General features: G+C 41.7%; 1 protein-coding gene and 1 long non-coding RNA gene across 2 annotated transcripts; both read right to left on the bottom strand.

Annotated features, from left to right (window-relative positions):
- Positions 1 to 30,901: 30,901 nt before the first annotated feature.
- LOC148184772 (uncharacterized) lies at positions 30,902 to 39,429 on the bottom strand. The gene is made up of 3 exons (XR_015771936.1): positions 39,295 to 39,429; positions 35,237 to 35,323; positions 30,902 to 34,160 (listed from the first exon to the last, which is right to left on the bottom strand). It is a non-coding gene; the product is annotated as an uncharacterized LOC148184772 (long non-coding RNA).
- Positions 39,430 to 60,321: 20,892 nt separating this feature from the next.
- Positions 60,322 to 115,915, bottom strand: EFHC2 (EF-hand domain containing 2). The gene is made up of 15 exons (XM_005526607.2): positions 115,874 to 115,915; positions 108,149 to 108,334; positions 103,678 to 103,828; positions 97,012 to 97,235; positions 93,792 to 94,046; positions 92,134 to 92,244; positions 91,664 to 91,802; positions 83,176 to 83,341; positions 81,982 to 82,124; positions 77,725 to 77,921; positions 74,073 to 74,206; positions 69,605 to 69,802; positions 68,970 to 69,062; positions 62,128 to 62,233; positions 60,322 to 60,498 (listed from the first exon to the last, which is right to left on the bottom strand). Exons 1-15 carry the CDS (start codon positions 115,913 to 115,915, stop codon positions 60,403 to 60,405), a joined length of 2,241 nt encoding a protein of 746 aa, XP_005526664.2. The 3' UTR covers positions 60,322 to 60,402.
- Between the last annotated feature and the right edge of the window lie 10,566 nt (positions 115,916 to 126,481).

Genomic DNA, 126,481 nt, shown 5'->3' with positions numbered 1-126,481 from the left:
AAAACACCACCAGCCAAGCTTCCCTCTGCAGGGACTTCTTATTATTGGCAAGCCAGGAAATAGAAGGAAATGTAGGTGCTTTTTAAATTGCTGTTATTGTTTCATATCTGGAGATAAGGAGGCTGTGGCATGTGTAAACCAGTGGAATATAAATCCTGAATTGAATTCCTTCCTAAACAAATGCACCATGTGCAAGATAAAGCAAACCACTGAGAAGCAAGGTAATGGAGCTAAGTGAAGAATCTGACAGTAATGATTTAAAGAATTTGATAACTGTTTGCACTTGGAAAATATCCATAGAAGAACTACCTGCTCCCTGGATTACTCATTAATCTCCTTTTTTTTTCTGACCAGTTTTTCTTAGGCTTTTTTTAACTGTGATTGATGCCAGATATCCTTAATTCAAGCTGTGCTGCTTTATTACAATTGGTCAACCAAATCATCTGACATTCCCTGGCTCTCCTGTTGGGTAAGCAGGTGAGCATTTTCTGTATAAATACTTGTCTGTAAATCTGCAATTCCCTTGCTTCAGACAACCTGCCCTGAAATTCTGAAGTATCTGTCAAATAAAGCCAGAATTTTACTCAGAGAAGAAAGCATTGTCTTTCTACTTTACACATTTTTCTCTGAAGAAGGCCAAGTTTCAAAGAAGTTATCCTTAAAATATTTTATATAAATAAATACATAAATAAATAAATTCATTTCTCTGAGAGGCTGAAGGCAGTCTCCATTCACTGGAAAACCCCAATTAGAACAAGCACATCACAGCTCTGGATGCACCAACCCTCCTCTCCAGAGAGGAGGGTGTTTCACTTCCCTGTGGAGTGTCCCCTAGCTATCCTGCAGGATTATGGGAAGTACAGACCTAAGTTGGTTGATTAAAAATTAGGCAACATAGCTGGCCATTCACAAGCTGGATCTGTTCAGAGGCACTGGCCAACAGATGGACTGGGTTCTGTGTCGATTGTGTTTGAACTCTAAAGGAAAGTTGGTATTTGATGGATGATGTTATTAGCTAAATGTCTTATGTGGTATAAGATCAAAGAACAGATGGGAATTATGCTTTAAAAAAAGAATAATCTAAAAGGGGAATGGCTTTTAGATGAGTAAGCATCATGGAAACAATAAAAGAGGCTTTCTTTGTCTTGCTTTGCTGCACAGCCAGGTTTGCCTGGTGGGATAAACAAACACACTTAGGACTGAAGTTCTTAGGATGTGAGTTTTGCTGCACATTTTTCCCTTCATATTCAGTGTTTACACTGTTTTGCCTCTTGAGTCAACCTTGTGTTTCCCTCCCTGACCAAACGTGTCCCAGCTCTCTGTTTCCTCGCAGATGCCACTGAGGTCACGCAGGGTGGGTGGTGGCAAAGCCCATCAGCACCTTCCCCTCTCTGTAACCACAGACTGAGACTGCTGCTCTGGCACGGCGCTCACCTTAAACTGAGAGACTACACACAGCAACCTTTTTTAATTTACACAACACCCTCCTTTAAAATGAAGGTTATTGGCCCTTCAGTCACTGTGCTGCTGTGTTGTCTCTTTTTTTCCCACTGTCAAGAAAGTGATTTAAAAGTGATTTAAATACTCTGGTTACTTTTGCTAAGAATCTCCCACGTGCAAGACAAAGTAGCCTCTGGATGAAGTCCTCCAGGAGACAGTGGATATCCTACTCATGGTCCTCACTGAAAATGGTGCTTTAGGGTTTTTTTATTTGCACCACTTAGGCTTCTTGGCTTTGTGTCATCTGCAGGTGACAATATCTGTGTTATTTTTTTGCTGGGTGCTAAGCATACTCAACAATTATCAATAATTCTTCAAACAGTGGTATATTTGAGATTTAGTGCTCTGCAGTTTGCTACCACAACATAAATTCTTAGTATGGGAAAATCAGCAAAAGTGACTTTCAATTTTTTTATCTTCAGCTTCCAGACTCTGTTTGGCAGCCAGTGGAAGTTAATCAGCAATTAATTGACTGCACAGCCTGGTGACTTATAAACTGACACTCTCGTTTGTGGCCTTCTGAATGAACTTGCACGTGATCACAAGCACAAAAGTAGAAACATCTAATGTAGCCTTCCCCCAATTCAAGAACACCGTGGCCCATAACTTTTTCATAGCTGTTCATAAATCTTTAGGCTCTCTCAAATGCTGTGACTTAATCCTACCCATAAAACCAGACATTTTGAAGAAACAAATAAAAGCAGAAAGAACAGGAGCTCAGAGCTCAGTTTTCAAAGACCACTAGACATCTGAGATGACCCCAGATATAAGATAATATTTCCAGAAGATTTAAGGTATTCTGCTCCCATCAGTTCTGATCTGAGTTGCCTTCAAAGGAGGCTTATCTCACTTAGAAGAATTGGCCTGAAAACGAAATTTAGGCTCTTCCAGGAGCAAATGTAGAGTTTCCATTACAAATTACTTCTAGTACATGCTCAATTCATATTGGCAACAATAACAGTTTTTCTCTCTGTGAACAACCATGGTTATTTTTCTGACTCAAACTAAATGTATGTATATATAATTTTTAGAGAATCAGGATGTAATTTTGAAGAGATAGAGATCCATTACTTCATGGAGTTCTACCAACCTCCCTATTTCAGTCCCCATAAAATGTATTGGAGACTTGTACCTTATTCTTTATCCCACCACCACTGTATGACCTACAAGACTCATGTTTGTCCTCAGAAAAACATTGGACTACCATTACCTGCAGTTCAGTGGGGCCTAAACGTTTGCCCTGTTGGCATCATCAACCCCCATGTTTCTTCTTCAAAGGAGCAAGATTTCACCTCTCCATCATGCATGGGTTGTGAAATGCATTCAGACTTGTGCAGATAACTCAATATTTCATTTTTATCTTAGGGATTTCCCAGTGATGCCACTTTGTAGTCTCCCCCAGGCAATTTTTACATTCTGAGACAGCAGGTTACAGACCTCAAAATCATCAAACGTGCTGTGAGAACAGGCATTGCTTGGTACCTGTGCTGGTTGTGTCTGCAAAGACCAGGAAAGGACTACAAACTCAAGGACAATCTTCACATATTGATACACACTCACAGACATAAATACTGCACCCTTTTGCTGGAAGCAGTTGGAGGGAGTGGGATGCACAGGAATGCAGGTCAGGGAAAGGCCATGCTTTGTTCCATTACTGAATTGATGAAGGAGGGTTTATATTTGGGGATTGGAAATCAGTATTCTTCTCATAGTTGTGAATGTAGGAGGAACTGAAGGTATTGTAATGGCAATTTACAGCAATAAAAAATGTAATGCTTATATAATGAATTTATACTTTGTATATATAAGAGGTACTCAGAATTCTTAGAGGAAGTATTTCCTATCATTTTCAAAATAAAAATAAATATTAGGCAAATAATTTTCCCAATAAATCAAACTACATAACCACATACAGCAATGAAGGAGCAGGTGGCACAAAAGTCTGTTAAGACACTCAATGCTTTTCATCTTTCTCCCCATGGTGCTTTATCTCAGATTTGTTATGCAAAGATATTTAAATGCCTAAACACACATAATCTTCTATAAACTGAATGGGTCTCTTCTTTCAATGTTTATATATATTAATGAATCTGTGTTGTTAAGAAGCAGTAAATGGAAATGTTTATTTAGCAATTTTACACAAATTTGGTAAAATTTACACAAATACTGTTATTTCAGCAAGGCTCCCATCATCTGGGGATAAGGCTGCTATGGAGAAGTCTGTGAAAATTAGGCTAAATTATACACTTATTAATTTTAAGACAGAAAGACATTTTGCATGTGGACAAAATGTCTTTAGTCTGACTTGAAAATGCAGCTGCAGAAGGACCAGAAGTTGGTGTCCCCCTGGCTCCTTCAGCAGGAAGAAGCTGTTGGCCAGGCAGGGTCACCTCCTCTGAAGGGTGCTGCCCACAAGGCACAGGTTACTGTGGACTATCAGTGCTTAAAAGACAAGCTGAGGAGTCTGACAAGCAAACAATGTACCAAGGGGAGATCCTGGATGAGCAATGTCTTGGCTGTGTCTGGAGGAGAGGCAGGTGATGCTGTGGCATTGGAAGGTTTTCACGAGTGATTTGGGCACACAACGTCACTGCCCTACCCTCAAGTCACAGCCAGGCTGACCTGCACTCACCAGGAGCCCAAGCTGATGGTTTGTACAGGACAAGTGCAGAAGCCTGTGGATTCCTACATATTTTTCCCCATGTCCCTCATGGTTACTCACTCAGGTTTTTCCCCTGCATAACCATCAGCTCTTTGATCCCCACATCTGTTGGCTTTGTGTAATTAAACTCTTTGTCCTTTGCTCTCTCCCACAGTTTTTTCAACTGCTTTTAAAGCCTGTACAAGACTGCTGGCTGAGCAAGGGGCAGCACACTCTCACTGAATAGCAAACACATCCTGTGGCTTCTTGCCTCCTCAGACAGCAAACTGTGAGTGTTTTGGTTTCCCAATGCAGGGCAGCACTAGGATGCAACATTCCTGCCCAAGCACCACACCTCCTCACATGCCCAAGAAATTGTCCAGAAACTCAGTTTTCTCTGTGAGATCTCAGACTTGCTGTTAAAATTGGTTTAATTTGAGCAGATGGATGAAAAGCTGCAGGGAGACAGTAACATCAGGGCCAAGAGACAAAAGGCAACTCATTTCTACAATAAACTTGTAAATAAGAAAGTAAAAATATCTGTTCTACCTTCAGGCTGCTGAAAGGTGATTTCCCTGTAAGAGACTGCTGATATCCTGATCCATGTCCCCATCCCCTCTGGAGTGACTGGCTGCACCTCTCTGGTGTCCTCTGCCACAACTTCATGCCTAGTGGAGAAAGAGGAAAGCTACTGTGTTTCCCTGAATTTCAACAACATGGATCAACAGTTCTACAGAGGTTTGCAGAACTGCGAGGTTAAGCTTGTGAGGTTTATCCACCCTTCCTGAAGGCAGCTGTCTCAGTTTCAGCTGGGCTCCTCTCTCTCTCAGTGGAAACAACTAACAGGTACTGCCTGAAGGGCTGCTCATCCCTGTGGTGATGGGAGGAGGTGGAACTGCCTTTTGGCAGTGTCTGTTTATTAATAACCAAAGGAGCCAAGAATCAGCTTGATTTAGTCATCCAGCTGTTGAATGCCTTGGTTAGGGCAGATGAATTCCACCTTCAAGGTTGTTTCAAATTATCCTATAAGCATATGTAGTAGATGCTTAACATACCAGCTAACAATCTACAGCTGCACGTAGGTCACTGTTAAATATCACACCTTTCTCCAAGGCTGCAGGGAAGGTTTTGCATCAAACACTGTGGGATAATGACACCTGATGTTCAGTGGGCAACTTGCAGCATATGTCTTCCACCTGATAGAGAGAGAAGGGATCTCTCTGAAAACTTGTAATGTGTCAGATGTTTATCTGAGTACCAAAGAACAGTTGGGATGTGTCCTACAGGATCCCCAAGCCATATCTAAAAGCAGGCTGTATTAACCCCAATCTCTTGTAGGGAGGAGTTAGTCATGGCCCCCAGGCTTCCAGTGTGGAGTTTGGGACTTTGGGGTACAGCTTAAATGTGGGATTTCTGGCAATTTCTCCCATGCTTCTCCAGCATTTGCATCTCCACCTTCCCACATGGGTGAAGTGTGGTGCACCTTGTACATCAGCACTGATCTCTCTACCCCACAATCCCAAACCACAAACAACAGCATTTCTCCTGATTCCTGTCCCCAGTGTTTCTCAAGAGGTCTGAGCTTGTCAGAAAGTCCTAAACAGCATCCAGTGGCACAGCTGGAAGTTTTGCATGAATACAGACTGAGGGTTAAGGAGTCTAAATGTGGTTTGAAGTAGCTTCCCTCAGCAAGGGTCAGATCCTGAGGGCTCCTTTGAAGCTTGCATGTCATTGAGCATCAAAGGGCAGCTCCATTTCTAGGATGGCTGGCACAAGAAGGAGAAAACTCTAAGGTAGAAGGAATATCTCCACTCAGTTGAGAAAAGCATCATTGCCTTCCTCAGGATAATATCAAGTTATGATTGTGGTTTGAACAACATTTCCATAATGACAAAAAACTACCCATAAATTTGCTTAGAGCTGTAAAACTGACCTGGCAAGATACAGTCAGCTACTAAAAATAGCAACCACATTTTATTGCAGTGTCCTGCCAATACCCACACAATATTATTTTCTTGTAGTAAAAATGCAATAAGCAGAGTGGAGAAGATGTTTTTCGATGCTCTTTACTATGGAAAATTAAAGTGAAATCATTTGTCTAGGTTTGTGTGGCCACTCCCTGTGCAACACCTCATGTTTTAAAAGGAAGCACTAAATGAAATTCGGCCTCAGCGAGGCAGTTTGGGTTAAATCTGCAGGGCAGCTCATCGTATGGGAAGTTGCTGAGAAGAAATGCTATTTAGAGCAGGAAATTGGTGATTCATAATTGACATTAACTCCAGTTACCTTCCAATGTTCATGCTGTACTTCATGTGAAATTATTATAAGGAAAGAAAGGCCATTCCCTTGAGCAAGTTCAAGTTAATGTTTAGGAAACCATTTAAGTTATTATTAGGACAAGAGTCATTACAGTGGAATGGTCAGATGCTCAGACTGCACCCTTAGCTGCAAAGCCTGTGCATTTTAATACCTCTTTGCAGGTAGCTCTTCTGACATTTGGTCATTTTGGCCAAGTCGATGAAATTGAAGCTTCACCAGTGTCCCAGTCAAATCTCCCACCTACTGGACAGAGCCAGAAACAATTCCTTTTTTAGCACTCCCCATCTGCACTGGAATCCAAGCTGGTGTCCAGTTTTACACACACAGGGCCCTGTGATCCTGGAGGAGCTCCTGGAGGAGGTGGCAGTGGAACCACAGGGATGTGCCCACACGCAGCTGCATGAGGACCTGGCCTCAAGGCAATACTGTACTGGCAGATACCAAAGTTCTTCTTGCTGCAATTCAGACAATGGAATGAGACAGCCCAGGGGCTGGGTCCTCACCAAATGAAAGCCAGCAATGCTCTCTGGCTTTTGCTGTAAGCTGTGACCTTTCATCAGGGGCAAATCTGGTGCCACCACTGCCTGGTCCTTGGCAGCTGGATGCTTTGTTGCTTGGTCACCACAGCAGAGGTGAAGCTCACTGAAGTTCCTCCAAGTACTGCCCTTTATTCAGTCCAAAAGGACATATGAACTTAATTATTCCACCACAACATTAGCCTAGAATAAAGAATTAAATAGATCTTGGCATCTTATGCAATTTTTTATGATTTTGGTTTTTCTGAATAGAACCAGAGATATCTTTCTAATATAGAATATGCCTTAAACTGCAAGTGTAAATCAGAGGCAGGCTTTAGGTAAAGAAAGGATTAAAGACTCGTACACTTATAAATTTAAGTACCTTTGAGCTTAAGAAAAACACTTTAAACCACTGCCTCATCATTACCTTTAGAAAAGAGGGATTTGGATTCCTCTCTCCAAGGAGAGGTGCTCTATAGCCCCAGTACTGTCCATGAGCAAGGACCACAGAAGAAAAGCCAGTCACTCTCCACATCTGGTCAGGTGCCTGGGGCCCTACGAATTGCAGTGGATGCTCGGGGCTCAGAGAGGTGACAGGTCATAGAAAGCCAAAGCATTCACCATTCTCCTTGAGCTGCTACTTGGGCTGTGATGAGACAACAGAGAGATTTTTGGGGGGTGGGGGTAGCAAGAGCATCAGCACCCAGCCTCAGGAGCAAAACAAGCTGAGAAAACATTCTTTGTTTGAGACCAGAGGTGCAAAAAATCCTGGCAGAGCTGAAGATGTTGGAGTTGAAAAGGATACCAGAAAAGGGTATAAACTGTGGTGTACTAAGAGGGGTCATGGTAAAGGGCTTGCAAGGCAAAGGCAGAAGAGGCAGGAGAAAGAGCCATTCATTGGTGGTTCCAAATAATCTTCAGTTCTGCTGGGCAAAGAAATCTTTGTAGAAATGTGAGTCCTGTACTTCATCTGAAAGCTAAAATGATAAATAAGAGGTTATCAGACAGAGGCTAGAAACAGGAAAGTTTGTCCTCACTTAGCAGAGCCAAAGCTACAGCACAGATCCAGGAGGCCCAGGAACACATCCTTGGCAAGAGTCTCTCTTGGAATTACTGCCTGGGTTAGAACTTGGAGGCTACTGCAAGAAGCAGAATTAACTCTGGAGCAAGGAACAAGGATTTCCCAAGCAGAGGAAGTCAATCAGAACAGGCTGAGGCTGTTGATGGAAAGATGCACAGAGACTGAAAAGAGTCCTGAAATGGAAGGCAAAGCCCAGTCTGCTGCAGTGGGAGACACTGAAAACCACATATCATGTACACACCTTGATGGGCCACAGCTGAGCTCAGAGTTTGGGAAAAAAATAACAACAGATTACCTTTTCTGGGAAACAATCAACATGAGCCTGTAGTGCACAGCATGGGAGAGGAGGATGGTGACAGCACCATTAGAGGCAAGGGGCTTATTTACAGGAACCATGAAAAATGCTGTGGGGCAAGATAAAAGGACAACCAGCCCACAGACAAATGACAATAATCAATTTTCAGCTGGATAGAGCTGCAAAAGCTGATAAGGGTCTGACAGGTATACGAGCACTGAGAGAAAAGATACAGGCAACATAAGGAAGAGAAGAAAGGGCTCAGAAGAACTGTTCCTCACTGAAGGAGATAGAGGCATGTGCAAATGAAAGAGAGAGTTCATAATAATGTCAGGGATTTTTTAAATGTCACATCCTTGATCTCACCCCCAGGGTGAGCACACTGGAGTCAGAACAGCAGAAATGGCTGGGAGACCCCTTAAACTGCAGAAGAGAGCACAAAAACACCTCACTGTCCCCATCTCCACAGGGCATTGCAGCTCCAGCCCAGGGTGAGGTTTGAAGCACACTGCTGTGAGAATCAGTTGTCCAGGGAGAAATTCAGCCCTGGAGACACTCCACATCCATCCACAGGAAGAAGTGTTGCTTCTTTAGCAAATAATGAAAATGAAATCATTATGTGAAGAGGGTGAGCTTTCCTCTCTGCCCAGAGAGAATGGATCCTAGGAGACAGCTGACAGCACATACAACACCTGACACACCAAGGAGTGCTCTGGTATTGAGAGTTCAGAGGAGGGACATGAAGATGGTTAGAGGGATTGAACACCTCTCACAGGAGAAAAGGCTGAGAGAATTGGGATTGTTCAGCCTGGAGAAGAGAAGGCTCCAAGGCAACTTTATTGCAGCCTTTAAGTGCCTGAAAGGAGATTTAAACTGGAAGGGAACTTTCAAAAGGGCATATAGGGATAGGACAAGGGGTGATGGCTTTAAACTAAAAGAGGATAGGCTTAGATTATATATTAGGAAGAAATTCTTTGCTGTGAGGGTGGTGATGTACTCGAATATATTTCCCAGTGAAGTTGTGGATGCTTTATCCTCTCCTCAGCTGTACCTTCCTCTGGCTGCACTGAGACCCTGGGTAGGTACATCTTCTGTAAGATTTGGCTGAGGTCACAATCTTCCACCAGCCTGGAACATCTCTTGGAGTGACTGCAGTGATGCTTTGGAACTGGATGGACTCATCCAGATAAGCTCACCCCTTCCATGTCAAAAGGCCACTCTGGAAAGTAAAGCAGCCAGGCTGTATCCCTTCTTTGCAAAACAGGAGGCCTAACATGAATTCCATCAATGAGTCCTAAATTCACACCAGCACTGGGAGATTTCCCCTTCCAGCCATACAGTGATAGTACCTATTTTGGTATTTTCAATACTTATTGATCTAATAAATCAAATTAATGGGATGGTGCAAGCACATTGTTTCAATGCTTAAAACATAGTACTGTAGGATGCTGATTTCTTATGGAAATTTTGGGAAAGAATCATGGCTGTGCTCTGACCTTCCTAAAACCCTCTGGAGACTGGGAATATGGTACCTGCATGTACCTCCAGTTCACTGTACTGTTGTTGAACACAGAAAAGGGATGGTCAGCCTGAAGGAATTGTTATTTTTTTTTCTTTTGTTGTTGATGTTCTCACTTCAAAAATGAGAGGTCTTCAAAATTAGTTGTCAAAAGAGAGATACACTCATAACCAACAAGACCAATCATTTTAATGCCACAGAGCAGACCATGGTAGAATGCAGGCTCTGGGAACTGTGCACACAAGTGCACCTTGGTCCCTGCCATCACAGCTGCAGTTCCTGTGTGCCTGGGCTGCCTGTCCTCAGGTCTGGCACCTGTAAATAGCCATGCAAACTCACCTTTCTGGTGCTTCTGAAGTGAGAGTTAAGGCTGTAGGGCCTCAGTGGAAATATGTGGAGCACAAGGAGCTGTGGAGTACACAAGACACCAACATCTCTGGAGCTGTGTCTTCCAAAGCCCCTTACGGGCAGGGGAAATCCCTGTCCTTTCTCCATCCAAATCTCTCTCCTGTTGTTCCTGGGGGTGAATTGCAGCTTCCAGTTCCAGACTGCAGCTTCCACAGCAGTGAAAATTGTAGTGCCAAGCCCCTCAGAAAATGCTGAGGGCAAGGAAGACTTTGCTACCATGGCAGGGCAGCACAAACAGTGACCCCGGTGCCACACCTTGCAGAGGGCTCCAGACCAGGAGGCTGCTCCCAGGAACAGCCCTCTCCCCAAGCTTGGCTGCTCCTCAGCACCAGCATCCACTGCTGGTCAGTGTGGAGCAGGATTCTGGCTGGGTGGACATCTGCCTGGTGCATCTTAGGGCTCTGTGGTTGATGCAGTAAGATGTGTTGTGTCATGGCACAATAGTTTACTGAATTAAGAGAATCAAATAGTGAGGTCCAAATGAAATGGTTTTGCTTCTTCAGAGCAAAAATTCTCAAAATAATTAGAATCAAGCCTTCTGATACAGAAATGCAATATCATGGTTTGATGGCTTTGTTTTTCTAAGGGTTTGGGTTGCGTTTTTTTCTAAGATTATTACATTTTCACAGAACATTTAATTTGCATTTATGCTGTACTTTCCTGTAGAAAATTATGTCATTAGAAAACATAATTTATCTCTTCTGGAGTTTTGGAAAAATAAAACTGCAGTTCAGGTTGTCTGTAGTTGTAAATCAAACACACTTCTTTTAATGGCCTGGTCTTATTTTAATGGCAGAGCTGGAGAGGCCAGCTCTATCCATCCAGTTTGTAATGAATTGATGAACATCCCTGTTTCCCACAGCAGTCTCAGACTGCTCATAACACTCAAGCATTGATGTCTCTATAGGAACAGTTTCTTTAATTACCATTGCCAATTCTGATTTTCCAGGTAAAGGCAGCCACCTTGCTCAAATGTTGAAATCATTTATCACCTGTCATGAAGCAGAGAGAGTCTCTTGGCATCCTCCTGTGCAGTAAGGTATGCTTTGATCTCGAAGCATTCTATCCACAGTGTGGTTAAGACAAAGCACCACCTGCTATGAAGCTTGACAGACTATATAAAATATAATTTATGTACATTACCATCTTGTCTGACATAAAAGAATCACATAAGAGAACAAGAAGCAAAAAAATTTTGTAGCTGTAGTCACAGGCACAAATACCTTTAATTTATGACTGACTTAATAAAATAGGTTTTCTCCCAAATACACAACTCTTTCCAGGAGCTGTGCAGTGACTTCATTTATATGGTCTTAAATAAAAAGAATGCCTGTAGTCAATACAGTGCTACCAAATGAAAAATAAAAAGATCCAGCAGATCTGATAAACCTCTCTAGTCAGTCTCATGTGTAAAAAGGACCAGAAATCTAAAGATAAGAGCTAAACCCACCAGTCAACATGTAATTAATTTTCACATCTTCAGGTGGTAGAGCTCCATTAGCAGCAATACTCCAGCACCCTCCCAGATGCACAGGAATGAGCAGGAGCATTGTCAGGAAAGATGAGTTCCAGTTCACACTAAAGGATATCACCATGTCCAGGTCCCTCAGATGATCCAGAGGTGCCATTCAATTCCCAAAGAGAAACCAAAATTTTTCTGTTCAGAAGCAGATTCTAGGTGGGCAGGGGCCACCTTAAATAATGGGCAGAAAGGAAACAAGTGTTTGCTGCCAGAGGAATCTGGTGGAATGGGCTTGGGGGATGCGGTGTCAGGGATGGAGCAGCCCCAGCAGCACTTTGCAGTCACTGCACTGGGAGGGTCCAGGCATATCCCCTTGTGACATGCAGGACATCAGGATCCTGCACTTCCATCCCTTTACAGACATGACATGTTTGTGGGGCTCTGTCTTTCAGGGAGACCAAAGAGATAATACTGCAAGGACTTAGGATATTTCATTGTCAGCCCTGCTGTGTCCCTCAAAGCATTTAGCTTTATCTGCAGCATGAGAGGGTGAAGGTCCTTGATAGACAACAAATCCCTCCTTGCCATGATGCATGCTGCAACACTCAGAAGACACAACAGGGGCTTGTGAACCTCATTTGAAAGTTTTCATTCTGGTCTTCAACTCACACTACGGTTGGGGAGGATGGACAGCCCCTTTGGCCCTCATGAAGGAAAGTCTGGCTGAAGCATGGTCTGGCATCCTGCTCTACCCTTACAGAGGGGTGGCAGGGTCACAGCTGGGAGCATTTCCCCCCCAAAACTTACTTCCCAAATTCTATCTTTGTACCCAGTACCCTCACCAGGAATATGCAGTGGGGCACTGCCACCCACAAAGCGATAGGGAAATCTTGGCATCTGGAAACTGAAACCCTTTGTGAGAAAGCAAAACTCAAAGGGGATGGTTGGAGCAGCTCTGTCTCACATTAGGCAGCAATGGGCTTTCTCAGGAGGGCACTTGTCCCACAGCCCAGGAGGGAGGCGAGAAAAAGGACTTTTGCAACCTCCCAGCACATCCATGCGATGCCTGCACTGTCCAGCCACCCTCCGGGCACCAAACACCAAGGACCAGACAGTGACTGCCTTTGGGATCTGTGGGGTCTTGCAGCTCTGAAACAGAAGGTCATTTTTACACATATAGGTCTGGAAAGGAGCATACAGGTTTAGAATTTTTCAGGAATCATTGCATGATGTTTTTTTTTGACTTGGTCCATCTGTACTACTCTATCACTCCTTTTCCCAAAACAAGCCAGAGCTTTCAGCTCAAATACAGAGTTGGCACAATTTTGTTTTCCCCCTTTGCTGTGCAGCTGCAGAGGGTGAACACACAAACCAATGCAATGTTCACTTCTCATTTAAATTCAAATACAGTGCAAGAAACTGATAGCAAGGGTTACTCAACCCTGCAAAGTCAAGGGTCTTTTTCTTGTTTGCTTTCCAAATGAAAAAAATTTTTTATGTTGCATTTTTGATGGGGAAAATCAACATGTCTATTGCCCCTTCCACATTTTTTTATTCCCTCAGTAGTAAACCTCTGTCTTAATGCAAGAACTTCAAAGAAAGCCAAAATGATTTTTTCATGTTATGAATTTTCCCAGACACTAAACGTGTTTAAATTTCATCTTTCATTTTCTGTTATGTCCTTATAAATTAGATTATATGGCTACTGTTCTGCAAATTTGTTTTCAGGGAAAAAAATTCCAAACCCCATTTCTCACTTTCTACTAAAGCTTGAAGTTTGTTCTTAAAACTTCCTGGAACCAGAACAAAAATCATTCAAATTGTCACTGTGTTGGAAAGAGAAGTTTGGTGGGAAAAAAGCAGGGAGATACTAAGAGCAAACAAGGCTAAAAACCAGCCTTGTATTTACTGAATCTCTAATTTTCAAGTGTCCAACCTACAACTGCTATTGCCAGCCAATAAATGACGTTTATACATTTTCTTTTGACATTTGAAGATTAAGGAAATGATGTTTATGTGTGATAGTACCAGCACACACTTGACTCCAGTCTCTCCCCACCTCTGCAGGACCTGTCACCAAAGGGATGCTATGGAAACAGCATCAGGTGGAGATGGCCAGGAGCACACACCCCCATGCAGGAGACCACCACAACTAATTAATCTCCTGATTAAAGGGAGCATTGACATAATCTCCTGCTCTGCTTCCCTTCTGTGCTGAGCAGTTGCTATAGGTCTATGTTTATGTGCAAATCTACCTGATAGGCATGTGCTTGTTATCTCTGGATTTGTGTTTATTTACCTCTTCAGTTTTTAGTAAGGATACAATTAAGGATACCAGTTCTTGACTGCTGTTTGTTTTATAAAGTAAACATGAAGCAATTGACTGTAAGTATCAAGTCTGCACTGCTTTACTGAGGTTTCTGATTAGAAAACCACTAAAATCTCCTTAAAGGCACTTCACTTTCTAAAGGTTTCTGAAAGGTATCTGAGATTGGCTTGCAAAAAAAGAGTTTCTACCTTGACTTTATTGTCATTTATTTCTGATCCTGCTTCATGGGGCTACGAGTTAATTTCAGCAACTTTTGCTGATGGTGAGAACAGACTCCAGGAGTTCTTTTTCCTGACTATTCCCATCCTGTATGGAGAATGAAAACAGTTGAGTCAGACATGGATGAAGAGAAGAATGGGCAGGCAGGCAGGCAAGCAGGGAAAGAAAGAGAAAGAGAGAGAGAGAGAAAGAGAGAGAGAAAGAGAGAGAGAAAGAAAGATGCAGAAAAGAAAGTGCAAACTGTTTTATAACCTTGATTTAACACCCAGTCTGAGCCAGACCTGTTATACAGAATATGTTTCCTTGGGGGTTTATAATGAAACTACTACAGAGAAACCAGCATGATCTGACACAGCATGAACTATTCAGCAGCCTAGTAAAAATATGAATTGCTCCTAATGACAGGAGAATCAAACTGTTACTGTCTGGAATGTGAGATTATAAAACGTGAGATGATAAATATCATGATCCAGACTGAAAATCAATATATTTGTTAAAGTTGCCAGCAAAGGAACACAGACTATTGGAAAACAGTCAGTGTATTCCCTACAGTTGCTACCAGCATTCCTTGGATAAGGTGAGAAGTGGCAAGTTTAAAGCAAAAACATATTAAAGGGTTCTTATATAGATTCAAAGTATTCAAAAATAGAAAATTTAATTGGAATCAAGAAGTGAAAATCCAGAGTGGAGAGGTGAACAAGGAAAATTGCAGCACTCATATCTCAAAAACAACAGCTACATTACCCTTACCTGGAGGGGTTTTCATAAAGTGCTTTGCTGAAGGGCAATGTCCTTGCAGTATTTAAAGGGATTTGCTGTTAGAAACTCTTGGATTAGGAAATTTTACGTGCACCAAGTGAAATATCCAAGAGAGAACTAGCCAGCCTGCCAGGTTAGTCACTGGGGTTGATGCAGGTAAGTAATAGCAGTGAAATATCCCTGCTCAGGTAAGAACTTCAACAAATGTTTAGACTGTTCATATTGCTTAAGTGTTTATTTTAGCAATTTAATACACCCAGGCCAGACTAATGAAATTCAACTACTATTCATCTTACCACACAAGAGTGTCCTCCATACCATAGATATGAAAGCAAACAAGATAAAAGGTGAAATAAGAAAAGAGGTGCTACTTATCTGTGCTATGGATTTTGTATTATTATTATTATTATTATTATTATTATTATTATTATGCCATTTGTAACCAATCCTTAGCATGGTTTGTATTAAGTCTGGGTCAGAAATTACACCTACCATGCAGCTGTTCACCTCTGGCTCACAGGTGTGTGGCTGGTGTTTGCCAGGGGCAGATGGATGCCTTAGAGGGACCTTTCAATGCAGAGACAGGGAAGGGTGAGGGTCTTCACTGTTCCCTACCTGTGTTCCCTCCCTATTACACTTCCTGTTGATGAACTGCAAGTCAGTTTGTATGGAAATACTGATTGGAAAAGGCTCCAGATTTTCCTCTAAGGTAGTGAAAATTGTAGTGAATACATGAAGGAGTACAGGGCATGTTGACTATGAAAAAATTATTGCTTAGCAATCCAGGTAAAGCTTCCAGCAACAGGAATTCAGGGTACAGCCTTTGGCTGTGCTGGGATTGCAGAGTCCATCGTCCTGACTGTGTGTCCTGCCCCAGGGGACAGAAATGGGTGCATTAGATTAAAAATCTGTCAAGTGCTCCCAGGTATCTGGCACTGTGGTTTGTACACACACCAGGCATTAAAAACCCCTGTGTGATGCAGAGCTCGGTGCTCCTGCTCCCCACAGGCTAAGGGGCCAACCCTGGTTCTATCTGTTAGATACTATGATAAATTTCTCCACAGAAAGTGTTGTCAGGCATTGCAACAGGCTGCCCAAGGAACATGGTAGAATCACTGGAAGTATTCCAAACATGTCTGGCTATGGCACTTGAGGACATGGCAGTGGTTCTAGGTTGACAGCTGGACTTGATGACCCTGGAGGTCTTCTCAAACCTTGATCATTCTGTGGTTCTATGCAAATCTGACTGGAGAGCAGGACTTTTGCACTCTTGATAATGTGGGGCCTGTGTAACACATGGGCTGCAAGGAAGATAAACCACATCTTTCCTGTATTCTCCCACCCATCACAGCTGAGAAAGTAGAAAGCTGCAGGGCAGAAGGATGCAGGAGGCAGGACGGGGTGAATGAGTAGGAATTCATCCCTTGCATTACCAGCCTGGCACTTTCAGAGCCAAGTGCAGCAGGGCTTTGGCAGGGGAGTTTTGTTGGAGAGGAACAATGCCACAGACATGGGTGTAACAAAGAGATCTTTGTGAACACCATTGGCCTGCAGCACAGGATCAGGACTTCTTTTCAGGCTGGCTGCCTGGAATACTGAAGGAGGACAAACAGCTCCCCAAGTCAGAATAACATGACCAAAAATCCCAGTACATCCCCCTGAGCTCCCTGCCTGTGCAACTCCTCAGCCGTGCAGCAGCTTCTTCCTTGGTGGGAGGATTTGAATGGAAAAGAGGGGGAGATGTGGGGGCTCAGGCAGTGGGCAGAGCAGGAGCTCTTTGCATGCCTGCACACGTAGCTCTGGCTGTCAGGAGAGGCTGCCTGGCTGCAGAGTTTGGGAAACCCTGAGGCACACAAAGGTTGCACTGAGACAAAAATCCTAAATTCAGTGCTTTTGCTTTTCTGAGCCAATTAAAAAATCCCACTCTGCCCCCCCCCCCCTAACTTTGGCAGATCAACTGCTTCCAGATTTCCTGATGAATTATCACAAGGAAGAGAAATCATCCTCAGCCCTCCCTCACTCAGAAAGCTGATGATTTTTCCTGTGGTCTGCATAAAATGAAGCACCTCAAATTAGCATCATTCATGCTGCCACAGCCAAGAACCGCCTGTGCAACTACATGCCCAGTAAGAGTGTTGCAGTAAGAACCTACAAAATAAAATGTATGCACAGATTCCCAACTCAAACACACCACTAAATTCACCCACTGTATCTCTGGCTCTGCCAATTTTTATTTTTTTTTCAATAAATTTAGGAACCCAGGAACCCAGTTTGCCCCAAAAGTTTCCAGCTTCTTTATAAACCAACTTCACAGAAGATTTTTTCTTTTTAAATAACTATGTCACCAACCTCTGCTTTAACCAACATCCAGAAATCACATGCTCACCAGCTGGATTGGAAGCCTGTATTTTATTTTCAGTTCCCATTGCAAATTCAATCATCAGCAATGCCATCAAACTGTCTCTGAAATATTCTTACACCTCTATCAACTTCAGGGGCGCTGTCATTAGTGAAGTGAGACCCTAAATCTTCCATGCACAAGCATGCCTGCAGATCAACACACATATTGTCACTGAACTTGCAACCAAATATATACAAAAGATATCACACTGCAGTGCCTTAAAGGAGACTCTCAGGGACCACTTGGAGGAGAGCAAGGATGGCACTTGCTTTTCTGGTCTAAGACTGGGTTTTGCCTTATCAAAAGAACTGTCCTCACCTTACAGTGACTTCATTGTGTCTTCAGCATCCTCATGAGGGAAAGCAGAGGGGCAGGCACTGATCTCTTCTCCCTGGTGCCAGGACTTGAGGAAATGGCATGGATCTGAGTCAGGGGAGGTTAAGGCTGGATATCAGGACAAAGCTTTTCACCCTGAGGGGTGTTGAGCACTGAACAGGCTCACCAGGTCAGTGGTCACAGCACCAAACCTGACAGAGCTCAAGAAGTGTTTGGACAATGCTCTCAGGCACATGGTGTGACACCTGGGGTGTCCTGTGCTGGGCCAGGAGCTGGACTCAATGATCCTGATGGGTCTCTTCCAACTCAACTTATTCTATGTAGAACCAGAAGTGCAGGAATCCAAGCCAACCCACTGCCTCTATCCCTCAGGTTTCACATACTAAGCCCTAATGGGATCCAAATGAAAAATCATCAAGTAACTAAAACCAGCAATAGAATTTCATGTGTTTTGAAAAATAATTCCCCCAGCATCTAACTTTCTAACTTTTAAATAACCACCACCCTCAACAAAGTCATAACCAGAAGCAAAACAAACCGAACTCTCCCTCTCAAAAATGAACAGCAACAAGCAGAAAATAGTCTGTGAAGCCATTTGTGCAGGCACTGCCACGACTGCCCTCCAAGCAGCCTCACTGCAACCCAGGGAGCCTTCACGTGCTCCCCATGGAACCTGACCCACAGCACACCTGTGCACTACAGGACTGGTGGACAGCATGTATGTGCTGAAGTGGACTCTGCTGGACAGTCAATAAAGGACCAGAGCATACAGTTTCCATTTAGAGGATATTTTTCACCAGCTGTTCCCACTGACATCTCAAAGGACCATCCTGAAAAGTGGCTTCTGATACAACTGCAAAAGGCAACACTGGAAATAAAAATGCTCAGATCTACAAGAGTGGAAAAAAAGAAAGAAATTATGGACTCAACAAAGTCCATGTCCTTAAGGCCTACTTTGATCTTCCTTCTGTCTGTCTCAATGAAGCTCATTCCACAAGGGCTGCCTGCCAACACATTTCCCCCTGCTTTTCTCTGAAGAAAAGAACATGTTATCAACTTCCTCTTGCTAAAACCTCCTCTGATCACAGCCTGTAACCACCCTTTTTCTCTCACATTGGCTGGTCATCTGGCACAACTGTGTTGAACAAGGAGTCATCATCTCTCACCTGTGTTTCGGCTTCCTGTTTGGAAGATGCTGCTACTGGTTTCTGAGTCATGAGGTGAGAGCTGTGTGTCCACCAATGTAACTGTCAGGTTTTGGGTTTTTTTTCACATTTCAGCTGGTCTAAGGAAAGATTTCACAATGCTCTTGAGCCCTTCAACCCACGATGAGGTGTCCAGGGAATAATGCTGGGGAAAAACATGTCACACAAGTGCTGCACTTTCTTCCTTACGCCACAAGGAAGAGAGTTCAAGTGCTTCTCACACCCACTGGCTTGTGCTGAGTGAGAAATGAAAGATACACTCAAACCAGGTAGAAGTTTATAGACATCTTAACAAAAAAATTTGCTTCAGGATGGGAAGCAAATTTTGACTCTGAGAGCCAGGGCAAACTCCCTGCTCCCACCCCTGGTACCATAGGGAACCTCATCCATCCTCCAGGAGTTTGGCTACACTGGCTGTGCTTTGTGGCACCCATGACAGTGGCTGCTCTTCCCTCCATGCCCATTCCCACATCCATGTTCCCCATGCAGTGACAGGCCAGCTGTAATCCTGAGGCTGTGAGCCTCTTTGGCACAGTGTCTGCTGCAGAAACAGCTTTCCTGAAATGCACGTGAGACCCCATGATCCAGTTACTTTCAGGAATGTGCACCTACCAAGGATTAGGCAAAATAAATATTGTCTGTTTCCATATCAGTTTTCAAGTTTGCTTATGCATACCTGCCTCCAGCCCTGTCCAATGCTCAGACCTGCCAACATCTCCTAGTTATTCGAGAGCATCTCAGTTTTACAGGGTCACTTTTCACTTTCCAAGAGCCTTTTCTTTAGAGGACAATTGCATCTGCCTGCTTCTGTTCCCTCCCTGAAGCCATAGATATCATATGTAGAGTTACAGTTCCCTACAGAGGCACTGCAAAGAGTAACCCTGCATTACAAAGAGTTCATGCTAAAACCAAAAAATAGAGGTCATATCTGAGGAATACTAACACCTGCAAGACTTCCTTGGGTGTGCTAGTGAGCTAGGGGTGTCCAAATATTATTTTTCCTGTGGGACTTAGGTGAACTGCCCTCTTAGTTACTTAATTCTTACTTTCTTCTGGAACACTTTTTTTTTTTTAGCATATTTTCCTCTCATTCATAAAGCACAGCTTCATTAAATATTGCTTTTCTTGCTCTATATTCAAGCTACTGCTTCACAAAGTGGTCCAGATTTTCCTCTAGTTCTCACTGATGCTGCCAGTGGCATCTGCAAAGTGCTGCCTCAGAGCCCTACCTGCCCAACACTGCTGATTTTTAATGGACAGTGTCCTTCCTCTTCCCACACCCAAAATTTGCAGCTATGACAACTTCTGGTTTTCTGGAGATGAGAAAACTCCCGTTGGATTTTAAGGGGAAAGACCAACTCTCAGACTTGGAGCTGCAATGTCTCCCTTTTCCAGCCCACTTTAGCCAGCTGCAAGGGAAGCACAGGGATTGTGGCTCCAAAATGAGGGGGTTTAAACTTCAATTTTCTCAGCAAAAATCGCTGAGCAGGTGGTTGCACCCCCAACAGATTCCTCCTTACAGCCAAGAGTGGTGACATGTGAAGCTTTAGGCTTCAAGGGGACAGCAGCATTCAGTAGAACAAAGCACAACTGAACTCTGTCCAACTTAGGCAGAGTGAGAGAAAAACCACAGCTGTTCTCAGTGGTCTAAGTCCTTTGATGTGCACAACTAGTTTTGGTTAACCAGGTCCTCAACACTCTCCTGTTTTATGCCAACAGAGAGCTTGGCCCATAAAGTTCACATTAGCACAAAAATCACAGGCAGCTCTTAAAAATGGCTATGGGTAGTGTAGCTTGGGCATTTCTGTGGAGGGCTCAGGGGCAGCTCCTCTGAAACCATGGAGAGCTTCAGGGTGGCTCTGTGGTACAGGCAAGCAGATAAATTTGCACGTGACCATGTGCAGCTACGGGAAAACTCCCCAGATGTGTTTTGCAGAAGAGGTGGTCAAGAGCACATGGGGCTGGACGTTGTAGGTGATGCTGAATGGAATTTTTGGCTATTGCTTCCTGTGGAAAAAGGAGACAGAGACACAAATTACCTCAGTTCCAGGCTGGAGCAGCACCTACTACTGCCCAGACAATTTCTGTAAAAACCCCCGGGACCATCAGCTTTAGAACATTTATAAACTTTGTGCCAGGGTCCAGATGAGTGCTGTGTGTGGAGCCCTGCATTTCTGAAAGCTAATGAGTGTACAAGAGCATTTTTTGGCCCCATCACCAAGCCAATGATTTTGCCACCAGCCCAAGCAGTGCTTCAGGGCAGATCATTTAAAAAACTGGTCCCAAACCTTTCAGTTGCACCTGAAATGTGGCACTTTACAAATGAGTTGCAGACCATTTGAATTCTCTTTACCCATTTTGCATGAAATTCAGCTTTGTGGGGAAGACTCAGGGTGAGAGCAGAGTGTTTGCTCCCCTTTGCTTCTTCTGGGTGATGCATGTCAAGACCAGTGCGCAGGAGGAGACAAAACTCTTCCGTGAGAAAAATCGGGTTTAACGAGACATGAATAGATTTGTAACTGCCAGGAGGACTGCAAGGAAGGAAAAAAGATAGAAAAGGAAAAGAAAGAAGTCATCCAGTGGATCTCCAGAGCTGTCACCAGGCAGCAGTGAGTCCCCAGAGCCGTGAGAACCTCGCTGCAGCCCAGCCAGGCAGGGCAGTGCTGGCCAGGCTGGGCTCACTCACCACTCCTGGGCCATGCCCTCAGCAAAGAAAGGAGCCCCTTTTCTGACAAACAGGCTGTGGGCAGGGTGCCAGCTCCTTGGAGAAAGGCTGGACCCAGGCACTGGAAAGATTTAACCCTTCCAGGGTTGGTTGGTTTTGCAGAATGTCACAGGGGCAGCTGGTGTGCCCAGCGTACCAAAACTCAGCAGTGACAAATCCCCTCTAGCACAACCTGATGAAGCTCACTTTTAAAAGTGCTGGGCATCAAAAGCCCTCATGCAGCACCTCCAGAGCAGACAGACATCGATTTAATAATTTACAGTGTGGTGCCAAATCAAAGACATGACAGCAATTGTACTATTCCCAGACATTTAGACACTTGCCATATTTCACATGGTGGTGTTGCAGTCTCATAACTATGCAGGTGTGTGCCCCAATACTGCTCAACAGTGCTGCTCAGAATTCCTCATTCCAAAAAAATATGTATCATCTTGCAAAAAAGAAGGCAAGGACAGCTTGTGTAGTGCTGCCAGTTTCCTTTTCTTCTGCATCAAAATGCAGCTGATCTTCAGTGCTAAACTTTAAGTTTGTTTCCCCTGCACCCCCACCCTCAGTTTATTTGTTTGTCAGATGTGTAAGGGCATGCTTTGATTTTCTTACTTTTTTTATCCATCTACAGACCACCCTTCTGCTGCCTCACAGACCAGCACAACGTGTTGTGTACCACAGACTGAAAAACACTTTCCTTTCCCTTCCAGAGCCTTGGCATTACAAAATGTTGAGTGAAACTACAGCTTTATGTTAAGAAACAGCATCTATAAAATCCTTAGAAACAACCTAGCAGGACACCTCTAACCTGTTACAAAGGTAGCAGTTAAAATACAGAAGGGCTAAAGAATATTGGCTACTTCAGAGAAAATGCAAAAGAAAGTTCTTCTCAAATTACAAAAGCTTTGTAGAAACTTGTATGAGCAGGAGGGAACTGAAGCAGTCTCAGAAGATTCCACTGTGATTTACTATGGGTTTGGAAGGAAATGCATAAGTTAAAAATATTGCTGGTCAGTTTTTCAGGTCCTGCTAAGGGACATGAGCATCACACTGCTGCTACAGCTATGAAGAGCTTGGATAAGAGTCGCTTGATCCCATGTCACATCCTACAATTGATCTGGTCCCTTCAGGCTTGCCCTGGTTCCTGACCTTTGTCTCTGCTGTTCCCTGATGCCCTCAAAGCATCTTTTCACACCACAGAAAGCCTGCTCAGGGGCAGCCCATGCATTATGGATGATACATGCCTTCCTGCACTGTGCCTGAGTGCCTCGGCACTCGCTGCTCAGGAAAGCTCACTACACGACCCCTTGCCCTCCTGTGACTACCCAATAAAGCACTTATCCTTCACATGAAATTATAAACTCATGTGGCTCCAAAAATAGGCAGTGTCATCTGGTTTGGAATTGTGAACCTTAAATCATTGGCTTAAAGACCAGGGAAAAGCCTGCTCTTTTCCATTAATATGAATAAGTAATTTCCAGGATGAAAGCCTACACAGAGCAATTTGGCCTAGAAATGCCCACATCCCACTTTCCTTTTAAATGCAGGTGATTCTGGTTTGAGTGGTACCAGTGCAGCAAATTTGGGAATAATTAAATACTAATGTGTTGTTTCATCCCCTTTTTTATACGGCTCATAGAACAAAATTTCAAGTTACTATAGCAACAGGCTGAAACAATACTCTGGAACTTGTCGATATTTATCCCGTGATCTAATAGGGGTTTGTTGATTGTGCTACTCTGCAAAGCAAGGGCATTAAGTCAGAGCTTTATTCTTTTACCATATGGTCCCCAGGAAAGAAATTTTCTTTTACACTTTGCACTATACTGAAGTGCCCCAACAATAGGATTCATAAAGAAAGCCATTAGTTACATGTGATTAAATCCCACAGCCCAGGTATGGATTTAAAATTTATGGAAATAAAATTATAAACGTAAAACTGAGGTTGCATAGATCCAGATGAGTGTTAACGAGTGCAAAGGGCTGCGAGAGTCATGTGTTATTTTACTGTTATTGTAACATATGTTTATCTTTAAAGAAGGCGCCTGTGAAAGGTATTGCACAGGGATTTAAGTCATGTGGGTAGGTGCAAGTAGCACAGGATTAGGTGGTTGGGGGACCAGGCTAAGATGAAGGAAGTTACATCATTCCCAAATTCAGAAAACTCAGGAGTGAATCTCAAAGGAATGGGGAGAACTCCAATAGAAAATTCTTTAAGACAGAAGTAAATGAGAGGAGGTTGCACTTTTTTGGTTAGTGTTTTTCTTAGTTGTTGTTTTTTGGGGTTTTTTTATGGGTTTTGGGGGGCTTTGTGAGCTGTCTTCTTATGACACTTTCAGAAAATGCAGCAAGACAGACAGTGATCCTGTTGGTCAGCTCAGGGATCACTCTCAGACCTGTACAGAGAATATTGCCAGCACTCCCAGCAATCCCAGAAAGAGTGTTTCCAAAAATTCAGGTATGAATGAGTTTTGAGATATGGGATTCACTAACCAAGGGGAAAAGCACTGTCCCTGGCCTTAGAATGGAAGAGAAAGTAAACATGGACAAAGCAGTCAGTGGAAGCTCAACACCATGAAAAATACTCAGCTGAATTACTGACAATCAGTGACTCTGAGAGCATAAAGGGAAGGAAAACAGCCAGTGTGGATTTGTGAAGAACAAATTGTGTCAAACCAACTGAATTTCCTTCTCTGGCAGGGTCACAGGGCTGGTGGGTAAGGGCATGATGTGGATGTGGTATATCTTGGCTTCAAAAAGATTTCCAACAGCATGAGGCTGGAGAGGTCTGAGCAGCACTTTCACAGACAAAACTGGAATTCAAAGCAGCCCTGATAAAACAAAATAAAATGGATCTAAAATCAGCAGGGTGATACTCATTGAGAGGGCAGCATTCAGGAAGGAAAACTCAGGTGCCCAGAAGAAGGCCAAGCTGGGCAGATGGACTGGGCTGATGCACAAACCAGTCTGGGTGGCAGAGAAAAATGAGGATCGAGCATGAATTGACAATGTGATATTGTTGGAAAAAAGGCAAATGTCATTCTGGGACATGTCAGCAAGTGCTGTAAACAATTATTCTGCTCTGCTCTGCTTTGAAGAACCCTGAGGAGCAGCCCTGTGCCCAGACCTTGGCACCAGGCTCTGCTGAGAATTTAGGCAGATGGGAGCATATAGGGAAGAGGAGCAGGAGGAGCTGCAAGGGACTGAAATGCATTATTCATAAGGAAAGGAAAAAAGAGTAATTTGTTTAGGCTGAAAAAGTGTTCTGCCATAAATAATACACAGAACAATATTAAATGAGGAAATTCATGGGGTTGCTGGCATGGGGAAGCTACGCTGGTGATCTGTGAGAGACATCAGACACAGAAATGGGGAACTGGTCCTAAATGCTTGGGAACAAACAGGCTGCCAGGAACCAGATACACTGGGGCTTGCTGTCCTCCCAGGCTTCATAGTCCCACCCTCTTCCTAACCAAGATCCAAACCCACCAGAGATACCACCTTCTGTGAAACCCTGGTCTGAGCTGACACCTCTGGTGAAAGGAGCAAAGGGGATCGAGTCCCATGCTGTACATCTCAATGGATGTTTGATGTTTTCCTTGAAATCCTGAGCCCCTGAGGATGCCATGATGGGCTTTGGGCATGCAGGACAGAACTCTGCTGTCAGTCTGTCTTCTGCCACATGGCACCCTGGGGTGGCTGGGCAGGAGCGCAGCAAGAATACTCTCCTGCAAAAAAAGAAACAAACAAACAAAAAACCAAATCAACCAATCAACAAACAAACCAACCCCCCCCAAAAAAAATAAAAAACAAACAAACAAAACCCCAAAAAAATCCATGAAACTCCTAAAAAGCTGGACCAAACCAGACCACCACACCAAAAAACCAGCAAAGAAGACAACAGCAAATAATTTCTGAATATGAAGCAAAGGACATCTACAGGTGGGTTAGCTCCATGAAAAGAGTGAACCAGTCAGCTGAGTGAAGTTGAGCTGGAGGTTATTGCTCTTGTCCAGGACTGTCTTCCTATGAACAGACATCAGTCTGGAGGGTGAGGGCAGGATATCTCCCTCCCAGCAATACAGTCTGGGGCTATCTCTGCCAAGTACCACTCATTTTGGGGTGGGAGGGTGAGGGGTAGATCACATGTGTCCCTGGCAGTTGCCGAAATCAGGCTTGCTTGCCTTTGGAAAACCAAAATCTCACTCACCTTTCCTATGCTTTACACGACAGCCCTCTCTGCCTCGGTCTTTCTGAAAAGCCACAAGGTGACCATGAACTTTGTTTGCTTTGCAGATCACGACAGTAAGAGCATGGTGTCACTATTTGGCTGGCTCTGCCCTGTACACAACATGACCAGGGATTTTCTTACTCACAAGCTGCACCTTGGCTGCTTTTACACTGCCCCTCAGCCTTCCCTCACCCATTCACCTTTCCTGGTGAAAGGAAGTTTGTGATAAATGATTCAAGACTGATTCTGGAACTGAAGAGGACTTTCTTTATTGGTTTCTGGATTTTTCATCAACTTGCCGTTTTCAGACTAGTTTTCTGAGTAGCTGTCCTCTGTAGTCCAGGACTGGATCACATTGGAGAGCTCCACTACCCTCTGACAGTGGTCCAGAGGGTCCTAGGCAGGTGCAAACCTTCCCCAGGTCTGCAGCACAACTCATACCAGCATACTCAGGGCTTCCCATGAACCTGCCCCAACCGAGCAGTAAATCTGCAGCACTGTGATCTTACCCAGGGAAGAAATGTCTTTCCCATCAAAGGACATGATTTAATGCACGTCTGCTAAGTTGTGCAAAGCCTTGTATTTTACTGCTAGCACATCTTCTGGGACATCCCTTTGGATTCTCCTGGAGGTGTCCCATTCCAGCTTGGAGAAAAGCACGGGGAAGTTCTTTCCTCAGGGAACTGAAAGATACCCTCCCTGCCCTCACCCCCATGACTTCTTCCTCACAGGGAGCAAGCAGAGTATACAACCAGGCCTTCTGAGAACAGAAGAGAAGCATGTGACAGTGCTTTTAATGTCTGCTGCTTTTCCCAGCCCACCCCTGAGTTTAATTCCTGGGGTTGTACATAGTCTCCAGCAAAGAAAACATTTTTGAGCAACCCTTTGAAAATCCTCCTCCACTGTGTTCAGGGAGACAGGCCTGTGAGACAACACCAAGAAACAAAAAACATTGTGGGCTTCCTAGTCCAAGGAATATTCTCCAGCTTGAGCACATGTATCCGTGGAAGGTAGAGATCAAATGACAACAGAGAAGCCCCTCAGTTATTCTAATTAACTCAAATGCTGACTCTCACAAATCCCTCATTTCCATTGACTGGAATTGATGAGTCTCTGGCAGTTGCCAAAATCAGGCTTGCTTGCCTTTGGAAAACCAAAATCTCACTCACCTTTCCTATGCTTCACACGACAGCTCTCTCTGCCTGGGTGTTTTTGAAAAACCACAAGGTGGTTTTTAAGCTTTTAACTTACCAGGAATTGTTAGTCTGCACAGCTGCTTTGACAGTCCTGGCAACATCCCACTGTGTTCATGTTCTGGGTTATGAAATTCTGCAGTTGCTCCAGGCTCAGTGGGTTTGCTTTGTTGTATTACATTTTGGACTTTCCATTACAGAAGAAACACAAAAACAAAAAATTGCTCAATATTGGGGCCCAATATTCAGAAACTGAGGCTCTGCCCCCACTGATGTGCATTAATATGTCATAAAGAGTTATGGAATTGGTCGATATCTTCAGTCTCCATTATATGAGCCTTCTGCTCCCATACTGACTCTCAAATGCAAGGCAGCTGTCATGGGAAGCTCTGGCTCTTCAACAGCCATGGACATTGATCTGAGGAGATGTTGCTGAAGTCACTGCAGCCTTTCCACAGGTCTTTGCACAGAAAATGACTTGGAATATGTGCTGCACATAAAAATATTAGTGGGTAAAATAACATGTATAATGCATTTTCAAAAGTTTTCTGTGTAACCTCATGACTGGATGGTAAAATCTGTCATATATAGAATTTTACATAAGTACCCATTGTGAGATGGAAGATTTCCCAGTATTAAAAAATTCTGGTTGATGGCAAAATTCAAGAACTTGTTCACTTGAGGTCTATAAATTAAATCATATCAGGCAGCCCTAGCAAATTCCATGATTCCCATAACTGCATGGGAGATGGAGTTCAGGGAAAAACCATCCCCCAAGGAGGTAGCAGAGACCAGTGTCATCTATCTTCTCTACAGTACAATATTACTGTAGGAGGAGGAAAAACTAGAGGTCTGCTGTAAGGCTGAGAATTTATGATCATTTCCAAACAGTTGCATGTCATTGGTGAATCACACTTGTCACACAAATTAGAAGCAGGTAACATCATGGCTTCTTGCTGGACAGAGGAATGTTGTTTACAGCTACAGTTTTTTCCTGGAAAAAGCTGGCAGAGATTGACAAGAATAAGTTCTAATTTATGCCCAATGTTGCCTTGGACTGGTCAGATAAATAAGACACTAAAAAACCCTGACAAAGTGAAAAAAATAATTACATTTTCATACTTTAAGGATGAAATGCTATGCTTTCATGTCTGAAAACACAGTTCCAGTTTCAGTTATGTACTTGTAATGTTTGATTTCAGGCACAAAAAGTAATTTTTTCCAGTCACAATTTTAATTTATTTTTTTTTGGTTTTTTTTTTTTTGTTCATCTAAAACACTTTGAATATTCTCATTTCGGGACAACCTGAAACAAACAGTGGTTTAATTCTTTCAATGCTGTCAATGAATTGAAAAAAAGCCCTAATTATCCAATCTTTATTTGGAGGTCCCATGCTCTGTTTTAATCCTTCAAAGCCTCTGTTTTATAGCAATTGTGGGTATTTCAGACAGAGCATGTGTGTACATTTATCTATAAAATAACTTCCGGTACAAAACTTTAGCAAGACAGGAAAAGCTTTTGGATTTATGAGCTGCTTTGCTTACCTGCCTGAAAAGTAAGACTAACTTAAAGAGGACTTGAGAAGGATATTTTATTTTAACCTAGGATTAGAGTCGCTTTAGCTAATGATGTATAAGATTGAAGTCTAAAGATGTATTTTCTGTTTCTGTCTGAAAAAAAAATCAGTTCTCATCTTTGTTCTAGAGGTTTTGATGATATTATGGATTTTTTTATTTGTCATTTACACATGCCTGTGAAGTGTCATATGGTTTGAGTCCTTAATGGTTATCTCCATAAAGAACTAGTCACCAATTTAAATGAGCGACAGAAACCAAAATCAAAACTGTCTGTCACCAGAGCAGGAGACAGATTGAATTGACACTGGGATATCTCTTCAGCAGGGGAGCATTTCTGGCCTAGTGAAAAGCAAACCATCTGACTGAGCACCTCTGCCCTTGGAGCTGCCCTGTGGTCACCCTGGTTTTTGTAATGCCACCACTTTCCCAGCTGTCCCACGAATGCGGCACCTTCCAGGAATGCAAGATGTAGGGGATTTTTTTATTTGTCAGCTCCACAAACCACATGAGAACTGAAGCAGTGCCAAGGCTTTGGGGCCCAGGAAGATAAAAAGCCTCAGACCAGGGCTTTACTCTCCCAAGGGTTACACACAGATGAGCTAAAACTTGTCCTTGTATCTATGGCTGCGTGAAGCAGCAGCCCTCATGTGCCCTGTCCTCCCCTGCCCACAGCACCCCAGCTTTTCCCTCTTGGCCACTGATGCTCCCAGCTGCAGAGAAGGAATTGTCCAACATCAGTGCAGGTGCTGTGAAACTTGGCCATGTAGTAAAAATAAACCCTTTATAAACCGGAGCAAGGCTGATGTTAAAAGCTGAGGTTTGGAGGGTGGTGTCTGTGAGAGGGGAAGGGCTCAAGAGAAATTAGATGCGGTTGTGTCACACCCAACCCTTGATCTGTCCAGAACATGGACTTTTTTCAGGGTATTTTGTAGGCAAAAAAAAGTGAAAGAGAAGCAGTTTTGAAGTGCTGCTGTGTGTACAGGATGTCCATCCCACCCAGGCAGCTCTGCTGGGAACATAGATTAATCCACTCATCTCTTTCACTAACAGATAAAAATGAATGCTCAACAATATAATGATATCTCCTACTGGTGATTCTGACATGAAAAATACATGATGTGTGTGTCAGGTATTCCCAAACAACTCACATTCCTGGAAATAGCCAGTGGAAGTAGAGAAGCAGATTAAAATGTGATGGGTGAACAAACAAACAAACCAAAAAACAAACAAAAAAGAAACAAACAAACAACCCAAATTCTTTTTTCGTTATCTTTTTACAAAGCTATTTTATAAAAAAGAAATAAAGAAGTTGTCTCCCCTAACACCCTGCAAATTCATGTTAGTATTAACACAGATTGTGCACAAGCATTTTCCCTTCTCTCCATCACGGTTTCAATGACTGCATGGGACACAAGAGTGTATTCTCCTTTAATCTAGCTCTTCCTTCAATTTTAATCCAAGGTTTACAGAGCTAAAACTGCTTTTGTCTTCCACATACTTCTGCCTTGGCAACATCAGCTGTGGTATGAGAGCACTGGGTCCCCAGTGGAATATGGTTGTGGCTCTGAGTTTACTATCTCTCAGAACAAATATCCCACTTGGGCTACTAGTAAATTCAATGAGAAATATGTCAGATGTGTTGGATGCAAAATTAGTTATATTAGTGGTAAAAGTAGGTGAGTTTAATCTTGGTTTTCTGCAGCAAAGCTCCTTCTGTCTTCTGAAGGGCCAAGCTTTCACTCACTGTGGTTTTTCTAATTAATAGACGGGCAGTGCCACTCAAACAGGAATCTTTTTGTCCTTAGTCCCCCTAGGAAAAATCCTACATCCCCAAAATGCCACACAGCCGGCCAGAGAAAGGAAACTTATGCTCTATTTCTTTGGACAAGGCAAAAAATAAGAAATCATTTATTTTATTGCCTCAAAATTGTGCCAGCTGCCCCGGGGTGGCAGAAGAAAAAGCCATATTGTTACCCAACTCAACAAGCCCTGCTTTGAAATGATGCAGCAAAACATAGTGGCTTCTTGGAGCAGAACTGCACATTGTCATTTAGCTGGATGAATGCATGACACAGAAAAGTTGTTCTTGATTAAAAACAAATATCCAGCATGGCAAGAAAATGAGTAAGGATAAACAGTGATTAAGTGTGATATGTCTGAAGGCTTCCCACAGTATAAAAGCCATATGTGGGAGGCAAGAACCTAAAATTAAACTCCTAACAGTGTGAGTTAAGGTTTTTGAAAGAGGCACCTGACAAAATCCAAGGGGGAAAGTTTGAGTAATTGGCTCATCGAGGGTGGTTCTCACCACTTTCCCATGATCTGCACCTTCCTTCTTCCCCTGTGCTCATCCAAGCAGGGAAACACCATCCAGGGGTCAGCCCAGACAAGCTGACTTACTCATCCCTCCAGCCCTGCTCATCCAAAGGAGTTCTCGTGTGGAGAAGCAGCTGTGGGCAGCCCTGGTTAAGCCACTCAAAGCTCACCCAAGCCCTGGGAGGCTGAAGGTGGCACAAATGCTAAGTCATCCTATTGCAGGCCAACCTGCTAAAGCCCTGCGCCACAAGCCCCAGTAAGGGAGAAAAAGACACAGATTAATTGCAAGAAGCAATTGCTTGGGACAGAAAGCAATTAACACAGGCCCTTCCTTGCAAAAAATGAGCTGGTGGTTGTCTCTGTGGTGGTGTTTTAGCCTCAATGCCCTGACAAGCAGAAAGGCAGAGAGGCCTGTTTTCACTTGAGACTGCCACTTTTTATTCCCTTGGTGGTGCTGCAGTCTTGGATTCCACAAAGAGCCTGTGATTCCTCCCAACAAGAATCTCATCTGGCTTTCTTGACTCCAGGTGGTCTCAGGGACAGGCAGAATTCCCAGGGTCGGCATGGCTTGCCGCCCTGTGCCGTGGGACCGAACGCCCCTCCAGGGGCTCCCACCCCAACAGCAGAGGAGAGGGAGCCTCTGGTCACTGGGAATGCCATGTCTCCCAAGGCTTCATGACAAGCTGCTTGCACTGGCACTCACACCGTGTCTTGAGGTAGCTGCACAATCAAGGGCTCATTCACCCAGATCAAACTCAATAAACTGCAAGTTGCTTCTGCTTGCTGCACACTCGGTATTCTGGTGTCTTCCCCATTAGTCTTCATTGTAGACCCAATCAACAACATCTTCTCCTTTCTCCACTAAGGAAGAAAGACACCAGATGCAGCAGCCAGGCTACATTTGTTAGTGACAGGGAAATCCTGAAGTTTCGGGTTCTCCCTATAATGCTGAAAGCCTGATTCCTGCTTGTCCCAAGGCCTTTGTAGAGGGAGGCAACAAAGCAAAGGCCTGTGAGCTTTTCCCCTCCCTCTGGACACATTCAAGGAGTGAGATGAAATCACTTCCATGACCACCCTTGCCCACACAAAGATCTGCTGTGACCATGGAAGGAATTCCAGCTCATGCAGAGCATAAGAAACCTGCACATAACATGTGTTGCAAAATAAAGGTCTAAATTTGCTCTACTGAGAGAAACAGCGGAGGCACAAACCCTGAGGGGGCCACTATGACTCCCAGAATATAAGCAAAACTTGCCAGGCTTTTGTTACTGACCCCTTCAGCAGTTCAATAGCTTTCCTCTCTTTGGGTGGAGAGACTGTACCTAGCCAGGGAGCAGCACCCTCAGCCACCCCTGGCTCTGTTTTGGCAGCCCCAGGGCCCAAGCTGTGGTGCCTGGAAGGATCCTGCACGGTCCTGGGAAAGGCAGGCAGGATCCTGGTCCACACCCTGCCGCAGGATCAGCTGCTAGAGTCAGATCCCATAAGGAAATGCAGGGACTGGATTTGCTGTTTGAAGCTATGGCCCATCCCGTGTCCCGCGTGAAATTCATAAATTATTGGGAAGGAGAGCCTTCCCTGTTCTCTGCCCATGGAGGAGCTGTCTTCATCCAATTCTACACTGCTCCAAGATGAAGTAATTTTGGCTTCCTGAGTTTTATCTATTTGAGATAACAAACTCAAATTCCTTAGTCATCCTAGGGCCAAACTGTCTTTATATTATGCCTTCATTTTCACTCTGACCTGTGCTCTTGGATTAGCAGGACACAGAAGCTGCTCCCACATGAGGCAAGTTTCCTGAATGAGATGTTGAGGAAGGGCAAGAAGTGAAATTCAAGCATTATCAGTAAAATTTCCACGCAGTGCCCACACAACTGTTAACAGGAGAACTTAATTATTGTAAAGTACAACCAAATAAACAGATAGAAAAGCGCACTGGGGTTTGCATTGTTGCTTACAGGCTGCCCTCTCTTAGTCATATCTGTTTATTGAGGCTGGACACAGAAAAGGGATTAAGGGAAATATCTTCTAAAGATTTATCTGTTACTAGAAACCCAGAGCCCCAGAATGCTCCAAAATCAAAAAGGAGCACGTCTTTTTTACCATCTATGTTGCACATAAATTTTTTTTCGACAGGTGAGTGCACCTTTCTTTGTGTTGCATCACAGATGTAGCTGGATAAGAGAAATGGTCACTAGAAACCTGATTTTTTGAGCTGCACTTCTTTGGGCAAAAAGCAGAAATGTGAAACATAATGAAACACACAAGCAAGGCATTGTAAGTATCTACTACTCAATGTGGCCTGCTCTAGGCCAAGAGAATAAGAAATATTTTTGAAAAGTTACCCAGAAAATATTGTTGATTCATGAATGCTTTGTAAATAATGAGCTCTCTTGGAAAGGCATTAAAAAAGAGAAAAAATATATTCAATCTATCAGATTAATTTTTATGCAAAAATCATTAACACAGCTTTTTCAAGTAGCAAGAAAGAACTGCATGAGTTGCTTTCATTTAATTTCCCTGTAATTGCCTCTTGGTTTCCCAGTTGTACAGAGAACTTTTTCTCTTTGTTTGAGCTTAAAAGAATCTTCCATCAAAGAGAAAAAAATTGAATTTGAGTTGGCTAGCCTGAGGATGATTTATTTCCATCTACTTCACTCATCTTAGTCACAGTGGTCAGCCAAAATTTGGGATCCAGAAGACAGTCAAATTAAACATAATAAATCCACTTGACTTATTGAAGGCATCTGTTTATCTAACAAATTAGGCATGAAGGAAAAAAATACCAAAACTATAAAGACCTGTTCTGCTGAAAGTAGAGATAATCAACATCAGGAATGGAGTTCTTTGCAGGTACCCCTCACAACAGTTCTGGACAGAAGCTGTTCACAAGGTGCTTGGTCAGAGCTGCACTACCTTTTCTTCTCCTTCTTCTCCTCCTCCTTCTTCTTCTCCTCCTCCTTCTTCTTCTTCTCCTCCTTCTCCTCCTTCTTCTCCCTCTCCTCCTTCTCCTCCATCTTCTCCTTCTTCTTCTGCTCCTCCTCCTTGTTCTTCTTCTTCTTCTTCATCATCATCATCATCATCATCATCATCATCATGTCTCCTTCCACAGTGGTGTCTCTTTCACATATCACATCTCCCTAAAAATCCATAAGGTTTAAAATCTTGAGCTAGTTGTGACTCCTCTGAGTGTCATAACTGATACATCTGCTGTCTTCTAAAGAAATTATACCACCCAAAATGTGCTTTCTGTTCTGTTTCAAACAAAGTTGCCAGGGCTAGCTTTATGGAGATGTAGTAAAGGTTTAACTCAGACAAATTGAATTTGCTCAGATTTCTGTTGGCCATACATGTATATATATGTATATATACACACAAAACAAATACACACATGCATTTTTATGATCACACAGGACATATTTCCCTACATTTACGCCGATATACCCCAAACAGTTGAGTCTGTCACTGGTTTATCTACTATTTTGCCAGATAGAATCTTGCTGATGTTAAAAATCTTCCATTCCTAGAAGAGACGAAACTGATGATTTCTGGGCAGATTAAGACACCCACAGCTGGTGAGGAAGCTGAAGGTTTGTGGGGTTGTTGCTGCCAACTCAGTGTGTTTGGCAAGACAAGGGGAAGAGGTCATACAAAAAGGTGCTCCAAAACAGGAACATTAACAAAACTTGAAAGAGAAAATTCCACTTCTTCAGGGTGAGACCATCTCTTATCACTGTATTTTTAATCAAAACCATTCTCTGGGGATGATCCTTCTATTTCCCAGTCCCCTGCTATGAGCTAGTGCTGGGATTTTATGACCAGCTAATGTAGTCTAGGATGGTAAAAGCCCATATTCCTCAGTTTCCCATTTCTTTTCTCTGTCCTAAGGAATCAGAGCATGGACAAATCCCACTGACGCAAATGCTGTGGTGTAGGAAGAATGTTTGCCACCAGGCCGTGCTTTGGAATGACAAATATGCAAGAATTAACATCTATAACTCTCCATAAACATTGGGGTTAATCTCCAGGGTTTACAAGACTCTTTAAATGTGTTTTAACAGGACAATATGTTTTAGAAAGGATCCATCCAACACTTCACGTATCAGTGAAGTTTACAAGAAGGTAAACTGAGCCAGGGTAACAGTTCAGATGTACAGCCAGGGCCCTAATGAGAATGCCAAAGTCAAAGCAATAAATTGATTTGCAAGTCTAATACCTTCCCAAATTGCTGAAGAGCATTCCAAAACTGGCAGGACACTTGGAAGGGAAGAGCTGTGGGAATTCCATTGTTGTCTCTCAAACTCTGAAACGTAAGAGGATCAAATCACATTTTCAGCATACACTGATGAGCAGCTTAGACCTGCTCTCTGCCCACCTCACCCAGCCTGGGCAGAACTCTACTCCTGGGACAGTCCTGTTGAGGGGACCAGCACTGCTCCACAGAGTTTGGGGCTGTTGAGAATAAATAATAATGGTTAAATAAAACTGAAGTCTCTCTGGACACCTGTGTGGGCACCTGTTACAGGAAAGGAAAACTGAGACCCCTGACAAACTTGCCATTCTCCACTGATGACATAAAACTTTCATTCCAGCTTCCTAAAACCAGGTGAGGTGAATCCTGCCCTGGGTTTATTTGAGCCTTGAGTGTCTACTTGCTTCAGGCAGATTCCACCTGAATCTACCTGAGCAAGCCATGAACCCCAAGTGGATTTATTCTAGAAAATGATTCCTAAGATGACCAGGCCCAGCCTCACCACTACCATCAAGCTTTTGTATGTACAAAATGCAGAACAAGCATTTGCTAATAGATGACCAGTTTGCTTCAAGTTGTATTATTCTGTGTTTTTCACCCAACACTGAACATCAACAAGAAAATAAAGTTGAGAATTTTAAGAACTGATAACATTCCCATTAAATCAACTTGAAAACCAGCCAGATAATCCTAATAAATAGGATGAATGTGACTCTCAAAGAAGAATGACTTCATGTTTCCCTTCTTTATCCTAATTATTGCAGAACATTGGCCTAACCTAGACTACTTTTCCACATCTCTTTAAAGACCTGAGGGGACTTTTTGGAGGGAGTCAGACAATATTTTAGCTGAGTATTGTTTCTGTTTATCACTCGGTTAGACTTGCAGCAAAAGGATGATTGCTTCATTATAATAATTCAATCTGCACTGAGACAGGCTGTCTCCTGTGTTACGTGAGAAACAGCTAGAAACTTTATTTCATAAGCAAAACCACCACTGGCCATTTTAAAATACCAAGAGCAGCTGTCATGACATTGTGGTTTGGCTGGTTCTGTTTTCTGGTGCAGGGGCTGTGGTGGGAAGGGGAGCCTGTCTCAGGGAGGGACTGACATCCCTGGCTCACTGGAGCAGAGGGGCGACAAGCAGGAGAAGATCCAACCATCCATTTAGCATCAAATCAGAAAATCAAGCAGGAAAACAAACTGTAATTGCTTGTAGAGTGAATTGGGAACAATTTTCACTCCTTTAGAAACACAAATTTGACCTGGTCAGCTGGCTGAAATCTGGCAGGAGGATTCCCATGACTGGAATGTTTCAATCAGTCTTTACTGGGTATTTCAGGAGGATCAGGTGAGCACCATCTGAGAAGGACTTGCACTGCTGGTAAGGGTCTTGGCCTGCTTCCAGATTTCTAGCAACTTGGGAACAAACATTCTGGAGTGGGTTCTCTGATGTCTAGTCCTGAGAACCCCTACTAAAGACCAAAGTCCGGAGAAGTCACTAATCAAAAAAAATTGAGTAAATTGGTGGTAATGACTATGAATTACAGGCTGTAAATGATAGCATCATGGTAAGAGGACAAATGTAGACTTCTATGGTCAGCAGGAGTTTTAAAAGTATGTTAGCTACAAATGGGATCACTGTAAAAGGACCAGATTGCTTCTAAATGGACTAAGTCTATTGGCTAAAACTGCCAATAATAAACCCAAAGCAGTAAAAATGATGAGTAAATATTTCCCACTTCTGTTTGGGAAAAAGCCAGATAATGCACTGCATCTTATGTAAGAAAAACAAGCCTTTCTTTTGTAACAACTTTCTAAACTTGGAAATTTTTAATTGGCAGTTCCTGAATAATTTGCATCCAAAAGGGAAAGATATTCACTGAACCCCTGCTGCTGATTTTGAATAAGTCTTGGAACACTAGAGAAGTTACAGATGTGAAGCAAAGATAAAGCTGTGCCAGCATTTAAACACAGTAACTAGGATGATGTGAATAAATATAGACTTGTCAGCCTGACACCAATCTGAACAAAATAATAGAATGGTTATTTGGGAACTCTCTTAAGAATTACAGGGGGAAAATAGAAATACATTGAAATTATCATGAGTTTATCAAAAACAGACCCTATCAAAATAACTTTATAATGCTGGAACAGGAACATGTTTAATCAGTAAAGGTGATAGAGCTGATATAAATGATACTGTTGGACTGTTTTACCAACAGGACTATTTTACCTCAGATAAAACTGTCTTTGGGGAATTGTCCAATTTCATGAGCAGGGTTCTTGGCTCCTCACTGTTTAACTGTTCCCTGCTGATGGCAAACAAGAGAGACTGAGGGACTGGTGAAGGGCAGAGCCCATTTGCTCCTTAACTGTGGCAGAGCACAATCAGGGAGAGCAAAGCAGGCCAGACTTTCCAAGTGAGTAGATTGGTTATTCTGCAGATATCTCCAGATCCTGGTAGAAAGTCGGGAAAACTTCAGCTCATGGTTTGAAGGGGCCAAGACAGCTTTTGGCTTTGCAAAGCAGGGTGCACCGTGGAGCAGGTATCCACTTGTTCTATAATGGTGCGGTGGCTCCTACAGTTGTTTTGGTGTTCAGAAAAAATAAAATGGAGAGAATTCAGACAAAAAACACACTAACTTTATTAAGGATAGGAAAACATGCTCTCTTCTGAGAGATTCAAGAGTTCAATTTATGTGACACGTCCAAAGGAAGGCTCAGGGATGACATGATGTTAATAAGTTACGGCTGCACAGACAGCAGAACTTGCCCAAAGACAAAGTCCTTCACTTCTTGGACAAAGGTTTAACAAATCTCATGGTCTGATGATGGATAGGTTCATTCTGATGGAAATAAGACATTGTTCTTCAGAGGAGAAAATAATTAACTGCCAGAAGTACTTACCAGGACTTGTTATTAATCAGTTTCTAATAAAGCCTGGAGCATTCACTAAATTAAAAAAAAAAAACAACAAACCAAAAACAAAAAACCAAAACAATATAAAAAAGGTACTCTAAAACATTGATATTGGGAATTTAAAGCTGACTTTGAAGAAACTGATGTAGGTTCCATGGGCTGTATTACAATGAGGATCATTCAAGAAAGCCCTAAGGTCTTTTCTAGCCCCCCAAAACTCTGATAAAATAGAGTGGCAATGGTGACATATGCTTTCTTTCAGTGAGTCTTTCAACCCTCAGACTGTCTCACCATTGAGACAACTGGGAAGACCCTATTCTACACCTTAGAGTGCTCAAACATTCCCAAAGTTACTCTTTGCTTTTACCAGATAGATGCTCTTACAGACAAACAAAATAAGATGTCTTAGCTAGCGCAACCACCCTGTTTAGTTAATGTTAAACTTTTCAGCAGCTCTTCTTTTGTCTTGACCACTCAGAAATTTCCTCAAGGCAGAGGGCTTAACAGGTCTCACAAATCAGTGAACATTTAGTAGCAGAGGAGGTATAGATTCAAAACCATTCATCCCATTTCTTCATACTCCTCAGCTCCTTTTGTGGCCTTGTAGGACTTCTTGCCCACTGATTTTAGGAAGAAGCTGGAAATGTCTCTGTGCTTGAAACTCAAGAACTGATCTGAGAGGAAGCACCTCTGTGAGCAGATCTGCTACACTTGGTGGGGAAGTTTCCATTTACAAGACTTGTTCTTTTATTTCACATGGCCTCGCAGCCCATCAATTTGACCAAGTCTAAAGTTCTAAATCACAACTCAAGCAAAATCACTGTGGTTTTCCCCTTATTCCCATTAAAAATCTGTGTAACTACCAAGTTTTCCATGGCTTTTGCCCAAAACCACAACCTGCTACAAATTCATTGAAAAATAATTCCAAACTTAACCCAGATTAGTAACGCTTCCAATTAGGATAGCCAAGTTTTGCAGTTTAGCAGATTAAAATTTGTCAGGTTTTGTGTCTCTTTGGGAACATTGTGTTTCACTCAAACCACAGTCTGACAAGAAATTATTACTGTCAAACTAAAGCTATTAAAAAAAATAAAAATCCACCTTTGCATTTTGTAAGCTCCACGCTTTGGAGTTCAGTTCTGCAGTTCAATTTCGTCCTATTGCATAAATAAGGGAGGAAACTACTTCTAGATCCAGAAGGGCTTCCAAGTCATAGCCCTACCCAGACTGGGGTATTTGGACCCATATGCTCTTATTTGGATCCTTTGCTAATCTTTTCCTTAGAATGGAGGGTGTGATCACATCATCTGCAAGTGCTTCAAGCTGATATGTTTTCAGCCATTAGCCTCCCTCAGCTGAAAATCATTGCTCCTTGACTGAAGGGTAACTCCTAGCCACGGATTCCCACCAGTGCAATGGGAAACAGGTTTGCTGGCCTACCCCAAGGATGAGAAGGAGATGAGAAGGGTGAACACTTACAGATATGCTAATTCAAGTGTTTGTGATCATGCTGGACACCACCTACATTTTTCCAAGGTTGTTTTTTATCCCTGGCCTCTGCATTCTTCTCGCTAGGTATGATATTTGGAGACAGAAGCATAGGGTGATGATGACTGAAACCAAACTCCCCTGAACAGGATGGCCCTTGCATTTTCTAGACCAAAGCACTCTCTGGCACTGTGCTGAAAAAAAAAGATTTATTGTTTTTAATCTCCTCATAGGGTATGACTGAAGTACGATATAATACACAGCATATGAATTAATCCTGATTTTTTTTCTTATTTCATCTGTCAGAAGAATACCATTTTAATTATTTATTAAGAAAATTATGTTTTTCAAGGTAAATGCATTATTTCATTATCTGCTTTCAATTAGCTGGGAATTCACTGTGTTCAGCCAAATATCCATTCATCAACAAATTCCAGATTCCTGGCAGTCTGAGCAAATTCCCAATTTTCTTCTTTTATGGGTACAATAAGTGAAGATATTTATGCCTCATGCTAAATTATGGCTGGGGTTAGACTACCCTGGAGGGAGGAGAAAACAACAGTGGAAGGTCTTGAAATATATTAATAGATGTTTTTATTGAAGTAGAGCTACAATATTTCATGATACTTTTTCTTCAGGTGCTTTGTTACTGTTAACTAGATGCCCTCTTGCCCTTCTTTGTGAGCAGCAATGACCTGAGCTGGTCACCTTCCAACATGTGTACAATGAGCTCATGAGGACACCTCTGGCAGCAGGGACAGGGACAAAACTGATGGAAAATGCATTCTGCAGCACTGCAACCCATGTCCAGTTGGTGAATTCCCATTTTCAGTGCAAGGCTGTGTGAAGTGTCTCCAGCAGTGTCTCAGGCTGCTCCAGGGCCACGTGGACACCCTGGAGCATCAAGGCAGGAGTGAGCAGGAGGAAGGACAGTGTCCTTCTGGACAGAACAGGCTCTGCCTTGGAAATACTGCAGTGCTGCTCCTCCTTTGTCCTCCTGCAAAACAGGGCCACTGAGCTGGTGCCAGCTCACTGCTGACACAGCCCCATGGCCTGCAGGACGCTCTGCCCAGTTCCTCACCCAGCACATGCCATGCTGTGGAGCTGCTTCCATTCCATTCCATTCCCTCCCCAGGCAGCTGCTCACAGGGAGGAGAGAGCCCCACCCTCCAGTAAGCTTATGGCAGAGGGGCTCTTTCTCTGACAAAGGGAGATGAACACTTTTTAAAATGCAAACCTGCTTTTTAGAATGCTTCAGGCCCAAAGGCACTTTTACTACCTGCTTTAAATTGACACTTTACCCTGCACTGGGCCAAAGCCCTTCAGGAGGAGTCTCTTGGACAAAACAGGAGAAAGGCTCTCTCCCTGCCACCTGTTGGGATGGAAAGCAACCAGAAATGTTGCCTCAGCTGCTGTGTATGCCCACAACACTCTGAGCTCAGTTGCTCACCAGGCACTGCTTGGAGTGGCACTTCTGGGTGAGTGTACAACTCATGGGGAGCAGCTGGGTGATCTCACTGTCCCATCTCTCTCTTTTAGTTGTGGAAATGCTCTCTCCTCTGGCTTCTTCAGTTGTCAAAAGTCCTGTGTCCTGTCATCTCCTACAGGTCATACAAAGGCACCTTGGATTTCTGCTGTGTCTCTGTTTCCCAGCTCAGCCACCACTGACCCTCTAATGATGTTTGCTCAGTCACCTCCTCTTTCCTCCTTTTCACTCACAGTGGATATTTCCTTTTGTTCTCTACAATGATTTGGGGTCAGCAATGTTTTGCTTACACAGTGGAGCAGGAGTTTTCAGCCTTTCTCATCATATTCAGGTGTTTGTAGGCCTCTCTCTCTCCGTGCACGCTCTGAGATAGGGTTCTCTTGTGCACCGTATTTTTCACCACTTGAATGAAGAAACAGAGCCACTGCTCTGCCCCTCATTCCCCAGGTTGTGCAGAACCATCCTTACGTGGGCTGATGCCTTTCCCACCAGACGTGGGAGAGGCAGGAAGACAGGAGTTTTTCTCCTGTGTGATTTGTGTGCACCTCGGGCATTGCTCTCAAGCAGGATTAGGCTGAGTTTTGGGGTTAAAGCCGTGCCATCCTCACTTCCCAGGGATGCAGAGTCCTGAGAGCCACCTCACCACTCTGCCAACAGTGAGGGCTCTCCCAACAGGCAAAACCATCACCATCCCATCAACATCTGTGTAATGTCCTATAGCCCAGGCAACCGAACCCATGTGTTTATTTTACTGGTGGAATACACCTGCAACTTAAATATTGTATGATAAGCAGATGTTCACTTCTATAAATTGAATAGCACACAAAGATTTATGGACCCCAGAGGTTCAGATTTAGTGAGTGGGAGCCAAGGTCACAACTGGACCTTCAGATTCAATAAATCTTGACATTACTGGAGCACTGGGGGAGGGGAGAAAAGCATTGTTATAGACTTATAACAGTTTTTTAAGTATGCCAGTGATGATCTGCAAAGCAGATGTAAGTCAGGCTGATTTCAATACATTAAAATGATCCTGCCAGGTAAGAAATGAAATACCTCAGGCTCTGCTTTGGAGTCACACATGGAATACAGGAGTGGGAACAATGATAATAAAGCCCTTTTCACTTGGGAAGCAGAGGGGGGGAAATGCTCCATTGAAATGAGCAAATGTTTTGTTTTCATGCTCTAAGAAGGACACTATGGGTAACATTAGTGGTGAATTTATTCTAATTAATACATTAAATGACGTGTCTGTGCTGTGTTTTTCTTTCACGCAGTGCACTAATGAAAACCACTGGTTTAACTCTGACAAAAATGAAGTCCTGAATGAGCAGAGTAGGTACCTCCTGGTGGACACTTAGTGGTGTCTCCCAGCCCAGGAGTCAGTGCATTCAGAGGGCTGGCAAAGGGAATAGACTGACAGAAGTTATTCAGATTTTAATGTCACTTCAGACTCTGGGAATTGTGAAAGGGAGAGTGAGAGGCAACGAGGAAGGTTTAAATGGGCACCAAAATGTCCTGACACGGGTGTATTATAAACACTTTTCTAGGGGCAGCTCAGAAGCCACTCTCTTGTGATAGCTGCAGTACAATAGTGCTAAGGGTGCAAACAGAAATGGATAAAGCTTGAAACACTGGAGGCAGCCTGAACTGACCCCTGCCAGCCCAGAGCCCAGCCTGGGCTGTGAAGCCCTCCAGAGGAGTTGTACAAGTTTGTCAACTCCAGACTCCAGAGCAGACTCAATGACTCTTAGGTTAGTGCAGTCAAAGCTAAAGTTCATTAGCCAACATGCTGTCACAAGTGACCAGCTGCAGATGTAAACAAGAGAAAACAAACACCAAAATGTTGTACTCATTTTTATACTCACTGTGGTAGCTGTGCATGTGAAAAACTTCCCCCAGATTCAAGTATGTGAAAGCAGAGCAGTCAGAAGCAGAAGCAGCCAGGAAGATGTAGAATTTGATGGCTTCTGTGGCAACTGAAATGAAAATTTTCGAGCCAAAGTGAAGTTAGCACTAATGGCCAGGTGAGCGTGGGATATAACCTGTCTGCCATCTATAATACAGATAACTCAGAAAGTATGACAGCAGAAGCAGCTTAGGGTTTTCAAAGTGCTTGCACAAGGATGCTCCAGTTGTCCATGAACATGTTCCTTCATGCTCTCCTGAAGGGAAATCCAGTGTGAAAAGTTGGAGTCAGGCAGGGGAGGTCAGTGTCCAGTGCACTGCCCTTTTTAGCTCTCATTCTGGATCAATCCTCTCATTTCTGGGCACAAGGCTGATTTTAACTCTCACACCCCTGCATGCCAGATATGGGTGTATTTTGCTTCAAAGGGTGTAGTTAAGCTCATGATACGTACGGGCTTGGGAAAGCCTGCTCTCACAACCTGATGTACAACAAACCTTCTGCCAACTGGTCTTGCATGATCAGCGCTGGCTTTTCTGCACCCAGCTCCCAGGTGATGGGATGGAGGCACAGGGAGTGATGTCCTGCCCCAGTGTCCCCCAGCAGTCCCCTGCAGTGATCTCAGTCACCACCTCCCCATGCCTGGGGAATTTTTCTCCATGACCACAATATCCAGAGTCGTTAAAGAAAGGTATTTCTCAGTGGTTTTTCCACTGCTCCTTGTGAAAGTGCCACACAAGCAGGGCAATCAGGTAGTGTTTACATTAGCTGGCCTTTGTTCTTGTGTCTTTAAACACTGACTCCAAAATAATTCTGTTTTCCATACCAAACAAGTACATTGTGGCCTCTTTGCTGGTGAGACACAGACTGTGGATCTCTCTGCCTTGGAAGTTGCATCTCTGGTTACTGCAACATGTTTTAAATGATCCCCTGATGTTCTTGATGGAAAATTCACTTAGGTAGATCAATACTCAGCTTCACTGTTGTCCTATATCAGACCAGGTTGCAGGTACCATGGGTTCAGTGGTTACTGTTTATCCCCAGAGGATTCCTAACCCCATTTCCCACTGCTGAAAAAGGCGTTAAAAATAAAAGTAATGTCTCACTGAAAGGAAGACTTTCCCAACAGCTGTATCCTTCAAAGGCTTTGGCCTTTTCTTTCCCCTTACCCTCTCCCTAGGTAGCCCTCTGGGACCCACGGTTATGTGGGATGCCAACTGCTCACTATTCATCACAGCCCTGCTCTCCAAGGGCCCGTGGACTCTCAATAATTTATCACTCGATGCTTTGTGTGCTCCTGCAGAAATAAATCAGGTCTGAGAGCACCAGATGCTCCCGCATCCCATCACACTGTGCTAATTTATTAAAAAGGGGTTTTCTCAGCCCAGCTGAGGGGTGCAGGGATCTCCTCCACAAGGAGCAGTGGGGATGGGGGTTAAGGTCTGCTGAGCCAAGTGCAAAGAGTGTTGAGAGAGAGAGACTTCAGCGTGGAAGCTGAACTTGGAAAACCTTGCAGGGTGAGCAGGCAGTCGGCTTTCCAAGCAGAGCTCGCTGGGACTGTGCTCCAAGAAAAATACATTTAGTCCTTAAGCGTGTATTTTTCGTTCTGGGCTCACGGTCTCTTTTTGTTTCTTGGACTAGGTCTCGCACCCGGATACAGCAAGTAAATACCAAGCCATAAATCACAAATTCAATGCTTGCTTTTCTTTCTTCAAGGTTGTATAATATAATGGAAAAGATCAAGCAAATGCAAAGCTATTTTACGCTGCACATGCAGAGTGCAAAAGGCCCTGGGTCTCTTCCAATGACCCCGCAAGAATGATAGGCCTCCTGCTAACACAAAGATCTGTTTGTCTGAGACATCACACAAATCCTCTCATGGATTGAAGAGTTTCTCCTGTTCTTGTTTTCTTTAATGTTCTTTTAATACAGTTAATTTAACATATAATGACCCTTCATTCAAACCTTCTGCACATATATATTATGGTTGTTTCATCAAATGTGTCTCTGGCAGAACAGGAAACACAAATTTCCTACGTTCTCTCCCAGAGTCCTGAATGCATGTCAACAGCTTTTTGGTACTTATCACCCTTGGTCATTTCTCATCTCCCTTCAGAGGGGGAGGACCATGCCTGCTAACACATGATCTTGCCTCTGACACTGAGGAACCAGGCTGACCCCACCTGGAAGATGGAAGAGTGCTGGGACTTCTTGAAGTTCTGGGAGCTTGTCCTTGAAATCCAGCCTTGCCAAGGCTGCACATTCTGTTCCAGCAGTCCCTCATGCAGCAGGGCCTGAAATCACACCACTGCTGCCCTTACAAAATCACCTTCCAGTTAGTTATTTGCAAGGGGAAGAGCCAAACCAAGAATGGAGGGTTCATCCTACCCCCCAAAAACTTGTTCAGGATAGTTCCTCTTCTCTAGCAGAGTGCCCACCATCCAGGAATGGTATAATTGGATAGGAGCATTGCCAGTTCTGCTGATGCATTGACAGTCTCTCTGCTCATATCTGAGCATGTAAAAATGGGATTTTAGAGGATCATGTATCTAAATGACAACTAGTTCCTGTGGTGACAGCAAGAAAACTCTTCCCAGGTTTCAAGTCACTGCCATGCCTTCACAGGGACTTCATAACTCTTACAGGAACAAGCTGGCAGGTGGGTTGTAAACCCCCATTTCTGTTTCCTTTCTCTCCTCCTCCTCAGAAGTTTCCATTTGCACTGACATTTTCCCAAATTTCTAAGCTAAGGAAAGATATCCAGAGTACATAATACTAGCCTGAAGAGCTAAAGCTTGCCAATGTTATGAGAAAGCATAAGCAAGAGATTATAATGGGAAGTGTTGGGCAATCCTGTCTTTACTGAAGGCAAAATCCCCCACTGGACCAGCCACCAAGATTAGTTCCAGATTTCCTTAGGTTCTTGTGACATGCACACGGCCTGTCCCAGCACTGCTTAAGTGCTATCAAGTCTAATGCTCTCTTTCAAATCTCTCTGCCCTCACATCAAGAGCATTATTCTGAGGAGATTTTTCCTGAAATCTTCTCGAGACAACATTGGGAAATGCTGGTTAGTAAGACCATTGTTTATCCTCCTGGTAAAACACAGCTTCCGCTAAACCAGACCCCTGCTCTCCTTAAAGATAAGCAAATGTTAGTGAAATGACTGTAAATCATAAGATTTCTGGTTAAGGTTGCAGCAAAACTCCATTTGCATCTTAACTCTGTTTTCCCTCATTTACGGTCTTCTTCAAATATCTTCTTTGGCACTGAGAGCATTTGTCTCAACCTAAAAGTGAACTTTGGAGAGGGGAGTCTGAATAAAACCTCTACAGCTGTTTTTGAGTTATCCAGGAAGAAAAAAATGCACATTTCCCAGTATAAACATCATCTTGGTTTTATTTAGGGGCTTTTTGTTGTTTTGTTTTTAAGTTCAAGGAGAACATTTCATTTATTTAGAGTTAGACTATTTTATTTTATTTTATTTTATTTTATTTTATTTTATTTTATTTTATTTTATTTTATTTTATTTTATTTTATTTTATTTTATTTTATTTTATTTTATTTTAAAATCAGCACAGCACATCTGTACTTCTTGGTGAGGCAGAGGAACACAAGAGCTGCTCTGTGAGGTCAGAATAAGGGTTGGTCCAACCCTGGATCCTGTTTCTGACCATGGCTGGCAGCAGATGCTCAGAGCACAACAGAGAGGAAACAGGACCAGTGCCATGGGGCCTTTCCTGGTGTCCCTGCTCCCACAGCTCCATGATCAGCAGGATTCCTGAGCTGGAGCTGGATAGATGCTGTGGATATATACAGTATATATATCTATATCTATATCTGTATCTATCCATATATCTGTATATATTCATATATATATATATATATATATGTATATATATATATCTATCTGGATACATACAATACTGTTTTTGACAATCACCAACAGCCTGGTACTCTCTGAATCTTTCCAATTTGAAGCCACTCTGCCCTCTTGGCCTTTGCAGAATCTTGTGGTGAGAGCACCAGCACGAGGCAGCTACACTGTGAAATCAGCAAATCCTCACCCTCTTTTTAAACCTGGCCATGTCCTTGGGAGAGTCTTTATTCTTACATTATGAGAAATACTGAATAGGCTTTTTTCCCCTCAACAGGCCTTTTTCATAAGCCATTTCATCACCCCTCTCGTGCAAGCTTGGTTACAGCCTCTTCATTTTAATTCTCTCTTTACCTCTGGCTCCCGTGTACCCATTTTAGGGTGATTGAAGCATGGTGTGGTTTGGGCTTATGATTCATATGACAACTTCCTCTCCTGGTACTACCCAGTACTTAATTTGACTATTTTCTCTTTTGGTTGCTGAGTATCAGGACTCTACTTTCAGAGAATTTTCCATCAATATTCCAAATTCTTTTCTAAAAGGCACTGCTGACTGCCAGGTGCTGGCTGAGCTGTGTTCATTTTGTCACTTTCCCCTCTGTTTCATTACTTTGCTCTTCCCAGCACTGGCTTTCTACTGGCATTTGATCTCCCAGTCACTCAGCTGGGAGTGAGTGAGATCCTCCTGCAATTCTTTGCTGTTGGCAGTTCTGAAGAGTTCTGCAACATCCACAAATGTGATTAACTCACTGCTGATTCCATTTGACTAACCCATTGGAGGGTAGCACACGCATCTACACTGTTTTCTAGACTGGAGCAGCTCCATGAGAGAACTTCAGCCCTTTTTCATCCTGCTTGGCTCCCCAATGTGCCATTTTTGGAAAGCTGGATGTGCTTTATCAGTGATGCCTTGCTGAGGCACATCTTCACTGACCTCTGCAAAGCCTGCCAACAGATTTGAAAAGCCTGGATCTCCCCAATAAAAGCAACATTTACGTCTTCCCAGCATCTCTCTCATGCACACAAGACCCATCCATGTCTACCAGCTCTAATACACGATAGAATTGTCAATTCCCTAGCTGGTATAGAAGGTCAGCAGATCAGTCTGCAGTTCGTAGGTTCTTGAATGATTTCTAGTTATAGTTATTATATCTGGAATAAAATGTTAAAATGTGAGGTTTGATTAATAATTAAAAGGACAACAAATATTCCCTGCAGACAAGTTTATCTGTGTTAATTTTCCTGTTAAAATTGCAGTTTCTTCCATGAACTGGGCTAAAGTATATCCACAATTAAAATACTTAGAAAGTTTTCCTTTTTGCTTGAATAAAGCATTGATTTCCAAAAACACATGGAAAACTTTCCCCTGTAAACTCCAATTTTGTATTGACAATTTTCACTCCTGTCATCTCTCATGGGTCAAGCACAACACAAGACACCAAGTGAACATGCAGACATTGTCACGTTGTTTGGCATCTGCAGTTAATGCTGTGATCAGAGTTCATAATTAGAGCTCTCCTACACTGGGAAACGCACTAGTGTTGTCTTGGCTCTAAAATTTTGGATATATTCATGCAGTGGTTGATGCCCCAAGCTTGTCAGTGTCCAAGAGACATTTGGACAATGCCTGATTTAACTTTTGGTCAGCCCTGAGGTGGTCAGGCAGTTGGTCTAAAGGATCTTTGTAGGTGCCTTGCAACTGAAATTATTCCAATCTGGTCTAGTCTAGTCTAGTCTAAATCAGACCTTCTCCTGTGCACACTCAGTTCCTGGAATAATTGTGCATATTTATTGATATTTTAGCATATTTTCCTTCAGCCTCATTATTCCTAGTTTTGCAAACCAGAAATTTGCATACTTCTACAATGTAGTCAGATGTATAGCATTGGGTAAAAATATGGAAGTCTATATTTGAGGTGTCTGTGTGTCCTGTACACCCGAGGACACGTGTGAGTATGCAAACCACTCCATGAGCATTCATGCAGACATTGGACAGGATAAATGTACAAACAAATGCATATGTACAGGAGTTGTGATTTGGCTGGGGTTTTTTCCTGAAAACTGCTAAATAAAACCCAAATATGTAAAAGTTACCTACAGCAGCGAAGGCATCAAGTATTAATTCATGAACACAACTGCAAATATGAGAGCAATGCCTGTGAAATTAATGCAACCTACCAGCTACCTTAAAAATAGGCTCCCACTTAAATATTTTGCCCACCCAGGGCTTCAGTGAGTACTGTGGTACCACCCAGGTAAATAAAAGCAGATTAATGGAGGAAGTGTAGGTGCTTTCCCCTCGCTCCCTCAAAACTGGCAGCAGCACTGCACTGTGCAATCCCACAAGATAACACATCAGGGCTGTGCAGCTTTGCCTCCAGCTCTGAGTCAGTTCAGGCCTCTGTTTGTCTCTGGGTAATGTTAAATTTAGGGCCTGAGCTTGAGGACTACTCTTCTTCACTTCTCAGCTCTCCCAGCTGCAATATATCACTGGCAGGCCACTACCCCAACCCATGGGGGGGGTGTCCCATGTGACACACACTAATTTATAAATGAGAATGATATCTGAATGCATCACATTTCAGTGAAGAAAAACAAACCTTATGGACTCTTTTAAGGCTGTGATAAATTAGAATGTGCATGATACAAATATTTATCTTGCACCCTTATTACAAGTATTTCCTTTTTGCTGGTTAATTTAATTAAGAGGTGTCCCTTTGGATTAAAACTTTGTAAGATGGATATATTTTTCTCCAAACCATAATTCATTTTGAATGAAGAGAGGAAAACTCATAGCTCCTGAACTTATTAGTAATGATCTGAATTAAAATACATTCCTGGCTTCCTTGAACACTTATGCATGTTACAGGATAGCTGGGAGGAGAAACAGGAGGGATTATTTTTGTTTTTCTGAGGAGGACCTGATCCCAGAAACACTGTTGAACACGTATGATGAGGAGTTAGTCACAATGATTTCTTTGGCAAGGGAGAAAGAAGCAGAAACAAAAACAACAGTGACCCAACTTTCCATCAAAGCGGGGCTGGGGGATGAGAGAGCTGGTATGGGATCATTCTTCTCTCCTGAACCCAGGATCCCACCTCACTCCAAAAAAGCCTCCCTGGGCTTGGCAGCCTGTAGCTGTGCAGGATACCAAGGAGGAGAAGTGGTCAAGCCTGCCAAGAGCAGCACACGGCCCAGAGTTCATCACCCTCCTGGGAGACATGGGGGCCTTCCTTGTGTCCCCTCTCTGCACATCATCACCCAGCACAGGACACTGGGCCCCCAGGGAAGACAGAACCCACAGAAGAGCCCAGCTGGTTCAGCTGGCAAGTCCTGGGGAAGAGCATCCAGCCTCTGAAGATGTTACCTGAGCCCCAGAAGGAAACCTTTCCAAAAGGAAAAAGGTAAAATTAAGACACTGGAGAAGGAGCTGTTTTGGGCTTCAGAAGGTCAGGATTTTGTCTTGGGTTGCTGTGCTGATCTCAGATGTGCTTCATCTCACAGCTTGGGACCCCTTCCTGACTTTTGTTGGATGTACTTCCAGGGCAGTACCTGTGGATCACAACCAAACTCCTGCTGTGTCTGTGCAGAGACAACGAGGCTGGGGAGCAACTTCACTGACAAACAGGCATTGCAGAGGGGTAACAACAAAAGTGTAGCTGATTTTTTTTCAAAAATCTCTGCTTTGCCTCAGCTCACAAAGCAATTCCTAGAACTGTCCATCAGAAAATTAGCCCCCAGCTCAGTCACCACAGACGGATGAGTGATTTGGTGCCAGATTATTTCTTAGAGGTAGAGTTTAGACATAGACAAATGTTTGGGATATACACCTATTTTGAGAGGCCTCTTCTTCCACAAAGGTTTGTGTTTACAACATCCACCACCACCTCTGTGGCATCTGATGAGGGGTGATTTTAATAACACTCAAAGTAGAATCATTGAAAAAGGCTTGTCATTTCCTTTCCTCTTTAGAGGATAATTTTCTGATCAGTTTTGGGCATTGTGTCAATAAATCCTGTCACATTTCCTTTCATTGCAGTGCCCACCAATACAGTGTTGGCAGACTCATTAGCAAGACAAGGGGCATCACTGTCAGAGGAAAAGGCTACTGAAATGTGAATACAAAGTCTAGCCAAGCATCTCACTCATATAAGCTTGAACTTGACTCATTGCTGCAGGGATAATTGGAGGGGTTTCTCAACACATTATTCAAATTCACGTTGAAGCTGCTTTGCTTCCCACACCCCTCCAGCACCTGCAGAAACCTCTCTGCTGACCCTGAGACCCTTGGTGAGATTCAGGCCAGAGTGTTTGGTGAATGCCAGCTCTTACATCAGTGACTGGCACCCCTTCATGGCTCCCACGTCCCACTTTTAAAAGAATAATTACAGCAATGCTGTGAGTTGAATGACAAAACTCAAAGAAAAATGAACTTGAAGATGTTTCCCTAGCAACTGTGTGCAGCAGCATTTCCACCAGGCCAACATTACAGCATCACACTCACAAACTGAAAAAAAACCAGACTGAAATCTTTACCACTTGAATGGTAAATGCAGACTAGCAGAAACCAAGCCTTTCTTGGTCACACCAGCCAGTGCCCAACTCATAATGTGGCTTTCAAGTTAGATTGAAAACTACTCTGGATGAGGAACAGCAACAGCTGTGAACAAATGTTCAAGGAGCATAGCAACCTCATGGAAATTAAAAAAAACAAAAAACAAACCCAACTTAATTTCAGTATTATTAGAATAACTGTTGATTGTCTCTTTCACTTTCCATTCCTGATCCTTCTCACCACTACATCAGTGCAATTCCAGCACATGCTGTCTAATGACTCACCTTTGGCCATCTGATTTTCTTGAAGCAGTGGCCGTAAGTTCCCAGAGGGTGATCCAAGGCTTACTCACCCAACTCATCTCTATGCAGCCAGTCCTTCCCAGTCCTTCTTGCCCATCCTAAAACTGACTCTTGGAAACAACATGTCCTGTTGCAACCCACCCTTGCTTTCCTGGCAGACTCAGAGGTCCCCATTTCCCCTGCATCACCCATAGCCGACACAGCGAGTGATGCAAGCAGGAGGGGGAAGAGGTAACAACCCCATTACTATCCTAATAAACCCACCTCTCTTCTGTTTGCCACCATCATTTTAAAAGACATAGTCCAGAACAAAGCAAACATTTTATGCTGAGTCCTGCATTATTACACTTCACAAAGACAGTGACCATTTCACTCAAGGATGGTTTGAATATTTAGGCACACCGATGAGAGGCTGCTATGACATCGTACTTTAAATCTATTGGCAATGGTACATGATTTATTAGTTATACTCCTGAGATTATACCATATCATCCTGAAAATAATTTTTGTGCACCTGTGCTGAAAATCTCCTGGTCCATCAAATTGGGGTCCAGCTTTTGGACCTTAAATATCCTGAAAATGCTCCCCAGAGATGGCCAACTGATTGCTTTCTTTAGTTGATGCATGCTCAGCATCACTAACATGTATTAAATTAGCAATATTAAATAAAAAAAAATGTCTCTTGCACTATGATTTATAGCTTACCTCCTGCAAGAGGAGAGGCCTTTGGCACACTGAGCCAGAGATACCTCAAATGCCATCAGTAGTACAATTTTATAAAAAGAATTTGAGGAGAGGGGAGTGTTCATCAGCATCCACAAATCAGTGGTGCAGCTTTTCCCTGTTTGCTGTGTGTAAATGCTCACACCATTCGTGCTTTCCAGAGCTCTCTATGTGGCACCAGTGCCACGTACCAGGAAAAGCTCAGCCTGGGGCTTTGCAGGGCAGGGCTCAACAGGCTCAGAGTACCTGAAAGCCTCAGCAGATGAAGCAAGAGGAGGATTGTGCACTCACCCTTACCCCCAGGAACGGCAGAGTTGCCTCCTACTCAGGGAAAGGTTTGTTCCACTGAGAGAAGCAACCCAGGATAAAAAGAAAGATCAAAAAGCTGAAGCCTCTTCTTGGCGAGGCAATCCTACAGCTGTGGGCTTGCTTTGAGAAAACAGCCCCCCATGGGCTCCTGAGCTGCACACAGGGACCTGAGCAGCCCACGAGACCCAGAGCACCTGCACACTTCAAAGGACAAGCTTCTAACACTGCTCCTGTGTGGGTTTTCAGAGGACAGGTTGGAGCTGGAGAAGTTCCTGGCCCAGTTATGGCTCAGGCCTTTACATCCTTTGGGCTGAGCACTAGTTTGGTTGTGCATCTGTCACAAACCCCCAGTATCTGTAACACTGAATTTTGAGGTGGGATATGCCAGGACCTGACTCAGTCCTGGAATCTGGAACCTGCTGCAGCTGAAGCATGTGGGCTATCCTGAGACAAGTCAGGGATTTTGTGTGCAAGGAATGCAGAAAAGGAATTGCCCTTTCCCAGAAAGCAAAGACAAACCCTGTTCCCACAGGAAACCCGATTTCCCCGTTTCACAGAAATCAATGGTGGAACTGTTGGGGCCTCAGGAGTGACAGCTCAGGTCCTTCATGATTGTTTGCCTTCAAAAAGGAATTTTGCTTGTTAGAATGCTGAGTCTTTCTAATTCACATATTTGATTTGCTTCGGGTTTTGTGTTGTCTTCATTCCGTGCCTGACAACAGGGAGTCAAAAGGGGCCAACAGGGAGTCAAAAGGGGCCAACAGGGAGTCAAAAGGGGCATCTCCGAACCTGCTGCGAAGCCCTGAAACTTTACTGGTGAGCGCAAAGTGAGGGGTGAGAGGAAGTGGCAGGCACATTCCCGATGGAGAGCCCTTTGTTTGACACCATTGTTATGGAAACTTGAAACGTCGGGAAGGCCAGTGAAATGAAAATGCCGGGAAGCCTAAGAGAGACCATTTGCTCAGTCCTCACCAGGCTTCTGCAGAACAAAATGTCTGAGTTTGTGCCTTGAGCTTTCCCGGGGTCCTGAAAGCCAAACTCCCTCGTAGGCGTAAAGGTCAGGAATCCAGCAGCAGCGAGGTGATAGACACGAATCCCAGCAGTCGCTTGAGATGCTTACTCTGGAAACAAACTCTCACAACAAAAGTGGCAAGAACAGGAGACCTGATGCAATGGCAAAACAGATGAAAACCGTGTGTTCCATCCCAGGGTGAGTTACCTACAGGGAGTGCGGGAGCAGTGGCTCTGTGTGTTCCTCCAGCTTTTCACAACCACTTGAACCCAGATGGTGAGTGAGAAAAAAAAACTTCCTGCATTTTGATGAACTTGAGCAATACTATTTTAACAACACAGGAAGAAATGTCCTTCAGCAGCAAAGCAAGACACCAGATACAGGTGGTTCCTGGCACAAGGATTTGCTAAGCAGAACAGTGCTTCACCACGCTGCAAAATGAAATTCTTTTGGACAAAGAAAAGTGTTGATTTTTTATTGAAAATAGTTAAATTACTCATTACCCACAGTCCCAGATAGAAAGTGGCTTGAGCTACAAAAACTCTGCTTGTATTAATGTCCTGGCTAGCAGATGCACTTCCCTAAAATTCATTTAGATGTCAAAAAAAAATGCCAGCAGCAGAGACGTTCAAAAACTATGGACTCTAGACGCTTCAGTGAGGATTTTCCTTTAAAACAGTACTAAATGTAATAACAATAATAATAGAAAAGTACACTGAAACCCAACTCTAGAGAAGATTTTGTTCCTTTTTCTCCCAAGGGAGAGGCAGGGTGAGGATACCACTAGGCTTTCACATTCAACCCCTTCATGTGAATGATTTCCAACGGGAGCTTCTGTCCTTGCCTGCAGACACAAGCAGAATGCATCACTGTTGCCAGACCACCTGGGACATGGGGAGGAGAGGAAATTTCCAGATGGGTTTTAAAACAATACATTTATATTTATACAGCCAAAATAAATGTTGTTTTTTTTTTCTGCGATAGCTTTTCCCTTTGCTCTATCCAGACCACCAAGAGAAGAGGGAGGTACAGAACTTCTATTGCATTAATAGTCCTGGTGTTTACAGTTTGGGCTTTTATGAACTTGTGGGAGCTGTTTATTGAGTCATAAACTCTACTAATGGGAATATTATCTCTAAATTATAAAAGTACTATAGTATTTGAGTTAGTTAAAAGAAAGGTTTAAAACAGTTACACACTTACAGTTTATCTCAATTTCCAACATGATCCCATAATGGAAATTTAATTGCTAATTGCTAGCTTATATTGTAGAAGAACTGCAATAACAACACACAATATATAGCCTATAAACATGTCCAGACAGTTCTATATCACCTCCTTTCACTGCTACCTTCTTATATGGTTTTGGGGGGGAGGGGGTTGGAGGGGGTGGTTTTACAATGATTTAATTCCTAAATGCCTCAAATTAGGGATTCTTCTTTGTTAGGAAAGCATTTCCAGCAGTGCTGTGTGTGACAGATTATAGCAAACTGCCTGCACACACTTGGGTGGCTTCGAACAAACAGGACAGCCTTATGCACACACTTAAATACTTTGCTAAACTAGATTGTCAGAGAGTTCTGACAAAAGAAATCAGAGTTCCATTTAAGTCAACCCAGATATTCCTGTTTAGCCAGCTGGAGTGAAGTTTGAACAAGACTCACCGGGCAGAGTCAAGCTCAAGCACAGTCACGTCCTCCTGATAAACACAATGCTGAATCTGCTCATCCTGAGCTCCAGAATATCCCAGGACAGGGATCCTGTGCACTTTCAACATGAACTCCTGGTCTCATGGACTCTGCCCGTTCCACCGAGCTCAGCCCAGACTATCCACAGCTGGCCCATCCTACACATCAGCCACAACCTGCCCATGGGCAGGGAGCAGCCAAGGTCACCCTGCTTGGCCTCAGAGCTCCTCTCATGATGCCAGTGGACCCCAAGGGTGGGACTCCTCTCCCCCAGCAGCAGTGCAAACATCTACATTTAGCTGGTTTCCAACCCCTTCAGTCGGTGCAGAGGGATGGGCAGGGGTATCAGGCATCCTCTAAATATTCCTGTGGGCTGGTCACTCCCTAGGGGTGCTGATCACCCTTCCATCAGCAGTATGGGATCCAGAGAGCAAGTGCATGTGCAGACACCTGCACTGTGACACCTGAGAGCAGGGGACTTGAGTATCACCCAGAGACATTCTAGTCTGGAGGTGGCCTTGTCCCACCTGCAGCATGGCAGCTCTGCCATGTTTTCCTCTTGTCTTCCAAGGCAATGCCATCCTGACAGGTTTGTTATGGAAGTGGGAGCTCTCTCGAGTGCTGTCAGGTGATACAGTGAATTTTGTGCTGTCACAGATCATCCCACCATGCTGCTTGCCAGGGATCTGCATCAGATTTCGGGCAGGTTTGTGAATCAGCTCCTTTACTTCTCTTTGTTTGTGGCTCTCAATATGAAACGATCCTGATGAAAAAGGAGAGCAGAGAGGACAGATGGCTGAGGTGAAGGGCAGATGAGGATAGCTGGTTTGTTTGTGTGTAATACATACCAGAAGAAACTTCCAGATGATTCAGAAATGACCAGAGAAATATGCAGAGGAAGAGTTCATTTAATGAATCCATAACCTTAATATATTATAGCTATATTAACTTCCTAACCTTGGTTATGCTTCCTGGTTTTAAACTTTACACTGGAAACTGGAAGGGACATGGACCTTTCCCCACACCTCTCTCTGACTTCATTGCCCCAATCAGGAGTGCTGCTTTTGACTGGGTCTGAGTCACCCCCCAACTACAAGAAGAAATTGATTTAGAGTAAATTGTGACTAAAAATTCTTCTTTCCAGATAGTTTTCTCTCAAATGTTATCTATACTGCCCTCTAAAACCTAAAAATAATTTCAAAAATCTGACTGAGCTCAGATTGTGGTACTTTTTTCCTCCTGATATTGTAAATTCTTCACAAACAAGCCACTACTCTGTCTTTCTCATTGTACTGCAGCTTGATGGTTAAACAGCCTTGAAGAGGAAGAAATTCTGCAAGTGAACATGCAATAGTTCAGTTGCTGAGGGTACAGGACGTTATTGCTTAAAAAGCTAATGTTTCCCTCCATGACACCGAACCACAAAATGTTAAAAACTGGAAAATTCTTCTATTACTTCCACGTCTCAAACCACAGGAACACTTAGAAGGGCCCAGCAAGGACACACCTGGTGAACTACTGCTGATGATACATGGACTGCTGCTCTCTGAATGCAGTCAAGTGACTGAAAACATCCAATATTTTGGTTACTGAGGAATTAGTATCCCTGCAGCTTTCCCACTGCAAGTTTTCCTTTGAGAGGCAGTGATGTCTCCTGGGCTAAAAGGACAAAACAGAGAGTGCAGACACAGGAGCCAACTGAGCCCAAACTTTTTCCATGAAGTAGGATGAACTCACACCGGCACATGAGGAACAAATGCAGGACGATTTTCATCCTTTCATTTATACAGATGAGCATCTGCCTGATGTTGGTGCAAATGGCTCTACCTGGAAAAATACAGTAGCTGGCTGATGATGAAGAAAATATTTGCCTGGTGAAGAATATCCATTTTTTGCCCACAGCAGATGTCCGTGGCTGCCCATGTCCGAGGGGGTCCACGTGCAGGTGACCACCCAGGCACTCTGAGCCAACCTGTTTGCAGCCATTTCCTTGCCAGCAGCAGCAGCTATTCTAGAGAACTTGGAGCCTCTTCTTCCCAAATGCCAGGCTGAGGAAGCAAACATTAACACTGAGCACACAGCAGAGCCCAGCCGAGGGACGGGGAGCCGGGGCTGTAACGTGAATCCCTCCGCCCTGCCGGGCCAGCACAGACACTTGTGGAAAGGAGATACCCTTGGCTGCCCTGCAGAGATCCAGAGCTGAGATTAATGGCAACTGTGGGGGCTGCCTTCCCCTCTGTGCCATGCGTGCTTTAAAGCCGTGGCCTCCTGCCATCTTGAAACATAACCCTGTGGTATTGTCTTCATTCAGGCCCCTCATCAGCAATGTGAAAAGAGAGAAGAAGCTGGTGGCAGGATTAGAGGAGAGGTTGAAATATTCTGGGCAGCATATGCTGTAAGTCACATTATACAAAAAGGATTATCGGGCTGCTCATTGGCCAGAGCTTTCCATTCTGGAAGCCCTGCTGCTTGTAAGAGAGAAAACCTGGTGAAAACTGCCTATAGCATGTCCCAGCACAGCATATGACACACTGCCCACAGTGACAAGCAATGAAAATATTTTTCAGGCCCTGTCTGCCCTCTCCTAGGAGATTGTTTTATGTTTGTCAGCGTTATGCAAGATGCATGGGAAAAAGGGAAAACCAGAAGTGAGACTAATAATTCAGAATGGTATTATAAACCTCCTAAAATTACCATTATCAGATGAACCCATCTCAACCTTAAAACTGAACACATCAGTCTTGGAGAGCAGTTTGAGACCCTCATTGTTTTAGAAGTGAGAAACCACCTTTTGTTGTCCAGGTTTAATTTATTCATGGCAAATTATACCCATTTTTTCCTTAATATTACCAATGTTCTTACCTGAACCAGATAATTTTCCTCACCTGGCAACAATGTATTTACAGAGAGAAAGGATATTCATTCAATCTGAGTTTTCATTTTATTACACTAAATAAGTCATGCTCTTTCAGTCACCTTTCCTGCTCTTCTCTGCACTGATTCCAGTTTGCAGTCTCCTTTCTTGACCATGACCAGACAAGACCAGACCATGACTGAACAGACCTATGCACATGGTTCCACATGAAATTATAAAATATTATATTTCTTGAACTATTTTTTTTTCTTTAAGAATGCTTTTTTTGTCTCATACACATAATGAGAAACAAACTAAAGTGAATTGATCTTTTCTAGAATCCACTTGAGAGGTTCTCAATGTTCAGAGTCCCCTTTTCTTGGAAGCCCTCAGCTGTACAAGATTTCCATAACTGCAATAAATCCTTCTGAAAATTGCATTAATTTAGTACCAATCTCAGTCTTGGTGGCATGTTGTAAAAATATCCAGCTTTCACCAAACTGGCTTCAAACACAAATTGCTGTTTTTGATCCTGACACTGTCCCTGTGGTCAGATATTTCTTGTCATATAAGGAACCATTTCCTCTTTTGGATCAAAAATCAATTCATGGTCTTGTCTACAACTTGGAGCACTTTAGGTTTTCGCCTTTTTAATTTTGAGCTCTGGACACAGACATTCCTTGCCCATTTTATTGCTACCCCTCCTCAGCAGCAGCAACATAATTATGCCTTGTCTCAAGACCTTTTTCACTGCAAAAAAGGGCAAAGAGCTGTCAAAAGCCTCATATTTTGCCATATGGTACAAAGAATAAGAATTTAATTTACATTATCATGCGGAAGTGTAGGAAGGCATTTCTATATAGAATCATAATTGAAAGGGGGATCTCCAAGTTTCCAAAAAATTACTATTGTCTTTCCCTCAGTTTGGGGATTTAGATACATTGAATTCTCATCTTTCTAAATCAAACAATTCCTCCCCAAAATTGTAATTTCAGATTAAAGATAAAACAGGGTTCTAAGTCTTCCCAGGCACCAGAAGAGGTGCACTGGCTCACACCTCTTCCCCTTCGCCAGTGGAATCTTGCAGATGAATCAGCTCCACCTTCACCTCAGCTCTTCCATTCTTCAGAGTGGGGGAATTATTCCTCTCACAAAAGCACAGAGTAAATCCAGATCTAATCATGGCTTTGAGCTGGCATAAGCTTAAAAAGATACAAAAACGCTAACAGGAACTCCATTAAACCATGGAGAAAGAGAAGGGCATCCATGAATTTTCAAAGGGCAAGTATAGTTCTGTTACAAGAACGTTGCACACTGAAATTGCACTGAAAACCCTTCTCTTTAGAAATGTCCCACCCAAGTAAAGCTGGGTGGGACTAACCTGAGTCACATCTAAAACAAAAAGCAAGAACTGACAGCTTCTGTGCTGTGCCTGCAAAACATTTGCTTCCACTTTGGAAGGCTATAATTATCTCTGATACCAGAGCAGCTTTATAGTGTGCAAAAACCTTGTGGCATTTCCTCCACAAAATAACCCACTTTGACACGAACAGCACTCGAGCATCACCACGGGGATAGAGCAAAACCACAGCTCTGAGCTGAAGAGCAAGGGAGGAAACGTGAATGGAATGGCATTATTGTGCTAACGCAGTCCAACCCAATTTTAAGAGGTCATCCAACAACGTTTGTTTGTAGAACAAAGCAGGGTCAGTCGGATTTTGCACTGTTTGGCTCAAAGATTTCTCAATACTTGCAAATTCTCCATGCAACCAGACAGAGATTAGAGGATCTAGTTTTAATTGTGCCTATGTAAGTATGACAGAGTGCTGTTGATTTAGAAAGAGTTCCAAAAACACACAAGTATACATCTCTGTTGGGACAAGTAATTAAATGCAATAAAACCTACATCTTATTTTTTCTTATTTTACAAGAAATGTTTTCTGTATCTCTCTAAGTAATCTTCGGAGCTGAAGCACCAATCTTAAATCAGTGCCTTGCACAGATGAGATTATTCTTCCTTGCCAAACAGATCATCCAGAAGAGGAGGGTATCTGATCCCAGTCACGGGAGGGGACCGTGGTAGTTGATTCCAGATATCTGCCCTCTGAAATTAGTAACCCAGAGAATATCTTAGTATGCAATAATGAAAACAAGAACCATTACAAGATGGTCAACATAAGATTGAATGAGCTGCTTCAATTCCTCAGACAAATCTGTGAAAAATTTGGTCTTTATACAGCACATCCTATTAAAAGATTACAGCATGCACATTCTTATGAATGTTGCAATATATTTTATTTAAAATAATTTCTATCATTAGCCCTTTCGCAGACATTTTTAAATTAAATAATGCTAAATTTTCTTCATTAAAATCCTAATACTTCAAATTCTTGAAAGTCATCTATGTCTCAACACCAAAAAACATATACAAAATAATGACATAAAGAAAAGGAATAAAAAAGAACGCCAGCAGAACAAGCACAGCTCTGCTGCTGAAATCTATCTGTCAAATACAGGTACTGTAGCCTCAAAATACTGCTATTAATTTGTGGTAAGTCACACACAGAATGACAATTGAATTCTAAAGCTGAACAAGATTTAAAATTTTCCTGTCTCTGATTTTTTCCATTTTGTAGTTATCTCTCTTAAAATATTAAATATTTAATTATCACTTAAGCACAGAATTCATCATAAAAACCAAAAATATTCCCTCAACAGAGCCTAATAAACACCATGATCCTCAGGACTGCTGAATAAAACATGTGGAAGGGCTTTGATTTTATCTGTACAAGACAGAAAAACTCTTCACAAAGACAAAGCAAAAATAATCAACCATGGAAAGCAGAGCAGACCAAGAGCCCTGAGCCCTCGTTAGACACCACCAACAGTCTGAGATGCTACAGAAGAAAGACTTGGTAAGTCAGGCAGGAATGAGGAGTCTGAAGCAGAGTGCCTGAGGAATATTGGTTTAAACCATGCCATGAATGAACTTGAATTTAAAGGAATGCTGTGTTTCTAAATGGTCTGAACGCAATCAAACACATTCTGTACAATACATTGGCCTGGCCAGAACAGCAAAATGATGTGTTGGCAGAAGGCCTTTGGATTTATCTGTTACAAAGTATTTAAAATTCAGCATAATTGACTTATGGACCTTCTATTTTAAAATGTTCCACTCAGGACAAGATGGCAAGATCAGATTAGTCTCTGCAGTTTGTTGATACTGCATTTTTATTTACCCTAAGTAGCAGGCTGAAGATATACAAAGCTGATCCATCAGTTCTTCTCTCTGTGCACGCCTTCCAGAGATGTCGTGTGTTATGTGCAGGTTTCTGAGGAGCTCTACAAAATGCAGAGCTATTTTCTGCATATGTGTCAGTGGAGCTTAAAGTATTTTCTGACTACCTCAGCAAGAGAACAGATCATTTGATATGTGACAGTGATATTTGTGGGGGAAGCAGTACTCATTGTCCATGGATAAATACACCTGCTTCCCCTTTTTCTTTTTTCTTCTATGAAATGTCCCAGAGATGTGATACTTACTAGACACCTCCTCATCCCTGCCTGACTTCCCTACTTCATCCTAAACTTCCCTATTAAACCTATTTAAAAAATAATTACTTTATGAAAACAAGTACAAATACAAATACAAATATGAAAAGATGTTGTAGTGTGTGTTGGCTAAAACAGTCATGTTAAAGTTGGAGAAATTGTATTCAGCCACTGGTTTTACCTTGGGTGGCTCCTTTTCCTCCTTGAAAACACGGATTTGATTCTCTCTCCAGTTCAGTGCATGAATAAACTTTCTATAGTCTACTTGCTTTTGGTCATCTTCAAACCTGAGTAGAATATCCATAAGATGACTCAAGGTTAAAGGGAATTTTTAACAAAATTATATCATGTTATCTACAGCATACTAATCATTACCTTTGGGATAATAATTTTTATACTACTTTATTTCCAAATATTGGCTGGAGTGAAGAAACAGTACAAAATGCCATGAACTCCTATATTATACATTGTTTTCCATATTCTTACACTTTATTATTGCCTCATAGTAGCATTCAACTTCAAGTTTTACTTCATTTCCACTATTTTCATTTTAGATTTGAAGCACTGCCCAACCTTTTCCAACACTGATATCACAGCTTTTGACAAACATAGAGTTGGGATGATCAATGTATGATTCCTTTGTGTAGAAAAGAAACAATTATACAGGAGACCTGTGCTGTAACACAACTGACCTGGTTTATTATGACTTCTACAATCATCTCCTGAAAATAATATTTCAAAAATGCTGCTTGCACACACCTTGGGATCAATTTGAAATTGACAAACACACAGCTGACTAATGTATCAGCTAATAGCCAGATTTTAAAATCATTTGGTAACAGGTTTATGGCATTGTACTCTATTTCTATGGATAAATAGATATACTGCTATCAGTTGTGGGTGTCCCCTAAATGCATGAAGATATATATGCTGCCAGCTAAGGTCTACAGGTACATGTGGAAAATGCTATTTTCCTCCCTCAGATTTCTAAAATCCTTACCCTGCACTAATAAGTCCCATGGGAACAGATTTATAATCCACTTCATCCTTCTGCCATTGACTTGGATGAAGCAGCTTCAGAAACAAAAGTCCTCAATTCAGCAGAACACTGAGGTGATTCAGGCCCTTGGGGACCACTGTTCTTTCAGTGTCACCAGCCAAATGTTGAAAGATACTTTGGGCTGAAGCTTGAAAAGAGCAGCTGGAATGCTCTGTGATAAATACAGCACCGGCAGCTTCTGAAGGACACCTGCCTCACCTACCTGCAAAGGGGACCCAATTCGGGCACAAAAACATAGCCTGGAAGTGTCTGCGCCTCACTGGGGTCCGTGGAGAGACACAGACACCTAGCAAGACTCAGTATCTCTCATCTGGTGGGAGACGCCAGGTTAAACAATTCTGCCCTGCCATCTGGTGAGACAAAAACTACTGCACAGGAAACAAGTATCTCAGAAAATCATTTTGCCTTGTCCTTAATGAAATAGCAGTGCACAAAACATGGGCCTCAAAACCCTTCAATCACTGCAGAGAGTTCTAACAAAACTTAAGCATGAAGGCACTTTAAGGGAGAATTTACAGCACAAACTTGAAAAACAATATTGGAGGAGAAATAGATCTGGTGACAAAAATAAACTGCAATGAACTGCAGCTCATCCTTTCCTTCTCCTCCCCCCACACCTTTCATTTAATAGTCATCAGGAAAGATAAAATAAAATATACTGAGAGCCATAAACAGAGATGGCAGCGATAAACTGGAATGTTAAGTACAGTGAGTTATGCTGAAGATGAAAGCAAAGTCAGAAAAGAATGCTACTGCTACCAGAATTAAATGGAGCCTGAAACACTGCCATGAGAAACCCTCCTATGACAGCCTGCTTCTTTATCATAGTTCACACGCAAGTTAACATTTCCATAAAGCCCTACTTTTGGGGAATATATCCAATATACAGGAAAATTATTATTCCCACTTCCAGTGGGTTCTTAATTTCAGGGTTTGGGGGTTCTTTGGGGTTTTTTTTGCAGGTGGCAATAGGGAAAAGAAACAAGTTTTGCATAAAATGTAATAAGACAATCAAAAAGCTTCTACCTCTTGGAAAAATAATGGCACACAGATTGGAATTTCAGAACTATCAGGACAAATTATTTTTCCTTCTACTATTATGTAGTTACCTTTTACTCATTGTGAAAAGTCAAAAGATCAATTCTACCACCAAGATGGTGAGCTGTATAAGCAGGATTTTTAAACAAAGAACAAGTGAAGGTGTGTAACTACCTAAAATTTCTGTTGAGGCACCAAAGTTGAGGTAAGCATTACTTCTGCTTTTGACAAAAATTTACAAGGAGAAAAGTCCTTTGATGTGACAGCACTAGTGAGCTGACAATATGGGTCTGAAATTATCTATAACCAAGAATTTTAACATGAGCAGAGGAAATGGGATTCCTAAATCCCACAATTAAATAGTGACAGAAAGCATCTTAAAATACTACTCTAGAATAACCCAGAAAGAAAAAAAAAAATCTACTCTTTAGATCTTTTTACTGCTGTGACTTATTGTATCAATCTACTAAAAGCACACAGTAGAGATATGGCACAGAGCATCCACATGGACTGAGGAGATGTTATCATTTTGTGCATTATTAGGACAGAGATGTCATACATTGCAGTGGCTGGAGTTAATAACGCTGAGACAGACAGTGCTCTTCAGAAAAGGAAATTAGATTTGTCTTATCAAGAAGATGCACCAAAGATAGCTTTAAACCAACCTTCTCTTCAGTTTTGCCCTGTTACTTCACCAATGCATGGGATTTTAGACTTGGAAAGTCACTCCTCCATCCCTATCACAGTTTGCAGAGCTTTTTATTTTCTTTATCATTACAGAAATAATCACACATTTCTGCTTCTAAAAATACATTCATAATTAAATACTCCAGATAGGTGAAAAATCTGGTCAAATCACATTATGATTATTCTTGAGGATGCTTTGGTGAGTAAAGGTTACTTACTAATAAGTTTTTCTTTCCCATCAAGAAATCTATACCCCAAAGATTTATGTGAAAGTTTAATGTATATGCAGAGTTTTTGAAATTCCTTCATTTCAAACAACATTTATTAACAAGTTCCTCCAATAATAACAGAGCAGAAGCATCTGCTGCTTTAACTTCAGAGAAAATGTTGGGATTCTTCAGCCTGTTTGATACTCTGTAACACAGTTCTATAGGGACTACATTGTCACAGGTGTACACCTAAATCGTCATAAACTGCTCATAGTAAAGGACTTGAACCAGAAAGCACAAAAAGTGACTATTCAATAATAATGGCTACCATCTCCTTTTTTAAATTTCTATTTATACTACATTTACTCATGTCTTAAACAACCATGAATTGAACCATCAGCTCACCAACAAACTGAGTAACAGGAATAATTTGTCAGAAGATGTTCAAATATGAATTCTAGAGAGCCTTTTAATCACAAATGGCATAGAGAGTCCCAAGCACCAAAGGTAACAAGAAGGCAGCAGAAGAAAGATCTTGTGATCATTTCCACTGCTGCTCCTGCTACTGGACACTTACTGCATCAGGAAAAGAGGGTTTGCTTCCTGAAAGAAAAAAGTCAGCCCTAAAAAAATCATTACAGGAGGGAACCAGCTAAAAAAATTATTATCCAGCCACAATCCTGGATAAAAACTGAGCAGGCAGGAGTGGCCTGGCCTGGCCTGTGATTTCAGAACTGAGATGACCATGTAGATGGCCCTCTGTCATCAGGCACTGCTAGCTGAGGGACTGGAGAGTCACCTTTGCAAAACAACAAGCACCCTTCAAACACCCCAGCAGTGTAGAGAAGTGAAAAACTACACAGATGCTTTTAATATAAAATTAAAAAACGTAATTTAAAAGACTAGGGACCTACAATTAACAACTAAATTAATGCAGAATAATCAACATGTAATGCTTGTAAACTTGTCATCCATTCTTTCTTCATTCATTTTTTTCCTTCCTTATCTGCCAGCTGTTTATAAATCCTCCAGGGAAGGAGCGCTTCTTTTTAAGTCCTTGTTAGCATCAATTTAGCATTGCAGTAAATAAAAAAAAAAAACAAAAAAAAACCTAAATTCATTACTTAAGCACTTTGGCAAAATTTATTTATTAAATAAACTTTAATTGTTCATTATGCCTGCATAAATTTAAAGACATGTTTATAATGACTATTGTAGTTTTCTGGCAGAAACAACTGTGTACCATCTGCACTGCTTAATACAGTGTGATTAAATTCTATATTGTTCTGTGATTTAAAAAGTAAGAGAGAAAATGTTGATGGAGAAAGCAAATACATTTTAACATGCCAGGTAAATTGGAAAAATGTTCATATTGTTGGGTATCTAAATCCTAATTTTTCAACATTCCACAATTAAAAGCACTAATTTACACTAGATGGACAATACAAAAAGGTCTTATGAAACCGTAAGATTTTGTGCCAACTCTCCCTTCACTCCATGGCAACTGAGTGCTCTTTGGGTGCAGTAAACAAAGTCTTCGGTCATTTAGAGGTGACCACAAAATTAGACAATAATTTCTAGTCCCATCCTGTGCTTTTAATAAGTGACATATTATTGCAGTATAATTTACAAATCTAAATAATAAATACTTTAAGAATACTAACTTTCAAAATGGAATACAGTCATTAAGTCCTGGAGAAAGTCTTTGTCACCTAATCTCAGATAGCAAAGCTGAATAAACACAGAGCTTCAGCCTTCAACTATTATCAGATCACATTGTCCAGCATCATTTCATAGCTGAATAGGGTCCAGCATTAGCTATATATACTGGTTTTGTGGGAATCAGTCCAGCAACTTTTATTGTACCACTTTGTTCCTTCAGGAATACAGATACACAGAATAGATCCACCAGCCCCTGTTTTAGAAATATTAGTGGACACAAAAGGAACGGAAGGTGCGGGAAGGTGCGGGAAGGGAAGGTGCGGGAAGGGAAGGTGCGGGAAGGGAAGGTGCGGGAAGGTGCGGGAAGGTGCGGGAAGGTGCGGGAAGGTGCGGGAAGGTGCGGGAAGGGAAGGGAAGGGAAGGGAAGGGAAGGGAAGGGAAGGGAAGGGAAGGGAAGGGAAGGGAAGGGAAGGGAAGGGAAGGGAAGGGAAGGGAAGGGAAGGGAAGGGAAGGGAAGGGAAGGGAAGGGAAGGGAAGGGAAGGGAAGGGAAGGGAAGGGAAGGGAAGGGAAGGGAAGGGAAGGGAAGGGAAGGGAAGGGAAGGGAAGGGAAGGGAAGGGAAGGGAAGGGAAGGGAAGGGAAGGGAAGGGAAGGGAAGGGAAGGGAAGGGAAGGGAAGGGAAGGGAAGGGAAGGGAAGGGAAGGGAAGGGAAGGGAAGGGAAGGGAAGGGAAGGGAAGGGAAGGGAAGGGAAGGGAAGGGAAGGGAAGGGAAGGGAAGGGAAGGGAAGGGAAGGGAAGGGAAGGGAAGGGAAGGGAAGGGAAGGGAAGGCTGGCTGAGGAGATAACTCTCTTGTCCACCACCTACAGAAAGGACCCACAGCAGCTGAAACCCCATCCAGCTGTCATAAAGTCAGTACCTTGCTAAAGTTGGGTGAAATCCAGCCGTTGATATCCTCCCTGTGTTCTAAGCTGATCTCTAATTTTTATTGTAGTGTACTGAGATTTTTCTTTTTAACCGCCTATACTCACTCCTTAGGAAAGTAGAGGTTCAGAGTAAAAAAGCTTTCCCTGGTGTAAATTCACAATAAAATAAACATGTCCCTAGAGCCCAGGACATGTCAGGCTTGTCTGCTTCTTATCAGAACTGAGTTAGTACATAAAGGAAAACTTCCAGTGCCTTGTTGTGCATCTATTCAAGTTCAGCTCTTATGAAGTGGAATCTGTGAGAACCCTTTGTCTAATATGGGATATCAATTCTCCTTCAACAATTGTGTTGGGCAGCTTGGTGGGAGTTCTAAAATATCAGTTGTAGATTACTGTTAAAATTCAGACATTTCTGAAGACTAATGGTTATAATTCAGTGTCAGAAGTGATGAACACCAGTATGAAGAAGCTTTATCAAAATGGATTCCACATGTCTGCCTGACATGGGTCTTTTCCATTATTTACTAAACCCAGATATTTAATTTGCAACTCCTCCTGAAATCAGGAAGTATATTTACCTGAAGCAGCTAAACATGAAAGAAGACCAGACCTGATCCTGTTTCTAATGCAGTATGAAAGCACAGACAAAACATGTGATTTAATGATTTCCCTCAAGGGAAAGAAGAAACCAGTAAGTATACATTTAAACCTATTACCAGAAAATCTGGCCAGAAAAACCAAACTCAACAAGACATGAGTATTCAGAACACCACAGCTTTCTCTGAACTCTAGTCTTTAATACAAGTGCATGAAACACTAGTTGTTTTCACTTCTATTCCCATTAATACAGCCAGCAAAGCAATTTGTGTCAAAAAAGCTAAATTTGTTTTGGAAAAGTAACAAAGCCATGCTAACATTCCTTTGCCTTTTTAAAAATGACAATAAAATACGTTTCAGGTGAGATTAATAGGAGTAGCAAATCAATTTTGTTTACTACTGATGCTGTCTATTTGATAAAGACACTTCATTGTATTCATGTGAGTGTGTTCCTTGGAACTCACACAATGTACTTCCATAAGATTATTGTTTTTATGTCACATCTACACAAAGGAACAACTAAAGCAAAAAAGTGAATCTCATTGAAAATGATAAGTATCAGCAACTGACTCTGTAAAGATTAATTCCACAGAATTCTGCCAAACCCCAGATGATTTACCATGCCAGGCAAAATGACGAGAAGTTGCTAAGATGGATGCATCTCAGTTGATTATAAATATTCTATAAATAGGAAAGTCTGTGTGTGTGTGTGTGTAGGGACAAAATCTGCATCATGAAATGATTCATATTAGATAAATGACAAATTCTGAAGATTTGTCTCTGCAGTAGATATTTAGCATTGATCTGCACCCATGCATGCAGGTCACACTATCTGCCCTTAAGTTACCTGGCCAGCAAAGTTTCTAGAAGACCATCAGGAAGTGGCAACTTAAAGGATTTGAAAATAGTCCTGCAGGTCTCATAGGGCAACAATCCACACCTGCACATCAGAAAGAGAGGGGTGGAAATATAGATTAGGTATTTTCCAGGTTTACTTCAAATGAATGTTTCATGGGGAATATCACGATGGAGAAAAAGACAACCAAGTTTTATGAAATTTTGGTATTACAAAGCTGAGAAACTTGAAGGTGACATTGTAGCCTTTCTTATACTGAGATCCTCAGTGACTCTGTGATTCTTTATTCATGACATCAGAGAACAAAAAGGGCAAATGAGTCACATAAAGAACCCAAATTCTTTCTTCTTTTTCCCCCTTAAATCACTATTTCTCCTCTTTGATTTAAAATCATGTGTTTTGCCCATGAACTAGTATCTGATGTCACAGAATGTTAAATATAGCATCTACAATAAAAAGTCCACATACAAAATGTAAAATAGACAAAAAAGCTGTCCTCTTCCTGTCTATTGTCAAGTGCTATGAGAAGCCTAACATTACACATTATATTCTTTGGCCACAATATACCATTTGCTCAGCAACATAGTTTCTCAAATAATAGCTTGGGATAAAGAGAGGAAACTTACTTTTCTCGGTCGTTGTACAAAAATACAGCAATCAGTTGTTCAAAATATTCAAAGGCATTTTTCTTTAGTTTGTCTTGAGCCACTGTAAGGAGGAGGAGCAGGTCTATTTGATTGTCGTCTCTCATGCCATAGTGACGTCCAAGAGTCATAATTTCATGTTCTGAAAATCCTCCACCAGCTACACTGACTATCCAATTTCTATTCACAAAAACAACAGCCTACATTAGTTTTAAGTAAATAAGTTAAAACCAGTTAATAATCACCAATTTTGGGAGAGGATGTCCAAATTTCCTCAGTAGCTGTCTATACATATAAAAATACATCCTAACCACAACTGAAGTGTTTTACCAGAGATGCCATATAGCAAATTACACCAATTCACAAGTTCCCTTGGCAAGAATATATGACAGGAGGCAGCAGCAAGAGCAGCTTACACTTGGATGCTGTAACTGGAAAATCAGATCCCATGCAGGGATGAGCCTGGGATGTGCTCTCCCAAGCCTGTGTGTGCTGCTCAGACAAATCATCCCAACCCAAATAAGAAGAAATTTTCCTGAGATCCATCAGATGGGACAGTGCAGCTCCCTCAGCTGTTACAAGGCCTCTTCTCAAATTTGAATTAGTCTAACTACTTTGGCTCTATGATCCCAAACATCTGCCTCTGGTGCACTCACGTTCAACCAGACTTTTTAACAAGCAAGTATCAGCATAGGCCTATGTGTCTCAAGTCAAAATTAGATTAATAATATATAATGCTTCTGGATGAACTGCATTAAGAATAAACTTCCTCAAATTGCTGGTGCAATTAGTGCTGTACCTTGTTATACCCATGAGGACACTGAATCACTGATTAAACACCATTCCTTAAAAACAAGTGGAAGAAATGAGTAGTGATGCACGAAGTTCTGACACAAGACCTAAATGGCTGCCTGGAGAATACTTGAATAGTTGAATTAATCTGATGAAGGATCTCTTTAATATCCACATGTGAATGGAAAGCACAGAAACTTAGGACCCTTCCAAATTTGCAAACTTTTAACCAGAAACACGGATCTTCACTTGCTTGCTCTTGAGAGGCTTGTGTGGTCCTGTGCAAATGAAAGGATCACTTCATGTAATATGACTGCACTGACATAACTATTAAAGAAAGGTTAAATACTGTAGTGTCTACTTTGATTCAACTGCTTCTTTTTTCATATTAAATAAATCAGATTGATCTTTTATTTGCAGTGGCAGGAAATAAATACAAGGAAGTGACAAGTTGTTGACAGTAGCAAACCTTATTTTAGATTACACAAACTTAATGACCAAGAGCTGGTCCATCTATTAATATTATCATTATCTTGTCAGTATTATTTTTCCACTTACTGGATATTATTATTTATATTGCAGCAGCATTCAGAGATCCAGTCAAAGCTGGAGCCTCCTTCCTGCAGCCTACAACAAACACCACTGCACACACCAAGAGGACAGTGCTGCCTGATAAATCTGGCACTCCAGTGCTTGGGCTGGCAGAACTGAGGGCTGTAGATAACATCAGCCATTTGCACAGATTGGATTTCCATACATGGCACAGATTTTTCCAGTGTCAGGATTTTAAAAGTCTTTTATTTTCTCAGTCCAGTCAGTGACAATCAAATCACCAAAACCTGCAGATAAAATTATTTCACTTGGGAATTAAGGAATATTTTAGTGATTGTGAGGGACTAATGAGTAAGACCCCAGACTCACAAACAGAATGACATCTGAACTCTCCCTGACAAAAACAAACAACAACAACAAAACAACAACAACAACAAAAAAAAAAAGCTTCAATAATTGTTCCCACAGCTTAGCTATGTCTTGTTTTACTTCTTTTTTTTTTGTCCAAGAAGAATAAGAAAGATTGCAATCTGAATTTATTACAGAAAGAACAAGCCATAATTAACTTCTCAAAAGAGCTGCTTCTCAAGCTGAATTGAAGATAGGCATCTTTGTTAGAGCCACATGGTTCTTTGTCTCTAACAGAAAATGGTCTTGCCAGTAGCTTATGAGAAAAAACAGACTGGATAGGGCTATGTGATGCACAGGCATCTAAGTTTTAGTTATTTTTTAATTCTCTTTTTAACAAAGCTTTCAATAGTTTTAATGATATCTTAGGGGATAGCTTCAGTGTACATCACACATTTATTTCCTGGATGAAGTACTGAAGATTTGGGTTCTGAAAGCAGTTGAAGTAAATTGTATAATTACAATTCTCTTCAGTACATCACACTTATACATGTAGTTTTACATGGAGATTATATAAAATTATGTAGGTAGAAAGGAAGAAAACTGAATAGCCAAATTCAGAGCACAGTAAAGTCTCAGCTGTATTTAAGATAAAGAAAGAGGATTGTCATTGAAGCTGTCATACAGATAATTGCCTGCACTAAAAATAATCATTTGTTGTCCATTATAGTCATCAAACGTCATGGCAGATTAAAAATAAACAGACATGTATACAGTAAGAAACTGAAAGAAGAAATATTCTAGTCACATAGAAGTATCTTGGATTTTTCATAGATGTAAAGAAATGCTCTTGTTTTTTCTTGTCATTAAAAATGTTTTTTTCATTCTAAAATAAGATACACAGATAATAATAATGAGAGCCTTTAGATTACTGGATGTAATACAAACTAACAGAAACAAAACCTACTATCAGTATAGAGCACAAATTCAAGGTTCCTTAGAGGCAAATTCTTGCTCTGGCAGTGTGAAAATCCCCTGTCAGACCCCAGGCTTTCCCCCATAGGAGGGATGGGGACCATTAAAGGGTGTTGAGACTGGCCCAGGTGAGCACTGAGGCCCAGAAAACCCTGAGTATTTGGGTTCCCCAGATTTCCTGCTCATGGAGAGGGATCCTGCATTTTTTGTGGCTGAAACAAGTCCCTCAATACCACATGATCAGACATGACATGTGTGTCATCTCTCTATGTCACAGAACAGCACCACTAAATTAAACTGTTGAACTGTTCACAGCTGCACAGATTATGTCCATAATTAAATTTACACCAAACTGAGCCTCTTCTGGATGAAATAAAAACCTTTCCCTGCCATTTAAAAGCCCACACATCCCTTCTACAAGTTTGCTTCCCTATTATACAAATGTTCCAAACCTTTGAGTTGCTCTTAGTGCATACACAAAGTTTTGCAGATGATTAGTTCATAATTTGAAATAAAACCATATTTTTTTTTAAATTTCAAATAGTTACCTTTTACATAAATCAAAAGCCTTTTCCAGGTGCCAGAAACTTTTTCCCACTAAACATGAACTTTCAATTTGCTGCCTTCTTATTCAAGTAATAACATCTACCCTCCCAATGCAACTAGCAATTCAAAATCTTCCTTCTGCTGAGTAAAATATCTGAGTTCAGATATTTTTGACCAAAAGCTGCCAAAAAATGTGGCCTCTTTCAGTTTAAATCCTACCTTTAAAACACTTATTTTTCATTTCTGAATCCCAGCTTCTTTTAATTTTTCACTGCTTTCACTTTGAAATGCTGAAAGAACCTTCTGCTGACCTATTTCTCTTCTGAGATACTTCAGAAGCAATTCCTGCCTTGGTTACCATTCCTATGGAAATGACATTCCATGCAATATTCATCTACTTACCTGCCTTAGTTATTATGACAGTTCCTAAACAGACAGTGTATTACTTCTGTGAAAACCAAATGCTTCTAAGTAAAGCTTTCTCCTGTTGCACATCATTAACCTCACCAGTACTGTGCCCAGCACAGTTCATACACTCCAGTATTGTGACTGTGGGATAAACTGAAATAATTTTGCATTTAAATATGATTTCCTCTTTCATGTATCTCTATACCTGCCCATTGCCATGTCTGGATCATTGCCAGAATCCAGATTTCTGCTCCCTTTATCTATGCTTAAATTACTACTCAAGTATTAATTATTGTTCTCACTAATGCTTTCCAATCTTTTTTAAACATGCTTAGCACTGCCTTCTATAATTTCAACACACCTTAGTTCTGTAAAGACTGTCTGCTTTACCAGTGGCTCAAAACCCAAACACCATTTTCAGGAGGCAACTTGAACATTTCTACTTGAATTTCAAAACTACTGTTTGACTCTCAGGATGGACTTTTCTTTATATTTCAGCATATATATTACTGCTGACTTTTGCCCTTCTTCACAACACTCTGTGTCCATAAAAAAGCTCCATAAAAAGTAGACAGGATTTTGGTTACGCTTTTCAGCTTACTTGAAACTCTTTTTTTTGTTGGTGTTGTTTTGTTTTGTTGGGTTTTTTTTGTTTTTCCTGGAGCATGAATTTACTTTCTTTTGCACACATAATCTCCAAGTAAATGCAAAACAAACCTATGCCACTCGTCAGCTCCTGGGCAGAAAGCATCAAAACCCAGGTATGCTTTATACATTTTGGGGCAGTATGACTTTATTAAATATTAAAACCCCAAATCCACTGTCTTACCTGAAAGTGTTATACCCAATCACATTGGTACGCTCAGGGTCAGTAGTAGCAAATGTCTTTCTGATTTCTTTGGCACGAGATTCAGTCATGTTCTTCAGTTTGTTGAGGACAACAGAAATATCAGCCATGGGGAACTTAAAAGAGGAAAGTAAGATATCGATTGTAAGGGCCTGAAGGATAGGATGCCATCCAGAGGGACCTGTCCAGGCTGGAGAAATGGGCCCATGGGAATCTCAGTAAGACTATCAATAATATAAACAATTAAATAAAAATAATCAGATCATGCATTCTCAGAAAGTTTAGCACTGGCACATAGAAGAGCATCCAGTTTTGCTTGAAACATTGCATTTTTAAAGCTGAAGTAGAAACATTTAAAGTACAGTTGTAATGACTTGGCCCTCATTTTATGCTGGTGTATCTCACTGAATTCTCAAGTCATAAATTTCACCATATTAAAGCTAATTTTTCACCACTGGCTCCAGTGAAATGTTCCAACAAATAGTCTCATTCCTTTTTCAATTATATTGTCTTATATACTCAGGAATAGCACATTGGAATTTTTTTAGGAAACAATCTTACCTTTTGTGTATAAAAATGCTTAAATGTTTATTTCTTCCTAAATAGACCATTAAAATAAATTTGAACTCAGATTAAACAGAACTGAGGCACTAAGGCTTTCAATCTATATTCAAATTTTTGTGTTAGTGCTCTACCAAAGATTGATTCACTATATGCATTTTTAATATAAAACATAGAATTATTTAGCCATTAAATTGGGGGTGATTCAAGTATGATTATCTGCTATGTCCTTATATTTGTCATGCTCTATCTAGTTTGAAAAGCACAATGAACTGCCTGAAAATACTTTTCTCCCATTTCTTCCAATAGCAATTATTTGAAATTTGGTATTAAGGACCAGGACACAAAAACCGGGCCTCAGTCCTAACTGTGCTGAAGTGTATCTACAGCTTTGTATCAGTTCAAAGTGAACTAGCAAAGAGTATTTAAAGTCCCTGTGGCACTACCAGAGCAGTACAAATTGATCCAAGTTTAATCAATACATCAGCTCTTGCTTCTCGGAATTGGAGAAGACAATTTTTGCCTATGCCAAAACCCCAGGTGCAGCCCTGGCAGGCAGTGCCCTGCAAGGCAGCAGCTTGGAGCAGCTGGACCAGCAATCAAAGAGTTTTAGAGGCAGCAGCTTTTCCAGGCCCCTCTCCAGGATATTACTTTTTGTCTGGGGCATAAGCACACAGCCTTCTGTAGATCAAGCAAGGAACAGGGAGAAAAGACTGAGTAGAAGGATTCAGAGAGCAGAGTATTTTAGGATGGACAAAGTGTTCTGAATATTTAAGAGCCTTTCTCTAAATTATCAAAACAGCAATTTTTACATCTTTTTTTTCCTAAACGACATATTCCAAACACCTACATAGGCATTGAGTATCCAAGCAGCATGGCAATAATTTCACCAGCTTTCCCCCTTCTCATGTAACTCCTGACATGTTTCTAGTCACAGTCTAGTTTGGTTTGATTGTCTTGCTTAACTCAGAGATTATTATTCTGAATTCAATGGAAGTAAAATCCTTTTCCGTGTTTGTGCTGCAGCAAAGTTAGAACAGTTGATACAGTTCAGAGATGCTGAATTCCCTTCCAGTGATGTCTTGTTTGAAACAGTTCCCCCCAAACCTGGATAATACCAGTAGGACTGTGCACAACATACCTGTTCTGTTTTGCAAGCAAATCTACACTTTATAAATAAATATTTTTTCCCTCAAATTGAAAAAACCCAGAAGTTCTGAAAAGTTCTGAACTAGGTCCTTGAAGTTACTTTCAGTCAAGGTGGCAATCAAAATGACAAGACCTTTTACATAAAAACAATACAATAAGTATAATTTTGAAACAGAAAATTAAAACTTTCCAACTATCTTAGATGATGTCAAACAAATTTTCAATATTCACCTGCACTATGATTACCAATCAAAATTTCATCTAAATCACCATATGCCTATAGAACTATGGTCAAAATGGCAATTTCCATGAAAAAAACTTTCCATATGGATTTCTTTCACCAGTTTTCAGAAAATATACTGATGTGTTCTACTGGAAGGAAATCTCTTGTCTATTCAGAAGGAAAATTATTTGTTTTCTAATTTTAGAAACAACTAACAAATAGCCATCTTTATATTTTTTCCAACAATCTTCCAGCTCTGGTCTTCTCTAGTAATTGCTGAAGTTGTTGTGATTTGAGTATGTGATGCCCTGATGAACTGAGGCAAACTTCTGGAGCTCTAGTCAAAGGATGTGAGTGAAGCACCTACCCTCTGGGAGAATCAATCTTTTTTTTCTACCAGCTGCATTAAAACCTTAATTGTGTGAAGAACCTCTCAAAATTCACTTTAAGGACATATTTTCAATGTTGCCTCTTCCCATTTTGCAGATTTTATTTTGATACTGTACAATCATTTAGTCTGCACAACTAAAGTCTCATCCATTTGATCCAGGACAGTCAATGCAAACAACATTCTAAAGAACATTTACAATCTAAAGATGAGCTCTGCCTTTTGAACAAAAGGTTTAGTTTTGATTCTTCAAGGAGGAGAGACCATCCAGCAGGAAGGAAACACACTGAGTTGTATTTTTGAGGTTTCAGCTTTGTATTTTACTGCTTTAAGCATTTAGCAGCCTTAGCATTTCACATCCACAGGCATTTTGCAGATCATCCTCATTGTTCCAGGGAAGGCAGATGGTGCTAATCCACATTAATTTACAAAAAATTGCACCATTCTGCTAAAGTATAAAGCAGCAGAGGCACCCTAGCTAGTAATTTATTGTTGCTCTCTCCTCTGAAGGCAACAAGAAAAGACAGTAAAACTCAATAAACACTGTAAGCTTAAATTCCTGACTGTGATATGAATTTCTAATATTACAAGGGAAACATTTTGGTAGAAAAATGTGTATGAACCAAAAAAATCAAATCAGGATATAAAATAGCCTCATCAGTAAGACTAAATTGGATGTGCCCACAACTCGAGTACTGAAGACTGTTCCAGTCTCCACATCTCACAGTTACTTTGCAAGGACAGAATAAAAAGGGTGAGACTCAGCTGCACAGGATTAGGCTGAGGGGGAAGAATGTCTTAGATTTACAAAATTATGAAGGTGGTGCATAAGGTGAATGGGATCTTCCCTAAACCTCAGAACAGTAGAACTGGCCTTGAAACTAGTGGGAGGCTGGTCTAAAACAGATAAAAGGTACTTCTTTTATCAGGTATTTGTTTTTCATAGCAAGCAGTAAACTTTTCAAGCTACTGCCACAGAAAGTTGTGGAAGATGACAGTATCTGTAGGTTCAGCAAGGGTTAGATCAACTCAGGGACAAGAGGTTCATGAACAGCCTCATGAAGGAATAGGCAGGGATATCCCTTGTCACAACCCCTAATGCAGACTGAGTGGATTCTGAGAAAGGAAAAGGGAATGGACAGTAAAGAGTGGCCAGACTTGCGTGCACTCCCAGCTGGCATCTCCTAAATCCATCACTAGACAGAGAGCACTGGGCTGTGAGCTTTGGGTGAAGAAACAATATAAATCATTCTGAAAAATAGATGGAGAAACCAGTCCTGAGGGATGATAGAAATTAACAAAGCCTGCTTCACCTCATTTGCATTCTTCTCCATGTAGTTGAACGTGTATTCATCAGCATCCACCAAAAGAAAGTTGTGACCATGGAAACAAACTCTGGCTCCAACAAACAGATCCTGAGCCTTGTAGTATTCAGATGGCTCACTCTTAAAGAGTTCCTGCCCAGGCTTCTTAATGCGACTTCTTTCCAGGAACTTCCCACCAGCTATCCCTATGAGAATACAATTAAAAATAATTAATTATGGCTTTACTTGGAACAATAAACCACACACACAAAAAAACCTCCAAGCCATCGAGAAAAAGATTATTTGTATTTAAATATCACATTTTGCTCTCCAGTTTCCTGTCTCAGAACACTCTCTTCCCCTCCCTCTTGCTGCTAAAAGGACTGTCTCTGCCAGTGTCCACAGCAACAGTGACATTGTGCACATTCTGTACATGTCTCATTTGAATGCCTGCCAAACACCTTCCCTGCTTTGCTTTTCTTTAAAACGGGACAGAAATGTGCCTCTTCAAATCGTTCCCATAACCCCGTCACCAGCCTTGGAACCGGCCCTTGAGAAACCTAAGATCCAAACAATAAGATGCAGGCAATTATCCTTAAACTGTTAAAAGCAGAAAAAGGAAAATAAAAACTACTTTAGAGAGTGCTGTCCTAGGAAGACTGTGAATTCTGATGCACTGTAATTCTAAATTGTTTTAAAGAGCTTTTGAAATTTTTTAAAAACGTAGGAGTGACATGATACTGTCTTCCCCACTTTATTCTGCCAATGCAATTTAACTGTGATCTGCTCTTTGCTTTAAGAGTTGGGTATATCACATGGTTCCTTTTCACAGTATAATGATTTTATTTGTGTCACTAGAAATTGCACAAGGTACTCAAGGGTGGGTACAATGCTAAAAGGAACATTTCACTTTCCTGTATTAACTTCTGGTGTGCCACAGACTGCATTGCATGTACCAAACTCTCTGGAAAACCTTCTGTCACGTGTTTACTTTCACTGGGATATGAGCCCTACAACAACTCTGAGGTTTGCTTCCTGATGATATTTCAGCTTCCAAGCCAAAAGCCAAGAGCCAAAAGCTTGCTTTAGTAACATTTAATGATGCCTTAATATCAGGTACTGATGCAAGTCCAATAAAAGGCTGATGAACAGTGTAATCAAATGCCTTTTATAGTCAAAATTATAAATGAATGTGAAACCCAAACTACTTATTAAACCAGAGTTTGGAGCAGATGTCTGTCTTAATTGCTTTATTATCACCATAAAAGATAAAAAAAAAACCCCTGCACTATGGTAATCATCAGACCTTGCTTGAATCAAAAAACAATTCAAATAATTAATGTGACTCTAATGTTAACACATTCCTTTTCACCCAGCTATAAAAACAAATAAGAAATTTTTAGGTTATATAATCTTGGCAACTGCTTTTAATATTTAATATGTCTCTGTAAGACTGGAAATTCACTTTTGCCTCTATTTGCCTGCAATTGTGCGCTTATATTAGAAACCTACTTCTGTTCTATAATGGCTTTCTAAATGTTACAGATTAATATATTACAAGTGGTACAAAGAAAAATGACTGAAAATATCTCATTAAGTTAGAGATTTTACACTGAAACCTGATAAGGAGTTTTGATGGAAATCTACAAAAGCCAGGCTCAAAGTACAAAATAAACACCACCACGAAAGACCCTCTCCCATTAAGATCAGATCAGAGTTTGCAGGTGTTTGTACAGCTGTTGGCTGGGTCTTACACTGAGTAAAAAAGGGGTTGTGATCTTCTTTATGGGGAGCCAAAGCTCTCATGCTTTGATCCCCATCTCAAGAAGTGCTTCAAGATGTCTAGCCCTGTGAATTTCATAGATTTTCAGTGTTACTGATATTAGAGTGAAGTACTTCTCTGAAACCTTCAGGTTGCTGAACCAAAAAAAACTAAGAACAACTTATGACTTCCATTTTAGGATCGGGATCTGAAGCATTGCTTGCTAGTTTGTACCAGTTCATGTAAATAAAAAGGTAAAAATAGCCCTCTGCACCTGTGCAAAAAAGGGATGGCCAGGTTGTTATTTTGGATGCCTTACTCCTTTTCCTTAGCCACTATTACCTGACCTCTACGAAGCCTTCTCATTTTTAACATTGAAGAAACTCATTCACTTTTCCTTTAGACATGACTAAAATGAGGGAGGGATAGTGAGAGAAAAGAACTAGAAAGCAAAGGAAGGTGGGAACAAAAAACTTGTGCAGACCCAGGCCTCTTTCCAACTACTGCTCTACTTCCTCCACCACATTCCTTGCTTCTTCAGGGCTGTTCTCACTAAACTCCAATGGCCAGTTCTCAGCCACTTCCTTCCATTTCACCTTTCTACCACCTCTAAAAGTCAGCTATTTCATCCATTTCAACAACCCAGGGGTCTACTTAAAGACATATGCCTTTCATATGTGCCTTGAAGTTGTTAGCATAAATGTTACTACTATTAGTGGGCAAATTTTCCCATTTATTGTTTCACATTTTATTTGACCAGCAGTGTTCAATGGGCTCCCAGATGAAATCCCAGCACATATTCTCATTCCAAAATAGAAGGAAGGCAGGCAGCAATCTCTGGCCTGGCACTCATGCTGCTAATGGCTTGACCAGCTGACCACATCTGCTCAGCAGTGTGTGGCTTTGACTCTTCTCTGGGTGCTGTGGGATAAATCTAGAGTCTCAGGTCACAGCTATTATTACTGTGTGTTCAAGGCTCTCTGGGGCCTTCTCTAGCTGAAATGGTGAAAAGGAGAACTAGAAGTGACTGAACAGGCAGTACACATGCTTGGGGTCCAAGATTCAAACTGTTCCCTGGACTTCTTCAATTTAACAATGCAGCTGTACCTTTAGCACCCTTTATATCTCTGGACATAAAAAATGCCAATCAAATATGGTCATTCACTGGTGGAGAACTGAGCTGCTCTTGAGCCTCACAGCAGCATTACATATTAAATATATACATAAGTGTGTGTGCAACAAAAGAAGCTGCATGAACTTCAGGCCACTGGATGCCAGGAAGTGAGTAAAATATTGATAACAAGACACTGATGCCATAAAAGTGCTAAATCTTGATGCTGTAGTGGAGCAGGATTAACTGAGAATGCTCATTGAAGTCCTAAGCAGGTACTCTACACCTTATTAAAACACTTCTCAGAGAACTGCTTGTATTTTAGTTGGGGTTGAGGTCCTTCTTTATGCACTTTAATATATTTGGATACAAGCAGAGATATTATCAGAGTTTCTCTGAATTGAAAAGGCACTTCTGGATGTTAACTGCTATGAAACTGTTAACTCTTGTTGAAGATGTTTAGGGGGCTTCACAGAAATATACTAATCTCTCTAACAGGGTCATGATTAGCCAAAGCTCCCCCATCTCTCTGAAATACAGAAGGATTTCCTGACATCCTTCCCACTGCTGTGTCCTTCCATCTGTGCAGAAGACACTTCAGGACAATAAAAAGATGCTTGAAAATCACAAAACCTTTCATATTCTCAGCTGGAGGCAGCCTAAAACAGACAACAGAGGCCAAAGGAATTTAAACATGACAACATTTGGTGACCATGCTCCAGCAATAGGATAAATGTGGTCAAGAACTGAGAAGGAACAAAGCATTTATTTGTCACTTAAACACTTCCAGTCTGGCTCTTGGAATTCAGTTCAGTACTGTACACAAACACACATCCAGACTCAAGCACAGGGAAATCTTTCCTCTTTATATGCTCAGCACTCCATGATTAATGGTAAAATATGTTAGAAAGTGTCACAGCTGTTTGGCTTTTATGTGCTGCTTCTATGCAATGGATGCTGTATAGGTTTCATAACACAGTTTTGCAAAACAAAGGATTTAGTCTTTCATTCTTGATGTCTTTTATTTCCTGTCTCCATTTATCATCAGTTACAGTACTATTCCTGTATGTTATCCACAACAAAAGCAAGTGTTTAAAGGTCAGATTTTCAAATTAAAATGTAATAAAAGTTCTAAGTCGTTACACTTGCAGTTCCCAAGGGATATTGTGAAGTACTGTCATGCAATGAACAATGTAATTCTGAGTGAGGAGGATCATGAATTACTATGACATCCAGCTATGCAAGATAATGCAGCAGGCCTGCTGATGTAATTCCCACTGCATTTAAAAATCCACATCCCTGCTTCTGCTACTGCGGGGTCTGGACACAATGTTTACTGCAAAGTCTAACCTAAGGGGAACTGGGGCTGATTAGAGACATTGCTACATCTTACCTGAGTTTCTCTCTGCATATTCAAAAATGGAAATGGTGTCATCACGCAGGAAGAAGGAAATAATGAATTTCCGCTCCTTGTCGATAGCATTGTCCGTGATGAGTTTGGCCCCATAGCGCAGTATGTTACTATCCATGCCATATCTAAAAAAGCAAAGGAACAGGTAAGAAGTCAAAAACAGAGCATGAGAAAAGTTTTCACCCCTAAGAGATGCCTTCTCCTGAGTTTTGTAACATACATTAATTGTGTTATTACTGCACCAAGAAGGAAAATGGCATAAGATTCACTACTTCATCAAAAACCATTTTCAGCTTAAATTAACAGAACCAGACAGAGTCAGTCAGATAGAAAGGAATAACTTTCAGGGGAAAATTACTTCTCTGCCACATGTCTGGAATTAATTTTTATCCAAGCTGAGTTGCAAATCAAGCTCCAAGTTTCTTTCCAGAAAACTTATAAAGGAAGAACACATTTAGGTATGTATATTTTCAAACCAAATTCTGAATAGCAATTCATACTAAGATTTTCTCCCACAAATTCAGGTCCACCAGATGATCTTACTAGCTAGCTATTTATTAAGTGATTGTGTTTTAAATAAATTGCAGTGTCTGTATGCACACTATCAATACATTCCCAATAATTTTCTAACAGTTCTCTTTGACAAAGGTTCTCCAGGTGAATCTTTAACAGGAGACTTCACTTTTTTTGCTTTGGCTTCAACAAGTGCTGCCTAATAAACCATTTCATAATGGAAAGTAAAGCACTAAAGCTTTATATAAAGCTTTATATAAAGCTATATAGTGCTATAGTAATCTGCATGAAATACAGCAGACAAAAAAAACAAAAAACAAAAAAAAACCTAAGTATCAGAAAGTCAAAACCAAATGTGGATCATCCAAAATTCCTGACTGATGCCTGGACTAAGATTTCCATCAAACTCCCACTGAAGACAGCAGAGGGAAGGAGCTAGAGGATGGAAGGGTCATATTATTTGCCTTGTCCAAAGAGAAATTTTGCAGAGTTTGCAGAAAGTTGGAGTATCATGTCACTGACCCAGGCCGAATGCACCTGTCCCTTAAAAGTCTGATGAGCTGTATATTTTGCTGAAAAAAAAATTACACCCACACATAACATTTATCTCCATCACAAAAATACATAATTTTAAAAATTGAAACTATTTTTCACACAAAATACCTGTCTTTCACCAGGAATTGCCTGTAATCCTTGTGGGGAGCCTTGACAACCACACTCATACAGGAGGACAAAGAATCTTCTTCAGAACCAAATCCATTATAAGGAGGAATAATTTTTTCTGGTTTTGGAGGTGGTAGAGTCTTATACTCAATTGGGGTGAAATCCACTACAGCAAAGAAAGCGAGACATATTTGTTACTGCTGTGACAAAGGCATTTTACCAAGGATTTAAACTTCCAATATGAATAGTTATTAGCCTACTTCTTTAACAGACCACTGATCAAAGTCAAACCAGGATCCCTCCTACTGTTACAGGTTAGAAAAAGACTCCATAGAGCCAACAGTAAAATTATTTCTTCAAGGGTTTCAGGATTTCATCTATAATCCTAAAATGTTTGAAAAATATCATTAAGATACACAGGCAAAAGGAAAGACAAATACAGTTTCAAAATGGGATAAAATAGCAAATTAAAAATTCTAAATTAATTTTTCAGTTTCATCCTTTGAGACTACATGATTAAGTAAATAACTGTCTTATGAGTTTCCTGTCCTGTGCTCTTGGCCAGAGGGAAGAAGTATATAAATAAATAAAATTTTATTCATTATTTAAAACATACATATAAAAAAAGTCTTTGGTACACTAAAGCAAATAACTTCAGCCCGCAAGTCACTACATCCAGAGTTTTGGGAAGCTTTGTTTTTCCTCATTTTCCCCAGACTCAAGTCTTGCCTTGCAGTGATCAGTGGTCCTGACTGTCCCAGGTACACAGCAGGAGCTGTCCTGACTCAGCAGAGGCACATCTGGTCAAGGACCTGCACTCAATTCCCACAGAGGTACCTCCCAAAAGTGCTGCTTCCCTGATTCTCATTACTCCTCTCTTGGTGAAAATCTTGTCCCATTTGGCCCCTTGTCGCACTCCTGCACTGCCCTTCTGCTGCAGGACAGCTTCCAGTGCGTTCACACAAAACAGAGCTCAGGCTGCTGCTTAAACGAGCTTAATGGAAAAGGTGAGAGGAAAATAAGGAACTTGCATATGGGAGAAAGCAAATGGGCAGATCTGAGGCAAATGAAGACATGAGCCACAGGAACACAGGATAACTCAGGTTGGACAGGACCTCGGGAGGTCTCCTGCTCAGAACAGGGTCAGCTTCAGGTCAGAGGAATATAAGAGAACAGTGTATAAAAGTGGATCTCATGAAATAAAGGGCTTTTTCCTTTAAAACTTTACTTTTCTACCCAGAACTGAAGAGAGATGGATAAGCTAAACTTGTAGCATGGGTTTCAGTGCAAATTGAGGAAGATGACAAAACTGCTGTCACTTGGAACACTGAACTGGTTTGTGATTAAAATGTTTTAAACATGGCTATGTCAGAAGATCAAAGCACAACACTCCTAAAATCTGACTTGCCTAACAGCTGTGTGAGTTGAAAAATAAAGCAAGCATTCAGATGTCAGAGTTTACCTTTAGCCTGAAAACACAGTGAGTTCTCTCTTAGCCTTATGACCTTGAGTCAGACCAGAATATGGTCTGACTCAAAAAGCTGATACTTTCACCTGAATCAGTCAAAAAGGGGTTTTGCAAAACCACACCAACATTCTCCTCCATAAAAGCTAAATGTGCCCTTCCTGGAACTTAGAAGCAAAAAGGCCAAGCCCAAAAAAAGACTATTCAGAAATCTTCAAAGTAATTTTCACCATGAAAGAGTATGTGTGTGTCAACATGCACCAAAATCACAGATTCACAGAATCATAGAATGGTTTGGACCTCAAAAATCACCGCATTCCAACTCCCCTGTCATGGGCAGGGACACCTTCCACTAGACCAGGTTGCTCAGAGCTCCATCCAGCCTGGCCTTGAGCACCTCCAGGATTCACAGATGACCAGTTAGATCATCTGAGATCATCAAGTCCAACCTATGACCAAATACCACCTTGTCAATCAGACCATGGCACTGAATGCTATATCCTGTCTTCCCTTAAAAACCTGCTGGTGACTCCACTGCCTCCCTGGGCAGCCTATTCCCATGTCTGATCACCATTTCTGTGAAGAATATCTTCCTAATGTCCAACCTAAACCTCCCCTGAAGCAGCTTTAAACTGTGTCCTCTCAACCTGTCGCTGTTTGCCTGGGAAAAGAGCCCAAGCTCCAACCTCCTTTCAGGGAGTTGTAGGCAGTGATAAGGTCACCCCAGAGCCTCCTTTTCTCCTGGCTGAACACCTCCAGCTCCCTCAGTCACTCCTCACAGGACTTGTGCTCCAAACCCTTCCCCAGCTCCGTTGCCCTTCTCTGGACCTGCTCTGGATGGGGTACCTGAGATTTTTTGGGACAATCTGTTCCAGTGCCTCACCACCCTCACAGCACAGAACTTCCTCTTAATATCTAATCTCAGCATACTCCTTTCAGTGTGAAGCCATTCTCCCTTGTCCTGTCACTCCAGGCCCTTGTACAATCTCTCTCAATTTTTCTTGTCCATTCTCTTCAGGTACTGGAAGGCCACCTTTAGATCACCCCAAAGCTTTCTCTTCTCCAGGATGAACTGCCCAATTCTCCAAGCCATTGCCCATGGAGTAGTGCTTCTTCCCTCTAATCAGGTTGGTGCCTCCTCCAGACTCTCTCCAACAGGTCCATGTCCTGGGACCCCAGGGGTGGATGCAGCACTGCAGGTGGGGTCTCAGAAGAGTGGAGCAGAGAGGCAGAATCCTCCTGTCACCTGCTGCCCACTCTGCTTTGGATACAGCCCAGCACATGCTTGACCTCTGGGCTGAGAAGGCACATGGCCAGGGCATGTCCAGCCCCTCATCCACCAGCACCCCCAAGTCCTTCTCTGCCTGGATACTCTGGATCTGCTCATCCTGCAGCCTGGATTGATACCCGGAGCTGTCCCAGCCCAAGTGAGGCACCTTGAACTTGTTCTTACTAAACCTCATGAGATTCCCGTTAAACTTTATGAGATCCCCTATTTGCTAAACATTGTTTGTGACCAAAATACCACATTTTCTCAGCTCCACAGCGTGTGCTTGATACAGGCAATTCTTGACACTATAAACAGGGAGCCTGCAAATCGGCATTGACGGGGCGAGGACGTAAAACCCGATGCCTACAGGTGCTGAACACTGCAGGTAGCGCACAGGATCCCCCGGCGAGATTCTCCGCTGGATTCCTCGCTGGATTCCCGGCTGGGTTCCTCTCTGGATTCCCTATTCCCGCTCCGGGAGCGGCACCGGGAGCGGCAGCTCCGCGCTCCCACAGCGCCACCCGGTGGCGGCGCGGCGGAGGCGGCGGGGGGCTAATGCTGCTCATCAACGCGAGCGCCAATTTTTTTTATTAGGCAAGATGGAACAGCGTATTTTGGCAGACACAAGCCACACCTCTTTGCTCAGGTGTCGCAGGCCCTGCCAGAAGCGCTCGGGGTACCAGGGCACCCGTGCGGGACCCCGGCCGCAGAGGACAAGGAGCCTCCTGTGTTTATGCGCCGTTTAAGCACATTCACACCCATACATAAGGCATTCATTAAGAGACGCCAAAGCATTTCCCGTTTGTAAACTTCAGCACATGTGGATGAAAATTAGGTTTGTAAACTCGAAGGAAATTATAAGTTAAGAAGAATAATGTTTTATCCCTGGGGGATATGTTCAATCCCTCACAAGTGAAGCTCAGAAGTTCGGCCCTTTGGTTCCCGTCTCATCCCTGAAGTAAAATGATCTTGCATCATTCATAGAATCACTAATTTTAGAAAGGACCTCTGAGTTCACCGAGTCCAATCATTAACCCAGCATTGTCAGGTCTACCACTAAACCATGGGGTAAAACACATTTTTTTAACACTTCCAGAGATGGTGAATCCACTACTTCCCTGGACAGTCTGCTCTAGCTTGACAACCCTTTCAGTCAAGAAATGTTTCCTAATATCCAATATAAACCTCCTCTGAGGCTGTTCCATCTTGTCCTATCACTTGTTCCCCAAGACAAGAAACCGACTCTCACCTGTCTAGGTTCACTAATTGTGTCACCTATATTTTCCAGGACTTTAAAGGATTATACTTTCATATTCTTTCCTGTGAATGAGGAAATTCAGAAATAAATTTCCAGGGAGAAATACAGCTTAGAAAACTAGTTAAAAACTCATTTCTGGGACTTGTGAAGAGCCAGCTACCCAAGCTCAAAACTCATTTCATCTTTGCCACACAGCATTAGGGCAGAATCAAGACAGACAGCTGGCACTTACATACAAAGTGCACTTTTCTCAAGGTGTTCACTGGTGTTTAAGGAAATTACCTTTGTCCAGTCTGGAAAAGGAATCAATTCTCGCTTCTTCCAGGCTGTAACATTTTCAGTGTAAATTTACAGTGAGTAGAGACTAAAGTCAGGAATTACAAATTTCTTCTTCTATAAAGAATAGCACAGGTATTTTTGCCATGTGTACTTTCATCCCTTGTTACTGCAGTAACTTGGGGGGTTATTTTACCTCATTTATCAAACACAGACCACATACTTGTAGATTTCTCACTACATCAAAACTTGAGTGAGATTGGAACAAGCACTGAGAACAACAAGAAACAGAAGAGCTCCAGCCACATCTTTAGCATATAAACAATTTGAAGATAGCAAAGCCTTCTTAGTAAGAAAAACTAAATTCCTTAAGAGCAATTTGTTGCCAGAGAGGCAGCATTAAACCAGCTTGAATGAGGTTGTCAGCTTTCAGATTCAATATACATTCTGAGATTTTGGTATAGAGTGTGAGATTACCTTCTGCCCTCACTGGAGAACTGCAGGAAAACCCTCATGTGTTAGATAAGACCATATTTCAAGGAAGAGCCAAGTGCTACATACTTTGGATTAGAACGATAACTATACTGAATATCAGGGTATGGAAGCAGGAAAGGAATTCTACCTTCATAGGAAGAGGACAGGCACCTCTGAGCATTAAAGCCAGGAAACAGGAAAGAGAAATCCCGCTAAACTTGGACAAGATAAAGAGATGGTGATAACCCGGGGAGATGGCAGTTAGCATGGCGTTCTCTATACATCAGAGGAGATGTATGACAAATAGCTGAGATCTTCTAGTGATAGTCTGCTTCACAACTGAGGTAAGAAGTAAAATATGAAGACAAAGAAACCACGTCCACAACTTTTACATGCAGGAATAAAGAAAACCTAGTGCTCACAGAACTGTCCATGCAGCTGAAACATAACATTGTTTATCCTGATTCAAAGAAAATCTCCACTCACAGTCCTACTTCATGATTATTACAGTTACCTGGGCAAAAAAAGGCATCTGTATATGCACAAGTATACTTAGAAGCTGGGGTTCAGTCTCCACTACGTATAGTGGGGAGGTTAAACACCAGAGACACTGACCTCTGAGGAGCCTAGTGAAAATTGGCAGCAGGCTTTCATGCCCCGCTGAGGGGAAAGCCAGGAGTCAGCTGTTATCCCTGTTATCCAGGAGCAGCTGCCTGGCCAACAGCACACGGTCCTGCCCCGGCAGCGGGTCAGGGCCGGAGCCTGAGAAATGAGGGGGTGGGAGGGGTGGAGAGCCGCGGCAGGAGAGGGATTGCAGGGTGCTGTGAAAAGCCTTAACAGCCAGGCTTGGGAGGTGCCGGGACAGGGAAGAGAAAGCAGTAGGAAAACAGATTTTCTTGGTTTTGTTCCATCTTGAGTAATCTGTTACTTAAGAAAGAATACTTTATACTCTGTGCTAAGTTACTGTATTAAGTGAGGACAAGTACCAGCTTCCCTCCACTGCATATCAGCCTATTTCCCATTTCAGCAGGCTGACCACAACACCTACATGGCTACAGAATCTTTTCTCCTTTTCTGAGGCTGCACTAGCAAGTCTGGACAGGTAACTTCACACATTAATGAGTTTTCTCTTGAATTCACAGTACTTCCAGGTGACAGCAATGCCATCAGCTTCCTACTGAAGAGCTACGTTCATCCATGGAAAAACTCTGCTTTCCACAAACATATTAAAATTGGCAAACCCCACATTAGAAGTACATCATGTTCTTCAAGAGAAATCTAAACTATTCTTCATTCTCCTAAAAGGCAAATTCTGTGGGCAAGCAACTTGTGCTGAAACTGCAGACTCAAAAATAAAAGTCAGCTTCTTTAATGGCTTTGGCAGAAGAGTATAAATTGAAAGGGAGTAATGTAAAAATACAATAACGAAACAGCTGGATTGATGCCATGAGGTGCTGAATACTGTGCCTCAATGTAAGAACTAATTTATCCACTTGCTTACTCTTGCTCAAGTAAATGGTCTCCCTGGACTGGAACTGCAATTAAGTCAGTTCCAGTGTTTAATTGGATCGGAGTGGAATTCTGAGCACTTTGTGGGACTGAGCCCACTGAGAATACCTTGTACATCCACAGACACACACAAAATGTGTAAATCACTAAGAGTAAAAGGTGAACATTTACTAGTTCTCTGTAAAAACCTGCTTTAAAGCCAAAACCTACCCTGATTTTACTCCTGGTCCCTTCCAGTCAAAAAGTCATACCTACATTTTTTTTTAATCCTTGTGGGGAAAGCAGGAAGGAATTTTACAGCAGTGTGTGAATCCCTTAGCTCTAAGAAAGTATTGTCTGTGAACAAGACAGGTTGCATCAAGATGGATGGTTTTCCATGTTAGCCAGAGTCTCTGCCATCATATATCCTTAAAGGTATGTGTAAAACACTTCCCAATTTCCCAAAGGTCTCAGCTAGAGCACATCTTTGTGTGTTTGGTGTCAACGAGGCAGAGAAACTGGAGAGAGCACTGAGAAAAATTATCACTGGTAGAAAATAATGGACTATGGAGAAAGAGTAGAAGGTTTTCCCTTAGCAGCAAATGGGCTGGGATGGGAGCAGGGGAGTAAGGTTTTGTATTGCCATAGTGTTCAGATATGTATGAGGTTGTTATCAAAAGAAGATACTGAGCAGTTGTTCCTCAAGTCCAACAGAGATAAGAGAAAAAATTTACTTTGTCAGTTTACACAAACCAGCTTCAGAGTAGCTTTTAAGCAGCAGTTTTAACTATGAGGTTAGGACAAAATACCTCAGGAGGCAAAGAAATCTTTTCTGCAGAACAGGAACAGACTAGACCACCTACAGTCCCAGTTTTCTAGAATTCTGCACATCAGCAACTTCTGAATTTCCCTAACTTGCAAACCACCTAACTTTTAACATCCAGAGACATAAACAGTAATTACTGAGCCAGCATTAGAGGAGGAGAAGGGCCTTTGCATTTGTGTCTCACTTGATTGCACTGCTTGTTTGATCCAGGATGGTCAGCTGCATTTCATTTATTGCCTGCTCTGAGTAAAAAATCTCCATTCTCTGTTTGGGAGAATTTGCTCAGACAGAGGATATTGCTGCCAAGAAGCAGGAGTGGTCTTGGCTGAAGAAATTCCCAAAGCAGAACCCCCTATTTTGCATCTCTAGAGTTAAATTTGCTATTATTACAGGTAATACCATGGTTATTGAACATGGCTTCCTCACACACTGGCAAGATCAGTTTTACTTTGGTTCAGACATGCCAATATATTGTTGAAAAAGCCCTAATGAGAAATAGTTTGCCAAATAAGAAATTTAGTGTTTGAATGGCAATACTACACCATTTAATTCCCCCAATACAGCAGACAAGCTCTGATACACACACACACACTCTATCTGATCACAAGGTAAGAGAAATAGTCTGTTCAGGTGTTTTATTTCACAGTGGCAGGAAAAAGCCATAGTAGGATTCTTACAACCATCTCTGAATAGTCAGATGTTCAGCTACATTTATTGAATGAATAAATTGTCAGAAAATAACTAAGACATTTTTGCAGGAAGATGTCCATGATGGAACCATTAGCAAGTCTGACTGGGGACATTCAAAGACAGATAAATGAAAGCCCCTATTGTTATTCATTTTCAAAATGCTTATCCATAATGGACATGATTGCTAAACATTTCCAGAATTTAGTATTGAAACTTCACAAAATACACTCTCTAATGGTCCAGAATACACAAAACTGTATTGTAAAAACCAATAACGTGATAGACTAAAACTGTCATGTCAGAAAATCTTATTATGTGAGGATTCTGACATCCATATAAAATGAAATATAGCATAAGGGGGAATAATTAAGCTCACTCTACGTATCCCCTTACTACATGCTCTTTATTATTTTCTGACTGCAAACACAGCTACTGGAAGGGGAGGGGGAAGGAGCAAAGAAGAAATGGCAGTCTATTCATACGACTATTTTGTCACTGTAGTTTTCAAATACTAGTAATACAAATAATTAGGAGCAGAACACATACCTTATATGCTAGTTTTCAATGGACTACAGTATAAGAAAGACAAAATTACTGCTTTGCTGCTAACAGCCTACAACAGATTGTTATTGCTAGAGGTTTTAATGAACATATTTTGTCAGTAATAAAATTTGAAGACAGCTCTGGTAAATTTAGAAGTATAAAAATGCTCATAAGGAAAGGATTATTATCACTACTTACCAATTCCATACTTTTTCCTGTAATGTTCTTTAGTGAATTCATCACAATCACAGAGTAATATTTGCCTTCCCCAAACATTAATTACTGCCCCTATTTTCAAGTCACTGTCTTTGTAAAATTCCGGATGCACTGCTCCTGTCTAATAAAAGAAGGAACATTTATACAACAGTTCCATAAATCTCAGAATCACACAACCTTTCTTAAAACCCAGGTCATTTATTATGTGTGATTTAACACATAACCTTCAAAGTCCATTGGCAAGTATATTTTACCCCATGTTAAACTCCTTCACTTCTACAAATGTGGTATTTACATACAGTAAAATCTCAGTAGTTCTCATTTGAGCTCCTCTCCAGTGGCAGCACAATTCTATAAATAACTCTCTTTGTTGCAGAGGATAACAACCACAGAAATTACAAAAAACTACAATAAAGATATTCAACAGCTGAAGGCACTCAATAATTTCTGACCTGCAGAATGTCCCGAATGTAATAGCCTTTGTTTCTTTCTGGCCTTCCCAACACATTGAGCAGAGTGTAATTGGTGATGGTGCCTGGATGATATGGAGCAACAGGAGCATTCTGCAAGGAAAGAGACCATCTCTTCAGAAATATGGGTGAGAGTGAAGAAAGAGAACTTTGCTACCTTAGAACCAGCTGGTTTTTTTATACACTGGATGTTATTCTAGTATTTTCTGGGAGAATTTTTAGTAAATTCTAAGATTCGACCACCAAACCTAAAAGCCAAAAGTGTATATTCATATATATATGTACATATGCCAGAATCAGCATTCAGAATCTTACTCTCTCTCCAAGGGCAAAGTCTCCTTTCTCTTGGAAGGAAACAGAAAGCAAAGGTCAGCATACCCAAACTACCTCATCATTGTCAACATCTGCTCTAAAGGCTCTTATTTTGATTGGTAATAGTTATAAAAACATGCAAAGAACCATCCAGGGTTGGTCCTATCCACTGCACAAACACAGGAGGTTCAAGTCAGCATGATTCTGTTGGCAAGGATGTGTTTGTTTTTCTATTGTGAGTTTTAAAATTACAGTAGTAATTTATCCCAGAATGATCAAACTTAATATATTTTTATGTCACATTTTTTTAAATTATGAATAAACTGCTGGTGCAGGGTAATCAAAATGAATTATTTTGTCTTACCACCTCTCCTGACCCCTCAACTTTAGATTCCTCGCTGCCATTCTCAAAATTTCCAGAGGAAAAAGTCAGTCCTTAAAATTGCAACATGCACCTCAGTGGTCAAAGGGGTCTGGTATCATAGAGCCACTGCTAAATCAGCATGTCAGAACACAGGACTTACAAGGTGAGAAAAGTGTAATATTTTGCTGGTAGGTTTTTATTATAAAATCTCATGTACATCTATCTATCACAAATAGACTATCAGTGTTAGCAGGAAAGGGGGAAATGACTCCCAGTATTTTATTCCATCAGTTGGCTGATGTTATTCCATCATCAGGATCTGTCTGGAGTGATACAGAAGTGTATCCAGATCAGTAATTTTATAATCATAACAGGTTACAGAGGATACAAACCCTTTGTAGATTTCTCTGAATGGAGTCTTTCTCATGATTAATGCCCAAGAAAGCTTATTGATGGATTCCTATTGATTTTAATTGGCTTTGCTTAAGGTCCCAAACCCAGAAACTCAATTTTAAGAAATCACACCAGATTTGCTACGAAGTGGTAATGTTACAGAATACTAAAACTGACTTTTCTGAAGGCTGCAAATGTTAGTCATAAATCAAATCTGAATTCACCTCAGTTTTACATAAGCTTATCAATATTAATTAATTTTCTTGTCTTCCATTATTGCAGAGTTTTATTAATAGAGCTACCTTAATACATTAATATTGGAGAAAGAAAATCATAGGACATCTCTGTGCCTAAATGCTCCTTTTAATTTAAGCATGACAAGCCTAAAGATATTTTTCCATCATTTATTAATTCACTACATGAGTATGTGTGCAAAACCTAAACCATGCAATTATGATTAATACCCTGAAAACACTTTCTAAATATCATTACAGTCCTAATACAGGACTTTCAAAACAAGGCATTCAATATTTCTTAGTTAGCGGAAGAATTTGAAATTTTCACTCCTCACCTTTGGAAGCTTATCTCGTTTGAGGAAATATGGAACTACATCCCGGCCTGAGTTTTCTGGTAAAACTTCTCTTATATCAATAGTATCATCTGACAAATAATAACGAAGAACAAGTTCCCGTGGGCCAGAAAGCCGTGATTCTGGGTCATTCCACACACAAGAAAACCCTAAAACTTGTCCATCAAACTCCAGAAATTGTTTCAAAGTGTCAAAGCGCTCATAAGGGTGGAAAGGATTCGTGCTTGCCAGATGTCTCTGGTAAAGGAGAAATTAAGAGAAATTTATCTTTAATTATTTACTCCCAAAAACAGGATCACAACTGCATAGTGCTGTCTAACCTTAGAACATGGGTTTAGGATTTTCAAATGACACCACACCATTACAATACATCAAACACAATTTATGCCATTATCAGAAAAATATTTATGGGGTTGTTGTGCCCTCAGAAAAAAAAAACAAACCATGAAAACAATTTTGGATTGGTTTTAATCCTTGTTTTTCTTGAAACAAGGTCCTCTAGATCAGAGAGTTGTTAAATTATCTATAGTACAGCTCATATTTTCAGGAAACTGCCTGTGGTAATCAGATGACTAAAACACCAAATAGCATCACTCTTGCTGATTTACTTCCTTAAAAATTATTTCTTATAGATAATGTGGTCTAAAGAATCAATTAATTATTTTCCCTTTGGTATTTTCTGTTGTTCAATGTTAAAACAGATTTTTAACTTTTGATTCATGCTAAGCTGTTGCTAGGTACCATGGATGTTTGTTCTCCTCTCAAAGCACATCCAACAGGTCTGATAAGGAACAGCAAATGTTCAACTAAAGATACTTTCCAGGTGATGTGACCTAAGACAAGGTGCTTCCTGCAGTCATGGTTCTTACAAAACCAGTAGCACTGGGTTCATCTGGATCATGATCCAGTCCAAGGACTGCATTTCTATACTGCTATAAATATATAAATGGGGACCTGAACAGAGTGTTTTCCCTAAGTCAAAATCCACATGTCCAAAGTCCAATAAAAGGTACTAGTTAATCCTTCTCATCTACAAAATTGCTTCCAAAGAAGAATGGTGAAAGACATTGATGAGACAATGTAAACTGAACTGTCTGAAGAGAAAACAATGTTGACTGTGGACAGTTTATATAGTTGCCTAAACTTCTCTTTATCCAGTAACACACCTTCTGGCCTTGAAAATCTGAGAGGGAAAAGGCCCATTCTTTCAGAGCATCAAATCTAAAAATAAGGAGAGCAGAACCAAGTTATTTATCTTCCCAGTGCTCTGTTTCCTCCTTCCTGACCCTTGAAGATGCAACAGGCAACCAAACACAGCCACAGAACCAGGTAACACCATTGTCATCCATGGAATACCATCTCAAACAATACAGGAGAAATTTCTTCATGGAAAGGGTTCTTAAGCATTGGAAGGGGATGTGGTGGAGGCCCTATCTTTGGAGGTGTTCAAGGAACACCTGGATGTGACACTCAGTGCTCTGGTCTGGGTGACAAGGCAGGGGATTGGTCACAGGTTGGACTTGATGATCTCAGAGGTCTTTTCTAACCTAAACAATTCTGTGATTCTCTGAAATATGAGTCTAAATGGTTTACTGCACTTTCCACTGGCCTCATTTTGTGTCTCATCCCATTCCCTGCCTTCCTTCATTCCTTCATTTTCTGGCCATGTACTAGTAGTCCAGTGAAAACCAGTTTAATTTTGCTCAAAGTAGTCCAGAGCAATCAAAAAAATTATCTTCCACAAATTAGGCACAGAAAAGTAAAAGCATAAGGTGGCCAGAATCTGCTAAATAACTTTTCTGGAATTCCTCAACAACTGAGAACATGAAGACATAGATTTTAGTAATTTTTTGTCTTCTGAAGGTTTTATTTCTCAAGTCTTTTTCCCTTATCCATCCTGTTTAGGGACCGATATGCCAAATTCTTGAATGTATTGCTTGTTGTTAAAAAAAAAATTAAAACGTAAGTGGGTTATGCAGTACCATACAAAATGTTGACACAGTCTGACAGTATCAAGACAACTCAGCATGTGTTTATATACACAGCTGTTACCTACAGGGGCTGAGTAAAGGAAAAGAAACCCATGGCCAGGCTGAGTCACCACAACACAAAACCAGATGTATTAAAAATGCTGCTTTTCACTGGGGGACAGCACAAGCCTGGCAGCAGAAATGAAACCAACTTGTTGGCCTGAGAGTGCTTCAGAGACATGGAAATTGTCCTACACATCTCAGCCATAGTCTCCTTCCATTACTGCTGCTGAGACCTGCAGCAGTTTTCTTACTGTGAGCACCAAGGATGCCACAGACACAGAGTATTTGCTGCTCTCAAAGGACCAGGCTGGATCTGTCATAACAGGCTGCACATTGTGGGCCAGCAGTCCTAAGAGTCAGGTCAAGTGCCATTTGCACTCATATTAATCAAGAAAAACAGAACTGAAAGAAACTTGTCATTCTTCCCAACAGAAAACATCACTCCCATTACTACTCCCAGATGAAAACAATAAATAAATAAATAAAAATAATAAAAAAATATTCCTGCAAAGGAGAATCCAGATAGCATCTAGGAGTTTTGAGACTTCTGGAGGTGTGTATGTTTGTGTCTATGTGTTCCCAGACACTTAGAGAAGAGAGTGGCAAATAAAACCTCACAAGTCTTAAAACTGCAGAACACTGTTTTTTGTATAGCAGAAGAATTTGCTTTACACATATAAAGAGCGGTTAAAAACATGTAGAGATGAAAGATAACATAATAATAGAAGAAAGGAGTCTGCAGGAAGCCATAGGTACGCTGGAACAATAATTCCAATTAGATCTTCCTTTAAACACTTTAAAAGTTTATTACCATTAGATTAGCTCAAGCAAAATCATAAGTAGAACATGTAAATTACAGTAGAATATGTAATAGGTACACTTTTTTTATTTCTTTTCAGTTTAATACTGAAAGGTTTATATTATTTTTCCTGATTAATTTTATTCTGCTCTAAAAGGTGTGTGAACACATTAAGAGAAAATTATTTATATATTACAATGAGCTACATACCAAAATTTTTAAATCAAAGTTTTCTCTTGGGTTTTACTATGTTGAAATAGCTAATTTCTATTTGATATTAAGGAAATAATGTGTGTAATGCATATAACTAATATGCATTCAAATCAAGTTTTAGTCAAATCAAGTGTTTACTACTGCTGCCCCTGCTGACCTTTTGCCGCTCTGTGATGTATGGATCGTCTGGAAGGCTTGCAGGAGGATTTAATCTGATTCCTATCTTCCTCAGGAAATTTTTTGTGTACAGGTCACAATCTACAATCTTATATTTTCGACCATAAAGGGTTATTTCTGTGTTGATATTGAAATGATACATAGTATAGAACTGATCCTCATGAGGAGATGGAAGTGGAATCTGCTGTCGTCGAACAATAGTTCCTGTAAAACAGAATAAATTCATGGAATAAATAATATTGGCTTTAAGATCCCAATAGAACTAAGTTTAGAGAAGAAAAAACCTGCCTTAGCAGGGAAAAAAGTATGACATCAAACTGAGCTTCCTTAAGGAGCATATGGAAAGTAGAGACAACAGAGGTGATTTGGGCTGATTGCTGGTCTGAAGCAAAGAATCCATCTCAAAAATACAGAGCCAGGACCTTACAACCCACAGTCTAACAGAACATTATCCAAAAGAGAAAGAAAGGAGAGAAGAAGGAGAAAAAAAAAGATATTTTAACTTTGACAAAGTAATCACATACTTAAATTTTCTTCTTCATAATCTTTAAATGAAAGGACAGTTATCCTGACAGCATTGAATTTTATTGCCTTTTGAAGATTAAACACATTAAAAGACAAGGAAACTGCTATTGACCTATCATCTGTAAACTCTCAAATACATTGATGAAATGGGTGATGCTTCAAAAGTACTCACTGCTTGTGAGCAAGAGACTGGAGCATCTTTCATATGAGGAAAGGTTGAGAGAGCTGGGTCTATTCAGTCTGGAACAGGGATGACTTGAGGTGGGGAAAACCATCAAAGTTTATAGATACCTGATGGGAGGGAATGAAGAAGATGGAGCCATGCTCTTCTCCATGGTGTCCATTGACAGGATGAGAGCAAATTAAAAGATACAAAATTCCAGCTGAGCACACAAACCCACTTTTTTACTGCGAGGGTGATCAAATACTGGAACAGGCTCTCCAAAAGGGTTGCAGAGTCTCCATTCTTGGAGATTCTTGAAACCCAAAAGGACATGGGCCTGCCTGGGCATCTGGCTCCAGCTGACTCTGTTTGCGGCAGGGGCATGGACTTAGGGTATCCCTTCCAACATCAGTGATTTAGGGATACCACAAATATTTCAGAAATAACTTACAGGAATTTTAGAACCAACTCAAGGGGACCTGGGGAGAAAGGGGATATAGAGGCAGAGCAGAAGGGAAAAAGATACCATTGTATGCTTTGTTTGGCATTTGAAGGGCTTTGTTCCTAGGTTAGTCCATGGAAATTCTTTATTGTTCATCTCCCTATGGACTAATTTGTATTAAATACCTTTCTTTACTACATTATCAGAGTTATTTCTTAAGTTCTAATTCCTACAATGAAAACATATCCTTTATTTTTCAGGGGAATAAAGCAACAAAGCAGATTTACTTTATGTTCTCATTAAAATAATTATTTAATCATCCTGATATTCCACATGTACCAAATCCAACATTCTGGTTACTGATCTTTGACTGTAAAATAAACTTTAACCTCTATCTGCTTAAACATATTATACACCTATTTAGGATGTATCCTCATGAAAGATGTTAGAAAATGTGGGAAATTGCACATTTTAATGGGATGTAAAACTGCATTGCATTAGCTTTAACAAAAACATATACTTTCAAATATTTTACCTGATTTTGGCTAATTTTTAGGTCAATCAACAGATAATGGGGTAAGTCAGAGCATGCAAATTCTGTTGAATCATCACTTTAATTAAAATATAATGGTTGATGATTTTCTAATATGAGGTGTTTTCAGAGATTATATTCATCTCAGATTTGGTGAATAAGCGTCAGCTTGTTTTTCATATCACTTTTAAGGCTGAAACACTCATACCCGTTTTGTTCTGAGGGAGAAGTAATTCTTTCCTAATGGAAAATGTCTTGTAAAGATAATATCTCTAGCAATCCTTTGCTTTTATTAGGTATCACTGTGCCTGATGTACACATGTAGAGGGTACATTTCATAATGCTGAATCTGAAATTTAATAAAACCTGATCATCTGAGGTTAGGTCTCATAATTTTAAAATTGTTCTTCCTTCTGGAAAATAGTAAATTTCATCTAGAAATTTGTTACAAGCTGTTGAAGGATCATCTGAATGTGCAGTTTTCAGGTTGCTTCAGGATGGATTGCTATTCCTGATGGTTCTTTGGTTGTCAGTTTATTGAGCAGGATATTCTACTGCATCACCAAGCACTGATTGAAATATTTACATCTGGTCAGCATAAAGCACAAAGCTCTGCTCTACCATGCTCCTGGAAAGGGAGTTGAGGTACTGCTTTTCTCTGACAGTGGTGGTGGCACTGAGCTCCCACACCATAATTTGTAGCTTATCTTCTTTTCTCTTGGGACTTTGGATTATTTGGCAACCCCAGCAGCTGCTTAAGGAGATCTCACTAGTAGTGAAGGCCTTTTGACAACGAAGCTGGGCAGCAAATGATTTGGTCTCTGCTGCTTCTCTTCTGTGTAGAAGAAATTAAATGGTACCCAGTTTCCTCAGCACAGCTCTCTGACTCTGCACAGCACAAGAGTGCATTAGAGAGAGGAGAGGAATGAGTAATACCTGGAGTTTGTACATGCTCTGCTTGCACAGAAAGGAGGAGAAGCCACCATTATTCCTGCAACACAAAGGGTTCATCCCAATAAACAAGGAGGCTTCTTACATTCACTTATTCTCCCTTCCAGAACATAGCAAGGTCATGATTTGGCCACCATCAAATATGGCAAAACCACAATTATTTCAAGGCCTTGGGGGAGGCTTAAACTCTTAGATAATCTGTTATATTGGAGGAGCTGATGCAACTTCACTTTCCCACTTGTACTTTCCTCTTCAGCCAGCCGGCCTTGGGAACACAGCCAGGAGGCAGCTCCACTCTCTTTTTCAGCTGGCTGACCTTGGGGAAACCAGCCAGCTGCTCCACTCTGCTCTGGCTTGCAGGGTCTGGATTGCACTGGAAGCTACAGCCAACCCCATGGGAATAGAAATGACCTTTTGATAATACAGTATCAGCCAGCCACAGTCCTGTTAACTGGGAATTATATGTAGAAAACACTTGCAACTGCCATATCTAGTCTGACTCTCTATAGGAGATTTTTTTTTATACTGAAAGAGTAATTATCATTCTGGTTATGGAAGAAGCATTCGGAATTTGTTATGTGGTCAAATTTACCATCCTTCTCTCCTTATCTTGACTTGGGCCTTTTCCACTGTGATTGTCCTGCTGTTTCTTGCTTTGATTCTGGTTTCTCAAGTTCAAGGTCTCTGCATTCCCTCCTCAGTACAGATTTCTTCTAATGTTTCTAATATTTGCCAAACAGCACGGCAGTATCCAAAATTAAATTAAGTTTAAATTTCAGCTATTTAGTAGCAACCTTCTAAGTCCAAATTCATGTCGAAGTACAGCAGACAATTTCATAAAGCAGTTTTTAAAGTCACTGAAACATTTCCCACAGATCATTTACTTCATTGCTTTGAGATTTTGATCAATGGTAAAAGAACCATTTTCTGGTTTTTTTTTCTCTGAAGCCAATTTGTTTTAGTTTTGTAAAATCATAATTGAACTTAGAAATTCCTTTGACCACTGTTCCTTCAGCAGATCTTCCAGCAATCTGTAACCTCTCCAAATTTCTTTCCACAAAACCACAAGCACTACAAAAGTACAATGGGAAACAACTGCATTTCTCCAGTCCCACCATTCATGGACACCCATTCAGACAATCAAAGTCTTATCTGTGGGTTATGGCACAAGCATTGGTAACCCCATGGCCTCAAGGCATTCACCAGCCAAGATAAGATCTGCCTTTGATCTACCCTGTCACAGCTCTACCTTCTCTGCAGGAAGGCTCTCGAAAACAGCCATTCCAGCTGTCTGATTTACATCTTTTTTGACAGGGCAAACATCCAAGTTAAGATGACCAGCACCTTCTGCTTTCAGTAGTTCAATTCTACTTTATCCATCACTGGCTTTTGCTGTTCCTCCTTCACACAACCCCTTTCCTGCCAGTGCAACTCTCCAATTCTTCACACAGACTGAACCCATCCTGCTCCTGATGTCCCCATGCCTTTTTCTTCACAAACCTGTGCTCTTTTGTTCAACGCAGTTTGCCTTTTAGCAACCCAAGGTCTCCTACAGCTGAATTCTCCTCTACAAATCTCTGGAATTTTAATTAACTGAAAAGCTGTATTTCAGTAGATGTGCAGAGTGCAGCATAATGGTCAAGATCCTGAACTTCAGTTCAGTTCAGCTCCTCACCCTGTTTAGACTTTTTCTGTAAGATCATGGGTAAGTTTTCATTCCTTTGTGCTTCAGTTTACCAGCTTCACAATGCAGACAGTTACACTCCTGTTGTTCTTGGGCTTAAAAATTCCCAGTCAGGATAAAAGATATGAACAATGTATAATAGATAGACAGGTAGATAGGTAGATAGGTAGATAGGTAGATAGGTAGATAGGTAGATAGGTAGATAGATAGAATTAAAAGAGGAAATAGAACAATTCTTTATTGAAAATGGTAAGACTAGCAGTTAATGATTCAATATATACTTTTAAGAAACACTGCTTTTGTATTCAACAACAAATATCTAGAGCTTTTACCATAATAACTTTGTCATTGGTCTTCAATTACAGAGCAAGAAGTCAAACTCCAAGTGAATGCGAGTAGAGAATCCTCTGATAGGTGTCTCCATCAACTCTTTCACTCTACATCATATTAATTTCTAGGACAACAAGAATATTTATGTAGATGTTTACGATAAAGTATAGGCCCCATATCTATGCATCAACTGTGAAGCCCAAACACATTCCAAATAGTCCTTGGGCCTTTCAATCTACAGTTTTTCTTCCTTCCTAAACACAACCAATACACAGAGCTTCCTTACCAGCCCAGGTACAGTGACAAATAAATTAAATGCACTTTTGAGATCCTGGAACATTTGATTTTAATCCGTCAGATTAATATGTTGCATATATATCTATTTATCCCACAAAGTACTCCAACAATCTCATGGAGACTTTCAAAATATCCTTGAATGGAAGTCTGTAAAATTTTTTGTTTCTCTCTAATACCATTCAGTTAATTTTCGGTCCAGTATCAAAGGTGATTCCAACAATCATTTACAAAAGATACAACCAAGGAAACAGGAGGAAATTGTAGCCTTCCTGTCACTAAAGGAACAGGACTAGACTGCCAGGAACATTAGGGTTGAAGAGGCAGCCTGCACCACCCATAGTACAAAGACAATGAAAATAACTCCTTCAAAGGAATCAGCTTTGAATTTGCTTGATCCTGCTCTAAAGAACCTGGCTTCCACCTTCTCTCTCAAAGGCATCACCTCTGACTCTCTGTACTTCTTTTATCAGTGGACATTTACTCTAAAGCACAAACCCCAGAAGCAGCTGCTCCCACTCTTGGGGCACACAAGGAAAACCTAAACCCGATGATGTCTCCCACATCTTACATATGGGTGCAGGGTAGGGGTAAGGGAAAGAGCCCAAACATGAGAAAGCACTTGTCCAGGTAGGAGCAGGATGAGGTTTCATTGCATTCAATTTCAGTCCCTGTTGATGACCCTACAAAACTTCTTGCGAGAACTACTCAACACAGGGACAGCAGCACCGGAAGTACCGGTTTAAGAGATTCACAGGCAATTTTATCCCAGTCCTAACAGTAATGATGCACATAACATCTTTAAATATTATCTTACTCCGTAGACAGAGAAATTGATAGCATCTGCTGATCTGGGAAAAGAATAGGGTAGTTAAATGGTTAACTTATTTTTGAAAATTGCTGTGCTAAGAATGTATAAAATGTACAAAACATCTTTGGGGACTAGGAGGTGCGGTCATCCCAAGACATCCTGCTTCTCTGGATTATATCCCTTGAAAACTTTTAATTCTGGCAGTGACCCATAAAGACAAAGAAGCAGCAGCTGTGTTCCCCCTCTGCAACAGGATGTTGACTGCTAGATCACATTTTCTTAATATAAACCAAGTCCAATAATACCCTAGTAAATCAGCGCAGTAAACCCTCCTCCTGAAGTCCTCAGACTGGTCCCAGTGCAGGGATGTGACACTGAGGCAAGGCACCTTCTCAACTTAAGAGGCATCAAGGAAGAATTACTGTGCCAAAAGCACTTTAATCATAAATGAACCAAAAACCAGAGACACAAAAGACTCTTGTCTTCAATAATGGCAGAGACACTGGAGTAGCACAAGAACAATTACAGAGCTGCTGCCACAGAACTCCCGTCAGTGCCAAGATGGGAGGAGCCAGGCTCAGGGATGGCAATCTAGAACACAAATTGTTTTCGCAGAAGTGACACAACACTGACAAAGACCTTACCATCATATGATTTCAAATTACTACATTAGAGAAAAAATTCTATGATTGAGTAGGGGAGAGGATTCAGCCTTATATAACCCACATCTTGAGAAACTAAGACAATAAAAATGTTCACATCATTCTCTGTAACAAGAAAATTCGGTTATACCTGTGCATTTACACCCCACTTTAGCTATAAGAACTCACATTATATATCCTTTGGAATGGACCAGGACCATACTGAAGAGAGCTATAAAGGGGAGAAAAAAGGGTGACAATAAAAACAGATACCTTGATTTATGCCACTATTTTTCACTATGGGCTCAATCACTTGAATTGTATCATCTTCAGGGTAGAAATATATTTTACAGTGTCTGATTCTATACAGCTCTTGATTTTTGTCAGGCACTTCTTCTTCAAAATAGGCATCAAAACACAACACCTATTAAAAACAATAAATAAATATAAAGCAGCAAAATCCCCAACACTTTTGCAAAATATGTCAAATAAACTTGTATAAGTAACTAAATGTATGGATTTCAGGAGGTAGATTTATTTCTCAGAAATGTAAGACCAGAAATCCACATTAAAGCACATAAATTTAAAATTCTTTGCTTGGCATTTTTATTATCACAACATCTAAGCAGAGATGAAACTTTAAAGTAAAGAAATAAATCAAATACAAAACTATCAGCAGGTTGCTTGGAAAATCTTCCAAACAAAGCATTTTTGATAACACAATGAGCTGCCTAGGTACTGAAGCAAATTTTAGACTGCTATTCAATGAATTACTAGAAAATACAGTACATGATGACAGCAATGGCTTTACCATCAAGGTAAGTGGAAAGAGTTCTTTTTAAGCAGATCCTGCAAGTGTTCAAATAAATGGTACTGAAGACTATCAGACAGAAATGACGTTTTTCAGGAGGCACTTGCAGCTTTGTGATATTGGCATTTCAAAACTTCCCTGCTTCTGCAGTTCAGTGAGTGAGGAAATTTCACAGAGTGTAGCAACTTCTCTCCATGGTCTCTTGTAATAGCAATGATGCAAAAAAAAAAAACCCTTCACAGGGTAGGTGCTCACTGGCCCTCATACCTGGAGATCCCAGCTCAAACTCAGACACCATTACACAAATTTTGCACTTCTTGGTATCAGTTTTTAACCATCAACACCAACGTTAAGGGAACGTGAGAGATGCATCTACTCCCAAGTGCATTATCTAGCAGGATGCTTGGTTTAGTAAGTATGTGCAGGAAGGCACTAATTAAAACAGGTTTCCATCCTGTCCCTCCAATGCATTTGGGTCAAATCACTGTTAATTTATACTTTATTTTCCACACTGATTATATTTAATAAATGAAATTACCTTTACTCTTGATTCACAAGACAACCTGAAGCACTGAAAAACAAACAGTTTAGCTGTCCCCTATGTTTCAACAAGCATCTAGCAGAGTATGAGTTGGAAATATTTGAAATCTGATAAGCTGGCTGAGTTCCCTGCATGACAGACACTGCTTAATAGTGTGCACTCCTTTTGCATGTGCCTTTGGGAATCTCAAAGTGCCTCCATGAGTACTGATAGCAGAGATTTTATAACACCTCATACACAAGAACAACCTCCTTTTTTACATCTGGAAAGAGAGAAGTAGCAGCTTGCCCTGAGCACACAAGAGCCATCCTGTGTCCTTCTCAGACTTCTCTCAAGCAGGTTAACTGCAAGATGAGAATAATTCTGTTTCCAGAAATTATTTCAGAGGCTCAGATCCCACTGATTTTTGGCAACCATTGAAGACTATGACAGACACATTTCTGACATCAACTTTTCTGCACTGTGATCCTCCACCACTAGAAAAATAATATTTAAATTATAACCAAATGACATAACCATTACCTGTTAAACCTGATGGCATTAGATCTTCACACAAAGGAATCTAGAAAACTCAGTTATAGTTTGTTTAATTAGTACAATATGCAAGTTTCTGAACAATGTATAGACTTGAAAATAAATTTAAAAATTAATACTTGCCCACATTTTTAACTGTGGATTTCACTGTTTCATGTATCAAGCACAAAAACACTGGACAAAATATGTGACATACAAAAAAGGCAACACAAACTGTCAACCTTGAACATGTCTTCCTCCTTCCAATTGTCTAAACACTGGTGTAGAGTTCCATTATTGGTGCCCAAATGATCTTTCCTGGCCTCCAGCTACTTTTCTGGAACGACCAGGAGCCCTGTATAAATCTCCTGAACACTCCAGGGGACATAAAAGGTACTATGGTAGAACCACTGCATCCCAGTCTGAACATCCTGGGCTTCAACTGACAAGGACCAGAATTTCATTCCTCATCCAGCTGCTGATAAGCCATGAAATCACTGGAGACATGGAAACTTCTACACCCTCTTGTCCCTATTCTGACAGTCCCACTAGAATAGGGACATTTGATGAACATACTGTTCAAGAGCTCTGTTTCACCACTAACTGTTCTTAATTTTGTCAATGATCTCTTCTGAGAACAGTTGTCTCATGAGACACCAGCCAGGCAAAGCAGTCTGTTTGCACAGAACTCCAAGCTCAATCACATCCTTAATACACTGGATTTATTTCTTTCTCTGAGCACACACCTATGCCCTGGTTTATCCCATTTGAAGAGTTTGTGCAGGTTCTTTTGCACTCACACTTTATTCTCTTTATGACCTTATCAACATGCTAGTGTGTGACTGAAATATATTCAGCACCCAATTGTGAATTTGCAGATCAAAGCAGATGATTTGGGAAGCGTGAGGAGGGGAAAGAACAGAAATTAAGATGACTTACTTTTCATTTTGGAGCAAAGTTAGTCTTAAAAATACTCAAAATGTAACACTTCCTAACTTGAGTCTCATCTGCAGTACAGAACTACAAAGTTCCCATCCCCACTCCTTAAAAAATTAAATGTTACCTATGAAAACCAAAAATACCAAATAAATAAAATATTGAATAAACTCTGTAGCACTTTGCAAAGTGCCACAAAGTTTCCCTGGCACCCCTGGTAGTCAAATTATAAACATCTTTTCAAGCCCAGGAGGCCTTGTGTGTGCACTTAATCGTAGAAGAAATTAAATTTACACCTGTTTCCTATTAGGCAGGTGAAATTACTAAGACTACTTTTCAGCCTACTTAACAATTAAGTTTTTTTTGTGCCTGTCCTTCTTCCAGTTACTATGGTACTATTGAAGGTCAGCAGCCAAAGTGGGTAGAATTTTAACAGCTTACATTTTAAAAGATAAACACCCACTCAAACCATTTTTCATTAAGTGCATTCTGCTGAGTCCCAAACTGCAGGACAGAACTGCATTCCAGGCTCTTAACTGGGGGAGCTAAATTAGTTGGGTAAGTACCCTGTAACAATCTGCCATTAATACAAACCCATGAGCCCTCCAGAGGCCAATTCTGAACCTCCAAACTCCTGTCCTGGACTGCCCTGTGGATGCACAGGTAGATTAGACCAGAAATGGCCAAAGGCCAGCAAGCTCCTCTCACCAGCCAAGGGCAGGACCTGATGCTCACTGGAAGATCTCTCTGCCTCCTACTGAACTCCCTGATTCCACAGACTTGGATCCAAGGCCTGAGGAGGCAATATACCCCTCTTTGTTCCAAGAAGGGAGTAGGAAAAGCAAGTCCAGGTCCAGCTGAAGCCTTAACACCTGAGCACACTGGACCAGGTCATACCCAAGCATGGTGCTCTGTGAGTAATACCAGGGATCTCAGGGGCAAAGCCAACCAAAGGCACTGAGCTGTTCAGACACTTTACACTTTCTTGTTGTGCTTCTGCTCTGCCAAAGATGAATGTGTAATTGTACTCCAATTACCTGCATGGCTTCTCTTATAAAGCAAAAATTATGAGATTTGCCTTTCTTCCCAATATTTAAATACCATAATCATTTAGTCATGCAACATTTCTGTGATCTGCTGAATGATTCCTTTTTCTAGATAATTTTCCTTCCCTGATTGTAGTCTTTTTTCTTTAGAAATAAAACATCTCTAAGTAGAATTTAATGTGAATTTAAACATGGCAAGCAACAACAATGTGCTACAAGATTTCTGTCATCACAAGTCACATTTATTTGTTAACTCTCTAACTTTAAAGGTGTCACTACATTCCCACAAAACAAAACAAACAAACAAAAAGCAAAAAACCAACCAAACTAAAACAAACAAGCAAAAAAAAAAACAAAACCCTAATTTTAAATTTTTAAACTCCTGTGTCTATATCAGATATACTCAATTACACAATAACAAATCATAAAGAAGTCCAGAACAGGACTTTGGGCATACAAATATGATGGCATGAGTGAATCCCAAGCATGTAGCACTCCACTGAGTTTAATGATTCCCAAGTGCCCATGCACACTTTCTCCTGGACTGGAATTTACCTTACACTCATTCTTACCAGGTTGCCAAGCAATTCCCTTAATGTCATCATCTTCAGTAAAAAGGTATATGCTGCCCACTCCCTTATTTTTGTTAAATCCTGTAGGAAATGTATTCCAAGACAGAAACATTTTTATATATTTCTGTATGGCATGACATATGTTTATATTAATTGTCCAATATATTAACATAATTAAAGAAATACCCACTACCACTCTTTTTGTCTATCTAGCAGCTTTTTTTGCATGCACAAAATAATCTTCTCAAATATCTAACTAATGGAATTTCGTCCTTATACTCTGTCATATTGTAGCTATTCATTAAAAAAAAGATTTTCTACATACCTGCTTGTCAAATGCTATCCAAGAAGGAGGACTGCTTCCTATTGCTTCAGGAAACACACTGTTGGTAATTTTCAGGGTCTGACCAGGTAACAGCTCACCTCCTATTCCACGTTTATTGTCAAACAGCATAGGAACATTATTGGCGTATCCACAGAGCTGTGATCTGTGGAACTTTTCTCCCCCAGTCTGTCAAAAATGCAGAAGAAAAAGAGAAAAAAAATTTCTGTGTGCTTGTTTTTAAATCCAGAATAGCTGATGATCCAGGCAAGGAAGATTAATCATGCAAAAGTTTCTTTATATTTACTTTACATACAGACTCTAAAAACCTGTAAAAACTGGAATGCTGTGAGTGAAGTGACATTTTTCAGTGGTCAATTTGACAGTCTTATAGATAAAAATGGAATAATATTCCAGTAATTTACCTAGGCTGAGAGACTGGACAGTACTAGATATTTACCCCCCACACTCCTTCCCTGCAATAAGGACTCAGGTACGTGGTAGAGAAAGAATCAAGTCACTCTCAAGAACTGTTGTGAAAGGTAAAAGGGAAAGGCCTTTTCTACAGCACTCCAGAGGACAAATGGAAACAGTTCAGCAGCACTCAGAGAACAGCCTGCTCTCATTATTCATGTCAAAGATCTTATTTACACTTGCATCCCTGAGTCAAAATAAATCCTTCTGTACTAGAATACACTTGAATTTTGGGAGGCTGGACCTGAATCAAAAGGCAGACATTAATTCCATCTGGGAGTATTTCAAAAGAAGATTTCTGTAGTGATTCCTCTATATTATTACTAATTTTTCAGGCAATTAAATATGGAGTGCTTAAAAATATAGGAACAACCAATAGCAAAGAAAACCACCTTCCCCACTCAAATTTCTTGGCTGGAGCTGGAGCCAGTGTTCAAGTGACACAGAAAAGCTTCTAGGCTCACATAAATGTCACTCCTGTCTCTGGGAATGTCCCTCCTAATAGGCTGCCTGCTTTGCTGGCCAGTTCCCTGCACTGGAGGCAGCTGGTGTGAGCTGGCCTTGGGCAGAATCCCCTAATGACTCCACACATCAGTCTTGTAGAAGAGAACAGAGAAATAGGAAATACCAATGGAAAACTCAACTTCCTTCCATGAGCAGCAATCTGACTTGTTAGCTCCTCTCACTCTGCTATTCTTCCCTTTCTTGCCCTCCCAAATCCTCAAAATACTTGATATGGCTAAGCAGAGAGGGCACCCTGCACTGCTCCCTGGCACATCCATGAAGGGGAGAGAGGCTCTCAGAGCTGTGCCCTCCCTCACCTGGGACTGGGGGAGCATGAAGGAAGATGAGGCTGAAGTGGGAGGAACTGATGTTATGGGTGAGAAAAGTAAATGTAGAGGAAAAGGCTGGACAGCAAAATTTTTCACAGCAGCACCCGGGCAGGATGTCAGTAGAGTAGCAGAGGGACAAAATTGCTTCCCCACTCCATTTGGAAGACTGGGCATCATTGCTTATCACATACATATGTGTAAAGCACTACTCCCTCAGAAGGTGTAGACAGTTCTAAGTTAATATCATAAATCAGAAAATGGTATAAATACTGCTTTTCATGATGGCAACTTTCAAGTGCTCCAAGATAACGTAACCCACTCCCAGCAGAGCAGTTCTGGGAACAAGTGCAAGCAGTAAAGCTGCAAAACCTGAAAGTACTCAAGCAGTTATATCATTCTGCCAGTATGAAAGAGTGAGGAATCTGAAAGGCAAGGAACCAGCCCCATGGAACAGAACTATCAACCCCAGTCTGTAGGAACTCCTGCACATTGGGGATCATAGTCTGAACTGTTCACCTGCCTCCAGGTGCTCCTAATCCAATGGCACAAGACAGAGCGCTGCTGACACAAACGACCCAATCACTGCTTTAGCTTAACCTCGCTTAAAATCCTTTTGCACACTACTTTTGCAAGGACAGCAGTAAGAAAAAGAATACTTACTATTTTTACAAATCATTATTTTTAATACCATGATAATCAATGGCTATATCCTTGCTTAGGTTACAAAAAGCTGAGCTAGCCAGTACCCTTTGAAACAGCTATTGCAAAGGAATAAGGTTCACATACTGGGGTCAGAAACAATCAGAGCTATGGAAGCACATCCCCAAAGGAGACACTTTAAAGGTAACCAGCTTTTTGAACAAAGGTAGATAAAAGAGCATGCAGAAAGTATCGTAATTTAAAGAATAATACAAAGGCAACAGAAACTTACTGTTCAAGATATAACTCAAGAATAAGAGTTATTGAATAAAAGAGAAAATCAATAAAAGGAAGTGCTTGTATGCAGACTAGGAGCTCGTAGGTCCCCCTTCCACAGAGCATTGCTCTAGCCAGGAATTTAACCAGACACATTTGCAGGAATGATGCCCAAAATTAAATATTTTGTATCAGCACAGCTTTGTGAGCTGTGATATAAAATGTCATGCTTCAGTGTGAACACTGACATTTAGGTATCACAAGCAGAGCTTCATGTGGTCATCCCACCTCTCCCACAAGAAGTGAGGACAGGTTCTCTCCTGGAATCTGGAACAGCCAGGCACTGACAGGAGCTGGCACCTGCTTTGTAACACATTTGCACTAGGGATGGCTTCTTCTCTCTCCTTTGGGTGCTACTCAACTTCCTTTTGTTTCTTTTTTAAATAATTTTGTTCCTCTGTAAGCTGAGAAAGAGCTGGAGAGAAGTCATAAAGGAAGGGAGCTTTCTGCATTTAGCAGTTCAAATGTACAATAACTACAGTCAAGCTGAATTTTGAAAGGGAATTTTCTAGGCAGAAATATCTGATTTATACTGAAGGTGCTACAGAACAGATTCACTTTCACAGCAAGTATTTAATTATTTTCTCTCTATTACCAAAGCATGTATTAGGGAGAAAGGCACAGTTAGTGAAGCACAGTGAGGGTGGCAGTTTTTCTGAGCAAAGGAAAGCTTTTCATGTCCTCAAACTTCTTCTAGAAGCATTTGCTGTTCATACGTTTTTGGGGTTTAGCAGCAAAAGTATGGCAAAGTGTTCATCAAAGTAATCCAGGTCTGACCCTGCTGGAATTTCCAGAATTTAGGGCTAAAATCACAATATCCTTACAATTTGATATGAAAAATATATGACAAAACAGTTTCAATTCTGTTAAGAATCTTTTGTGTCATTCCTGTAACTTTTTGGGGTTTGACAAAAAGACTATTTTAGATTCCTAATCATACAATTACTTTTCCCCTTCTTCCAAAAAGCACCTAAATCCATAGACAAAACAATCTCTTCTCAAAATCTGCACAGTTATTTCTTTAAAAAAATCCAGAACAACAAAAATAGAAAGTTTAAGAAAAAGATTTGTTATAATTGAGGATCACAAAAGAGAAAAACCATTTGGGAAATTTCAGCTAATGAACTCAGACCACATCTGGCCTAAAACAGTGACAGAACACGCTACCTCCACATTGAACGACCTCCAACAGAAATCTTTTAGAGAGCAGGGAAAGAGCTTGAATGTATCTGCTGTGCTAATGCAGTTCAACTGAACAGGCTGGGGATCTGCTGAACAAAGCTGGACATTTCCTGTGTGATCAGCCTGGAAAATATTGAGGATCCACTCAATAGTGACTAATACAAAGGTCAGGGTTCTCTGACTGCAGCTCTTTGCAAACTCAGGCCCTGCAGTCCTCGGGGAATGCTGCCTCGTGCTGGCTCCGTCTTGCTCTGTAATACAGAGTCACAGCAAACTCCCCAGGGAGCTACACATTTCCAGCTGAACCAAACACGGCTGAAAATCTCCCAGCACAGCAGCTGGGAGCCCCTCAGTGAGTGCCCAGAAGCCACATTTTTAACTCAGTCCCAAAGGGAGCTATGGCAAGAGTGGCAGCACAGTTCTGTACCCAGTATCTGTCTGTAATTATCACCTTGAGAACAGCAGCTGCACCATGGATGTCCTGCTCAAACCCTGTATCAGGATGAACTGTGGTATTTCTGAACTATTCTAGGCTGCTGATAAAGTCTCCTGGCTGCTTCAGCTAAGTGACAGAAATAAATGCCAATGCTACACACCATGCCAGTCAAATTCATGTGACTGATTTCCAACTCTTTTATCACCCCCTGCTTGCTGCAGAGGTCTCAGGATGTTCAGGGGTTAAGTGGTACTGGCAAAGAAGGAATGCCCTACGACATTGTTGCCAGCAACTCTGGTGCCACTCTAAAACCATCAAGAAAGATTAATCAACACCAATAGTGTGGATGAGTACAGGAAAGGCATGGATCTATTGCAGCAGGTCCAGAGGAAGGCCAGAAAAATTGGTAGGGGGCTGGAGCACCTCTCCTATAAGGACAGGCTGAGAGAGCTGGGGTTACTCAGCCCAGAGAAGAGAAGAATCCAGGGAGACCTTATTGTGGCCTTTCTTTAAAGGGGAGTATAAGAATAATAGGGACACACATTTTAGCAGAGCCTGTTGCAACAGGACAAGGGGTTATAGTTTTAAGTGAAAGGAGAGCTGATGCAGGCTAGGTATGAAGAGGAAATTTTTAACAATGAGGGTGGTGAAACACTGGGACAGGCTGCCCAAAGAGGTGGTGGATGTCCCATTCCTGGAAACATTCAAGGTCAGGTTGCCCTGAGTAACCTGATCTAGCAGGTGTTCTGCACATGGCAGGGGGATTTGCCTGGATGACCTTTAAGGCCTTTTCCAGCCCAAACCATTCTGTCATTCTGTGATTTCCTGGAAGGAAAAACAACGGATGGATCAAGGAAAGGGCCCAAAATGCAGCCATAAGGGGCAGCCACAGGAAGATTCAGGTTTGGGGGCTGTGAACAGACAGAGATCTGGGGGAGCAGGGCTGAAGGGCAGGAGGTAGTGGAAGGGGTTCAGGGAAAGATGGCCACGGAAAGAAGAAGGGCCAGCAGGCACACTTATTTATAAAGAGGCTGACAAATGTTCTTGATCAAGAAAAACTAATGACCTGTTTTGTGGGTTACAGAGCAGCAGAAAATATGTCAGGCAGGAAACATAGAGATGGCCACAGTAGCACAGCTGAGGGGAATTCCAAGCAATAAACAAGGAAGATGTGGAATTTCTACTGTGCCACTAAAGTTTTCAACAGAATTCTTTGCAGTTTTTCAAGGATGTTGTTTCCCCCTGAGATCTATAAACGTATTGTCCTATTCTCTAAGAAATGTCATGGAGGATTGTTACACAGAATTTTCTGTCTGAGAGGGATTTCAAACATCAGGCAAGAAAATATGCTGGTCATCCAGCACTTGGCAAATCTGACCCATATGAATACGTGTTTCTCACCCTCCTCATTGCTGCTGACATAGGCAAGGACATCAATCCAGTACCATAAGGAGCAGCCATCCTTGACATGGTCCAGGCTCCAAATGCACAACCTTTTTCTTGCAGTAATAGAGCAAACCTTTTATATGCTGTGTTTCCACCAGGTGCTCAAAATACCTGTATTGTTAGATCTCCTTATCACCCACCAACAAAAAATCACAGGCACTGCTGATGAGCAGCTGATCTTTGGACTTCTGCTTTCAAAGTGAAGGGGTTTTTTTTATGAATGGACTTCTGTGTACACAAACTACTGTAATTTTGATTTTGAACACTACCCTAAAGCTCTGATTTTCTGGAGGCAGCCCAGCCACCATATTAAACACATCCAAGGTAGACAGAAGACACATGTACTCCCCTTCCATGCCTTCTGTGGGTCTACAGATGAGGCAGGTGGAAGCATTCGGAGTAGAGACAAGAGAATTTCTCTAGGAGCTGAAACAGTAATAAGTGGAATTAATACCCATAATTATAAACCAAAGGCTGATAGGAACAACAATCCTCTGTCCCTTGGGCATCCTTCTTCAGGGAATGTTTTGCCACTGTTGTTTCTGTGGAGTAAGTGATGCTGGTGATGCTCACAGTCCTGGCAGGTGGAAACAATTTCTTCTTTTTCAATATATCTATAGCAGTGATACCTTTTTTTCCTTTAAATATGTTATTCCCAGCCTCTCATTTGTGGAGGTGAGTTGTCATTATTAACTCCACTGTTTCAAGGACTGACAGAAAGAGCAATCTGGAGCCCTAACAAGGGTCTAACCATGGTTTTATAATGTTGTCTTGTGGCACTTTGTGACAGCTTCCACACCTTTAGTTCTCGTAACATACTCACTGTACACACTTCAGCATGGGGTGCTCAACACGCTCTGTCAGTAACTCTTCCCAAGCATGTGAAGTTAAATTGAATCAATTAAGTTAAATTGAAGTTTGGAGAACAAAAAAACACAGATATCCCTGAGCTGAACTATTCTGCTTCCACCCAGCCAGGCTGGAAGCACACATCTACTCCAGTGCTGCTGATACACCCACTGAGCAGCCACCTCAAGTGTTACACACACAACCAATCCTTAACAAAACAAATCTCAATTCAGCAAGAGACTGAGTATTCACCACCAGATTTTTTTATACCCCTTCCAAAACAACAGCATCCACTGTTTCCAGGGAAGATGCCTGAAAGATCCTCACTGTCTCTAGGCTGGTCTTGCAAGAGTTCCTGTTTGCACACACCTGTGCAGTGCTGACACACAGAGTGAGGCTGGGAGTCCACATATTTCAACACAGTTTCATGCTCCCTGCACCTGGGCAGCTTTGTGTCTACCTGTCTCTTTTCTATCATAGAACTACAGAATGGCCTGTGTTGTAAGAGACCTTAAAGATCATTCAGTTCCAACCCCCTTTTCATGGCTAGGGACACCTTCCACCAGACCAGGTTGCTCAGAGCTGCACCCAACCTGGTCTGGAACACTTCAAGCAGTGGGGTATTGACGTGTTCTATGGGCAACCTTGGCCACAACGTGTTTATAGTGTGAAAACAACAGATTCTCTTCCAGGTATTTTAACATTTTTAAGAATGTTAAAATACATTGTTTCATTTGCCTCCTGAAGGTACCAGCTACAGTGCTGCGCATTAATTCTGCCTTAAAGCCTTGCACTGCTTCATACTACAGAGTGTGTTCATCAAATTCCTAGCTATCCTTGATGAAAAATTTTGAAGTAGTGATGGCAGCCTTCTCTTTTGTTTGCTGTGATAAAATTACCATCTTGTCTATTTAGCCTGTATTAATAGTATTGGCAACCCTGAAACAGCACATCAGCATCCCTGTCATTGCCCTCTCTGGCGAAGCCTTTTTTTCGTTTATGTAGAGGGCATCTGTCTCTCCCTGTTCTGCTCTGTTAGAGCTGCAACAAGAGCTCAGACTGCCCGAAAGCAGTTACCAGATCACAGGAGCAGTGAGGTTAGAAAAGATCTCTGAAATCATCGAGTGCAACCTGTGACCGATCACCACCGTGGCACCCAGCCCATGGCCCCGAGTGCCACATCCAGCCTTTCCTTGAGCACCTCCAGGGACGGCGACTCCACCGCCTCCCCGGCCAGCCCGTTCCCATGTCTAATCAGCCTTTCTGGGAAAAAACTCCTCCTGGTGTCCAGCCTAAACCATCCCTGGCGCAGTTCTAGCCTCAGCTCCGCCCGTCCTGCCGCACAGCACCCGCACCCGGCCGCTGAGGCCGGGCCCGCTCAGCGCACCAGACCCGCCCCGCCTCCAACTGCTGGGCCGGCAGGAACGGCCCCGCCCCGCCCGGGACCGCCCCGGCACGGCCCCCGCGGCCCCGGGGGCAGGCCAGGAGGGTGGGCAGGAGAGCGGGCTGGAGGCTGCCCGGGCGGGCACTCACGTTGCGGCGGCGGGAGAAGCCGGGCAGCAGCGGCAGCGTCATGGCCGCCCCTCAACCGCTGCCCGGAGACCGCGCGGCCTGACGTCATGCGGCCGTGACGTCACGGGGCGGGGAGGGGCGCGCGGGGACCGCGGGGGCTCATCCCGAACCGACCCTTCCCGAACCGACACTTCCGAACCGATCCTTCCGAACCGATCCTTCCGGACCGATCCTTCCCAACCGACCCCTCCCGCACCGACCCTTCCCGAACCGATCCTTCCCGAACCGACCCTTCCGAACCGATCCTTCTGAACCGACCCTTCCCGAACCGATCCTTCCCGAACCGATCCTTCCGAACCGACCCTTACCGAACCGACCCTTCCGAACCGATCCTTCCGAACCGACCCTTACCGAACCGACCCTTCCGAACCGATCCTTCCGAACCGACCCTTCCCGAACCGACCCTTCCCGAACCGACCCTTCCCGAACCGCTCATCCCGAACCGCTCATCCCGAACCGACCCTTCCCGAACCGACCCTTCCCGAAACGACCCTTCCGAACCGACCCTTCCGAACCGCTCAACCCGAACCGCTCATTCCGAACCGCTCATCCCGAACCGACCCTTCCCGGGATACGGCCCAGGGGGTGCAGGCAGGTCCTGGCTTTTCTCTGCAGGACCCCCGGCCCCACCAAGCGCTGGGGGTGCCTCAGGGGCCCAGAGTCAGCAGTAACAAAGTAGAAATAAATCCCTTCCTATTTATACATATAAATTGAGTAATTCTATAAATAGATCTCAATATTATATGTATATATAACTTATATATTTTTATTATAATACAAAAACATAATGTATAAATGTATAATAGTATATAAAATATATATAACATACATTTATATGATATTTATTACACATCATTATTTACTGAATGCTAAATACATATTAAATCAAACACTAACACGCACTAAATAAATTCCTTCAGTTTTTCAGGATTACTGGCTGTTTTCATCACAAATCTCTCAAAATTTAGAGAAAAGGAGGCTCAAGGGTGACCTTATGGCTCCCAACAGCTCCCTGACAGGAGGTTGTGGCCAAGTGGGGGTCAGGCTCCTCTCCCAGGGAACAAGTGACAGGAGGAGGGAACACGGTCTAGAGCTGTGCCAGGGGAGGTTTGGCTTGGATATCAGAAGGAATTTTTTCACAGAAAGGGTGACAAGACATCGGAATGGGCTGCCTGAGGTGTTTAAGGAAGGCTGGATGTGGCACTCGGGGCCATGGTCTGGGTGACAAGGAGGTGATCGGTCAGAAGTCACACTCAGTGATCTCAGAGGTCTTTTCTAAACTAAAGGATTTTGTGATAATTTACCTCAGGACCAAAGCTTCGCCTTGTCCCGTTGCTCTCTCCCATCTAGTGAGGAGCAATGACCTCACTGGACATGGTGCCCCCCAAATACCCCTGGAACTGGGGTCACAGATGGGCCAAATCCCACCGCATTTGCCATTTTCTGCACCAATTAATTTTTAATGTTTTTCATTTTGTGACTTTTACACAGCACATTTTACTCTGGGGCCCCGTCAGGCTTGGAGGAGGGGGAGGTGAATGCTTTTACAGCTTTTTGTTTGGTTTTTTTGCATTTTAGTCCACTGGGATGGGGAAACTGGGTCAGTGGGTTTCCACCTTCTGGTTTCCCAGTGCTGTACTACACATCTGCATTTGCATTTAGTGTGGAAAGGTAAACATTTAAAATAAATTTTAATTGAAAATTAGAGAAACCATCATTTTAATCACATTCATTTTGTACAGTGGGTGGCATTACGCAAAAATTTAAATTTCAAACAGAAAATAGAGTGAGAGTTTCTCACGGATGGCTGGTGGGGGGAAGGGCTGTTTCTTTCTTTAATGGAAGTAACATTTTCCTTGTTAATAAGGGAGGATGCATTCCAGATCGCTTCCAAAGCCAGTTCCAGAGAGCAGCAACCGTGCTATGTTATGTTCCTCCATTTTTACACAAAGCTGCTCATTAATATGGGGTTTTTTTAGTGAGACTACTTTTTACAGAAAAATCAGTTTATGGATAAAATAACTTAAACCTAAATATTCCAGTTCTGATCTGCCATCACCCTGTCTCAGAGGAGCTGTACTCCAGCTGCTGAATGTCCTTATTCTCATGGATGGAGTGGATTTCCCCTGCCATATTTCATACTCTATGATGCATCAGACCATGAAATTCCCATAATGTGTCATCCCTCCTCCCCCAAACAGAGGCTCATGGAACAGCATGGGAGATGTGTTCAGTCTGAGCAAGCCTGGGAGAGACTCCCCATCCAGTCCCCAGGGAGTATTTGTGCAGAATTCACTCTCTGAATTGGAATTTCGTCAAAAATGTTCCAATTTCCAAAACTGTCATTAATGGGAAAATTATTTTGGGGTTGTTTTGCTGTTTTGTTTTTTTTGACAGACAGAGAGACAGGAAGGAAGTGGCGGAAGGAAGTGGCGGAAGGAAGGAAGGAAGGCAGGAAGGAAGGCAGGAAGGCAGGAAGGCAGGAAGGAAGGAAGGAAGGAAGGAAGGAAGTGGTGGAAGTGGCGGAAGGAAGTGGCGGAAGGAAGTGGCGGAAGGAAGTGGCGGAAGGAAGGAAGTGGCGGAAGGAAGGAAGTGGCGGAAGGAAGGAAGTGGCGGAAGGAAGTGGCGGAAGGAAGTGGCGGAAGGAAGGAAGGAAGGAAGGAAGGAAGGAAGGAAGGAAGGAAGGAAGGAAGGAAGGAAGGAAGGAAGGAAGGAAGGAAGGAAGGAAGGAAGGAAGGAAGGAAGGAAGGAAGGAAGGAAGGAAGGAAGGAAGGAAGGAAGGAAGGAAGGAAGTGGCTGAAGGAAGTGGAGGAAGGAAGTGGCAGAAGGAAGGAAGTGGCAGAAGGAAGGAAGGAAGGAAGGAAGGAAGGAAGGAAGGAAGGAAGGAAGGAAGGAAGGAAGGAAGGAAGGAAGGAAGGAAGGAAGGAAGGAAGGAAGGAAGGCAGGAAGGAAGGAAGGAAGGAAGGAAGGAAGGAAGGAAGGAAGGAAGGAAGGAATTGGTATCTCCTGTTTTATTTTTATGGCTCTTTGTGTAACAGGGTGATTGAAATGCCTTAATATGCCCTCTGATATTAATAATAAACTTGCTTCAAGGTTTCAGGCAGTACAGGCAGAGGCTTCATGTGAAAAACATGCAAAGGAAACAGGAGCCCTGCTAGAGGAAGGTCAGTGAAATGCAGAGTATCAGTAGAATCCCAGTGCATTTCCAGCAGAAAATCCTGTGAGTTGTCCCTAAATCCTCAGGTCAAATATTTCTGCACCTCTGCCTCCCCCAGTAAAGAAGCCACAGGGGGCTGTGGAGAAGAGGAGCATCTTCCTTGTGCACCAAACCACTGCTGCAATTTGATGTTTTCTACCAGTCTTCAATAATTTTGTTTTCTTTCAAATGAAAAAAAATCCATATATATATAAAATCTGCTTTAGAACACAATTGCTTTGCTTCTTTCTACATTACCTTCTCTTTGGGGTTTCTCTCACATGTTTATCTTTTTTGTTCCTTGCTGTATTCACTCAGTAGTACAGACCGAATGAAAACAAATTAATTTTAATGTCTTTTCTGGGAAAAATGAAAGTACTCCAGGAAAACCAATTTTGATAAAAGCTTTTTATTAAATGAAGATTGTTAATGACAACAACAGTAAGCAGTTGGTAGTAGTAAATTAACTGTGTGTTCTGACTACTCTGCAGATGATAGTGGTGGATGTACATAGGACTGCATTAGTTGTACAGTTCAAAGGAGGGAGAAAGCAGGAGGGAAGCTAAAGCTGGGGGAAACATGGAAAACACTGTTTCTGTGATAAAAAGCTATTATACTCTCTTTGTGTTTGGATTGAGTTTTACTGGCAAACTTGAAATGAGTAGGGGAGAACAAATTGTAAAGTGAGCCACCTAAAACTTTCCAAAGTGGATTAATTAAAAAAAAAAGAAAAAAAAAAGAAAAAAAAAAAAGTTGGCTTTACTCTGCCCAAATGCTGCAGGCTCCAGGCTTAGTCCATTTGTCTGAGTGGAAGGCCAGGTCTGACCAAGTTCTGTCAGTTTAGAATAGGAAAATTGAGAAAGGAGACCAGGAAGGTTTGACTAAAATCAGCATAATTTAGTGTTGCTGTCTGTGAAGACATGTCTTTGCTTCTGGCATGTGTGTGACTTATCCTCTTCCTGGGATTGGTTTTACAGGCCAGGGTAAGGCTGGGCTGCCCAAAATCAGATTGTTCTCAGGTTTCCCAGTTTAAAGTGAATTATGACCCTATGTGGATCATCATACAACACATTAAAACCTGATGCAAAATTGAACTGTGGCATACACTTAATTAGGTACCAGAATGGAAAATTACTACCTATTAATGCCCTCTTCCTTAGGCTTGTCTCAGAAAAATATTGAATGCTGTAAGAGGCATTGCAGAATTCCTAGAGGGGATTGGGTTAGGGGAATCAAACACAGCCCTGCCTGTGGCCAGCTATGTTAGGGGAAGGAGGGCAAACCCCAATGTGACTGTTCATTGTGGTGCACTGTGGGCCAGCTGCTACCTTCAGTGAACAGTCCTAGAAATATTGATTCCTTATGTTTTCCCATGTCTTTTATTACCTCATTCAGTTGGTTTTACCAGTCAATGAAGCCCATGAAGATAAATTCTTCGGTGGCCAGAAGACAATGCTGAGACCACAGTGTTGGGCTGCAGCTGTGGAGTGCTCCAGACAAGCCACATGGGGGAAATGTGGCACCTTTGTGGCCGTGGATCTGTGCTGGCCATGTACCACATGGATACTTGAGCAGCATCCCTGCAGCTGCCTCCTGCCCCAGGAAGGCAAAGTGGAAAGAGGAAATTTCCACATACCACGGCCCTGTAACGTTTTCCTCCTGGTGATGCCATGGGGGAGAAGAGAACAGAAAAACAATTACAGCCATTTGGGTCTCCCTGGAAGGTTTTCTTAGCTGGAATGATCTTTCCATGGCCAATTGCTCCAATTCAGCCTGTTCCACCAAGGCACATTTGCACGAGCCACCCCATGAGGTGCCATGCCCTTTGGGGACAGAGGTGTTGGGCAGGGGTGAGGGATGGAGGCACAGAATCCCCACAGCTGCTGCCTGCCTGGCACAACCTGTGTGTGAGGGGCCCTGCAACAGGCTGGTTCTCCTGTCCTTGTGTCCCCACCCCATCACCTCACCCCACAAACTCCTCAGCCCATGGAAACTTCATGGAAGAAGTGCTCTGTCTCACACAACAAGCTTGGTGGGCAAGTTTCACTTTGCCTGTTTGAAGTGTTTTGAAGTTCCTACTCATCTGATACCCAGCCCTTTTACATAAGGTGTGAGCTTCTCAGGGGATATTTGCAATCAGCCTGACTTCCGTGTCATGGAAGTCAGCGAGACTATGAGGGGCCGCTTCCCTGAGTCTCCCACACTTCTGAAAGTACTTGAAAAGAGAAATATTCTGGGCCTGGTAGATACCTTTGAGTTGCCCCCGCTGCATTTATTCAGTGAGATCTGCATCAGAGAGTAGCTGTTCAGTTCCTCTTCACCCTCCTTATGTGGGCTGATTTGAGATGCAGGCACACTAGTAAAATGAACCTGACAGAGAAGCCTCTAATTTAATTCAGAAGGGAATGCAGATTTTTTTTTTTTTTTTCTCAATTAAGATATAGACATGCATTTAATACAGCATGCAGTAGGTGCTGGGAAGAGTTGGAAAAACTTGTAAGTAAGACACCTAACGCTGATGGGAATGAAGTATGAATATGGAGCTTGGCAGCAACGTAACCACACGTCAAAGTGCAGCTGAGGCATCCCAGTTGTGTGTCACCCCTGCAAGAGCCAAGCAGTGTCACCTCTGCAAGAGCCAAGCACGCCTTCCTCCCTCCAGATAACATCACTTTTAGGTGAGGACAAATCACTTGGGAGCACAAACCCCTGAGGCAGGGAGGCACAGGGACTGTCACAGCCCAGACAGTCCCAGGGAAGTCAGGGAAATGCTTCTGTCACTCAAGTGCAGCACCCAGACCCCTGTCAGACACTGCAGAATGAGTGGGGAGCTGCTTTCATGGGGACAATAAAGGAGGGAGGCAGCAATTCCCCTCCTGACTGTACTTATTTTCCTTCCTTCACTCCTGACCTGTTTGGGATGTCAATGGGACTGAACTTAGGCAGGTTAAACATTTCCTGATTTTCCTCTCACGCTGCCCTTCCGACAAAAACAAGGGGTTTGGCTCAGCAGAAGTGTTAATACACCTTTCTTCCTTTCCACCAGGTGTGTAACTTGCCAGCAGCCTGACTCTCCATGTCCATTATCCAAGCTCTCTCATCCAGCCAAGGAGGCACTACAAGCCCCTAAGAAACCCCAGCCCTGGCTCTGTTCAGCCAGACTCACCAGTCTGCTCCCTTCTGCCTAGGAAAATTCTGTCAGCATTTCCCCAAGTCTTGCAAGTTGCCTTGAGGATATGCCATCAGCTGAGGCTGCATGACTGATCAATTCCTCCCTCTTCTCCCATCCTCCATTTTCAAGCTTCATCTTTGTAGCTGATGGATAAAACAACAAAAAAAACCCCACCAACCATATTCAAAATTCCCATGGCAATAGATAGATAGATAGATAGATAGATAGATAGATAGATAGATAGATAGATAGATAGATAGATAGATAGATAGATTATAGTCAATTACCAGAAACTGCTATTGATCAAGGCTGGTTTAGAATTATACTTACTTTCACGATCAAGCTTACAGTACAATTTGCCCTGCATTCATCATCTATTTCAATCAAAATGAGAGGGGAGGCAATGCCACTTATTTTAAATAAAAAGCTTTCAAGCTATTCTTGCAGGCTGCTTTGAGGATCTAGGACAGATCAAAGCTGCTTTGAGAATTCATCCATTCTGCTTCAAATATGATAGCTCATTGTCCATAGGAAAAAAAATTTAGGCAGTATAAGTTTTCAAAGCAGCAAGTGGATTCTGGGTTTCTAAGAAGTGGTCTTAAAATTGGTGAAGCCTGCCAGGATAAGAGCAGTACAGGAGTGACAGTAATCCCCTCTGTCAGAGAGACCAAGACATTGGCAATTGCAGGCACTACACCAGAAATCGTTTCTTAATCAAGCCCTGTCTTAATGATAGCTGGGTCATCTGTATGGATCAAAAGTCTTGGTCAATACCAGCTTCTCAAAAGTGGCTGAAAATGGTCAATTATGAATAGGCTGGGAATTGAGGTTTACCCCAAACCTAATTCCTTTGCTGATTAGGACCTTATTCTAACTTCCAGCCTAAGGGCACTCTTGGGAAACAGATCCTTTTGATCCCTGTCTTGGCATTGTCCTTTGAATAATGTATCTTTTTTTGCCATCCAATGCCTTCTCCTTACATAATGGTAGATAGCAATCAAGTCTCCCTTCAGCTTTGGCCAAGTTTAGTGAACCAGACATTTTGGCACACTGCCTGTGTGATAGTTCATGTTTCTCCTGAAGTCCCAGATCTGCTTTTTTCTCTGCCTGTCCCAGTCCAAGTGCATCTTCCTTGAATAAAAAGCAGCAATGCACACTAACCTAAAGGAGCTCTCTCTCACCAATGTTCCAGTTACTCTCATCTCTGCTTTCCTCTGCTATGTCTTCTCAATATTTCTTTTCAATATTTCTTTCCCCTGCCTTCCTGCTTTCTCGGGTTTTGTTCTTCCTCCTGGCCCTTCTTATTCCCACTTGTTCTGCTTCCTTTCTTCACTGCTGCTTTTCCCATAGAAGGCCAAAATAAGTGAGAAAAGTGTCGGGTCCTCCTTTCCAAACCTGTTGATTGAACATGCTGAAGAATAAGTGATCTGCAGGGAATAGGATTTATTGGGTTGTTAGCTTGAATGGAGACGTCTGGCTCAGCCTGCCGAGTCAATGAGCACAATTTCTCTCTGCACGGCTCCACTGCTGCTCTTCCTCTCTCTAAATGCACTTTGAAGGGCTTTGCTTTTGTATCAGTGTGTGAGGAGTATGGGTAAGACCTAATTTCAGGGATGGGAGAAGCAGACTTCACTATATATCAGAAGTGGTTTCATGCCCTTATAATACATTTTTCAAGGCAACTGATCCTGATGCTTCATGGCTAACTTGGCTTCCATCCACTGAAATCAGAACTTCTGTCCTGGTGGGGTTTTGTCTCTTTCTTTGGAGGCACAGAATAGCACAGAAAGAAATGTCTTCACTTGGAGTTCATGTTGAGCTTGTACCTAGTTCTTTTTATGAACAAGGTGCCTATTTTGCATGTTTCTCCCATAAACATGGGGCAAACTCCAGATCCTGTCAATGAAAGGATAAAGAAGGTTTAAATGAGAGAAGAAACCCTTCTACTATGACAGACATTTGCTGGTCACTAGCACATTCCACACCACATCAAGACCATATTTATTTTTGTGTGCTAAATGCTGTAGCAAGGTTAGACCACAAATAAATAAATAAATAAATAAATAAATGAGTTGAACTTCAATATTTAAGGGAATTTCAACAAAATCTACCTTGAAAGTTGAGACTGTAACAACCTCGACAATGTCCCTTTAAATTACACTTAATAAGTACCAGGGAGCTGAAGTGTTCTGGGCTTGTGCATATATTTGTAACAAATGGTTGCACAAATATTTGGCTCCTAAAGATAAACTAACTGGTATGACATTTGCCAGGGAAAATTAATTACTTTAACGTGTGTTGTATAAAATATGAGATAATCATGTAATGTATGTGTGTGCTGTGGAGTGTTGCTGAGTGACTAAGTTATTACCAAAGGAAATTTATGAGAAACAAACAAGAAACACTCAGAGATGCTGTAAATGTCATGCTATGCTCAAGGGCCTTTTGCGGCTGAATAATTTTTATGTGGATGAGGAGGATAGGATCATGCTGTGAAAAATCAAGTTAGAATGAGTTAATCTTTGTATTTGCACATAATTTTATTGGTATTTAATGTAGCTGTGATGTTTCTGTTTCAAATTGTAGGGACAGTTCATAGCGAAGATGACAAGATCAAATCAGACTGAACTGAGTGATCTCAGCATCAAATTTTAAGTGGTCTATGTTCAAGAAGAAAAGCTGCCTGTTAAAGAAATAGGAAATAAAGTGGTCCTGATAGTTAAGTCATGGCTGCTGTTTGGGAAAAATTTTACTGCCTAATTTATGTGACTTTTTGGAAGGGTGAAGTAATCTCCCTGAGAGGTCCTGCCTGTGAAGAGGAACTGCTCTGTGCAACTCTCAAGCAGGGAAGGGTCAGGGGCTGCTAGGGCTCTGCCCTCCCCTCCCATCAGGATCCTCTGCAGGGTTTGCATCAGGCTGGGGGCAGCAGGGAGAAATGGAAAGCAGTGAACTGAGCTGGAGAAATAGGAACTGGTGAGGGAAAAGCAGATACACACATCCCTTCTCAGACAAAGAGTGTGGAGCTCGATAAACCTCATCTCTAAATGGTAGCAGGAAATAACAAAATCACATCCATTACATTCTGCCTCTTACCCCTAAATAAGAAATTCAGAGATGGGAGACTCACTCTTGAGCAGATAGCAGAGTAATTTGGAAAAAAAAACAAAACAACAAACCCTCAACGAAGAAACAGAGCTAATTGGTTTGAGGGGGTCTTTAACCACCCTCATAGTTCTGAGGGACATGATAAAGTAGGGCACAGCCCTTGGTGAGTGTCACCAGCATTTTGCCAGACAGCAGTACAGAAAGCAGCTTCCCAGGTGGGGATCCTGGAGTCCTGGGGTTCCTACCATGGGAGAGGAATAACTCGGGAATGCAAAAGTGGAGGAGAATGTTGGTGAGAGAGTTACAGGATTTGTGAGCCTCAGGGAATGCAGGGAGGATGACGTCAACCTCAAGGCAAAGGACTTGAAGGCAGCAGACTTAACACAGAGGATAAATTCCTTTGGGGATCAGATCCATGGAAGAAAGGAGTTCCAGAATGAGTTGATGGTTCATTAAAAATAAAAATAAATAAATAAATAAACAAAAGACTCTAGCAGCAGAATCACAAAATATCCCAGTGTGTAGAAAAGATAGAAAATGCAGTAGGAGATATCTGTGCAATCACAAGCTCTTCTATGATCCCAAGTGCAAGAAGGGAGAGTACAGAACATAGAAACTAGGTCAAATATCTAAAAATGAATGTAAAAAAAAAAGCTCAGCATGAGCATGCAGAGACAAAATCAGAAAGTCTAAAGCACAAAATAAAATACTTTTCCTATTCTTTGCTTATACTGATAAGGCATTTTAAGGGTACTTTTTTTAGTAACAAAAAGGAAAACAAGGGAAGAATTACTCCATGGGTAGGAAAATCGGCAGATGATGCTAGGAAACTCAGAAAGCTTAGTGTCTTTTTTAAAGAACACTAGAAGGGGACAAATATAGTGCTTCTGTTAAAAGCTGAGGCAGGGAATTGTGAAGCCAGGGAATTAGAAACAATAGAGTCAGTGGGACGTTGTAAATGGGGGTGTGCACTGTTTCTCACACAGGATTTCTTGGTGTGTCCCTGCAGTTTTGGCCTGGCAGGAAGCTGGAAAGGTGAGGGGATGGATGGCCTTTCACTCATGGCAATCTGGCTCATCATCTGCTCCAAGGTGCA

Source organism: Pseudopodoces humilis, chromosome 2 (genome assembly GCF_049639895.1).
Source record: "Pseudopodoces humilis isolate 2021_Gansu_Grassland_sample_001 chromosome 2, ASM4963989v1, whole genome shotgun sequence".
NCBI classification, from domain to species: domain Eukaryota; kingdom Metazoa; phylum Chordata; class Aves; order Passeriformes; family Paridae; genus Pseudopodoces; species Pseudopodoces humilis.
Note: the sequence above shows the minus strand (reverse complement) of the source record. Positions and strands in the feature narration are given on the sequence as shown.

Bases quoted from the DNA above. Each gene is read 5' to 3' on its own strand.
- EFHC2 (XM_005526607.2), bottom strand. From the start codon at position 115,915: ATGACGCTGCCGCTGCTGCCCGGCTTCTCCCGCCGCCGCAAC. The intron at 91,803-92,133 runs GTCAGAAATTAT...TTCTTTTATTAG, and splicing joins ACATTCGGGACATTCTGCAG to ACAGGAGCAGTGCATCCGGA. The intron at 62,234-68,969 runs GTAACTTAAGGG...TATTCTACTCAG, and splicing joins CTAGAAACTTTGCTGGCCAG to GTTTGAAGATGACCAAAAGC.